We start from the raw sequence: 132,274 nt of genomic DNA, 5'->3' as shown, positions 1-132,274 counted from the left end.
GTTGTTTACATCCATAGCTTCAGATCCTGCAAACTGCTGTTTACTGGGCCCCAGAGATTCCCACATCATGATTATGTCATTTCAGGTAACAGTTCCACATCCATTTAAGACATGGAGTGCCATTTATATTTGAGGTATCAATTAACATTGTTATACATTCTAGTTTTGAATTGCTCATCTCTAGGGAACTCATGTTTGATATTTTATTAAAATCCTCTAATGCTTGACTTTTTGAGCAAAACATTTGTTTAGTTGGTTTTCCATAAAAGTGATGATCCATCTTTGTAATTTCATCTGCCTTTATTTACTGAATTTTAAATAGTGTTGAATATACTGACTCACAGGAAAAAATATAGATGCTTAAAAAAAGAGCCAAACTTGCAGATCTTGTCAATTGAATTTCTGTAAATTAGGAAAAGCTAAACTACATCTCTCAGCATTTTTCTGCCATGTACTCGGTAAGAGAGAATGGGAGTCCGGTTCCTGGGGCATAACAGAAGGCTCAGATCTCTCTGGATGAGTGCAGGCACGTTGTATGCCAGTGAAGTTCAGTGTTATTTCAGTATCCAGCCCATAGAAAGGGCATGGGAAAGGATGCGACAGGGTGGGGCAATCTAGCAGAACCCTTCAGAGCACCAGAATTCTATGCAACCTGTTTTGAGATTCTTCGAGTTGCTGGCAAAGTCCTGGCATTGTTACCTCTGGGCAGAAATCTGGCCTTAAGACTGTCTGGCTAGGGCAGGGGTAATAAACCCATAGGCCTGTGAGGGCCAGGAAGACAACATAAATGAGTGAAGAGGCTTCAATAGGAGAATGCAATTAGGAAGACATGTTCCCAGTGAAAGAAGGCACCCCCTCTCAGCTACTGGCCTTTACCAGGATTATGGAACCCGAATAGCTGGAGCTTTTGGAAGTTTCAAGAGATGATGATAATCTGAATTTTTATGTGAGCTTTCTAGATATCAAATGTTGATATTAACAAATGGATCTTAAGTACAGCTGTGGTTAAACTAAACGTCTGTGGACCACTGTTTTGGGGCTTTTGATTTAGGGGATACAGTACTTTAATACCACAATGAAATAGTAGGGAACTTACGTTTTCCAGATCAAAATGAGTAAGTTAGAGTCTATGGCTGGTTTGCTGATGCTTTTAGCAGATACTCCAGCCATAAACCTTATAGGGATATTAGCTATATTCTGGTCAGTAGCCAAAGGTTAGACGTTTGCAGTTGTGTGTCATTTGTCACCTAGACGCTCTGGATGAATGAATATGGATCGGTGCAGAGACATAACTCAAAGTCCACGCTCTATTGATTATGGACCAGTGTTGACACTGACATCTTCCTGTAAGGAAACTGTTGCATTACAGAGCTAGGCACCTGCCACCCCCGCCCCCCACCCTGCACCAGCACCCTCAGAGGAAAACAAAACTGCGTATTTACGTGGATTGCCTTATAAAACTCTAAGCCTTGACTTGGTGGAAAGGAAGGTAGTGAGAATTTGGACAGACCACTCTTGTCTTTCTGAAGAGTGATAGCCAGATAGCATGTTCTGTTGGGATTGGATTTCAGTGTCAAGTTGTCTTCTAATTAGAAAGAGAAAGCATGGCTATATACTTACAACATATGGACATATTGATACTTCATGGTTAAGTGCACTTACACAATCTGAACTTTGTAAAATTAAATCAAGTTTAAAGAGAAAGTTTACTCTTAAGTAAACGTGTTGGATAAAATTCTGTATCCTATCAAAGGCTAAGTGCATACGAACTAGAATTCTAGTTCTGGCTCTGTCTGCAGCTGGTCTGGGCCTCCTTCATTTGACCTGTCTTGGCTCCAAGTTGGTTGAATTAGAATAGGGAGGATGTGGAGCAGCTGGAACTCGGACACGCTGCTGGTGGGAGTATAAGTTAGTATGAGCACCTTAAACACCTCTTTGGCATTATCTCCCCGAGTTGATCATATGCATACCCTAGGACCCAGCAACTTATGCCTAAGTGTATACTCCACAGAAATGTGTGCTCGTGTTCTCCAAAGAACACATAACAGGAACATCATAGGAGCATTTTTGGCAATAGTCTTCAGCTAGAAATAACCCAAATATCTGTCAATGTTGAATTTGTAAATAAATTGTGACATCTTCATGCAATGGAATACTACATGGCAACAAAAACTAATGAACTATACAGCTTCTTTGAGCAACACCACTGAATCTCAAACATTATATTGAGCAAAAAAAAAAGGGGGGAGCAAAAAATAGTTACACACTGTATGGTTTTATTTATATAAACACACACAAACAAACCTGACCTATGGTGGCACAGTGGTTAAAGCGTCCACCTGGAATGTTGAGGTCGCCGGTTCGAAACCCTGGGCTTCCCTGGTCAAGGCACATATGGGAGTTGATGCTTCCTACTCCTTCCTCCATCCTCTCTCTCAAATGAAAAAATAAAATCTAAAAACACACACACACAAAGCCCAGGCAAAACTAAGCTATGGTGTTAGCAGTCAGAATAGGGTTACCATTGGGGACGAGAGGATAGTGATGGTGCAGGAGAGAAGACGCACCGGTGCTGGTGACGTTCCATTTCTTCACCTGGGTGCTGTCATGTGGGTGTGTGTGTGTTGTGATGGTTCGTTTAAGATTTATGCACTTTCCTATTTTAAAAATACTGAAAACAAAAAATTGATGCTTTGTGCTTAGACATAACAATAGCTCTTTTAAAAAGTTCTAATAACCCATAGGAATCAGCAATAGCTGTTGCTGAGACTTATTATTTTGTAACATTGACTTTAGCCAAATGGCTCATAACTACCAACGCACTCCCCACGAGACAGGTAAGCTATCTTGAGTTGCCCTATTATTAAAAAGAAAAAAGTCCAAGCAGCAATGAGTATAGGATACCTAAAATGGGAACATCTACAGTGTCATTGTGTGTGTGTGTGTGTGTGTGTGTGTGTGTGAGACAGAGAGAGAGAAGCATCAACTTGTTCCACTTAGTTGTGCATCCATTGATTGCATCTCATGTGCCCCGACCAGGGCTCAAACCAATGACTTTGGGTAAAGCCGACACCTTCAGAATCAAGTCAATGACCCTGGGATTGAGCCAGCGACCCCAGTGCTCCAGAACGATGCCCTATCCACTGTGCGACCAGCCTGGGCTACAGTGGCATTTCAGAGGTTCCAGTTGAACTAGAATTTTATCAATAACAGCACAAACCATTTATAATCATTTTAATCAATTAGTACTTTTGAAGGTTTTCATGTGGGTTTGAAAGGCTTATCAAGTGATAACATTCTGAGTCAGTCAGTTCCTCACAGCTGACCCTTTTTGGCCACTGGTGACAGTAACTGATGACTAGCATGTGCGTAGTACCATACAAGGTACAGAGCACCGCAGCCACCACTAGGATGCTGCTCATGTGGCCTTGTTACGGACACCCTTAATCTGGCCATCTGACCCAATTTTCTGAGAAGAAATGGAGTAAAGCCATGACCACTGACTGGGGACAAAACTGTACACTGAGAGAGTTCAGTACTGTCTTACCTTGTCCTCAATGGACCATGTGTTTGACAGCTTTCTAGAAGGGCAGAACCAAAGAAAATTATACGCACTTCCTCCTGAGGGAAGTTCATTCCAGTTGCCACCTGTGAATCCTTGCCCTGCCACCAGGTGGCAGTGGTGGCAGTGAGGTTAAAGCTATGGCAGTAATCACACCTGTACTGGGAGCACAGGAGGGCATAATTCTTCCTTTATTGTAAGTAGTGTTTGCGGACATGGAAGGAATCTAAATGCCCCCAAAGAAAGCCTGTTCTAAATCTGATCAGGCTATTAGAACAAATATACCTTAGAGAGTCTATACTTAGAATTCTTCAAACACACGCCCACATTCAACAATGAATAAGGTTTTGTTATAACGATGAAATGCAATAGAAACTTAACTCTTTTTAATATCAATTCGCCTATGGTAAAACTGGCTTTGTTATACCTTTTTTTTTGCTTAGTCACAGAACCTATTGACAACAGTAAGAATTTATTGTATTTATGTGCCTCACTATTCTGAGGGAATGGCAGTAACAAAGTAGTCAGAACCCTCCGATGGAGCTTCTTTTCCTGTCTACTGTGAAAATGGAGGGCATCTCATATTAACTTCCTCAACCTAATGGCTGGAATTCCTCTTTTCCAAAGCTCTTGGGCCCTTGATCTGCCTTCCCTATCCTTCTAATAATGGAACTCCATCAAACCTCACTTCTAGGTTAACTAGCCTCTCATCTTCTGATGACAAACATACTCAGGGTCTCTACACACTAATAAGCATTGTGAAAAGGACAAATGAAATGAGCAAACCTGTCCACTGATTGCCTGACCTCCCTTAAGCTGCTGTCTGAGATCTCCTTATTTTATGACCAAATCTCTATAGATAATCTCTGCAAGCTCATGTGCTTCAACTTCCTTATCACACACTTACCTTCTAAACCTCACCCTCCCCATACCCACGAGGGCTGTCAGTTCTATTAATTCAGACCCAAATCTGGAGGAAAGTAAATACAACCCGGAAAGCGGGATGGTGAGCGAAATGGTTCTGGTCAAGTGTGCGTAGTGTTTCAGGTACAATAATTACTTGCTAAGTGTCTGAGAGCCTCCTGTGTGGGTATCTAGCATTGTGCCAGGCATCTTAGCTTTCTAAGAAATAAAAGTGATCTTTGATAAAAACTTACCAAGAAAGGTGGAATTGAGAAATCTTCCTCGAGGTGAGGTTTGAACTGTGTTTTGAGGAATGAGTGGGCTTGAAATATAAGGAAGAATAATTGCCCAAGAGTGAGGGGAGTCAAGGGAATGCGGGCTTAAAAACATGAAGTGAGACTGATGTATTTGTTTTAAGAATTGGCAGTGGGATTTGACCAGGTGGTGGCACAGTGGATAGAGCATCTGACTGGGACGCAAAGGTCCCAGGTTCGAAACCCTAAAGTCACCAGCTTAAGCGCGGGCTCACCATCTTGAGCGTGGGATCACAGATATGACCCCATGGTTGCTGGCTTGAGCCCAAAGGTTGCTGGTTTGAAGCCCAAGGTCATGGCTTGAACCCAAAGTCGCTGACTTGAGCACGGGGTCGCTCACCCTGCTGTAGCCCCTGGTCAAGGCACATATGAGAAAGCAATCAATGAACAACTAAGGAGACTAAGGAGCCGCAATGAAGAATTGATGCTTCTCATCTCCCTTTCTGTCTGTCCCTATCTGTCCCTCTCTCCATCTCTATCTGTCTCTGTCACCAAAAAAAAAAAAAAAAAAGAATTGGAGGTGGGAAAACAATTGGAAGAGGTGGGGCAGAGCCTGATTAGGGAGGTTTTTGCAAACCAAGCAGAGCGCTACTCACTGAAGCTACTTTTGACTGTTACTGCCCTTTCTTCCCCTTCAAAGCCAAATATCTTTAAGTCTTCTCATCTCTCTTTCACTTAACAACCCATTCCAATATGTATTCTATCCTAACCATTCCACGCAAGCTGCCATTGATAGAATTCAAAGGACTCTTGAGTTAATAAACTCTGGTGAGATAATACATGAACTGAGGCAAATTAAACTCTGAGCCTGTTTTCTCTTCTCTAAAATGACCATTATAATACCATGCCTTCCTCATAGGGATGTCAGAAGGATTAAATGCATTTGAAAGCCTTGCTGGAGAACTGAAAGTTATTACTGTTAGTATTTTTAAAATTCTTATTGGTTTCAGAGAGAGAGGGAGTAAGAGAGAGGGAGAGAGAAACGATTTGTTTTTCCACTTGTCTATGCTTTCATTGGATGCTTCTTGTATGTGCCCTGACCATGAATCAAACCTGCAACCTTGGTGTATCGGGAGGATGCTCTAAGTCTAACCAACTGAGCTCTCAGCCAGAGCAACTACTGTTAGTATTTATCTTCCTTGATCTCTTAGCTGTATTTGATACATTTGACTATTTCTTCCAACTTGAAATACTCTGGCTTTTGTAATATTGTATGTTTCTTTGCATCTTCTATACTATAGAAGCTTTATATTAGTTTTGTTTTTTGTTTTTTGCTTCTTGTCCTCCTCCTGAACCTTGTGTGGTGGAGCTCTCCTGGACTATCCCCTTGTCAGTTCTCATTCTATATACTCCTAGGCAATTCCACCCATAACTGTATCCTCACTATCTTCTCTGTTTTACTTACTCTTAGATTTATCTCCAGTCCAGACATTTCTTTTGTGCCCCAGACTCATGATTGATACAAGTATTCTCAAATCCAGTTCTTTCTTACCACCTACACTGAACTTTCTCCTTCAGCATTCTCTATTGCAAAAAAAAAAAAAAAAAAAAAAAAAAAATTACATTCCTTTTCATTTTAGTCAGAATCTTGGGATTCATCTTTGACTCAGCCCTCATTCCCATCAATCGCCAGATTCAGCTGACTCCCTTCAAAAGAAAGTCTTCAATCTCTCCACTTTTATTTTCCCCATTGCCACTCCTTACCTAAAACCTGAGGCGCCAACAACTCTGGGTTTTCTCACCAGATTTCTAACTGGCCTCACCTAGAATGCTGCCGCACTCCTCCTTCAACTTTCTTTCCTCATGTAGTAGCAGCTAGAGTAATCTCTTCTTTCAGTTAATCAAAATGGATGAGAAAATAAAGTCTAATCATGTTCCAGTCTAGCTTAAAAATCCTTCAATGGCATTTCAAAATAAGCCAATTGTTCCAAAGACTTAGGGAGTCTTAACCACCCATAAATACACTCATAATTTTAGATGTAGTGTCCCTGTTATACAAAGTCAAATTTGATGTTCACTCCAAAGTTAGCTTATCCTTATTTTATACTAATTGCATGCAAAAGTAGCAAAGGCATTCATAATGTTGACGAACACCACTAATGAAATTGAGCACTGCGGGCAGTCTGACATTCTTCTTTTATCTTAGGATCACCAGTGCCTCACACAGCATTGGGCACAAAGTTTGTAATAAGTATTTGATGCATGAGAAAAAGAAAAACTGCTGTCATCAAGTTCCTCACAGAATTGAAATATAACCAACAGAAGCCAGTTTGGTTTCAAACTCAAGTCTACAACCAGCAAAATGTTTTTCCCTCAGACAGCCAAATGTTTACTAACATTTGCATATCGAGTAAGCTGCAATAACCTATTTGGCAATGAGGAAAAAGAAAAAGGAATGAATGTGCCAGGCACAGTGCCTGAGACCACATGAGATTTTTTAAAATTCACTAGACAAGATTCCTTTTTTCCAGGAGCTTCCAGGCCACTTGGAGAGAAGCAACTGTCCAGATAGTTAGTATCTGATTTTGAGGCTTTTCCTATGGACAAGGCACTGTGTCTTTCTTTAGGTATCCAATGAGTAAACCCAGGCATGTCTTTTCATGTCTGATGAGGGTTGGGAAATAAACATTAATCAAAAAAATCACATGCACAATAATAAAAGAAGCTATCCCATATAGTGGTTAGTACGTGCCAGGCACATTTTTAGTACTTCACATATACTAATGCAAAGACACTCTCTGAGGGGCACTCTTATCTTCATTTTATAGATAAACTGAGGCACAGAGAGGTTAAAAACTTGTTTGAGGTCATATAGCTGGTATAGGCAGTCTGGATCCAGGGTTCATTTTTTTTTTTTTTTTTAATTAAGTGAGAGGTGGGGAGGGGGGAACGCAGAGAAAGACTCCCGCCTGCATCCCTACTGGGATCCACCTGGCAAGCCCTCTACAGGGTGATGCTCAGCCCATCTGGGGCCGCTGCTCCATTGCTTGGCAACCAAGCTCTTTTAGCACCTGAGGCAGGGCCGTGGAGCCATTCTCAGCACCTGGGGCCACCTTGTTCAAACTATTCAAGCCATATCTGCTGGAGGAGAAGAGGGAGAGAGAAAGAAGGAGGAGGGGGGAGAAGCAGATGGTTGCTTCTCCTGTGTGCCCTGACCAGGAATCAAACCAGGGACTTTCACATGTCAGGCCAATGCTCTCCCGCTGAGCCGACCGGCCAGGGCCCCAGAGTTCATTTTTTAACCACCCACTGTACTGCCTCTATGTTATATGGCATAAATGTATTTATAAATATAAGGTCCACAAAGGGAAGATAAATGGTGCTATAAGAACATATAACAAGGGCATTTCATCATCTTGTCTTGAATCATTGGAAGGCTGAGTGGTGTTAACTAAGCAAAGAGAGGAAGCAGGAGAAGGACACAAGAAACTGGTAACAAGAGGGGAAAACATGGAACCACCTGGATATGGGAGTTAATTGGTGGGGTGGGGGTGAGCAATCAGGAGAGGTTTTATGAAAGACACAGAGCCATCCCCCCAAAGATTGGTTTAGTGAGTAGAGAAGAAAAGGAAACATCATGAATTTGGAATGAACCTAATGAATTTTGGGGGACAGGGAAACTGGTTATTAGAATTCTTTAAGTGGTAATAGCAGATACTCACTTTAAATTGGCCAAATAAAACAAAGACTTTAATGACTTTAGTTGCTAAAGAGTCCAGGAAATAGATCATGCAGCAAGTGGACAAAGAATGTTGTTAGGATCTCTCTTTCATTCCTCAGACTCATGTTTCTATGTTGGCTTCATGCTCAGGCAGTGGGAAGATGGCTGCTCTAGAATTTATCCAATTAGCTCAGAAGGGTGTACTTCCTCACCCAAAAACCCAGGGCCGACTTTCATTGGCTTAGCTTATATTGCATCCTCTTTGCTGAACCAATCCTGTGTCTGGGCTATAAGTTACTCTCATTGGCCAAGTCTGGATCATGTGCCTTACTCTGGAGCCAGGGGGCTGGTGTGACACACCTGAACCTTAAGTTCTGAGAATGGGAGAGGGAAAGTCCCCAAAGTCGAATCTGGGAGCTAGGCAGGCAAAAACAGAGAAGGCCACACAAGAGGTTGGATCAGTGCTATTCACACTTTACAATCAAAATATCATTGAGTAGGGCTGAAATGGGCACCGGGAGTCTGCACTTCTAATAGGCTCCCAGGTGAGGCCAGTGGTTGATTCATGGACATTTTGGGTCGCAAGGGGCATACTACCTGGAGTGACTGCCTCCTTCAAATTCATTTAGGCTGTTTAGTGCTAGACTATATCCCATCCTTCTATTTGCCTACTTTTCCCAGTTCTAGCGGATACTGTCATACCAGCTGGTTCCTATATATGAAACACTTTTTCTCAAAGTTCTCTCATTAGCTTGTCAACATTTTCATGATTTTACCTCTTATCACTTGCAAATAATGTTTCCTTGCTGAGTGAAGCTGTATTCTTCTTCAGCTGATGGCGTTTTCCAATTTACACTTGTGAATACCAACCTGGTAATAGTGTAAAAATGTATTTAATTATTCATAAGGCTGACAAGATCTGCTGTGTTCAATTGATTTGTTGTATATATAATTCACCGCCTGAATTTCAATCTGGATGTTTGTCTACATTGAACACTTCAGTTTTAGGCTATACACTGTTAAAAGGCATGTAAAATATCCTTTTAACTTGCTGATACAGCACTCAGAAATCAGATGATGTTCAATTTTCATTATGTGAATGGTGTTTCAGCCCTGTGGACTCTACAATCCATTGTACCAATGCTGGCAGAAATATTGAACTCTATTATGGTATAAAATTTCCATATCATTTATGGAAAGCTTTGGATTAATGCCTTTATGGTGAAATGTGTATGAAATTGATCCTAGGGGCTGTTTTAAACTTGAGGTTGCTTCTGAACTTGTTTTGTGATCTTGCCCAAGTCTTTAAACTTTTCTAGGCCTCAGTTTCCCAAATGGCCATAGTTTGGGTGTTCTGTTTTTCTCCTCTCCCAAGGTGCTCAGCCCAGATGGCACACCAGCTTCATTTGTAATATTTGGGTAACATAATCAAAGGAGGATATTTGATCCTCTAAGTCTTATTTTACCGATCAGCAAAAGGCGATGACAATAGCTTCAATTACCCGAGTTACCGTGGTGACTGAAGATCATGAAAGAACATCATGACAGACAATGCTAAGAAATTAAAGTTTAGTGATCACCATCATAAGGATCTGTTTGTAAATAAGATGTAGGCAGAATGACTTAACATAAACAGGAATTTACTCCTTAAATCCAATGAAATATACAGAGCCAATATGACCCCACAAAACTTTGGTTAGCAGTTGTCTTTTATTTCCACCCAGGTCCTTGGGATATCAGCAGTCAACGGGTCTCAAATCTTAGTGAATGATGCTAAATAGACAATGGAGAATAGGAAGTGAAATTTTCCCTTGGTTAGAGAAAAGCTATCTTCAATGATATTAATTTCTAATTTGTCATTAAATATATTGGCTTAAGAATTACCACGCGTTTCACTAGTTCAACTTTTCTGTCGAAAGCCCTGAACATATCTGCTAAATGGTGTAGATTTGCTCTTTGAGCCAGAAGCCAGGACCTTTTATGCGGGAAACGTGTCTATGCCAGTACAGCACCAATCTCAAAACCTGGAGACAGAGGGGTTTTTCTTTAAGATGCGTTCAAGTTTAGTGCTCCTTCCTGGATTCAAATTGCTCCTCAGATAGTGCTTACTCCTCGCCCAGAATCGAGACTTGTCCTTTGTACCTGTTAATGTCACAAATTGCCTGAATGCGTCGCTCTGGCCTCCGCCCAGACCCAGATTCCTCTCCCCTCCCGGCGCCCTTTACCAGGCAGCCGGCCCACTCACTGCTGGCGAGGGCTTTCTGCCACTCCCATGTCCTGACCCCATTTACTTCTTGGGTCCTCGCCGGTGCCATCTGGCTGTAACCTCGGGGAGAAGCTAAAAGTTGGCCTTGGTCACCCCTACCCCTCTGCGTTCTTTACTCGCCAAAATATAAAGACCGGGGCTGCTGGAAGACGGGAGGTAGGGAAGAAAAAGTAAAGACAAAACGGCTCCGGGTCTCCACCGGCCCTCTCCGCGGCGTCAGTGCCCGGGGCCGGGGCGCCCGCAGCCTGCTTTCGGCCGGAGGCGCGGCCCTTCTGCCCGGCGGGGTCGGACGCCTGCCGCTGTCCCTGCTTCCCCCGCGGAGCTGCGGGCCCCGAGGAGGCCGTCGCATCCGGGTCGGCCCGGGGGACCCGCGCGGTGCGGTTGCCGCAGCCGCGCGGGAGAGAGCTCTGGCTCGGCCCCGCATTCAGCCCAAATACAGTGAAGCAGGAAATAAAAGGAAAAGAAGAAAGCCGAGCGCCGTGGCCGGGGGCGGGCGGGCGGAGCCGAGGCCGGCCGTACGGCGGGAGCGCAGGGCGCCGGCAGCACGCGGCGCGCTTGGCCGGCCCTCCCTCCCCGCGCCGCCGGCCGCGGCCCCGGCTCCTCGGCTCCGCCAATCCCCGCCCTCCGTTCTCCTCCCGCCCGCCCGCCTTCCCCGCCTTCCCCGCCTCCGCCTCCTCCCTCCCGGCCTCCCTCTCCCAGCCAAACTGAAAGCCGGACCCCAGGCCGCCTCCCCGCCGCCGCCCCGCCGCCGCCCGGCCTCCCCGCGAGCGCTCCACCATGGACAGTCCTGTTTTCACCTTGTAAAGATGGCGGTGCGGGATCGCTGCAACCTTTAGACTAATGACTGTCCGAAACATCGCCTCCATCTGTAATATGGTGAGTGGCCGCCGTCGGCGCCTCGGGGGTCGTGCCCGAGGCGCGGTGAGGCAAAGAAAGGGAAACCCGAGCCGCACCGGCGCCCGGCGGTGGCGTGGGGGCCGGCGGGGGCCGCGCCGCGAGAAGTTCCCGGCCCTGGGCTGCGCGGACGGGCCGCGGCCCCGGAGCCCCCGGGGAGGGTCCCGGAGCCCTCCGCCCCCCTCTCTGCCCCGGGACTTGGGAGCCCGGCCGCCGGTCCCTCGGCCGCGCCGCGTGCCTCCGCCCTCGGGTTGCGGTGCAAGCGTCTGGGGGGGAGGCCGAACCCGGACGTCCCGGGGGAGGGGGTTGGGGGACTATCGAGGGATGGCGGGTACCCATCCTGTCCTTACGGTAGAAGAAGCCCTGCCGGTCTTCCTGGCTGCCCTCATCTCATTTTAAGTTCACTCCTTAAACTGTATTTAAAATTCACTTTGCAAAGGTAATCGGTCTCTGGAGACATTTGAAATGTCATAAAGCTGTAAAAAAGTGCAAAATTGTATTTAGAGAAGTGAACTTCACCTGGTTTGAGAAAGCACAGAAATTTGTTTTAGAGACCTCAGTTTCCCCACCTGTGAAAGAAGAACAAGGTTACATGAAGACCCAAGGGTGGTGGGGCTGGAGGAGGTCCCAGGGTGATCTTGCCTGATGCACTGTAGATCCGGTGGAGGCTGGTGGGCGTGGACACAGCTAGGGGACATCAGTGGGCTCTGATGGGGGACTGCTCCCCTGGTGTGGTGGTGACTTTAATTTGGGTTTTCCCCATTGCTTTCCCTTGCTTTTCAGTTTCTGCAGGAACAACAGCTTCTAGCCCTTGGGTCCTCAGGGTGCACCTTTTGGCACCCCCACTTGTCACAGCCTTGGTGTGCACAACTTGCTCCCCTGGAGTAAGCCACTGCCCTGCTGTGTGGAGTGAGAGAGTGTGCACTTTGCCTCGTTGTCCAGGTCCTTCCCCCCACTCCTCAGCGTGGCTCCCCTATCTCCAGCTGGAACACCAGCTCCTTTAGTGCCAGTTTGGGGAAAACTTCTGCTGTAGCTAATAGAGGCCCCTAAAGGGAATCTGAGGAGGCTTCATTAGGCGGCCTGGAGGTAAGGTGATCTGGCTGCCCTCCCCCCATTACACAGCCTTTTCCCTCTTCTGTCCTACATTTTGTTGCAAGATTAACACATGGCGAAGGAGCATTAAGGAGCCATGTGTTAGCTCAGGGGTAGAATTGCAACCCAGTGGTGCTGGCTTCATTTTTCAGCACTGTTGGATGTGGCCACTGCGGTGGTCAGCAGAACAAATGCTGGGGCTTCCTGGAGTGATAGCTGCCAAGGTGTTGGCACAGGACCAGTTAGATGTGGTGGGTGGCTCCTGGAGCATATAGATTTCCTCTCCTTCCCTTCCTTCTCCAGGAGACGGGTCTCCTGCTCCTTCCTGTGGAGTGGCGTTAATGTTGCTTGGTGCAGTGGGACGGTGATGCCTTTCTGCTCTGGTTCTCTCTACGCTATGATCAGCTCCTGAGGGGAACTTGGAAAGCAGGAGCTCAAATACTCTTCTTTCATGCCTGCTGGGGTGGCCTCAGGCTTATAGGGCAGCAAGGTGCAGTCCCAGCCCTTGGTGGTGTTCCTGTCCAGCTTGTGCGTCCACCTCTTTGTACTAAAAGCAGGTTGGAAACTTGAGAACTGGTATGTCCCAAGAGGAAGCCAGTCACCAGCTTTTTTTTTTTTTTTTAATCCTCAGTGCAGCTGGGGTTTCTTGGCGCACCAGGGCAGAATGTCACTACTTGCTTCTAGTAAAACCCAGTGAGGGAGGCAAGTGGCAGGGAGGATGTGAGATGAGCAGGCCAGTGCTGTGTCTGGGGAGTTGACAACCTCATGTGGAATCTTTAAAAAGGTACCAAGTTTAGCATCATCACCCAGGTGAGGTGAGGAACCAATATTTCCTAAGTAGGGAGTTTTATGTTCCTATTCGGACATTGTGTCTTGAGCAAGTAATGATGAATTTGGGCTCTAAAGTTAGACTTCCTCAGTTCAAGTCCTGGATCTAACACATAGCTTTGTCCTTGAACAGGTTGTGCTTTGTCTTTCTTTACCTATCTATAAAAATGAGATGGTTCCCACCTCCTAGGACTGTTGTATTAAGTTACTAAGCCTAGTTCATAGCAGGACGTCAATAAGTGTTAGCTGTTCTCAATATCATCTCATGTCATCTTCAGTTGTTTAAAGCAGGGGTCCCCAAACTTTTTACACAGGGGGCCAGTTCACTGTCCCTCAGACCATTAGAGGGCCGGACTATTAAAAAAAAAAAGCTATGAACAAATCCCTATGCACACTGCACATATCTTATTTTAAAGTAAAAAAAAAAAAAAAGGGAACAAATACAATATTTAAAATAAAAAACAAGTAAATTTAAATCAACAAACTGACCAGTATTTCAATGGGAACTATGGGCCTGCTGTTGGCTAATGAGATGGTCAATGTGCTCCTCACACTGACCACCAATGGAAGAGGTGCCCCTTCGGAAGTGCCGGAGGGTGCCGGATAAATGGCCTCAGGGGGCTGCATGCGGCCCGCCCGTGGGCTGTAGTTTGGGGACCCTGGTTTAAGGATAGTGGAGATGATGCTTTCTTGGACCTGATGGAAGCAAGCAGTAATGTAAACAACTCACGTGTTCATTTATGTAAACCAGGCTGAAGGTCTGTATACAAAGACTGGGATGGGCATCCTTAACCCCGCCCCTTATAAAAGGCTGCTCAGGTCACCCGGGCCCCTCCCAGTCTCACATCCCACACGGGAGGGCATGTGATGAGGAGACTGCTGTCTTTCCATGTGATCCGACGTAAATTTTCATTTGGTTCCTCTTTAGGTTCTTCACATGATGATGAATTGTTTCCAGGTAGGTCTTCTGTGGGTCTTTCCTCACTGTTTAGCTTCTCCCTGGTGCTTTTATTGACCATTCCCTCAGCTAACTCCGTTTGGCCTTAGTTGGTTTGAGTAGTTGTAGTAAGAGCAAGTGGCTCTTGCATTTTGTTGTTGTTGTTGTTTATTGATTTTTAGAGAGAGGAGAGAGAGACAGAGAAAGAAAGGGAGAGAGAGAAAGACGGGGGAGAAGTGGGAAGCATCGACTTGGTAGTAGTTGCTTCCTGTATGTGCCTTGACCAGGCAAGCCCAGAGCTCTGAACTGGTGACCTCAGCATTCCAGGTCGACATTTTATCCACTGGGCTACCACAGGTCAGGCTGCATTTTTTTTTAAAAGCAGGTCATTTGGTATATTTTAAATACACTGATGTGTGTCCAGAAAGGGTGTGAAAGGATATCATCCTTCTAGGTGGGACTTGAACGACCAGGACCTAATGTTGAAAAGTGGATTTGTTTTGTCCACTGGACAAGAAAGAATTGAGCAGAGCAGAAATAGAACTTGTAGCAAATCCTTCATGTGATTAAGAAATAAACACCACCCCCCCCTCAGACTTCTTGTGCCAATTATAGATATAAGGGACTTGGAAAACATTCATATCCTCCACTTGCCAACTGAGATTTTATTATCCTTTGGAAATTTAATGCTAGTTTCCATTTGTTTTAATTTTACTTCCATGTGAATTTCTGCCATTGTGATTCTTGATCAACTTGCTCAGGGCTTGTCAGTTTAGCCTCACAGCATGTCTGGTTCACAGATAATAAAGCTTGTTTGGCTGGTGTGTTGTAATTTTTAAAATGCCCTAGCTGCTACCAAGCATGAGGAAATGTCCCTTGTTTATAATCCTCTGCTACTTGTCTGGACCAATAGAGTTAACTTCCTGTGTATTTTTATGGTGCTACAAATGCCAGGTTTTTGTTTTTGGTAAGTTTTTTGTTAGAAGAGCTTGAGGGATTTTCTAAAAAGGAAGCATTTGTTGGGAGAAACCGAATGTGCCCTCTAGAAATGCCACTTGGACTGAATTGTGCACATGGGTCTAAATCATCTGATCTTAATTTTATTTCTTAATAGTGCTGTGAAATGTGCCATAGGGGGAATGCCCTTTGTCAAATAGATTACATTTTACTATTTGTTGAGGACCTGCAATGCCAGTGTCGGCACACACTCAGTGCAGGTGCTAGTAAATGAATGAGGTGAGTCCCTGTCTCCAAGGGGCTCAGCGGTTTCTTATCTTGTGGGTGTAACATTGATGAAGATGAAAGTTTTAGTACAGTGTGATATCCACACAGATAAAGGTTGAACAAAATCTCAGAAGTAATATAGTGTAAAGACTGATGAACAGAGCCGGATATTTCTTTAATATATTTGCAGTTGACCAAAGTTGGGCTTTTTTTTTTTATGCGAGGACGTGACTACAGTCAGTGTAACTTAGAGCTGGAATAGTACCATTGGGGGTCTCTCCAGTTAGGCATGAATCTAGTGGTGCCTTTGGACAAACTATTGATTGGAACTTATTTTTTCTCAATTTATGAAACTAATTTTTGTTGTTTGTCAAAAGCTTCTCGGTGAGTAGTGTTTCTTAGCGTCTTTATAAAAATCTGCGTCTCTTAATTGGTTAGTAACTACTTGAGTACCTAACTACATTGTTTAAACTGTGTTAAACTTAGCAGATACAGTATTAGCATTTCAGCATCCATTGAACAACCCCAGGATATTACTGGGCACCTTGCCAAGTGCCAGATTTGACTTCTTTTTAAATAAATGAACTCACCTTGATATGATGGGAAAGTAAAATTAATAAAAATCTGAAACGACGCTAGAGGAATTTTATAGAGATCATTTTATTTTGACAAGTCAGTTACTTACCTAAGGCATGTATTTTGCGAATTGCTGGAAAAAAAGTTTTTAAAAACATTTAAAAATATATAAATCACATAATTTGGGAGAAGAGAACTTGCCACTTCCTCTGTTATTCATGCTTCCCATTCTCAGAGAAGACTGGAGACAAAACTTAGTTTAATGTTATCAGCTGGGAGTTGTTTTCACTCAGGAATGAGGGTCTACTCTGATATTACCAGTTTTCAGAAATTGCTAGGTGGGGTGGGTTACTATCTAAGGAAAAAGTCTGTTCCAGCCTCTCTGGTCTGGTGGAGATATTTGTGTTGGTCAGGTCCTAACAGTTAGGTCTATGGATTTTCCAGTTTTTTTCTTAGAAGCCTAGGGTGAAAGCAAAGCTGAATGGTGATATTCAGTTAGAATTAAAGATTGTCATACCATTTGCTGGATGTCAGCTCTATGTGTTCCATTTCACCCCTACAATAAAACCTATTTATTTATTTCTTACTAATGTGGAATTTCGGTCTGTTGGGTTTGTAATTGAAAGCAATATTCAGTGTTGATTCTCTTAGCAATTAAGAGAAAATTTTCTCATTCGTATGTCTTTTCTCCCAGCCTGTTCTATCTAGTTAGCTTGAATGAGTTGAAGTTTTCAGATGGTGTTTAATTCCGTGGAATCATCAGAAAGACATCTCTAGCCTGCCCGTGGAACCAGTATAAAGCAGACTATTTGAAAAAGTTATAAAAGATGGTATCTTTTAATCTTGTTAATTCTTCCGCTCTAAATATTTTAGTGCAACTTCATATAATAAACCTTCAGTTGTGGTGAAACCAAGTGTTCGTCTAAGGGTTTGAAAGGCCTTGCTGATCTTTTAAGAGAAAAGGCCACTCAAAAATGAACCAGCAAAAATTTTCTTGAGGCAAATAAATTCTGTGTTAACAACCAACCTCAGCACTAAACAGTTTGGAATGTTTCTGCTCTGGGATTGCTGCTTAGAAATTTGGGGATGTCAGAAGGCCTCTGCTTGGAATTTTACCATAAATCTGAGAGTGATTATTTGCTATGAATGGAGTGTGGGGAAAACCCTATTGGTTCCTAAAGCTTCATTTTCCACTTGTAGATCCAGCCCATCAAGTTCTGATGTCACTTTGAGAATCTGCAAATGCTTTAGAGTTGCTTAGACTTGGGACTCTTTTTCTGGGTGGTGGTGAATTTCAGGCAGAGAGAAAAATACGGAAATAGAGTGAGTAACCATATATCTAGCTCCACTTGAAGAAATAAAATATTACAAATATAGGTGAACCTTTCTGTATCTCATTCCCCTTCCCTTCAGACAGTTTCACTGTTCTCAATTTGGTACTTATCATGTGTTTTTATAGTTTTATTAGATATATATGTATTCATAAACCAGATATAGTATTGTTTCCTCACGTTTATACATGCTCTGTAATACTGAAAAACTTCTCAGTTTGCTTTTGTTTAAATTACAATTTTAAAATTTATCCATTAAGATACATGCAATTCTAGGTTAACGGCTGTGTAATATTCCATTTCATGAATGTGCTGCAGTATATTCACTTTACTGTTGATTAGCACTTGGGTTTATGGTTTTTTATGTGTGCCATTTTAGAGCGACGAACAGTTTTGAATTGGTCTCCCTGTGCATGCTTCAGGTTTTTCTGAGGTCTGTCCCTAAAAGGGAAATTTCTGGGTCAAAGGAAACGGGCGTCTTTGCCCCTATCTGATTGCCCAGTTGCTTTCCATAGCAGTTGTGCCGATTTGCATTCCACCCGGTAGCGGTCAGGAGTTCCGGGTGCCCCGCAGGCTGGCAGACAGCACCCGCATTGTTAGACTGGAGGTTTGCCAGTTTGATGGGTGCGAAATGGTATCTTCATGGTTAAAAATTTGCACTTTCCTGTTTACTAGTGAGACTGAACATCTATCTTTTTTTGTGTTTGTTGTTTTTAATCCAGAGGCTTTGGAGCAGTTTTCCAGGGTTTGTAAGTCAGGATGGCAGTGGTGGTTTTGTGTGAAAATAGGGAAAAGAATGGATGGAACAGTTTGAGGAAATGATAATAAATTGAAAAAAAGTGAATCCTTGTAGCAAAAGGACTCTAGACTAGAAGCTATCTTGAATGTCGAGGGTAAATTCTGGGTACATCACTGTGCTGGCCAGGCCTTTCAGTTCAAGTTACATTTTTTTCATGCGTTTAATTGAAGTTAGCTTTGGTGAAAATTCTGTTTGGGGCCTTTCCCAGTGAGAACAACATAAAGGCTGGACTTGTGGAGTTTTCCTGTTTACCCAGTTGATTTTTGAAGTCCCTTTTAGAAAGGGAATGTAAAATTATATTCTTCTTCCTACGATACATTTTTGCGTCCTTCAGGTCAGGTGCACTGTGCAGGAAACCAGCTGTTATCAGGATCTGCTTGAAGATATTTGTGGAATTACTATCTCAACTATTTAGAAAACATTCCTTGCAGTTTATTTTGATTTTCAGAGTATGACAAATGTCATACATGTCTGGACACAGACATATGGTTTTAAACATATGACTGACAATATCTTTAAAAATATGCTATACTTTCGTGGTTCTTTGGTGTATGGAAAAATTGTGCCCATACATGCATTCTCTTATTAAAAATTCAGACTCTGGGTTTCTATCTCCAGAGATTTTGAGTAGGTAGGCCAAAGGCGAGGCCCTGGAATGCACATTCTAAACTAAGTCTTCCCTTGTCCCCACTCCTCCCTCATTCTGTTACAGGTGAGCTGACAACCACGTTTTGAGAAATACTGTTTTCCTTGTGCAATAACCTTGGCCCCCTAAAAAAATATTGCTTATAGAAATTATTTGCCGCCTGACCAGGCGGTGGCGCAGTGGATAGAGCGTTGGGCTGGGATGCAGAGGACCCAGGTTTGGGACTCCGAGGTTGCCAGCTTGAGCACGGGCTCATCTGGTTTGAGCAAAGCTCACCAGCTTGGACCCAAGTTCCCTGGCTCGAGCAAGGGGTTACTCGGTCTGCTGAAGGCCCGCGGTCAAGGCACATACGAGAAAGCAATCAATGAAAAACTAAAGTGCCACAACAAAAAACTGATGATTGATACTTCACATCTCTCTCCATTCCTGTCTGTCTGTCCTTATCTATCCCTCTCTCTGACTCTCTGTCTCTGTAAAAAAAAAAAAAAAAGAAAAGGAAGAAATTATTTGCCATGTGAAAGTTTTTAAAAATTGATATAAAATTTTAAGGTAGTAATTTAACTTCAAGAGCTATAGATCATTGCCATTCTGTAGATGTATATCTCGATATTACATAGCAATGTTTTTATTACTTTATGCCCCTAGAATGGAGATTCATAACCCTGGCTACATAGCACATCATGTGAGAAGCTTTTAAAAGACATTTTTTTTAAATTGCAAAATATTATACCCAAAAGAATGGAGAAAAGACTGTATTTTAATATATTTATATGCAAATACCCAGCCTTCAGATTTAACAGATATTAAAATTTAGTGATATTTGGTTAAGATTTTTTTCTTAAACATAAAACCTTAAAAAATTCTCTAACCACCCCTCTTTCCTCTCCCTTCCTCCCAGAACTAACCATTTTCCTGAGGTTGATGTGATGTTTACTCTGCATGTCTTTATACTTCATATTTATGAATCCATAAGCAGTGATATCAATGTCTGTGTCTAAAAATATGTATCCTTTTGCAGCTTTTTTTCACTCAACAATTATATTTGAGATTATGCTGACACAAACTCTTCTTTTATTCATTCTAACTGTTCGGTAGCTGTATTCTTTGACTTAACGATGATTTACTTATTACCTTATTTAGGGGCAGTTGGATAGCTCCCATAATATTCTTTCTGGAAACAGTGCCATACTGAATGTTTCTGTTTCTGTCTTCTTTGTGCACGCGCCTTTGTTTCTCCAGGATGTAGTCCTGGAAGTGGAAGTGCTATTCTTAGGATCAGCCCTCTGCAGCTCTGTGAGGTATTAGGTCAAACTGAGATTTTGCATTTCCAGCAACCTCTCTGGTGACCAGATGCTCCTGGTTTGGGGAGCACACTGAGCAGCACAGCCCTATGGGAAGGAAAGGAAAACCATTTCTTCCTACCCCTCTAGAGAGGAGGAGTTGGGATTTGGAATCTCAGAGGTTGGTAAATTTCGAACCTGTTTCCTCATCCCTTTACAACACAGAAAGGCAGAGGATGGAGTCCCCTCCACACAGCTGTTTTGGGAGAATCAAAGGAGATCCTGCCTACAGAAGCATTTTGTGAACCGTGATGCCCTCATGCATGTTAATTTTCACAATTATTCTCATTTTTTTCTGTGAATTAATATTTCCCTTCACTTTATGCAAAGCACAGAGCTGTCGGTATTGCAGGGTTCTGTGGAATTCTGCTTTCATTCTGACCTCTGTTCACATTTAGCGGGCGTTTGGGTAGGAGTGGGATCGGGGAAGGAAGTTGGGTGGGCGGTAAGCAGGGGCAGAATTCACCAAATGGTATGGCTCCGATGGTGATGTTGGCAAGGTGGGGGGAGGAACGGAGCTGGAGAGAGGCCCACAGCTCTCCCAGTCAGCTCTGCACAGAACAGGTCATGACAGGTAGGAGGGAGACACTAATTTATTTCCCAAGCAGACACTTCTTAAAGTGAGAGGGGGTACTCAAAACAATAATTCAGTATTTGAATCTACTGTGGGTCTGATCAGAGCTATTCAGGGAAAACTAGGTGTGGGGTCAACCCAAGGTTAAGCCACCGCAGGATACTGCCTTTTACTTATTTATTAAGTAATCTTTTTAAGATTTTATTTATTGATTTTAGAGGGAGAAAATGACTGGGGGGGAAGAGCAGAAAGCATCGAGTCATAGTTGCTTCTTATATGTGTCTTAACCAGGCAAGCTCAGGGTTTCGAACCAGCCACCTCAGCATTCCAGGTCAATGCTTTATCCACTGCACCACCACAGGTCTGGCAGGACACTGCCTTTTAAATGCAAGGCTTCGTTCAGGGTGCTTTGGTAACTGGGGTCCTGTCTCACCCATTTCTGAGAGCATGAGAGAAGCAGTGTGGTGTGGAGGGAGAAGGGCAAATAAAAATAAAGTGACAGTCAGAACTAGTGTGTATTGTTTGCTGGAGGGGGGGCTATTATTCTCAAGCATGTCTTCTGGATTAAAACCATGGAAGTGGATCCAGTTCCTTAGGCCAGCCGTTCTTAAATGTCATTTTGTTCTTCTTCCTGGTTTTCATTATATCTGTGAACCACCTGAACTTGTTTATGTAGTCATTTTCCTTAAGTCTGTTCACTTTCTTTCTTTTTTTTTTTTTTTTTTTTTTTACAGAGACAGAGAGAGAGTCAGAGGGATAGATAGGAACAGACAGACAGGAATGGAGAGAAATGAGAAGCGTCAATCATCAGTTTTTCATTGCGACACCTTAGTTGTTCATTGATTGCTTTCTCATATGTGCCTTGACCACAGGCCTTCAGCAGACTGAGTAACCCCTTGCTCAAGCCAGTAACCTTGGGTCCAAGCTGGTGAGCTTTGCTCAAACCAGATGAGCCCGTGCTCAAGCTGGCGACTTCGGGGTTTCGAACCTGGGTCCTCCGCATTCCAGTCTGACACTCTATCCACTGTGCCACCGCCTGGTCAGGCAAGTCTGTTCACTTTCTATTAATTTGGACTCATTTGTGCTTGGACATCTGTGAAGTAATGAGTTTGATGAGCTAATTATGTTTTTCAAATAACATCAAAAACATAATTATTTAAAAATGTTCTTACTTGTACTACCTAAGATTGTCTCACCTCCCTCCGGATGTGTGGTCTGGAACTTAGGAGGCACTGCTCATATAAGAGGTTCTTTATGGTGGTTCAAAAACTGGTTTGCAGATTACAGCTGATAAGCTCCCTTGGACAGTAGATGGGCACGTGGATGAGAGCTGGTTGGAGTTTCCACACTGCTGCGGGCGGTTGTGAGAGCTTGCCACTCTCAGAGACTTTGCTTCTCATCCATGACATGCATGATTGGAGAACTTGCCTTCCTGGCCGTTGCAGGACTTAAATGGAATCATTTATGTCAAGTGCCTAGCCCAGTGCCTGCCTGGATATTTTATTACAGTTTTATTCTAGAGTTTCTCTTTTTCCCACCAGCTAAAGGGTACAAATGATGTAGTTTGAAAGAACTACATCTTGAGTTCCATCCTGACCTTGACACTTTGTGGTTTTCAGGACATTGGCCAGGTGACTTAGGCCTCTCTCTGTCTGTAAGATGTTAAGAAGCGTTCCTGCTGCTGAGCAGTGCTGAGAAGGAGTCCAGCGAGCACGTTGTAATCTAACTTCCAATCAAAGACGAGGCCAGGGAGGGAAGGTGTGCTGAGCGGACAAAAGGAGGAAGGAACTGTGATTTCCGGCTGAGATATCTTGGAAGACATGGCGCTGATGTGTGGCAAAGCTTTTGTATTCATCAGCCAGGATACAGTGTTTTTCCTTTTCCTGATAATGAGGGCACATCATGTAGTAAAAGGTTTTTAGTTGTCTAATATGCGTATAACATATCTCTTTGTTTTATTTGTTATATATCAGTTAGGTGTTCCTAAATAAGAAATACACAAAGTACCTAAGCTCAGTTTCTGTCTCCCTTTCTTCCTTCCTTTTTTCCTTCCTTCCTTCCTTTTTTCCTTCCTTCCTTCCTTCCTTTTTTCCTTTCTTCCTTCCTTTTTTCCTTCCTTCCTTCCTTTCTTTCTTCCTTCCTTCCTTCCTTCCTTCCTTCCTTCCTTCCTTCCTTCCTTCCTTCCTTCCTTCCTTCCTTCCTTCCTCTTCCCTCCCTCCTTCCCTCCCTTCCTCCCTCCTTTCCTTCCTTCTTTCTACAGATAGAGAGAGAGAGAAAGAGAAGAACAGACAGGGACAGACAGACAGGAAGGGAGAGAGATGAGAAGCATCAACTCATAGTTGTGGTACTTTTGTTCATTGATTGCATTCTCTTATATGCCTTGACCAGGGGGCTCCAGCTGAGCCAGTAACGCCTTACTCAAGCCAGCGACCTTCGACTTCAAATCAGAGATCTTTGGACTCAAGCCAGCAACCATGGGGTTGTGTCTGTGATCCCATGCTCAAGTTGGCAGATCTGTACTCAAGCTGGTGAGCCTGCGCTCAAACTGGCAACCTCGGGGTCTCAAACCTGGGTCCCTCGGCGTCCCAGGCCGACACTCTATCCACCGTGCCACTGCCTGGTCAGGCAACTAAGCTTAGTTTGTTTCTTTTTAACTTTTAGTTTTTAATTAGTTTACATCCAGTATTATTTTGTATCCATTTCAGGTTTACAACAGTGGTTAGATAATCATATACTTTACAAAGTTCCCCCGCCCCCAATATTTCCAGTATTCCCCTGGCACTGTACATAGTTATTACAGTATTATTGACTACAGTCCTGGTGCTGTACTTTACAACCCTACAACTGTTCTGTAACTACCAGTTTGTCCTTCATCGCTTCACCTTTTTATCCCAGTTGCCCAGTTCCCCTGCATATGGCAACCCCCAGTCTGTTCTCTGCATGAGTCTGTTCTTGTTTTCTTTTGCTTATTTGTTTATATTGTTCTTTACAGTCCACATGTATGGAAAGTGAGATCTTATGGTATTTGTCTTTTTCTGACTTATTTTTCTTAGCATAATACCCTCTATGCCAGGGGTAGTCAACCTTTTTATACCTACCGCCCACTTTTGTATCTGTTAGTAGTAAAATTTTCTAACCGCCCACCGGTTCCACAGTAATGGTGATTTATAAAGTAGGAAAGTAATTTTAATTTATATAATTTATAAAGCAGAGTTACAGCAAGTTAAAGCATATTATAATAATTACTTACCGAGTACTTTATGTCGGATTTTTGCTAAGTTTGGCAGAATAAATCTTTATAAAACAACTTACTATAGTTAAATCTATCTTTTTATTTATACTTTGGTTGCTCCACCACCACCCACCATGAAAGCTGGAACGCCACTAGTGGGCGGTAGGGACCAGGTTGACTACCACTGCTCTAGGTCCATCCATCCTGTTGCAAGTCATTTTTTTTGTTTAAGGAAAATTTAAAGTGTTTAGAAAAGTAATATGAGTCCACATGGTAAAAATTTTAAATTGTACAAAAGGATATTTGTTGAAAATATGCCTATCATCCACTTCTTGCCCCTGGCATCAGTCAGTATGTACAGTGTTTTCTGCTTCCATTCAGAAGAGCCTTATGTATATACAAGCATATTTGTGTGTATTTCTCTCCTAGTTTTTGAAAACACAAATAATACTAATGGCATATAGTAATCTGTCCGGATCTGCGCCCTTGCTCTCTGTGTCTTGGGGTGCGTCTGTGCTCGCCTGTGAAGAGAGAACCTCCTCATGCTTTTTTCATGGCTGCAGAGTATTCAGTTGCTTCAGTGGATTGAATTCGCTTGACCCGCCCTCCACCAGTGGGTACCATGGTAGTTTTCCAGCCCTTGGTTTCCACAAACAGGGCTGCTGGGGACAGCTTTGCTCATACATCATTACACGTATGTGGGGAGTATGTCTGTCTGCTGACTTCCTGGAGATGGATTTCCATTTGTAACTTGGGTGGGGTTTGCCAAATTGCCCTCCACCAGCCGTATAAGTGACTCATTGCCCACAGCCTTGCCAAAACAGTGGGCTCTCCAAAAGCCTTTCGGTCTTTGCCAGTCAGGGGGAAAATGGTGTCTTAGCCTATTTTTGGTTCACATTTCTTTTCCTAGGAGTGAGTTTGAGCAGCAGTTCACACATGTAAGGAAACAAGCTCAATTTCATTTAACTGCTTTGCTGTTGGCAATTATTTTCAAAGTCTGTAGGGAAGGACCCGTTTTATTTTTATTTTCAATCTGTTGTAGACCGATATTTTTGTAAACTACAATAAAAAACATTAAGAGCGAAGTAGAATAAAACCCCCAAAGATACATAAAACACAAACCCCAATTTTTTATTACTAAACTCGACAGATACAAGATTACTCGTTCATTATACATGCTTTCAGTTTCTGAACTTAGCTCATGGTGGAGTGTTAATGCTGAGTAATATGCCTCCAAAGAACTCACTCCATCTTTTTCCCCCATTGCCACCCTGTTTGGGGATGGGAGGAGGGAGTACAGAATTTTATGTTTCAGATTTTACAATCGGTACATGACAGGATGTTTTTGTTCCATGAGAGTAAAAGATCTCTGACGGTGCAGAACTGCTGCAGAGGGCCTGGCTCCTGAGGGCAGGGGTGCCACATAAACACACTGGGGCGGCTCTCCCACGCTGTGTCCCCTGCCCACCCTGTGAGGCGCGGACACAGTCTTTCACTGACAAGACCTTGAGCTTGAGCAGGAGAGGACAGGATGAGAGGGGAATGCTTGAAATCCTCCTATTGGTCAGCTTTGTAGAGCTGGCCTCTGACCTGGGGCTTTGCCAGGAATCCATGCTGCTCTTCCAGGAAGTGATGGGAATGGTACTTCCGGGTGAAGTAAGAGACCCTTAATCAGGAGGCGTCCTGGTGGCTTTGCAGAACATGGATTGGGAATGAGGTTCTCTGATAGCTCACCGAGTTCAGGCACCAGTTATGAGTATTTCCTCCTTTCTCTACCTTCAGCTGGAGTGTCACAGACACAGGCCCAGTGTTATTTGTCCTGTTTTGAGTTGAAATTTTATCCTTGTTGTTTGTTGTGTTTAGAGTTGAAATTTTATCTTTGCTTGAGAACTTTGTTATTCTGCCCCTCGACAAGGGGAGAGTTGTTTTACGAGCCAGAGTCTGGCTGTTCTTTACTGTCCCTTCCTTGATGACATGGGATCTCTGTGTACTACAGGATCGTCTTTTTTTCATTAACAGTTGTTTTTGCTTCCGTGCTATTATGGTCATTAAATGAAGTCATGTTGAGGTCTTTTTCAGAGTTATTTCTCCCCACCCAATATCATGTAAGACAAGGAAATGCCATGATAATCATGGTGCAGAATGAAAATGCTCTTGCTCTGGCTGAGAGCTCAGTTGGTTAGAGCATCGTCCCAGTACACCAAGGTTGCAGGTTTGATCCCTGGTCAGGGCACATATAAGAGTCAACCAGTGACTAAATAAAAAGTGGAATAAATCGATGTTATTTCTCTCTCTCTCTCTCTCTCTCACTCTCTCTTTCTCCCTCCCCTTTCCTCCCTCTCTCAAATCAGGAAGAAAAAGTAATTAGAAAATATTCTTTAACTGCCTTCTTGTGGATGATCGGCTCCCTGTGAGGAGCCTGAAAGGGAAGGGGTGGGGAGTGAGCACTGTGGAGGCAGGAAATGGATTGTAGTGTAATGGCATTAAGATCGCAGGCTCACACTTCTGCTTCATACTGACACTTGACCTTGGCAAGTTACTTACCCTCTATTAACCTTCTTTCCCTCACCTGTGAGATGGGGCGAGTCAGGTCCTGTTAAGTAATTTATCCTCCAGGGGAGTCTTGGTCAGTGTTGGTCAGTGGGCCTGGGTGATTTGTCTGCTGTCTAAGCAGCATGGCCACTCGTCGTCACTGAATATGGTGCGCCTCGTCGGCAGCTAATGTGTGCCAGCCCACAGCGCAAGAGGACATGCTCAGAAGCAGCCTGGCTCCCTGCCTAGTCCCTACATCTGCAGCTAAGGAATGACTAAAATATGAATGGAAGATCATCTTCCCTGGCTTGTGGTCAGAGCTCAGACAGACTCCGGAGCAGAGTGGCCTCGGTCTGAGGCTGGCTCTGCCTTCACGAACTGAGTGAGCTTGGCGGGTTCCTCCACATCTCCGTGAGGAGAGTGGGGATGATAAATACCCTCGGCCTGGGTTAGTGGACAAGATGAAATGAATAATACATAGACATGAAGGTCTCTTGAATGAGTAGCAAATACTACTTACCCTTCCTGTTTCCCAAGTGTATTCATTCAGCAAATGTATTAAGTGCTTTTTATGTGCCAGATGCTCTGCTAGGCCCTGGCAAACCAGTCGGATGGAATCCCTGTCCTCACCAAGCTTTGGTCTAGTGTTGTGTTGGCAAGCTTTTTGCTAAATGGCTAGGTTGTAAATATTTTAGGTTTTGTGGATCATAATGTCTGTGTTTCAACTATTCACGTCTGCTATTGTATTGTGAAAGTAGCTACAGTAAGTAAATGAATGATAGTAGCTGTTCCAATGAATCTGTATTTACGAAAACAGTTGGTAAGTCAGCTTTGGACCATGGACTGTCATTTGCCACCCTGTGGTCCAGTGGAAGACAGATGTTAAATAATCACAAATTAGTTTGTTATTACAAATGATGATAAGAGCTGTGAAGCTGCCTCTAGGATTCTGTGGGAGGGAGGGTCAGGGAAGGCAGCTCTGAAGTGACGGGGAAGCCAGATGAAGGCTGGAGGGGGAGCCAGAGGAGGAGGGGAGGGAGGTGGGCGCTCGAGGGTGGAGAACTGGCCACACTAGCTCTGAGCCTCTTGGCTACAACCTGCATTTTTGTCTCTCAGAGGCACAACAGGTATTGACAACTTTCTTTGGATAAAAACATAACGGTAATCTTTCTCCTGGTACATAGTTCATGTCAGTTCTCTCCCGCCCTTCCTCCCAGTCATCCCAACTCAGAGATGAGCGATAGTATTAATACAGTTACACATTTTATTCAGCATTCTCCTGATAGGTCCTTCTTCTATCTATTTCATTGTTTTTGTTATTATCGTTATCTATACAAAACTTCTGAAGTCGGGGTAGTAAGATTGCATATTATTCCATTGTTAGGTGTAAAAAAAAAACTTTACTCCTTAGAACTCATTTCTGCTTTTTGGTGCTGTTTTCTCTTTTGCTTTTTTAACCTTTCTGTCATTTTCTTTTTCTGTCTGGCCGGACAAAGATCCACAGTTCTTAAAACTGTTTTGAAAAAAACCCGTGTTCGCCTTGATAGGTTGTGTTTCTCCTAACTTCCAGCCTCTGTTTTATGTTTCCTTTTAAACAGATGCTTTTATAGAAAAGGACATTCCAGAATGTTTCGAGGGTGCCTCAGAGGTAGGGGTACGGTTGAGAGCCCTCCGGTGTCTTCAGATCTTCAATTCCTGTGACTGACGTTCCGAGGGATTCCACCCCCATAAGAATAGAATCCGAGTGTATAGCGGCTGGGAACACATGCTCTGGAGGCGGATGGTGTGAGTCTGGACCCACTCCCTGCTAGCCGTGTGAACTAGGATAAAGTCACTTGCCTTCTCTGTGTCTCAGTGTGCTGACCTTGAAAATGGGGAGAATGATGGCATCCACCTTAGAAGGTTGTTCTGAGGATGAACATGAGCAAAACACACATTAAGTCGTAGAGCAGTGACAGAACACAGTCAAGGAAGCTATTTATGGGTTATCTGTTGTTATTATGACTAATTACATCTGGGAAACCAGTCCATCATGCCTCTTAACCCATCCTGAACTCTGGCCAGAGGGTCCAGACTAGTCCTGAGTTCGTGGCCTGCATCAGTTCAGTTTTGCTCTGCTTTCTCTGTAAGGCTATAGGAATGACCTTTTGTCACCAGAAGTCTGGGAATACCGTTAGGTTTGAAAACTAGTCTTTTAGGTACTTTTGTACATACTTGATAAGTAAATATTCTTTAGAACATAGACCTAAAAATGTTTTAGCAACAATATTCATCTCTCCTATCATATATTTTAATTCATGGTTTGTAAGTAATGCCATTCTCTGTGTACTTAGAAATCCTTACGTATGTCACTTATGTCCTTTCTTGTGTGCCTTCTCTGCTTTGTACAAACTTAGAGGCGAGGCTGCCCGTCTTAGGATGGGGAAAGGGGGCTGCCGTGGTGCTCTTGGCAAAGTAGGTTTACTTCTTGGAGCCTGTGAAATGGTCGAGCTGACCTGCGAGGACCCCTCCTGGTCTCTGTTTGGTTTGGGCTCCCCCTGTGCTGACACTGTTCTCGGTGTCTGTGGACCTTGCGGTGCCATTGTTCTCATCAGGTCCTCCCTCTGGGCAAGGATCTGTCTCCTTTTACTACCCACAAGGAAGACATTCTAATGTGTTTTTCTCATAAATTGCTTTTAAAATTGCTTTAAAAAGAAGTGCCTTTCTATACCCATCTCATGCATTTATGATTCATCCTTCCTGGGTTGTTTTGTGTTTGTGTAGCACCCCTCGATAGTCACCGAATTGCTTTCAGAAGTGCTTTGAAGAGCCAACATTACCGTCTCCTTGTTGGAACTTGTCCCAGCCCAGATTCTATTTTTAATAAAGTATGGTGCATTGTTTTTCAAAGGTTTACCAGATTTCTTTACTAATGGAAATATGAACTCTGTTTCTCATACCTCCAGACCTTGTGATTTACGGCCATAGATACGTGTTTCTGTTCGGCATCTGGTCATATAACAGTTACTTTCAGTGCCTCCCATTTGCCTTTTATGCCACAGTGCTGGGTGTTAGCAGTGGAAGTCCAGCCTCTTGGGTTTATACAGCTAGTGCTCAACTTACGACCACGATTGGTTCAGACAGACCGGTTGTAACACAATTTGATCATAAGTTGAGTAGGCTATATGTACAGTACTGTGAAATGATGTTATAAAAATCTTTAAGTCATATTTTATCATAATTTTCTTTCATTATTGTTATATATCATAATTTTCTTTGTTCATTTTATGGCATTTGTATCATCTCTACACCATTTTGTTTCTTATTTTTACATTCATCAGGTTTAAGTAAAACACTGCATTACCAGTACAACTGGTTTAATATTTGCAAAGACAATTTCCTCTTGGTAGACATCTTGGGAGGGGTTTGATGAAAAATATCCAAGACACAAAACACAGATTGCTGTACCGAGTCTGGGATAACAGTTGAAATGGTGCACGTGGAGATGGTAGTGCTGCCGGAAGCTGGTCCACACTGTCGTACGCCCAGCTGGGCAACGCTTGCGCTGACAGACACAGAGCAGTCGGGGCTAGCGATTGTGGTCGTAAAGTCAAATGGTCGCAAGTTGCATAGGTCTAAGTCGATCAATATTTGTAATGCGTCTTACAATTTACGTAGTGCTGATCATGTTCCGTTTTGCCTGATTCTCTCTGCCACCCTGAGCAATGAGCAGGCTGGATATCCACAACCCAGCCTCTCGGCCAGGAAACTAAGGACAGGAGAGGAAGGGAACACAATCAAAGGCTAATTTATAGTGGGGAGAAAAAAATTGGCCATTCCAGCTCTGAGCTATGTGCTGTGGGCCTTAAATAACTGCCCTCCAGGATACCAGTTTGCTAACTTTTTATTAAACTTTTCATGACAAAAATAGTATATTCTCGTAGTAAAAAATGCAAACAATGGAGAAGAGAAAACAGAAAGGCCCTTGGTGACCTCCTTGTCTTTTAGCCCCACTCCCAAACACTGGGACTGCTGTTAGTCATTTCTCAAGTATTTTATGGGGTTTCCAGGAAATGCAGGTGTTGAATTCACCTGGGCTGCAGTGTTCACTTTGTGTTCCTCAGATGTAGAGTGGTACCGGCCCAAAGCAGGGCTGAATGTCTTTAGATGGAGTGAATGACATTTCCAGTATTGTCCTGTACACGTTGTTACTTGCTAACATTTTTTTATTATTTTTTAAAATTTGTATTTATTTGAATATTTGTAATGGATTTTAGACAGGGAGAGAGAGAAGAACATCAGTCTGTTCCTGTATGTGCCCTGACCAAGGATCGAACTGTCAACCTTTGTGCTTTGGGATGAAGCGTTAACCAACTGAGCCACTTGACCAGAGCCAACATGTTTTTACTTATTACCATATCTTGGACAAATCTTATAGCAGTACCTATAAAGCAGCTAGCTTTACTTTTTAAAAATAGCTGCGCCATATTTTAGCCTATGGATTACTGAAATTATTTAACCAATTCAAGATATTTCTTTTTTTCTGATACACATTTTGCTGTAAAGATCACCTGTGCCATTGACTACTGGCTGTTCCCTCATCTCCATTTCCATTTCTGATTCTAGCCACTTGTGGCTGCTCAGGTGGAGCCCACGTTTCTCAAGCTCCCTTGCTTGGGTGTTGGAGTGTGGCTATGTGACTGGCCAGTGAAGTCATGAGCAGAAGCGATAGGTTCAGGCAGTGGTGGGATTCAAAGAATTTAACAACCGATTCTCTACCCCAATCACTGTTTGAGTATAAAAAATATTGTTTATTGTTTCGTGCATTTAATAAATAAGAACAATAAAAGAGGTATACAAAACTAGATTATAAGAAAGTTTTAAAATGTTAATGAAAAATATTAAAGAATACCTGACAAAAAACTATAAAATTGTTAAGATATTTCCATATTGCTTTTTGATTGGCATCCTCACTGCAGTTTTCTTCTTCTTCTTTTTTTTTTTTTTTTTTATAGGAACAGAGAGAGTCAGAGAGAGGGATAGATAGGGACAGACAGACAGGAATGGAGAGAGATGAGAAGCATCAATCATCAGTTTTTTGTTGCGACGCCTTAGTTGTTCATTGATTGCTTTCTCATATATATGCCTTGACCGCGGGCCTTCAGCAGACTGAGTAACCCCTTGCTCGAGCCAGTGACCTTGGGTCCAAGCTGGTGAGCTTTTTTTTTGCTCAAGCCAGATGAGCCCGCGCTCAAGCTGGTGACCTTGGGGTCTCGAACCTGGGTCCTTCCGCATCCCAGTCCCACACTCTATCCACTGCGCCACCGCCTGGTCAGGCGAGTTTTCTTCACTTTTATCCGAGCATAATCGGCTGTGTGATTTATCCTTAACCTTCTTTTCACTCACTGTTGGAGTGGGATCCCATTCCTTTAAAGTATAAATTTGTGATTTCCACATTGGGCAGCTGCCCAGGCGCCCACCTTAAAACCCTGATTACAAGTGCCGTTTTAACAACTGGTTTGCCAAACTCAACAAAAAATTAGGTATCGGTTCTGCTGAACCAGTGCAAACCGGTTGAATCCCACCACGGGATACAGGCAAAGAGCATCCTTGAAAGGGGAGGAGCACTATCTACCTCCCTTCTTGCCTGCTGCCCCCAGCAGAGGTTTTTAGACACAGGAGCTGCAGTGGCCACCTTATTAGTTCCAGAGATAGAAACTGACTCTTGAGGATGACAGAGCAACAGGATAAAAAGAGCCCAAGTCCCCAACACTGTAAAAAACCACCAAATGAGGCCTGCACCACTTTCTCTTAAACATTTGCATAAAAGAGAGAAATAAATTTCCATCTTAAGCCATGCTTATATCATTTGGGTCTTTGTTACAGTCTCTCTTTCTACCTGTGGGAGTGTTTAGGTAGAATACATGGCTTAAAGTGGTGCTGCAGGGATGAGGGACATGCTCATTTAAAGCACTTACTGGTATGGCCTTTTGGCCCTTAAGCAATTGAGTAGTCGTCATCGTCATTGCCTTCATATCACGAAACATTACCCATCAAGTCTGGGTCCTTTTATAATGTAGAGATTTACATTTAATGTAATGAATCCCAAAATCTGTTAAAGATGTACACAAATTCAGGTTAACAATGGGAAATACTAGCCAAGCATGTGAAGCAAGAGTTTGGTTTCAACTCTCAGTATCAGTGGCATTCTGTATCCATGGGGATTCCTGGAGAGTGTGTCACAAAGGGAAGGGAGGGTGAGGGAGGGGTGGAAGGAACCACAGGCCTCATTGACCAGCGGGGAGGGAGAGCGCACTCGGGAAGCTGCTCAGACCGCCACAGCCAGCTGGTGCAGCTGGCCTGCCGTGTGCTGGCCACGGGGAGCACAGTGCTGACCAAGCCAGACTGCCCTTGCTCCCTTGAGGTATGTAATTTAGGGGCCAGGATGGATGCTAATAATTATATAAATAACAATTGGAATAGACACTGTAAGGGAGACATACAGCATACTACGAGTGGGGAGTAGAGAGTGTGTGTGGGGGGTTATGTTAGTTTTCTATTGCTGCAGTAAAAAATTACCACAAACTGTGTAGCTTAAAATAACACACATTAGTTTTCCCAGTGCTCTGGGTTGCACACTTTCTCAAGGCTCTAGGAGAGAACGTGTTTTCTCATCTTTTCCCGTTTCTAAAGGCTGCCTGCATCCCCTGGCTCACAGCCCCTTCCTCCACCTTCAGGGCCTGCAGCACAGTGTCTTCGCATCTGTCTCTGAACTCTGCTGTGCAGTCACATTTCCTCACTGACTGATACTCTTGCCTTTGGCCTGAGAACCCTTGTGATTACCCCGGCCCCACCCAGATAATCCAGGATAATCTCCCCCTCTCAAGATCCTGAAGTTAATCATACCTGCAAAATCCCTTTGCCATGGAAGGTAACATGTTCACAGGTTCCAGGGATTGGATGTGGACACTTTTGAGGGGCCCTGATTCTTTCTGTCGCAGGGCCGACCTGCATCTAGGAATGGCCAGTGAAGAATTACCTGAGAAGGACGACAGGTACAAGCCGTGAGGAGGCAGGGAGGAAGAGCCGCAGGTGATGTGTGGGAGGGAACTTGAGGTATTGCAGGAACGAAATGAAAGCGGTTGTGGCAGCCAAGTGTACAAGCCGGTGACTGGCAGGTGAGAAACATTGGAGACTGTGGACGTCTCTGGAGGATTTAAAGCTGATTTGTATTAAAAAGAGCACTTTTGCTGCTGTGTTGACAGCGAGGTTAGAGGTGGGTACAGGGCATGTTGGAGGCCACTCAGAGAGCGATTGTAATTCAGATGAGAGATGCTGGCCGCCTGGCCTAACTGGTGGCAGGAGATTAGAACAAATGTGAATGGACTTGAGAGACTTAAGGGGAGTGAATCAACGAGACAGTGGGTGCAGAGGGGAAGTCGGCCACCACCACCCTGACCCCGAGGTTTCCGGCTGGGAGGAAGGTGGTGTTGTCATTTACTAAGTGGGGAAACACCAGGAAAAGATTGGATTCCGGGGAAGAAAAAGTGCAAGCTCTGGTTTGGGGTAGATTGATTTTGACTGTCTATGAGACAGGTGAGTGGAGATGTCAGTATTCATCCAGTCTGAGGGGGCTTAGAACAGATTCCTGGGATGGAGATAAAGAGTTGGAAGTGGTAGGCACACAGCCACTGATTGAATTATATGAGTGGCTGTTGCCTGGACCAGTGATTTTCGACCTTTTTTGAGCCACAGCACATTTTTTACATTTACAAAATCCTGGGGCACACCACCTACCAAAATGACACAAAATGATACTCTAACACAGTACATATTATACATATAGTTAATAATATAGTTTCTAAATGTATTTATACTCACTTAGTGTGAAACTTGGGCCTGTTTCGATGAACACAAAAGGGATATCCTGGCAGGAATGGTAGAGAGACACACACGAAGCTCTTCCTCAACGGTTCTCAGTCTCTCTCTGTTTTTAGTTTTTATCGCAGTCAAGCTTGAGAAGCTCAGCTCACATGGATATGTGGTTCAAAATGGGAGCAATGTCAAAATGGCTTTGTTGGCCAGAATGGGGAACTCTTTGGTAACAGATAACCAAAAACTGTCCAAAGGAAGATCAGCAAACTTTAGCTTTAAAGTTAGATAACATTGTGATGCATTGTATATCACCCTCTGCGGGGGCCTCTTTTAAAAAGAAAAAGGTCAAATATCTATATACACCATCAGGATAGACATAACCAGCTGAGGCTTCATCTAGTGGTGGCAACATTTACCTCCAGTCCTGACCAGGATTGGAAATCAGGACCAGGGGGAGGAGTAGCAGCTTCAACTACTCACCTCGGCCACACAATGACAAGTGCGCGGCAGCCCGAGCGGGGACCTTCCTGGGTGTGGATGAGAGGCGGCCTACTATTGGTTCATCGCTAGTGGTCGGGATGAATCCTAGAAGGTGATTGGTCAGTGAGCGTTCCCTGTGCCTCCACTCTTCCTGTCGTTGATAGCTGGAGGGATTGTGAGGGGAATGTTTATGTTCGGATGGAGGTGGCTGGCGGCGGGCCGGATAAATAGCCTCCGCGGGCTGTATCCAGCATGCAGGCCATAGTTTGGGGACCCATGTTTAATTTCCCCATGGCACACCTGACCATGTCTCACGGCACACTGGTTGAAAAACACTGGCCTGGACTCCCCAGAGAGGCATACGGAAGGGAGGAGGGTTCAGACAGGACTGCATGTGAAGGAAGCCAACAGCTAATAGAGGCCCCTGGAATTGACAGTCTGGAGCTCATCAAGGATGGAGTTGGGGTAGAATCCAGAAGTGGCTGTTTTGAGGGAAGATGGGGAAGTGAGGATAAAAAGACAAGTCTTCAAGAATATGGAAAACTTCACATATGTAGTATTAATTTCCTATTGCTGCTGTAACAAATTACCGCTAACTTCATCCCTTAAACAATACAAACTGGTTTTCTCACAGTTCTGGAGGTCAGAAATCTGAGTGGGTCTCCCTGAGCTAAAATGGAGGCAGTGCAGGTCTGCGTTCCTCCTGGAGACTGGACTATCTTCTTGCATTTTGGCCTCTGGAGGCTGCCTGTGCTCCTTGGCCCCTGGCCCCCTGGCTCCGTCTTCAGAATCTGCCAGGGGGAGTGAGCCCTTCCCACCCTGCACCACTGATCAGTTTTTCTGCTTCTCTCCCCCACATTTAAGGATACTTGTGATGACCTTTATAATCCAGGACAAGTCTTCTATTTTAGCATCAGCAAATGAAGTTTGTCTACAACCTAAATTTCCCTTTGCCATGTAGGGTAATGTATTCACAAATTCTGGGGATTAGGATGTTGACGTCTTTGGGAGACCATTATTCTGCCTTTGCCCATATATGAATAATATATTGAGTCACGCCTACTCACCACTCAGCTCCAGCAACACATTTTCTACCCCTCCCCCTCCTCTCCCCACTACACCATTGAACCATTTGAAACAAATCTTAGACTTATCTGATTAAATTGTAAATGTTTCAAAAAGCTTATCTATGAAGGAGAGGTGGGAAAAGGTGGGAACTGGGGAAGATGTGTGAGAGAGTATGTATGTATTTTTGGTAGGAGAGACACTTAAGCGTGTGAATTCTGATGGGAAGGATTTAATAGTAGAGGCGATATTGGCCTTGGACAAAAGAGGTCTCTGTCATTAACAGGGGAGGTACATAGGTTTGGAGGTTTGGGAGGGTGAAATTAAGGAACTTCTCTGCTGGTTTAAAAGAAATTTTTTTTCCCTGTTGAGTGGGAGGCCAGTGAGAAAGGCAGGGGATGCTGGAGTTTTGAGGAGCTTGGGGGAGTGGCAGGTGAGTGCACTAGAGAAACCAGAGGGGTGAGCGCCTAGAGACTTGGAATGTGGGACATGTTGAGAGCCACTTGAATTTGGTGAATTCTAGTGAATCCAGTGTGTGACTTTTACCCCATAGCATTGCACATCTGTCTGGGTGTAGGTTCAGAGAAGGTAGATGATCTGTTTTTTGTTTTGCCAGGTGATGTGACCAAAGGGCTGGGAAGGGGTATTTGCAAGAGCAGTTGAGATCGTGGTCCGTGGGCCCTACGCCGAGCGAGGAAGCAGAGGAGTACAAGGGTCTGGTGCGATGTGTGTAACTGACGGGAGGGCTTTTGGGAAGTCAGCTGAAGAGGCGTCAAACAAAAGACAGCTGGGCAAGAGGACATTGAGTTGCTGAGAGCAGGGGGTGGAAAGAGTCCACAGGCTCCTCCACATGGGTGTGACACCACCCAGGACGCTGGCAGGAGGTGGGACGCAAAGGGGCGTCTTCTGTGAGAGGGGTCGGCCAGGAAGAGGAGAAAGGAAGGAATAGGCACAGGCCACAGAAGGCGGGTGTTTGACAGGGAGTTTCTCTTAAGCACTGCCCCCTGGGTCACTGTCCTCGGTGTGAATCAGCAGTCCCTTCTCCAACTCCCCTCTAATGGGAGGATATTAAGATAGGTAGAGCCCTGGCCGGTTGGCTCAGCGGTAGAGCGTCGGCCTAGAGTGCGGAGGACCCGGGTTCGATTCCTGGCCAGGGCACACAGGAGAAGCGCCCATTTGCTTCTCCACCCCTCTGCCGCGCTTTCCTCTCTCTCTCTCTTCCCCTCCCGCAGCCAAGGCTCCATTGGAGCAAAGATGGCCCGGGCGCTGGGGATGGCTCCTTGGCCTCTGCCCCAGGCGCTGGAGTGGCTCTGGTCGCAACATGGCGACGCCCAGGATGGGCAGAGCATCGCCCCCTGGTGGGCAGAGCGGCGCCCCATGGTGGGCGTGCCGGGTGGATCCCGGTCGGGCGCATGCGGGAGTCTGTCTGACTGTCTCTCCCTGTTTCCAGCTTCAGAAAAATGAAAAAAACAACAACAAAAAAACAAAAAAATAGGTAGAAAAAAAGTGGACTGAATCCAATAATTCCCAAGTAGCAAAAATCCTGGATTAACTTGAATATATGGCTAGCTCTTAAAGATTTAGCGAGCTCTCTCTCTCCATGTGCTATACTTGCATATCTGACATTCCTTCTGGGCTCTAAGCCATGTGTACGACTGTTGCTTCAGAAATGGCGATGGGTGTATTTAATATGCATAATTTACATAGATTTATGATTGAGATGTAGCTGCTTTGAAAATTCTTAGTGATTTTTGTCTATACCATAGAATTGTGCTGTAATTTGATAAGTATTATTTTGAAAATTCAGCCTTGAGTTTGGGGTTGCATTATTGTGAAGGCAGTGAAAACCACACACACACACACACACACACACACACACACACACAGGTAGAGAAACTTGTGCACACAGATTACCAGTTAATTCAGCCTCAGGTGAAGGGTGAAGGAATGTGGATTGGTGGAACAGTGTGTAGACTGAAAAACTAGTGAGACAGGGTGTTATGATAAGGAGATGCAATGTGCTATTTCTGTTTGGTTCTCTTTGCATAGAATTGGGTTATTTTGCATTTAATGGTGCTTATTGACATGACCATTTTGACTCTCATCCCTCTTTTTGGCCATTTCTACTTATAACAGAGGATGCCAGTTATGTTAGAATAAGTAGCAGCAGCAGATTTGTTTGTTTATTTTTAAGTGAGAAGAGGGGAGATATACAGACTTCCTTATGCACCTGGATGTGGATCCACCCAGCAATCCCATCTGGGGCAGATGCTCTGCCTATCTGGGGCTAGTGCTCAAAACTGAGCTATTTTTAGCACCTAAGGTAGAGGCTCCATGGAGCCATCATCAGAGCCTAGAGCCAATGTGCTCGAGCCAGTCGAGCCATGGCTGTGGGAGGGAAAGAGAGAGAGAGAAAGAGAGGGGGGGGGGAGGGGTGGAGAAGCAGATGGTCGCTTTTCCTGTGTGCCCTGACCAGGAATCAAACCCAAGACTTCCACACATCAGGTCAATGCTCTGCCACTGAGCCAACTGGCTAGTGCCCAGATTTTTTATTATTATTATTATTATTATTATTAATTATTTTAAACAGAGACAGAGAGTCAGAGAGAAAGAGACAGATAGGGACAGACAGACAGGATCAGAGAGAGATGAGAAGCATCAATCATCAGCCCCTCGTTGCAACACCTCAGTTGTTTATTGATTGCTCTCTCATACGTGCCTTGACCGCGGGCCTTCAGCAGACCAAGCAACCCCTTGCTTAAGCCAGCGACCCTGGGTCCAAGCTGGTGAGCTTTGCTCAAACCAGATGAGCCTGCACTCAAGCTGGTGACCTCGGGGTCTCAAACCTGGGTCCTCCGCATCCCAGTCCGACGCTCCATCCACTGCGCCACCGCCTGGTCAGGCTATTATTATTTTTTAATGAAACATAACAGTTTCTTTTTCTTTTTAAAATACCTATCTCCAAAATCTTTGAGATTTTGTGAGCTGTGAGTCTCGTGATAGCCTGAGAACACGAGAAGGCTATAAGATAGAGCCACGGCACATAGGGAGCCTGATCCTTACCCACCCTCACACTGCTTCCCTCGTTGGACTAAACTTTGGTCACTTTTCCTAATCCCAGCAGACTCATCTAGGCCCTGGAGAGGAAGGAAAATCAGTGTGTTGGTGGTGGTGTCCCCTGACCCCTAGTAGGGCTCAGTGAGTGGACTTGTTTGATAGCATTGCTTTGCAAAGCATTTGGTTGTGATCATGGGCTCTCAAGTCTGACCCCCGGGTTTAAGTCCCAGCTCTGCCACTGTGGTCCTTGGACAGATGCTTAACCCTTCTGAGCCTCATGTTTCTGTCTGTAAGTGGGGATTATAATAGTATTTACTTATAGGATTATTGTGAGAATAAATAGCACAGTCCCTGGCACATGGTAGGGGTTCCCATTAATGATTATTATCATTGTGTTGGAGTGTTAAACTTGTGTTCACATGGCTTACCAATTTGATGCATTTGGGAATTGTTAGGTTTTAAATTGTATTTCTTCACTCACAGTATTCTTTGGATGTTTCACTTTCTCAGTAATGCCAGCTCTGACCATCCTATTTTTAATTATTATTGGGGGGTTTTTTTTGAGAGAGACAGGAAGAGGGAAAGATGAGAAGCATCAATTTGTAGTTGCATCACTTTACTTATTCATTGATTGTTTCTCATATGTGCCTTGACTGGAAGGCTCAAGCTGAGCCAGTGACCCATGCTCGCTTAAGCCAGTGACCATGGGCTCAAGCCAGCTAGGTTGGAATCATATCGATGATCCCATGCTCAAGCTGGAGACCTTGGGGTTTCAAACCTGGGACCTCAGTGTGTCCCAGGTCGATGCTCTATCCACTGCGCCACCACCAGTCAGACTCTGATCACCCTGTTTAAAGTTGCAGCGGTCCACCTTCTACTGTTCCTTCTGGCGTGCCTCTCCTTCACATCCCTGGAGTCCTTACCCTCACTTCCTCCTTTATTTTTCTCCACTGCGCGCTCAGAACCTTCTGTTCAGTGTACCTACTTTTTATGTCTTCATCAGCTAAAATGTGGACTCTGAGAGCAGGCATCCATGTCTGCTTTGTTCACTGTTCTATTATGAGAGCCTAGAATGGTGCCCAACACACAGTGGGTGTGTGAGAAATCTTTATCAGAATGAAGAAATTGACTTTGAAAGTGATTATGCGATTCTGTACACCACTATGATTAGAGCTGCCACTGCTACCTGAGCTTAGAATGTGCCTTTCAGAAGCTCTTAGTGATAGTTGGCTCATTTGCCTGTCTCCAGCCTTCTTTCCCTGTAGAGGATAAATGCAGCCAGGTATAACAGGTTTGAGTGATGATTAAGTTGGATTAGGAGAGGATTTATGGCTGGTTTACTTCTGACACCTTTTCTTTCAGCGTGAACCTTACCCAGCACTGGGGTGACCAGGGGAGATGCTGTCTCAAGTGGCCTCTCAAGTATCATTTTACTTTCTCGTCTGTTTTACATGCAACAGAGCTCTTGTTTTTCTCTTTCAGGGCACCAATGCCTCTGCTCTGGAAAAAGACATTGGTCCAGAGCAGTTTCCAATCAATGAACACTACTTCGGATTGGTCAACGTAAGTATTTTGAAAATGTATTATATTTGGCAGACATTTTAGAGTACTCGAAGCAACTCGGCTGCCATTTTCATTGACAGTTTTTTGATAACTGTTCATGCTCTTTGGTTAATCAGAAGAGGCAGATGTGTGGGAGGCTGAAATTTAATCCAGTTTTTGAAAATAAGAGTTATCTCAGAGTGAAGGGTTTAATTACTACATTATTGGGTCAGGTTCTTATTTTTTCCACCTGTATTTGAAAGGATTCCCTTTGCACACATAACTTTCAGAGGGCATTTTATTAACTTCTGCTGCCACAGCTGCTTTTATATGTTCTTCCTTTACCCCTGGTCCGATAGAGACCTCGGCAGTCTGTTTCCGTATGCATCAGTGCAGTCAGAGTGTTCAAAGTGCTAACAGCTCATCTCCAGTGACTGTTGAGCAGGATAACGTGGGGGTGGTAACCTGAAGCAGGGGTGGGTGTGGGGGACCAGTTTGTCTCAGGGTTCCTTGGCCTCGTTTTCCCTGTGCTCAGCGGTGGCTCCCTGCATGTGGCCAGACTGCTTACCAGGCTCTGCTTCCTTGATAAATTGTGTGTGACCCACTGGTAAAGCCGTATCACCCACCACCCTCATGAACTTTCTTCCTCACTTATCCTTTCTCCCTGCAGTGGAGTTTTCAGTGACATCAAGTGTTGACTTAGGAGCCCCTGGCTTTCTGGAACCACTGCTCTGAGCATAGGCAGTCAGGTCCCAGGTGTGATAGGTAGTAATTTCCACTGGGGAGGCTGGAAATAGTCTCTGCAAGTGAATGCTGCTTGTGCTATAGTGGAGAGAATATATTGGCTTCAAAGTAATATAGACCTACGTCTGAGCTTTGCCTGCTTTTCACTAGCTGTGTGATCTTGGGCAAGTCACTCAACCCCTTTGAGCCTCCTTTTTCCCATCAATAAAATGGAAATCATAGTGGTTTCTGCTCTCAGCCAGAGCTCCCATTGAAGACCTTGACATGAGGCTGAGGTACACTGTGTGGCACTTGGTGAACACTTAGTTTCTTTTCTTTCCCAGGGGTTGTCCGCTGGATTAAGACCAAGTGTTATTGAAGGGTATTTGAGTGAAGGCAAGACGTGTATGAAAAAGAATGCAAGAAGGAGGGGTGCCGCACTGGAATGCAGGCATCGTGTCAATGAAACACTGCTTCTGATTTTAATACAGTTTATTTTTTAGCTGTTGTGCTCAGGCCTCTGTGTAAGCTCTGTGAAGAGAGTTGTCTAAGTTGTGGGAGTTCTGCCCTGGCTAAGGAAAATACACATGCAGACCATGGGGGAAAAGAAGTACGGCCACTCCTAGTTTGTGGGAGCATTGTGAGATCTAAATGGTTTAATAGCTTTATGGTAATTCACTTTGAATGGTAATTCATGAGAATTCCAGCTTTTCTTTGAAAAGAAGTTTGTCTCCTATTACAGAATTGTGTCCAAGTAGATAAAAATATGTAAAAATAGGAAGTGTTCTATCTTAGCATGTGTAGAAATGTCATGGCAAGTACGACAGAGCATCTGTCTGGCTCCTAGGTAAATGGCACACAAGCCATCAGCTAGTCCTGAGACGATGTTTGGGTTCTATTCTAATCTTGCACAGCATTTTGTTATCAATGATGTCAATCTTGTTATTTCCTTAGTCTTTTCTTCTTCATTTTCCTGTGTAAGAAAAATTCTAAAGTAATCATCTCTGCCATGTTCTTCCACCGAGTTGGTTTTCTAGTCAGTAGAAACCAGTGAGATGATGGTTTTCTCTTCTTTATTTTACTTTTATTTATTTATTTATTTATTTATTTATTTATTTATTTATTTAAGTGAGAGCAAGGGAGGCAGAGAGATAGACTCTCGCATGTTCCCTGACTGGGATCCACTGGGCAAGCCCATCTGGGGTGTTGCTCTGTTGCTTGACAATGGAGCTATTTTTAGCACCTGAGGTGGAAGGCCATTCTCAGCACCAGGGGCCATAATTGGGGGCCACAATCGAGCCATGGCTATGGGGGGGAGGAAACAGAGAGAGAAGGGGAAGGGGTGGAGAAGCAGATGGTTGTTTCTCCTGTGTGCCCTGACTGAAATCAAACCTGGGACATCCACTGCCCCCCAGCCACTGGCTGGATGCTCTTTATCACTGAGTCAACCGGCCAGGGCCACTTTTCCCCACTTTAATAATCATCTGAGTGTCTGTGGTTCTTGAGAGGTGTAACATACGATTGTGCAGGCCCTAATCTGACTGTAGGAGGCCGGGAACTGAATGGTGTTGTATTGCCATTTTGGCAGAAACAAGATCGAGGGTAATTGAGGAGTTATGAGGGAGGATGCCGGTGGGATGGCTGGAGGAGGCACCTCTGCCTTCGCTGCTCTGGAGGAAGCCAGGAGACATGGTCCAAAGCCAGTGGACAGCAGCACTAGAATCTAGAACAAGAAAAACTAAATCAAGTCCCCATTCAGTACAGACTGTTTCATTTGAGCAAGTGGCTCCTAGTTCCTGGATTTCTTTTCACTTTGGATTCTTATTTTTGCTGTCAGAGGGGTTTTGATGTGTTGCACTGCAGTATCTTTTATTTAGCCAGCTGCCTTTCTGGGTCTCCAGATTATGTCGAGTTTGTTTCTTCTCTATTTTTTAACAACCAGAAGGTCTCATTAGACTTTTTTTCTATCCAGGCCGAATGCATGTTACCATTTTAGAGATGTTGATGGGCTAGACACTAGAGAGACAGCGGGCTTATATAAACTCACGTTCATTTCCCTGTTGATCAGCGAGTTGCGTGTTTCAAGTGGTTTACTAGTATTCTGACCTGGTGAGCAGGACTCGGATATGGGAAGTCCAGGCCAGTTTGTGCAGGGTGGCCTTCTCCCTCTCCCCACCCGTTCGGAGGAGGCCTGTCCCAGCACCAGGATTTGACCACCCCTGTTGTCCTTTGGCAGTTCGGGAACACGTGCTACTGTAACTCCGTGCTTCAGGCATTGTACTTCTGCCGGCCGTTCCGTGAGAATGTGCTGGCATACAAGGCCCAGCAAAAAAAGAAGGAAAACTTGCTGACGTGCCTGGCAGACCTTTTCCACAGCATTGCCACGCAGAAGAAGAAAGTTGGCGTGATCCCACCAAAGAAGTTCATTTCAAGGCTGAGGAAGGAGAATGGTGAGTAGTATGATGATGAATGTGTTCAAGGGTCTGAAATAGGAGAATCGACAGTTCTATGTGTCCTCAAAAGAAAACCCCTTTTTCCCCAGGGGATAACAGTATGACCCAACTACTCAAGTATAATTTTTTTTTAGATTTATTTATTTATTCATTTTTATTAGAAAGAGAGAGGAGAGAGAGAGAGAGGAAAGAGAGAGAGAGAGAATGGGGGGGGGAGAACAGGAAGCATCAGCTCCCATATGTGCCTTGACCAAGCATGCCTGGGGTTTCGAACTGGCGACCTCAGCATTCCAGGTCAATGCTTCATCCACTGTGCCGCCACAGGTCAGGCTCAAGTATATATATATATATTTTTTTTTTCTGAAGTTGGAAACGGAGAGGCAGTCAGACAGACTCCCACATGCACCCGACCGGGATCCACCTGATATGCCCACCAGGGGGCGATGCTCCGCCCATCTGGGGCATTGTTCTGTTGCAACCAGAGCCATTCTAGTGCCTGAGGCGGAGGCCATAGAGCCATCCTCAGCGCCCGGGCCAACTTTGCTCCAATGGAGCCTTGGCTGTGGGAGGGGAAGAGAGAGACAGAGAGGAAGGAGAGGGGGAGGGGTGGAGAAGCAGATAGGCGCCTCTCCTGTGTGCCCTGGCTGGGAATCGAACCTGGGACTCCTGCATGCCAGGCCGACACTCTACCACTGAGCCAACCGGCCAGGGCTCAAGTATAATTTTTGAAGAAAGATATTTCTTCTTTTCTACTCAGTATACATAAAGTAAAACTGGATAAAAAATATGCTTTAAAAATTCGGATTTGTCACTTCATTTTGGAGTGGTCTTTTTATTTGCTTCACATTTGGAAGGTACTCTTTTCTGAGTAGATTTATAATAAGAGGAAAGATCGCCCAAAGCAGCCTTCTAAGCTGTACGCTGATTGGAATAAATAGTACTATCTTATAAACTTGTCATAAGTAAATTCATATTATCTAATCAGAGACTACTGTTTTAAAAATAATACCTCTTTTATTTGCTTAAGACAATTGAAGTATATTAAATTGATACCCTTAATATGATAAAAATGTCCTACTGTCACTTGCTTTTTTTCCTGCATTTTAATCCTTGTGTGTGTGTGGGGGGGGGCTTGTAAATGGTGGTTACCCCAGAAGTTTTGCATTGGTAATTTTTATGACCATAGAAATATTTGATACAGCAACTTGTGTTTCTCCTTGATTTCAGCCTTTCTCCAACAGATTTGCACAGTTAATCAAATGTTTATTTTATAAAGTCTCATTAAATATTTGCTGTCTTTTAATGTTGTTATAGTTTCTATATACCAGAATAAAAATAATCTGAGAGGGGAGCAGAGCACTCCCTAGTCTCGTTGTGAGCATGATTAATAATGAGATCTCACAGCTGCATTCATCTCTAGCTGGTCCGTCCGTATGGCAGGGAGCAGTGGTCCGCTCTTGGGAGTGTCTGTGTTGGGTTTCAGAACCCCGTCAGACAGATACATTCTCACTGGTAGCCCTCACCTCCCTCACGTGCTTCATGTAAGCTGCTTCCGGGCTGGCCCAGGGTTTCATCTGATCTTCAGGAAGAGACCCCAGTTGCTCTGGATAAATTACAGAATGAATAATTGGTCACTGCGGACATATAATATTAAATACTGATATTTTATCATGGAACTTATCAAGTACTTTCTGCTATTTTGTTTTTTGTAAAATAAAAAATTTTAGTAGCTTTTCATTTACATGATAAGTTTAGGGAAATATGAGAAATTCGGTTCTTGATTGATGGGTGGTTAAAAAAGGAAATTACTAAAAATTCTTTGAAAACTTACCTGTTGAAGTGGCAAAGTAGAGATGAATATATCCTGTACCTGTCTACCCTTTCGATATAAAGTGCAGCATGTAAAATTGAGCTTTGTGTTTGCTTTTTAAGAACCAAAAATTGAAATAATGACCTTCTCTTTTTCAGATCTCTTTGATAACTACATGCAGCAGGATGCTCATGAATTTTTAAATTATTTGCTAAACACTATTGCGGACATCCTGCAGGAAGAGAAGAAACAGGAGAAACAAAACGGGAAATTAAAAAACGGCAACATGAACGAACCTGCAGAGAATAATAAACCCGAACTCACCTGGGTCCATGAGATTTTTCAGGGAACGCTCACCAATGAAACTCGATGCTTGAACTGTGAAACTGTAAGCATTGGTTGGGCTCTTGTGTGATTTGCTTGTATGTATTTATTTGTACAGGCCATGTTGTGTGAGCTCAGTGTGGTGTCCGTGTCTGGCCGCTGTCTTCAGTACAGGCAGGCGATTGTGTTTGTGTATATGAACGTCAGGTGCAAACTTTTGGAGGCATGTCTCTATCTAAGACGGTTCAGCTGGCTCAAGTAGAGTGCTGAGGGCACATCTCAGCAACTGGATTGCTTTGCATCCTGGGAAAATTTTAGGATCCCCAAGTTGAACCGTCAAGCTGGCTGTCCACTAGTGATCTTGAAAAGATTTTGGTTATAGGAGGTCATGTGTGACTCTGAGACCATCTCCCCAGCTTTAAGGAAATCAGCTGTGTGGATGGTGAACTTGAAGTCAGAAGACAGGCTTGCCTCCTCATTCCACAGCAGTTAGTGGGTGTTTGGACAAGTGCCGTAATTGCTATTTGGATGAACCTGGTCATCGTAGGCATTTAGTGTTAGTTGAATCTGAAGACATGAGCTCCCGAATATGATTCAGGATGTTAGGTCTGCTTGGAGTATTTGATTTAATTCTTTGTGTGGCCGCATAATATGATAGTTAGAACCCCCCTCTAGAGCCAGATTGCTGAGTTTGTGTGTTGGCTCAGCCACTCAGTTGTGGGACCCTGTGCAAATTATTCTACCTCTCTGTCCTTACCCCCTCATCTGAATTGACGATGATGAGAGTCCCTCTCTATCTCATAGGTTTGTTGGAGCATTACATGAGTTAACATTTATAAAACACTTAGAACTGCCCTGGCCGGTTGGCTCAGTGGTAGAGCGTCAGCCTGGCGTGCAGAGGTCCCGGGTTCGATTCCCTGCCAGGGCACACAGGAGAAGCGCCCATCTGCTTCTCCACCCCTCCCCCTCTCCTTCCTCTCTTTCTCTCTCTTCCCCTCCCCACAGCGAGGCTTCATTGGAGCAAAGAGGGCGCTGGGGATGGCTCCTTGGCCTCTGCCCCAGGCGCTGGAGTGGCTCTGGTCGTGACAGAGCGACGCCCCCTGGTGGGCAGAGCGTCGCCCCCCTGGTGGGTGTGCCGGGTGGATCCTGGTCAGGCGCATGCGGGAGTCTGTCTGACTGTCTCTCCCTGTTTCCAGCTTCAGAAAAATACAAAAAATACAATAAATAAATAAATAAACATACAAACACTTAGAACCATGCTTGGCATATAGGAATATGTACTGAATGTCAGCTATTATTACTTATTACAATTACTGACAACATGGGAAGTCTTTGGGTTCCTCCGCGGTCTCAGAGTTTCTTAACATTGTATGAAGAATTCTGTAGGGTTGTGCATTCTTTTCTGGGGAGAGAGACAGTAGCTTCATCAGATTCTGCAAAGGGGCTGTGACCCAGAAGGAACAAAGGTATGTGGATTTAAGTGGAAGGCTCTTTGTTTTTTGACAGTCTTTCTTTTCCTTGCAATTTATTTGTTGAAGAAATGAGCTTATTTGTCCTGTAGCATTGCCCACGTTCTGGGAACCTCTGTGGTGGTGTTTAATATGTGTAGTAAATGGCAGTATGTTTTTACCATCCTACTCTTTGTTTTGATTTAACATAACGCACCTATTTTATATTTCTTTTTTCTCTCCTGCCTTCTTTTGGATCAATGAAATACAGTTTTTGATTTTTTGTTTTAATCTTTAAAATAAATGTGTTGCATAAATCCATCTTCAACTACCCTGTGGATTTTCAGGAAGTCTCAGATGAGCAGCTCAGTTTTCTTTGTAGTTGCTTTTTTGTCTATGAACAGGTCAGTTGATCCCAACAAATGCAAATACTGCATCTCAAATATTTGTATTGAAAATGCTATTACCTAGCCTGTTATTTCCGGCAGGGTTATTATAGATGGGAAGCCTGAGACCAAAGGTTTTCCCAAACATTCTGGATGATATTGTAGAGTTTATGATAATGGGATTCCAACCATTTATAGTTGGTTGTGGAATGAATGAGGGTGTGTGGCTCAGTCTTTCTGCAGGACGGGGCAGTCCGATTGTTTCTCTAGTTTACTCCTCCCTGAAATGATTTCCAGATGATTTGAGGCAAGGGTGTATTTTTCCCCTGGAGTTTCTAGGATAATCACCTCCATTTTCTTAGATCCTTTAACTGAATGGGATCCTAGGAGTCATCTAATCCTTTCTCTGCCTGTGCCCGAGTCCCTTCTGTGTCGTCATAGCCAGTTGGTCACCAGCATCTACTGGACCCTGTCCAGAGACAGGGAACTCAATCTCCAGAGGAGATGCATTCCATTTTTAGAAAGCTCTAATTGTTAGAAAGCTCTCTACTTTCTAAGAAAATACATAACTGCAGGCTCCCCCCCCCCCCTGCCCCGTGCTGTAAAATGTTGAGGATTTAGTGTAAAAGAACACTAAGCGTTCAAGTTCTTCTTCACAGGATGAGACACACAGGCCCCTGTGAGTAATGTCTTCGGCCCAGGGCAGGCAGCCTTCAGACCACGTTTCAGTCAGAATTGCCAAGACCCACATTTGTGAAATCTCACAGTAGGATTACACTGCTCCAGATCCCAGCAGCAAATTAGCCCCCAGGGCTCCTTGCCATTGTAGCCGCCTGGCTGCTAGTCCCTCCAATTGAGGACTACTCTTTGTGCCAGCCTTCCTGCTTTCAGAAAACAATCAATTTTTTTCTGGGTCTCACCCTTTGTAAATGTTGCTTGTGATTGCAGTACAAATGTCAACTGCGGGATTTATGAGACAAACAGTTTCATTCTGCAATAGACTTGGAGAGACTGTTGGAGAGGGGTAATGCAATGCTGGCTTTCCTAGATGACCTTGGGCAAAGCACTTAGACTTGAGGCATGGCGATTGCACAGCGAACCTCTGCTCCCCCTTGGTGGCTCCTTGCTGATTTATAAGATTTGCAGGGCCAGTTGGAGCTGAATTTTGTTGTTGCCATTAATTTCTCCCTTTTCATTTTAACTGACTTTTTGCTCTGCAAACCTGTGGTTTTCCTTGCTTCTCAGTGGCTTTAAGAAACATTTCTGTCTGTTATTAGAGCCAAAGATTGTCTAAAGAACCACTTTATTATAAAGTACCAGTGGTATAGCCCCTTCTTGCTTTGTTTGCAGGGGTTAAAATTGACCCAGTAAAGCTTCTGGGCTCCTCACGGAAGAAGAGTGGAGTGGGTGGTGTGGCCAGGTGTGATTCTGAGTCCCTGGGATTCAGGTGGGCTATGGTTGCATTTGTCCTAAGCCCACCATCTTGGCTCCAGTCTAATTCTGCATATTTTCAGTTCCTGGCTGATCCGCACGGGGTTCCTGCCTGGTCACCTTTTCCATTAAGCCCAGGAAAGGAGTCTCTAAATTTAGAAGCACATTTGAATACGCTTCTAATGACTCAGGAACTTAGCAAAGCTCATGATTTATATATATATATTCCCTATAAATTAATTTGTTCTATGAATTGATTTGTAATTATTACTTTAAAAAGAACAGAACAAATAGAGTCTTTGCCACCCTTCTTAAGCTAGAGTTTTTGAGCACTTCATGCCCAGAATGGGGGAGAAGAAAGGAGCGTAGATGTAACTGGTGGTATTGGAGGTATTGGAGTCTTAGTGATAGATATGTTTCCGTGGAGACAAGCTGTATTTTCACTTAGACCAGAATGAGATCCTTGTGTGTGGGAAGAAAACGGTTTCATTTTTCTGGCAGCTTTCTGGGAAGAGAGAAAGGAAAAAAGAATTGCTTGATCACTCATTGCTGTTGACTAAGTCAATCTGGGACAGGGAGAGGGAAAAATCCAAGTGGGAGGGTTTAGTGCCATAGTTTGATATCCCCAGTAGGGTTCATCCACCTGAACAGAGCTTTCTCACACTCTTAATTCTGGAAGCAGCTTGCATTGGGAATTAAGAAAGTTACAGTAACTTTATTCAGTTGGTTAATTAGATTTGTACCATTCCACCCTCTCCTAAAACAGAAAAGTAGAGAAAAAGATTTCCATCTAACAGGAGATAGTTTTTATTTGTTTTTGTTCCTTTCCAGTTGTAAGAGCTTTGCTAGAACTTGATTGTAGCCATCTAAATTATGTGGTGATTTCAATTGGCCTCTTTTAAATCCCTCCCAGAAAAGGGCCATTTAGGTCTAGTAAAAGATTTGCTAATTAAAAAATATATACCTGTGGATTAGTTTAAGAAAACAGAATGTATAAGAAGAAAATCATTTATAATTCTGTCATCTAGATGTCTTTGTTGACTTTAAGATATCTTTCTACGATTTCAGTCTTTTGTTATTTATCCACTCATTCAGTATTTATTGGGCACCTACTAAATGCTAAAAATTACTTTAGGTATTGGGGTATAGCAGCTAGAACAAACAACAAACAAAAGATAGTCCCTGTTTCATTGTTTAATTTATACATGTAAAGCTATAAATCTTCTTTTAAGCACTGCTTTAGCTGCATCCCACAAATCTGGATGTGTTGTCATTAGTTCAGAATATTTTCTAATTTTCTCTTGTGATATTTTTCTTTGATCCATGCATTACTTAGAGGTATGCTGTTTAATTTTCAAATATTTGGATATCTAAATGTTACTAATTTAGAATTGAATTCCATTGTGGTTAGGGAATTATATTCTGTATGATTTCAATCTTTCCTAATTTATTGTAACATGTTTTAAATCCTAACACATGGTCTGTCCTCTTTTTTTTTTTTTTTTTAAGTGAGAGAAAGGGAGATAGAGACAGATTTCTGCATGCACCCCGACCAGGATCCACCTGGCAACCCCTGTCTGGTGCCAGTGCTGGAATCAACTGAGCTATAACTCAGCACCTCAGGCTGTCACTCAGAGCAGCCGAGCTGTCCTCAGCACCTGGGGCTGATGCTCAAACCAGTTGAGCCCCTGGCTGCAACCAGGGAAGAGGGATAGAAGGGGGAAAGGGAGGGGATGAGAAGCAGAGGGTCACTTCTCCTGTGTGCCCTGACCATGGATCAGACCTGGAATGTCTGCACACTGGCCAATACTCTATCCTCTGAGCCAGCCAGCCACCCAGAGCATGGTCTGTTCTCTTAAATGTACTTGAAAACAGGGTCTCTCAACCTTGGAATTAACATTTAAGATGAGGAAATTCTTCGTTGTGGGGTGCTGTCCTGTGCAGTATAGGTTGTGTAGCAGCATCTCTGGCTTCTGCCTTGTAGATGCCAATAACGTCCTCCAAGTTGTAACAATGAAAAGGTCTCCAGACGTTGCCAGATGTCTGCTGGCAGGCTGTTTGCTGAGAATCACTGAGTTGAAAAGATGTATATTTTGCAGTTGTTACTCATAGTATTCTATAATTGGTCAGAAGGTCATGGTGGCCAATAGAATTATTAAGATCTTGTGTTTTTTTAATCACTTTGACTCCAAGTTTTCTATCAATTGCTGAGAAAGGGGTTAAAATATGTTTGTGGGATTGTTTTATTCGTCTTCTAATCCTATCAGTTTTTGCTTCATTAATTTCTTACTTTTTAAAAACAACTTTTAAGTATAATTTATATACCATCAGTGCATGCATTCAGTGGTTTTTAGACAGTAATTTGATGAGTTGTACAACAGTCATCACAGTCGAGTTTGAAAGCCCTGCCATCACACCAGTGCGGCCCCTTGCGTCCCACGGCTAAGCTCTGGCGCAAGCCCCAGGCCACCGCTGAGCTGGTTTATGTCTTTTAAATATTTGCCTTTTCTGGTCATTTCATATAAATGGAATCAAGCAATATGTGGTCATTCATGTCTTTTTTTTCTTTTTTTTACTTGCATAACATTTTTGAGGTTCATTTGAGTTCTAGCATATGGTTACTTTGTTTTTATTGGGGAATAGTAGCACAGCTTCCTGTGTATTTGAGGCTCTGTCATAAAGGGCTTCCATATTTTTTACTGTTTTTTAGTAAATTTGACACAATTATTAAGAAGTAACCTTTTTTAATTTCTCATAATTTTTTCTAAAATTTATTTTATCTGATATTAATATACCCCACTACAACTTATGTTCACTCTTTACATATTGTATCTTTTTCCATCCATTTACTTTCAACCTATCTGTGTCTTTATATTTAAAGTTTAACTCTCATGGATAGCATATAGCTGGTCTTGCTTTGTTAAAAAGAAATCCATACTGCAGTTTCTGTTGTTCACTTGTAATGTTTGTTGTATTCATGTTTAATATAATAATTGCTGCAGCTGGGTTTGGAGCCCCCATTTTATTATTTGTTTTCTGTTTATTCGTCCTCTGCTTTAGTTGCTGTGTTTCTGTTTCTCTACCTTTTAAAAAATATTATTTTACTATTGATGTTGTGGTTCTAGAGATTGCTATACACTGCCCTTTTTACAGTGCACTGACAGTTAATACTACTATTTCACATAGGAAGCTTATAATTGTCTGGGTTCCTGTTCCTTCTGTCCCCACCTGCCTTGTCCTTCATGCTCTAGCTGTGATGTGCATTACTCCACATGTATTATAAACCCACAGAACAGAACAAAGTCAGAACTGCCTTTCTTCATGTGCCTCGGTCTTTCACAAGGGCCTGGATTTCTACCTGGTGTCCTTTGCTTTAGCTGGAAGAACTCTAACCTTTCGTGTAGTGCACTTCTGTTAATAAGGAATTCTCTTTTGTTTTGCTTTCATTCTTGAAGGGTATATTCATAGGATATTCTTTATTGATAGTTTTTTCTTTCAGCACGTTAAAGAAGTTGTTCACCTCCTGGACTCCATCTGTAATTTGTGACGAGAGGACATATTCCAACAGATTTATTCTCTTGTAATGTGTCATTTTTCTCTAGGTGTTTTTAAGATTTGCTTCTTACCTTTGGCTTTTGACAGTTTGACTATGGTGTGCTTTGGTTGACTCTCTTTGTATTTATCATACTTGGTGTTTGTTGTGTATCTTGAAATCTATAAATGTATGTCTTCCACCAAATTTAGGAAATATTCAGCCATTTTTGCCCTATTTATCTCTCCTTCGTGAACTCTAATTATATGTATAATGTTATTTAACAGGTCTTTGAGTATCTGTTAATTTTTATTTAAATTTTTTTTATTCTCATTGGATAATTTCTATTGACATGTCTTCAAGTCCACTTGATCTTTCCTCTTTCATTTCCAGTTTGCTGTTGAGTTCATTCAGTGTATTAATTTTTCAATTTTGTAATTTCCATTTGATTTTTTTATTTTATATTGTTTCTATTTCTCTGTTGAAATTTTTTTGTTGTTGTTCATTGTGAATTGAACATAGTTCAATTTTCTGAAGATAGTTATACCAGTTTCTTTAAAATCCTTGTTTGCTATTTCCAACATCTGGGTCATCTCAAGATTCCTCTCAGTTGTTTTATTTTTAAAATGTCTTCCATTTGCCTGGTTCTTCACAGATTGTAAGTTTGGATTGTATCTAGGATACCGAGAATGTCAGATTTGACACTCTGGATTCTGTTTGTTTTTTTCAATGAGTATTGAGTTTCTTTAGTTTTAGCAGGCAGGTAACTTGGTTGGGCTCAAACTATAAACTCTGTTTCTTAGGCAGCAATTTGACTTAGGTCAGGCCTTTTGTCTCTAGCTGAGTTGCTGTGATTGTACTCGGGGTATGTGCAACTCAGGGTCAGCCAAAGATTTGGGCAGGCAGGCAGGCAGAGTGAAGGATTCTTTCCTTTCTTTCCAGTGGACATGGTTCCCAGATTCAGTTTTCTGTGTCCTAGACCAGAAAGACTGCATTTCCCACCCCCAAAGATCCCAGGTAAGGGCTGTGGAAATCTGAACTTGTGCTCTGCCCCTCTCCTCCAAGTGTGGACTCCCCACCTGCCTGTTTGTGTTCACTCTCCAATGCCTTCAGGCAACAGCATTTTGTACTTTTCTTAGTTTATAGTTTTCTGGGGGAGAGTTGGAATGCCAGAATCTTACTAATTACTGAAGCCAGTCTTTTGAAGTTTCATTTTAGTATGGGAGAAACAGACAACACACAAATAAAAATAGATTATTTATAATGTTAAATATAGTAAGTTCTCACTTAATGTCATCTATAGGCTCTGTGACTTTAAGTGACACAATGTATACTGAAACCAATTTTACTATAGGCTAAATGATATAAACAAGAGTTAAGTTCCCATGGCATCTCACCCATAATGTTTTAATGAAAAGATGTTGAACAAAAAACCACATTATTAAAGGACTTTCTATAGTTGTACTAGTTAGCTGTTACTTTGTGACAAACTACCCCAAAAGTCTGAGACCTAAATCCACAACTATTTATTATTGTAATTCATGCAACTGTGGACTTGGCTGAACTAGTGTTTGTATTTTGTCTGGCTCACTCACATGTCTGCAGACCAGCTGGGGCTTGGCTCTAGGCTGGGCTTGGCTGGCTACCCTAGTCAGAATCACTCTGCTCTGTGGGTCTCTTGTTGTCTCTCTGGGAATAGTGGGCTAGACTGGGCCAGTCTTTCTTATGGTGATGACAAAAGGACAGAGAGTAATTTAATAAGTGCTTATTTAGCCCTTGTTTATAATGTGCCTTCTAACATGCCACTGGCCAAAGCAAGTCACGTGGCTGAGCTCTGAATCAAGGATGGGGAAACATCTTGAGGAGAAGATCTGTAAATTCATGTGGCAAAGAAGCTAGTATAGGCAATTTGGGGTCTTTCATTTGTTCTTTCTACCATAGCAATAAGTGCCATAAAAATTAAATTGGTGTGACAGAGACAAGGGGTATATGTGTATATGTGTGCAAATATTCAGGGGTGGGCAAAAGTGGGTTTATAGTTATTCATAAGGAAAATAATACAATAATAAACTGTGTTTCACATAGTCACAATTGTAAATCTACTTTTGCTCACCCCTTTATATAGGCCTTTTTAAAAAAATATACAAAGTTGGAATTAATTTATATAATTGTGTAGCCAACTTTTTATTTAATATGATACCTATAATGTAGTAAACTGCTTCTAACTTTCTGACCGTTTTAGATCATTTAAATTTGTCTACCCACCATGATTTGTTGGGTGCTTGCTTTTTAATTTTTATATATTTTTTATTTTTCTGTTGATTTGAAAGAGAGAGGAAGGTGGAGAGAGGGTGGGTAGGGGGAGGAAGAGAGAGAGAAGCACTAACTCATTGTTCTACGTAGTTGGGCACTCTTTGGTCACTTCTCATATGTTCCCTGAGCAGGGACTGAACATGACGTTGCCCTGCTGGGACGAGGCTCTATCCACTGAGCCACCCAGTCAGGGTGAGTGCTTACTTCTTAAAGCACTTTACATGAATTTATAGCATCCTTAAAACAGCCTTGTGAAATAGGTACTCTTCCTGTCCTCACTTTACAGATGAGGAAACTGGGGTACAGAGAGGCTAAGTAACGGGCTGGAAGTGGTCACTTTATGAGGGCAGAGATAGGGTGTGAAGCTGTCCAGGCTGTCTCTATACACATTTTTGTGTAACTTATGCAAGTATAAAAGATTGTGTTCATAGCTCTGAATATTTCTTTAGGTAATTTTCTAGCAGTGGAGTATTGGGTCACAGGGTAACTGTCACACTTAAAGGAGTATTATTTTCATTTTGTTGCCAATTGACTGAGCATCTCAGGGTTGTCACAGGAATAATTTGACCTCCCACTCCAAGACAGTGAAATGCTAGGCTCGCTGGTGAACTGCTGGAATATGAACACTTACTTGTGAGCTTCAGTAAGAAGGAGCCCAGAACTGGTGGCGTGCGAGCTGTGGGGACTGAGCAGTAGCCGGGCCAGGGAACCGGCTCGGCTGAGAGCAGTCCGCAGTGCGGCGGGCCTGTGTGAGCCATGCCTGCAGGCCAGCTCCAGGTCCACTTGTTGTCACAGACAGCACAGGGTTCTGCAGAGGATGACCCCTTCTCGTATCAGAGGACAGCTGCATGTGTAACTGGTGTGACTCTCCAGCCCATTGCACAGTAGGCTCCCCGGACCCCTCATGCAGTTTGAATGAGCGGACACAGGAAAAGGGGAGTGATCTCAAGGGACTGGCAGAAAGCGCGGACAACCTAGTGGAAGGTGATCGCCGGAGCAGTAGGTTTCTAAGTCTTGTCCTTTTTCCGTTTTCATTTGTATCATTCTGCCAGTCTGAGCTATACAGATATCTGTCTGATAGCCCTGCTGTGGACAGTGGGGGAAATGGATGGAGAAGAAGAGAAACCTGGTTGAGTTTTACTAATTAAAAATTCTGAGTCAGAGCTGGGAGAGAGATATGATTAAGTTGAAAATTTGGAATATACCAAGCCATGTATAACTTTCACTGCAGTTGTGAGTTTTGGTCACTTGTAGGTGTTTAAGGTTCTCTGTCTATTGTGTATTGTGTGCCTAATTTTCTCTCTCTCTCTTTTTTTTTTTTTTGCTTCAGGTTAGTAGCAAAGATGAAGATTTTCTTGATCTTTCTGTTGATGTGGAGCAGAACACATCTATTACCCACTGTCTAAGGTAACCTCATGAATTTTAACTACTCTGAGCTTTTGATCAGGCTAGTAAATAAGTAGGGGAAATAGCCTGTATTTCTTCAGGAAATAATCTTCCTTTCTATTCAACCCATATAATCCTATTTTCTATTTCTTCTTTTCCAAGAGATTTAAAATAAGTATATGTGGTCTGGAGAAAAGTCCTGCCGAGAAGAGAGAGGATCAAGTGGAAGTGATTAGTCATTAAGTTTAAAAATGGGTTTTTAATCTTTAATACAGATGTAGGCTTCCTTTCCCCAGCCCACACATACATACACACATAGTGAATTACACGATTCAGTTAATAAGTGCTGTGGATGCCTGCCATTCCTTTCTTTTTTCTAAGCTGATCTATTCTGTTACTGTAAAAATCATGCCCTCTGAGCCAAGAACCAGTGAGGAAGCTGCCTTTTCCTCCGCTTCCAGCATTGTGTGAGCTGGTTCCTGGGTGCAGGTTTCTCCTCATTAGGACTGAGTGGCGGAAGGGGTCTGCAGTGTCAGACCAGTTCCTGCCCGGGGTAACTACAGGCACTGTGTGTTTAAATTGTGCTCAGAGTTGCTGTACAGACATGGTTTCCTTCTCCCCTCCTCACTGCCTTCTGCCCTCTCCTCTTTGCAACAAGAGGTTGTGAGAGCTTAGGATTAGCCTGGCCCTGTCCTGGACACTGGAAATAGAGGAGTGAGCGCCAGACACGCCTCTCACAGCGCTTGCAGTCCGTGGGGTCCGCAGACGGTGATCAGTACTTTGAAGGAAATTAAGTAGGTATAGAATGGGGGAACCAGGGTAGACCTAGTGATCAGGCGGGTCTCCCGTTGCTTAGGGCACTGCAGCTCAGAGACATTGAAAAAAGTTTTTTTATAAATTATTTTTATTGATTTTATAGAAAGAAAAAGGGGGAGAGAGAGACAGGAGCATAGATGTGTTCCTGTGTGTGCCCTGACTGGGGATTGAACCGGCAACCTCTGTGCTTCGGGACAGTGCTCTAACCAAATGAGCTGTCCAGCTACGGCCAGAGATACTTGATAGTGTCCTAACAAGGCTCTGTTGACTTTTATCAGTAGGAGCAAGGTGACAGAATTGTTCTTTCAGGAGTGCAGGTTACTTGGAACATTATAGAAGATATAGATTAAAGGACTTGCTGTGGCAGTTGGCTGTAAGAAAGTCACCTTTCAGGGCTAAGGCACCAACTCCAACGTGGAAGAGCTTGGTTCGTCCGGGTGTAATGCACTGTGTGAGCTGGGGGCAGATTGTGCTCCCATTTCCCAGGAGTCAGACCCCACTGAGATTGTTTTTAAAGTTTCCCAGGTGATTCTAATGAGCAGCCATGGGAACCACTGCTGTAGATTCTAGAACAAAGCTTCGCCACTGGTGCGCCATGGAAAGTGGGTTGCAGGTGCGTATGACCCCCTTGGCTCCTTAGAGACTGGGCAGAGCAGTGGGCAGCCACATCAGTTTCCCGCAGCTCCTTCTGTGTAGTACCATTTCCTGTGTGGGTCCTGGCATGAAAATGATCAGGAAGCATTGCTTGAGAAATTTTTACTTTTTGAGAGAGAGAGAGAGAGAGAGAGAGACAGTAAGGGAGAGAAATAGCATCAGCTTATAGTTACTTCACTTTAGTTGTTCATTGATTGCTTCTCATATGTGCCCTGACTGGGGGGATGCAAGCCGATCCAGTGACCCCTTCTCAAGCCAGCAGCCTTGGGCTCAACTTAGTGACTTTGGGCTTCATTTTGGGATCATTTTGATGATCCTGCACTCAAGCTGGTGATCCCATGTTCAAGCCAGCGACCCTGCATTCAGTCTAGTTGAGCCTGTGTTCAAGGTTTTTAACCTGGGACCTCAGTGTCCCAGGTTGACGGCTCTATCCACGGTGCCACCACCAGTCAGGCTGTATGAGAATTTTTAAAAATCTGTTTTTGAATTATTATGTTGAGTGGAATAATTAAGATTTTAGTTTTTAAAAAATGTATCAAATATAGACATTAACTTGGACATGATAGCTGCCTTTATAGTATATGACCTTCCTATTCATGAAAATAATCCTTCTCCATTTTTTTATGGTTTCCTGTATATATTTTCATAAGGTTTTATAGTTTGCTTTCTTTATAAAGGTATGTATTTTATATTAGATTTGTTTGGCCTTGGCTGGTTGTCTCAGTGGTAGAGCCTCAGCCTGGCATATGAATTCCCAGGTTTGATTCTTGGTCAGGGCACACAGGAGAAGCAACTATCTGCTCCACCCCTCCCCCTTCCCTTTCTTTCTCTCTATCTCTCTCTTCTACTCCCGCAGCCATGGCTTGGTTGGAGCAAGTTAGCCCCAGGCTCTGAGGAAGGCTCTGTGGCCTTGCCTGAGGCACTAAAAATAGATCAGTTGCCAAGCAACAGAGCAACATCCCCAGATGACAGAACATTGCCCGTTAGGGGGCTTGCTGGGTGGATCCTAGTCAGGGCGCATGCAGGAGTCTGTCTCTCTGCCTCCCCGCTTTTTACTTAAGAAAAAAAAAAAAAGATTTGTTCCCAAAGTATATTTTTAAATAGTGCTATATTGTCACTATGACTCTTTTGAAAGAAGTACTAAGAATTTTGTGCTTTTTTTCTAACCTTGTCTTAGCTTTAGTAATTTATCCTGAGTGTTAGAAAGATGTCTCTACTCTCTCCTTCCCCTTTGATTTTTTTGAAAAGTTTCCGCAACCTTTGTTGCCTGCTTTTGCTCCAGCAGTTATACAAAAGCCGCTGGCAGACCTGGTCTGCCTCAGGGTTTCCTGCTGGGGCCCTCCCCCTTTCCTAACTTGGTCTTATTCCAACCCTCGTACAGACCCCCTAACGCATTGCCCTGCCTCTCATGGCAACATGCTTCCGGCCAGCTGGGCCTGGGCAGGCTGGTGGTTATTTGTCAACTGGGTCCTTAAATTAGGTACTGACTTCTGCTATATTTCTGCCTATCTGGTTCTACAAATACTGCAGAAAACTGTCTTTGAGAAGTAAGAGTGAGTAAAACGTGTCCATTCCTGTTCATTGCTCTGCAGCCATGGTTAGTCTGGTTCTCTAGCTGGATAAAGAGGCTTGTCTGTGGTGGGTGGGCCACGGGTGTGACTCTCCACCATCACCCATGCTCACGTTCCCTCTGCCCTGCCCTCACCTCATCCACTCAGTCATTCCGTGCCCGCCAGGAAATGTTCATACATCAGTTACTGCACTGCAGAGTCAGCCCACACTCATTCAGCCAAATTAGACTATTATGCACCAAGCACTTGAAATTCAGGGATTGAGTATAATTGCCTTCTAGATTATTTCCTTGCCTTTTGACCTCCTCCAGTTCTTCCTCCGTGGCGCTGCTAGAAGTGGCCTTTTTAAAAAGCACTGTCTGATTCTCTCTCTCTCTCTTTTTTTTTTTTTGCTAAAACTGGTGAGTGGTACTTACCAGAGCCTCAGGGGCCACACCAGCTGCCCTGCAGTGGGCCACCCTCACCTGAGAGCCCCTGCTGTGGCGTTCTGTTCTCTCTGTCCCTCCGCAGCCCTTGCCTCTAACCCGCCCTGCGCACTCCCCTCTCTGAGAACTGACCCTGGGCTCCTTGGGAACACATGTCTCTAACCCGCCCTGCGCACTCCCCTCTCTGAGAACTGACCCTGGGCTCCTTGGGAACACATGTCTCTAACCCGCCCTGCGCACTCCCCTCTCTGAGAACTGACCCTGGGCTCCTTGGGAACACATGTCTCTAACCCGCCCTGCGCACTCCCCTCTCTGAGAACTGACCCTGGGCTCCTTGGGAACACATGGGAACATCCTGAACTACCCTAACCCGGCTCAGGCTCATTTCTCCCTCCCCTGGGCTCTCCCCCGGGCTCTCCCCTGGACTCTGTACACACGCCTGTCTTCGTTCTTTGGTTCAGCCGGCACGCATTAGTGAGTGGTGCCATGGTGCCATGCCTCGGGGCTGCTTTCGGTGTGGGGCTGGGTGTGGGGCTGTAGCGGTAGTGAGCACACCGGTCACGGCCCAAAAGGGGGAGGCGGGTGGTAAGTGAATGTGAGGATGGATTCAGATAGCGGTAAGTGCTCGGAAGGAAACAGGATGGAACTGGGGTAGGAGCTTAGGGGGTCTGGAGGGATAGGCACTGAGGGGCTTTGGAGAGATTGGGCAGGGGAGTCTTCTCGCAAGAGGTAACATTTCCACTGAGCTCTGAGTGAGTGAAGCCAGCATGGAAACCTCTGGAAAGGAGCAGTTAATGCAGAGACTACAGTGTCTGTGAGTGCCCCGAGGCAGAGAGAGCGCTGAACTGGAGCTGCAGGAGAAGCCTGGCCGGGGGGCCGGAGCAGAGCGAAGGAAGCCGGGCCGGGCGGAGATGAGGTCAGAGGAGCGGTCACAGGTCCGAAGGTGGCTGGGCTGGCCGCTGTGGCAAGGGGTTTAGATTTTATTCCCACGGGCACTGAGGAACTGTCGGAGGGTTTAGGCAGGGCAGTCAGTCGCGGGAGGTGATTTGTGTTGCAGCTGCCCTGAGCACCCAGTGCCGGGACTGGCGCACCTGCCCGCGTCCCTGGTGGGCTGAGCTGGGACGGCTCTGCGAGTCTCCAGCCTTCCTTCCCGGGGCTGCTGCTCAGTATTTGGGGATTTAGTGACCAAACAATCCATGTTTTCTTTTGATGAGCTCTGTTTAAGTGGTTGAGTCCTGCGTACCATGTAAATAATAACATTTTCAATCTAATGAACTGTGATCACTCTGGTGCTGGGACACTCCTGTGCGTTGGGAAATGTCACAGACCTTTCCCAGACCCCGGGTGTTATCATAGTCTGGATGTTCTTTTCAGCCTTTGAAGCAGCATCACAGGAATGTTAAATAGATTCTCAGTGACCAGAAACGAATGAAAAGCTGTGACATTTAAAAAAATGGAGACTATAAGTAGGCACTAAGTCAAATACAGATATAACACCACAGTGACATTTGTTATCAACAGGAGGCCAACTGAAGTTCATACCATCCGGGTGTGGGGAGGTGAGGAGCAGGGCCAGTAGGAAGTAGGCGTCTCCTGATCATTCGGGACTTTCTTAGCTCAGTATGAAAGCAGTTGTATATGATTTAAACTTCATTATCCTCACTTTTGTGCTTTTGGGAACATAGACCACCTGAGGTGTACTGTTTTTTAGTAACTTACAGCAATGCCACCTTGCATTTTATATGATGACCTTTTTGGACTCAACTTCACGGTGGACGTTTACTACAGTTAGTATTTTTCTGTTATAATTTACATCTCCAGTTGACAGGGATTCTCTGTTAAACCCTGAGTTTTTTTTGTGACTCAACTGGAAACATCTCTGTGTCCCATTAAATAACAGCTGTACTTGAAACTCTCCCATGGTCCAGCCCAGCGGACGTGGTCTAATGGCGTCATAGCTCCTGCTTGTAGGGGGCTCTTTCCTCATCACTTCTTCGCCCACACTCACTTAATAAGTACGCTACAGGTTATAGAGGGATGAAAAATGTGGTGTACCAAGCCCAGTTTGTTCTTTTTAAACGGTAAATATTTTTCTTTGCAGAGACTTCAGCAACACAGAAACACTGTGCAGTGAACAGAAGTACTATTGTGAGACGTGCTGCAGCAAACAGGAGGCCCAGAAAAGGTGCGCGAGGGTGCCGCTCAGGAGGGGGGCGTGGTGTCCGGACGGGCCAGCCCGCGGAGTGCCGTGGGCTCCTAGCCGAGGAGCTGTGGAGAAGTCAGTTACCTTCCTCGCCGGTAATAAAAACTAGGATGAGAGTGCCAACGTTGGAGAGTTTTCCATTTGTCTGATTATTTGCTCGTTTGTTTATTCATGTATTCATTCAAATAAATTCAAGTTTTATTGAGTGCTGCTATGTGCCTGACACAATGCTGGGTGAACAAGTGGAGATCAAATATAATCACTCCTCTTGGGGATAAAGACAGATTCTATAAAGGACAGCATGTTACATAACATACAGTAGTAACTAATTAACCTTGTTAGTGTTGCCTAATAATTAGAAGTTCTTATTTAGAAGGTATAAGAGATTAAAAAATGAATATTTAATAGGAAATCAATAGCACATCAGTTACGTGGATACATGATAAGAAAGTTATCAGGTTCTGAACTGATGGAGGACCCAGTGTTGCCCATCTTTCTGTCACCAGCAGGCAGCCAGGTACAGGACAACTCTTGGACAATTTGAGATACTCAGTGATTCCCTGTTATTTCCCCCCAGAAGCCTTGTGAAGACACTGTGAGTCAAATCGACCCTGCCCGTGGTTGTGGAGTACTTCTGGTAACGCAGAGATGCTCACTAGTGCCATCTAAACCTTCAGGGGTCTAGAGCTGAGGATGGACTAGTTTCTCTGCCCAGCCTCCCCGCCCTTCTCCCCCAGACTTCCGCCTCTTTCCTTGCTTCATCTTAACTTACAGAAAAGGTTAGCAGTTTTGGCAGGCGGACTGGAGGCGGTAGGTTGTGATCTCTTACTAGCGGACAGGGGAGTTCGCTTCTGCTCCCGTTCGTATAATCTAAGTCCGTGTAAGGCCAGCCCAGGTCTCTTCTGTGACATGGGGTGTTTTCTCTTCAGCCCGGGGGGTCTTCTACATGAAAACGTTATGTGTTCCTGTGAAATACAGGGTTCCCCGTAATTCAAATGTTTTTGCTAATGTTGTTATTTGGCTTATTTTTTATGAACAGGGTTTTTAACTTACTAGATTCCCAAATAATACTCTCTTAAAATTTGTCCTTTTCAAATATACATTGAAAATGTACATAAGCTGAACAGAATTTACACTAACTCAGGACATGCGTAGCCTGGGGCCCTGGGAGGTGATGGAAGAGTCTCTGTTCTAGCAGTGGTAACCACATAAGCTGTTGTCTTGGTGACTTTTTACCAAAGGATGCTAATGGCTCTAGTGAGAAAAGCTTTCGGTGTTTATGTCAGTTAGGGGTACTGCACCAAACAACAGTTCCTTTCCTGTGCTTTCTCAAAGCCAGTGTACTCAGGTACAGGGAGCTCAGAGCAGAAAGCAGCATTGCCCAACCTGGTCACAGAAAACCCCACGTCGGTAACATCTCCAGTGCTCTCAGGAGCCCAGTTTGGGAAATGGGGCCCTCAGCCAACCCATGCATTTTAATTAATGAGGAAACTGAATCAGAGAAAGGAAATGACTTGCCCAAGAGCACAAAAGGCATGAGAGTGAACCTGGTGTGTTGGGGGTTTTTTGTTTGTTTTTTCTTTTTGGTTTCTGAAAGAAACAGAGGGACAGGCAGAAAGGGAGAGAGATGAGAAGCATCACCTCATGGTTGTGGTATTTATTTTAGTTGTTCATTGATTGCTTTCTCATACATGCCTTGGCCAGGGGGCCTCCAGCCAAGCCAGTGACCCCTTGCTCAAGCCAGCAACCTTGGGCTCAAGTCAGTGACCATGGGGTCATGTCTATGATCCCGCACTGAAGCCGTTGGCCTGGGGTTTTGAACTTGGGTCCTCGGCATCCCGGGTCAACAGTCTACCCACTGCGCCACCACCTGGTCAAGTGCGTTTGGTTTCTTGATGCCAGCAGCTCGCAGTGTCTGAACATCCCACTGGTTCTCAGACCTGGAAGTCCAGACACATCCTTCTGCTTGTCCTCTCCTCAACTTCCTTTTCCCAAAAGCTGTCACCCCTCCCCTGTGTTATCCAGGAAGGGTGGGGAGAGGATTGCCCAAATGCTGTTCCCCCTGGGAAGCAGAGGGCAGTGACAGAGAGCAATTGCAATCCTATTTTTATTGGTACTGAAATTCTGTAATGTCTCCTTTGACCAGCTGAGAGCCACTGTTGCATTCTTCTTTTGCTAACTGTGCTGCAGTTAGCCGAGGGTGCAGGATACGTCTGCTCTGCGCAAGCGAGCATACTTGTCGTCTTGGGAGTAGTTTGGTTATTTGCAGTTGGTTAGACCCATCCTGAGCTCCATGTGTGCAGGCAATGGTGGATTCTGTGTCCCTAACAGGAGTCAAGTACAACTGATTACCTCCCTCATGGTCTCTTAGGATGAGAGTGAAGAAGCTGCCCATGATTTTGGCTCTGCACCTAAAGCGGTTCAAGTACATGGAGCAGCTGCACAGGTACACCAAGCTGTCTTACCGTGTGGTCTTCCCGCTGGAACTCCGGCTCTTCAACACCTCCAGCGACGCCGTGAACCTGGACCGCATGTACGACCTGGTCGCTGTGGTGGTTCACTGTGGCAGGTAAGGGCCAGCAGGCAGCGGGGTGCGCGTGAGAAGTGCGAGGGTCGCCCCTATGCCGAACTAGCTCACCTGGGCCTTTCCCGAGCTGTGAGGCTCAGTAACAGTGGGACTTTTGGGGATCTCTTCCAAGTCCTTCCAAGTTTATGTATCACCTCAAAATAAATATAAAAAATAAAAATAAACGGCAGTATAATAAGATAATCTGAATGTCTGTCATAAGGGAAATAATACATCTCCATTGGTTATAAATAATGCTTGGTAGGAGTTTGAAATAACATGGCGGCTATGATTTTAATTTTTAAAAAAGCCAAGTTACATACTATGTGACTTCATAAGTATTTTAAAATATATGGATAAAGACTAGAAGCGGTAGATCAGAGTTAATAATTTTTTGGCATTTTAAATGATTAAAAGTACTCTTAAAAAATATTCTTTATGCACATTTTCAGTCTTTGCCCAACATTCTATAAGAAGTACATAATCAAAGAAGAGAGGGTAAGAGAGAGAAGACCCCCAGATACACGAGAGCAAAGTGTTTTGCTGAAAATCCTTTGATCAAATACTTTTATTCCACAATTTGGAGGAAGGTCTAAATATGGAAAAGCCTGTTGTGAATTCACCTCTTGTTATCAGTTGCTCAGCCGAGGTCAGGTTTATGTTCCCTTCCTGGGTGGGCACGCTTTGCCCTGCCCTCGCAGGTTTGGGGTCGGCCATGCCTCAGAGCGGGTGTCTTTTCCTCTCCATCTGCTGGGATTGGATCGTGGTGAATGGACCATTACCAAGAGGTTCACGGCTCAACGTGGAGGAATGGAATGATGTACAAGGGTGGATGGTGCCGGGAACTGAACTCCACATCTGAAGCACCCATTTTGTCCTTTGCGTGTTAACTTTAAGTTGCTAGTAAGTTACATTTATCGGCCAGGTATAAGCCAGCTTTGTGTTTTCCTTGAGGAATAAATAGTTCTGACAGTTATTCTTTTTTTTTTTTTTTTTTTGACAGAGACAGAGTGTCAGAAAGAGGGACAGATAGGGACGGACAGACAGGAAGGAAGAGAGATGAGAAACATCAATTTTTTGTTGCAGCACCTTAGTTGTTCATTGTTGCTTTCTCATATGTGCCTTGACCAGGGGTCTACAGCCAAGCCAGTGACCCCTTGCTCAAGCTGGCAACCTTGGGCTTTAAGCCAGTGTGACCTTGGCCTCAAGCCAGTGACTCCATGTTCAAGCTGGTGAGCCAGTGCTCAGTCTGGATGAGCCCGCGCTCAAGCCAGTGACCTCAAGGTTTCGAACCTGGGTCCTCCACGTCCCACGTTCTGTCCACTGCACCACCACCTGTTCAAGCCTGATAGTTACTCTTTTAAAGACGTAGGGAGTCCAGTGATTGGGGAGCTAGCCAGGAACACTGGGTGGGACCCCAGCAGTGGGGAGGAGGGGTTTTTGGAGAAGCAGAGCCTGGAAAGCATTGTGGCCACAGCGGGCACTGTGACAGGTAATGGGGCAAACTCTCGTGTGTGTTGGGGATGTGTGGGTTTTCAGTATGGGTCTCTGTGTGTGCCAACTCATCTCTGAAAATACTGGTGAGGACAAGGCAGAGACCCATTTCGGGGACTGGGTGATGAGCGAGAGGTTGGGTTTTGGAACAGTCAGCTTCTGGGGACACAAGGTCAGAGCAGCCCTGGCAGTGAGGATGCGTTGGCGTCGAGCCATGCATGCTGCTCACCAGGATTCTTTAAATTCTTCCACACTGGAGGTACAAGTGTTCCGATCCATAAGCAGGGCTGGCGGGGCCCTGGGAAGCTCTGGCATTAGGGATCCGAGCCCCTTCCTACTCTATGCCAGGATCTCCTGGTCCACGCTGGCACTGGGCGCACGGCCTCACTCACTGATTTCTACTGCAAGTGTATTTTGAACCCTGGTTTCCTGGGTTTCAGGGCAGGATCTGAAGGTACAGCAATGAACGAGACACAGAGGGTGCTGCCCTCATAAAGCCGAAGATCTAGTGGGAAAGGTAATGCACAAGTAAACAGCAACCTGCCGCAGCCAAAACAAACAGACCGCTGCAAAGCGACCTGTGGTTTTGATTCATGCTATGAGGATTGAAGGGGCGAGGAGAGAGCCAGGGGAGGGTCCTCTTCAGGGGAAGTGATCTGCAAAGATTTATCTAGGAAGGTGACATTTTAGCTGTGGCCTCAGGGAGGGCATGGGTCAAGAATGCAGACATTGGGGGAGGATCTTTTCAGGCAGTGACAGCAAGTGCAAAGGCAGGACAAGAGAAGGGTGACGTGTGTGAAAACAGAAAAAGCCAGTGGGCTGGCGCTCAGAGGGAGGGGTAAAGAGTGGGTGGATGAGGCTGAAGAGAGGCAGGAACAAACCATGTGGGTCATCTTGTATTTAAAGAATGCAAACACCTGTGGTGGCACAGTGGATAAAGCCATCGACCTGGAATGCTGAGGTTGCCTGTTCAAAAAACCCTGGGCCTGCCCGGTCAAGGCACATATGGGAGTTGATGCTTCCTGCTCCTCCCCTTCTCTCTCTCTCTCTCTCTCTCTTCTCTAAAATGAATAAATAAAAATTAAAAAAAAAAAAAAAAGAATGCAAACAAAGGGAAATTAAGCTTTGCAGCTTTATTGGTACATTGAAAAACAAAACTCTTAATTTAGGTTTAAAATCCTCTCATTTGTGCACATCTAACTGTACCGTACTAGCTGTTTTGTTGTTCTTTCTACTTATTGTGTAATATAAACATTTTTAATTTTAGTCCTTGTTATTATACATTGTATGTTACTAACATCTTTCTGAAAATCAAATCAGATCATATCATTCCTCAGAATTTCCCCGTGTCTTCTTGGCTCACATACAGCAAAGTCCCAGATATTATCCATGATACCCCCTTCCCTCTCTGGCCCCCTGCCTGCCACCCTCCCTGGGTCACTGGGCTGTGGCCTCCTTGCCGGTCTGTGAAAACAGCAAGAGCTATACCTTGCAAGACCTTTGCACTTGCTGATCCCTGTTCCTGAAACTTCCATCTAATAGTCCCATGTCTTGTCCCCCCAGTCATTTCCTTCCTGGAAATTTGCTTCTGCTCAATATCACCTTATCAGAGAGGCCTCCTTTCATCACTGTATGTGGGAGAACACCTTCCCTCTGCACTCACTGTGCATCACTCTACTTTACTTCTTCGTGGCACTTATCACCACTGGACACTTATTTTAATGTGTTTATTGCCTTTTCAACCCCATCTCCACCCCCAAATGAACTTGGTTATGTCCACTGTGTTCTGCCCCTGACAGCCACACCAGGATCTGGCACACTGCAGGTATACAGTGATTCTTAGTATTTGTTGAATATGAAGGTCTGTTTTCCCCAGTGGATTGTGAGTCCTTAGGGAGACAGATGCCTTGTTCATCTTTGCATTCTTTTGTGCCCAGCACAGTGCCGGCACCTGGCCTTTCTTTATACACTGGTCCAGCGAATGTGGCCACAGACCTCACCTATGCCAAGTGTTCTGTCCTGATAGTTTTTTCTAGTGAATCACTGCTTATAAAGAACTACATAGAGTTTATAAAGAGATAAATGTTAGTTAACTTCGTTACTTTTGTTTGTTCTTTTCCAGCGGTCCTAATCGTGGGCATTATATTACGATAGTGAAAAGTCATGGCTTCTGGCTTTTGTTTGATGATGACATTGTAGAGGTTAGTATGCAGAGTGCTCTCCAGTTGTGGTAGGGTGGGGGTGGCATTTTGGAGAATGTGCAGGTGAAATAGACCTGTTTCTCATAATCTGACCTTAAAACAACGTCCATTTCTATCAAAACTAAATTCTACGGCTTCCCATTTTCTCTGGAAAGGGAGAAGGGGTGTAATCGTGGACTCATTAATACTGTGTTCTTGTTAACTGATCAGCCATAGACATGGGATCTTTATAGCTCCATCAGTCAGACTTACATATGAGTTCTGTTCCCCAGCGTGAACAAAGCCCTCTATAGTATAGACCCCTGGTCGGCAAACCGCGGCTTGCGAGCCACATGCGGCTTTTTGGCCCTTTGAGTGTGGCTCTTCCACAAAATGCCACGTGCGGGCGCTACCTCAATAAGGAATGTACCTACCTATATAATTTAAGTTTAAAAAATTTGGCTCTCAAAAGAAATTTCAGTCATTGTACTGTTGATATTTGGCTCTGTTGACTAATTAGTTTGCCGACCGCTGGTATAGACCAACTAATAAACTTTGAAGTTCTATTAAAATTCACTATTATACCAAATTTTTCTTGGATTGGTTCTTATTAAAATATTATTTTTCATTCTGTTGGACCTGGAAATCTTATATCACACCCAAGTATCCCATGTGGTGATTTGTTGAAAAGGAGTACTCAGTGGAAAGAATTCCACACTCAAGGACAAGATCTCAGTTAGCCCAGGGGTGAAAGGGCAGGGAGTGGAAGAATCAAGGTTCTTCTCCAGAACCCTCAGTTGACTGTTTGAAAGACAGAAGTCCTGGCTTCTCCAGAAGCTTCCCAGATATGGCTGCTGATCAATGGGAGGGTGGCTTTCTTCCCCAGTGACTTGCCACTTATGTAATCGTGTCCTGCTGCCACGGCTGTGGCATTGCCAGTTTGTTTTTGAAAGTTCCTAGTTGTGATTTTATCGCCAGTAGTATTTTTTACATTTTTCTTGTGCATTCTGTCAGTTTTTATGTCCTTCTCCCAGTAAACATGTTAAACATGTATATTGTTTTATTTCTCTTTTATTGCAGAAAATAGATGCCCAAGCTATTGAAGAATTCTATGGCCTGACGTCAGATATATCAAAAAACTCAGAATCTGGATATATTTTATTCTATCAGTCAAGAGAATAACTTAAAGAACTGTGGGACTAACTCAATGGGGGGAAATGTTCAAAGCACTGTTCCCTGGTTCTCTGCAGACTTTCTCCTTTCCGGCCGCTGATGGTATCACTCCGAGTCTCAATGGTTCGGCTGTGTTAGACTTTCTCTCCCTTTGTTTTTTTTTTTTAATCCATGCAGCACTATTCGTGGTTTTATTTTAGTCTGAGGTAGAGTTAACTGCAATCAGGTTGTAGTAAGATTTATATGAATAACAGTTGCTAATTTTAGGACTGGGTCAATGCGCCACTGGCTGTGTCTGGCTGGATTAGAATGACATCCTAGAATGTCTGCAGTCTATTCTGGGTCTCTGCTGAACTTCCTAAATGGTTTCCAGGGTCTCCTTTCAATACATTCCTTTAACTGGTCCCCGGAAACATTGCTACCCGTTTTGAGCTTCTCTGCCTCTTCCAGAAGGACAGAAGAATTGGGTGGATGTTCACCTTTAGGGCTGCAACGATAGCTTTAAGTTTGTACAGGTGAAATTGTTTAAAAGTGAGTAACCTCAGATACTAAAACCATCCTCCATCCTCCAGGTAGGACAGGGTGAAGAGCTGCTTGTGTGCCCCGGGGCTGTGCTCACTTGTTAGAATTCCCTGGGGCAGGGCAGGTGGGGAGCTCAGGGCAGGCAAAGCCTAGAGGAGGTAGCTTTTGTGGGGAGTAAAAAGTTACTTATCTTTCTACCAAAACCACATTTCAGGAAAATAACTCTTTGCTGTTTGTTTTTAGTGACACTTTGTTCGGTAAGGTCCTGTGAGTTGTATCTGTCCTGTACCTGGCGCTGCTGAGCTTTCCAGGGTCCCTTTCCAGATCTGCTGGTGGTCCGCCGTCAGTGGTGGCAGGGCCGGGACTGCACGGCGGCTGTCCCCGGCGCAGCGCTCCTTAGCGGGTCAGAACCAGCACCATCCTTGATCCGGAAGAACGAAGGCACTGCACCTTGACCACCGTCAAGCCGCGCTGTGTGGCTGTTCACTTTTAAACATTTCAGTCTGTTTACTGAGGCCCTGGCCAGTCCCAGGCCAGCATGGAGCCTTCCCCAGTCGGATAAGAGGGATGATGCGAGTTAGCCCGGCGTGAAGGTGGGCGGAGGGAGTGACGCGGAAGGGCGGAAGGAACCAATTGGCTCAGGCTCCGAGAATGCTTGACAAAGAGTTTTTTGGAAGAACCTCATCTCACCATAATTACTTTTACTTTTTTCACTTTTGTTATATATGTATTTATTAGATCATTTGCGTATTGGTACCTTTATTAAAAGGGTCGATGTGGTGTTTTGCCGTTGAGCTGGTTTTTGGTTTCCTACAAATACTATGAGTCATAGACCTTCCTCTGGGAAGCCCGTTGACTTCCATACACTATAATAAACTGTGAACACGTTCTTTACCTAATAAATCAGCTAACAAACATGGCGAACGTTTGGCATAATGTGAACTAAAACAAAATGAAACTTTAGTGACCATTTTGCAGTAATTAAGGAGCATAGCACTTTATCTAGATAAAAACTGGATTTCTTATCTTGGAAATATCTTGAACTGTTTACTGCTCAGAACTTAAATATCGGCATGCCAACACTTCATTTGTTCATACTTGAAGTGAAATGTTTTGCTTTTCACTGGAGAATTCAAAACAGGGTGATCTTCACGTTATTGATTCATACGAGTGACAAAAATATACCTTGCCTTACTTAGAGGCAAATTCATATTTATAAATATTTTGTCTGTTTTTTCCTCCATGAAACATGCAGTAATCACTTACTGGAAAGGTGAGTTTTTATTGTTTTTAAGGAGAGACACTTTCCACTCGAAGGTGATTGTTATAGGGGACTGTTTGTACTATATATAATTTGACTGCAGGTTGCAAAGTTTAAAAAAATGATGGTGATATCTAATATATTTGGAACTGATTCATAAGAAACACTATTAAAATTATCTTTGAAATGACTCTTGAAGCTAATTTATTAGAAAAAAAATGTTTCCTTTGGAAGCCTGTATAAGTAATATCTAAATGCAAAGTCATAGATTCAGTATTTTTTTTTTTTTTATGTATCAAGGATTTTTTTCCAGTGACTTTACTGAAGTCATTCCTTTTCATAGGAAGGGTTAGTTAAAATTTAGTAGCCGTGGATAGTTTCAGAATAAAAACATAGTAAGTATGGAAGGTGATACAAAGACATTAAAGTGGATGTGTGATGCAGGAAAAGAAGTTTGGGGGAAGACCAGAATGCGCTTACTCTCCAACACTCCATCAGTTTTTTAAACTTTAGAGCTATCTGGTAGTCTCTTCCCCTTCCTCTCCAATTAATGAAACAGACACCAGGCAGCTACATTTCCCCTGGTCATTTCACTTCATATGAAGACAGGAGCATGCACACACTTTCTCACTTCATCCCTCGTTCATCATGCGGAGCAGAGCCCGGTGCGGGATACGTGGGACCATTCTGAGGTCAGTGGGGCACGGGCTGGGCAGCCCTCCCGCACATGGCCAGGGTCATTGTGTCATTTTCTGGCGGGAGTAAAAGCCTGCTGTGGTTTTCTTTCTTTTTTAACTACTGGGTGTTTTAAAATAAGTTACAGTGTTTTACACTTAAAAAAGAGAAGAAGTATTTGCTTATCGGTTACTTACTAGTTTAACATCTAGATTATGGTACAGTATGCTAAAAACAAGTCATTTGTTTAAAGGTAAATTTTGATAAAATGCTGACATCAGTCGTGGTGTGTTGGTGCATTTTCCACTCTGAAGCTGCACGGAGTGCCTAATGTGAAGAGAGCCGAGGAACGACACAGAAGGTGTTGGCTCGAATAGGAGCCAGTCATATTTGGTTTTATAGCCTGGTATATTTTGGATTTCAGATGAAATGGGGGGGCGGTGACAGAAATGATCCCTATATGTTTATTTTCATGGATACCCTTAGTTTCATGGGCATGCCTGACAATGGACTGCATTCTAACTGGAGCATAGGGCTTATTTTAGATATTGGAGTGTAGCTTTGTTACAGATGGATTTTATCTTTAAACATTGCATTTGATTAACTTTGTATATTCACGTGTATTATAATATCATGCACTAAATATTTTGCCTTTGTTTGCTATCAGATGGTCAAGGCATTTATCGGCACTGTTGTGATTCACTCATGTAAATGGCATGGGTCAGGGAAAATGACTTCCTACTTTTATGCCTAATTAAATTTTCTGTTTTCCAGTATTACATTAATTTATTTTGGGCTTCCATTTCTGTGTAACCAAAATAGTTACTGTATGTGTGTGGCATTCATATGACTTTGTTGCTAAAAAAAAAAAATTAGTTTTTATTTAAAATAATGTATACCTTGGTTTTTAAAAATGTAACCAATTCAAGCACTTTAAGCAATAATGTCAATCTTGTGAAATTTCAATCAGTTTAACACCCTGCCTCTAAAAATTGTTTGCAAAAAATAAAAAAGAAAGAATAAATAAATAAATAAAATAGGAATTCCCTTCCTGGAGAATCATATCCAGGTAATGTTACACACATGGACTTAAAATCCTTATAAAAATGTGAGTCCCTGGTAAGTCGTCTCTAGGTAATTATTCCAGACTGAATTTCAAAGCAGTGGAAATGTGAAGTATGTTCTGGTCATTGTAATATATCAAAGCTGTCAAGGCTGACAAAGCCAATGTTCTGAGGACAACTTACTACATTTTTGAGTGAAATGATCAATGGAATTAATCTAGAAACCTGTATCTAGGGAGTAGCAAATTGAGCATATCAGAGGAGAAAGAATCACAGGAGGTCATTAGGCAGCACAATGGATTCCTTAGCTGGAACTTTGCATAGCAAGTCTACCAGTTATGAAATAAAAGATTTGTGCCCCAAATAAGGAAGTGGTGTCCGGTTCTGTGGTCCTGTGAACATCTGGTTTCTAGACAGAGGAGTGCTGTCCTGGCCCTGGTGCACTGACAGCCAGGCCAGGCTTCTGGCGGTTTGTGAGTCACGGGTGCGTGTCACTTCCTACACTGGCCTGCCAGAGTGGGGCAGGTGCGGGGCCATGTCCTGTGGTCTCACAATAGGCCTTGTGGGACCAGGACTCCGCCTTTCTGTGAATATGCCCAGAGTTTTCTCTCCCCAGCCAGACACTCAAGAGGTCCATATGTGGATAGGGGGTTGTCATGTAATACATTTGTTTGGGCCTGATTATGGAAATATAAACCCACAGACCAAGAGCAGGGCCATGTGCCCTTATGTCTCCCCGTTTTGTTTCCATCCACCCATTCTCGGCACAATTAGTGAAGCTAAGGCTCCTGGTTCTAGAGCTCTCTGGTTGAACCGGACTGAGCTGGAGCCGGCTTGTCGCGAGAGTGACTTGTATCCGCCATGAAGGCTGTAGGAAGGAAAGACCGCAAGAAAATGTTTTTCTAGGCTTCCTTTTGTTCACCCATCAAATGGAGTTTACCACCAGCATGATAATTTCTGGAGAGAGAACTGTACCCCAGTTCTCGAAATTTCCCTCTGTTCTCTGTTCAATGATACTTAACCTCCCTTCAACAGTGGCTCAAGTCTTCCATTTCCATTGCCTTATATTCTGATGAACACAAAAATACTTGCTAAGTCATTTTTTTTTCCTGAGGGAAGATTTTGTGGGGATAATACTAAAACAAAGCACTTAGACTTGTCCTAGAGGTGCCCCAGGTGGGGAGATCGTTTTAATTAAGCCATACTGTAGCACCTATATATCCATGGCACTGTGCTTGGAATTGGGGGATAAAACGGTGAAGCAGATAGGACCCTCTTCGTTTCTTCAGGAGAAAAAAATGGTCTGGGGCAAAGATACTTAAATTGTGAAAATGTGGGGTGAGGGACATTCATCACAGTTTGGCATAGGTTTGTATTTGACCTGAGTCTTCCCAAGCAGGCGGGCACTGCTCAGATGGGTACCGTCAGATAAGGCGGGCAGGTTCCATTTTCTCTTGGCTCTGCTTCCTGGACCCCACATGCCTGCCTGCCTGCTCTCAGTGTGGCCTTAGCTTGCTTTAGCTCCTAGGGATGACAGTTTGTCACACAGTGTATACATTGATTACATGGTAGCAAAGGCCTTGAACATCTTGCCTCTTAATTCTCATGTGAAAGAGCCAGAGTATGGAAAGTCTTAGCAGTGGATGTTATGATTCAAATGCCTCAACAGTTTCTTGACATTATCACTAAATGATTGGAACCCAAGTCAATCAGGGTATGAGAGTTGTTAAGCTATGTGACTATTGGCTTACCAGCCTGTGTTCCCTCTCATTCATTCCCTTATGTGTCAGCAGTGCTGTGAACAGAACTCATTAGGAGCTTACAAACAAGTGAAAAATAACTTCATTTTGGTTATGAGACACCAGAGTCAGAAATGACATTAGATTTTGTAATGAAGATTCCTAATTTTGTGCTCATTCCCACATGATGATTCATAATAAAGTATTTATTGACGACCTTTGGTATCACATTCACGTGATTTATGTGGGTGCGTCTTTCACTTTTCCCCCCGAGAGGGAGCAGCGGGTTGTGTTAACGCGGTGTGCAATTCTACAGAAACCTTCATGGGAAGGTTGTACTGGCTGAAATCTTTTTTGTTCTTACCTCCTCACTGAAGTATTACTGAGTTTTCAGAAAGCGGAGACTAAGATTGGACTTAGCTGGAAGCAGAATAATTTGATGGTTGAACCCACCATTTCTCTAAATTTAACCAAGTCCTTCTTTGATCCAAGTCAACTATTTGGATTTCAGTCTCTCTTAATTGACCTTGCCTGACAGAACATTCAGTGCTGAGACAAATGAAAGTAAACATGAAAAATTTAAGAGGGAGCCTTCATACCTTCTACAGCAAGCGAAAGGCTCTTCACTCTATATACATCTCTAGGTTGAGAACTGCTCATTTCCCATGTGAAAAGATGGAAAAGTAATTTTGTAATGACTTACGAAACGTGTGAAGAGACTCCTTCCATTGGTCTCCCTCGCATGCCCACCCCCAGAATATATTGTTTGAAAACTTTGAAGTTCTTTCTGCATATTTCTCCATCTCTGTTGTATGTCCCCCTTGGACTTAAAGGCTTGAGCAGGAGCTGGGCGGGGGTGGGGGGTAGAATGGAGAGAAACCCTCTTCCTAGATCTTTATTGATAGACCTAGGTCTTTAAACTTTGTCATTGGAAGAGTTGTGAAGGTTTATGAAGAACAACCTCCCCGCAGAATATGTCCTGCACAGATGGGAATTTGTGCAGAATATAGAATGAGGGAATGTGGACCTCAGGAGTAAGAGGAAAGGAATAAAGTTAAGATCCTTCTAACATTCCTTGTTAGCTTCCAGCCTTGGTCTCACTGGCCCCATCTGTTTGTTCACTTGCCCTGCAGGGTTAGATGGGACCCCACTGAACTCCAGAAATGCCTTTGGCTCATTGGTGCACAGCCTACAGAGTCTGTGCTCTTTGTTGTTGCCCTGACCTTGATCTCTGATAGAATTTTAGACTCAATAGTAGCTTGAACAAGACCTATTGGTCTCAGCCCAGGTTCTGGTGTGGGTGGTCACTAGCTGGTGCCATCATCCTCAGCATGTGGGAAAGCAAAGGATCAGGAGGCATAAGGGTTCAAGTCCTGACTGGCTTCCTGGTTCAATGATGTTAGGGGTCTGTCATCTAAGTCAGATGTTGGACTTAATTTGCTGGGGGTTAGGATGCTAGTGTGTGGTGTTTGGAAGAAGGGCTCTTCCCCATGGGTCCTTGAGAGAGCGAGACAGACAGATGTCAAAACAATGGAAAGCATAGAATAGCTAGTTATGTAAATAAGAAATTCTGGAGTACTCTGCTGTATATACTGTTTCATTTTATCTAATCCCCACAACATTTTCCAAGCATGAAAGGCAAAAAGGTGAGAAAAAGAAAAACAGCAGCCCAACAGCCAGGAACTTGGCTGAAACAGCTCCACCGTGAGTGTTGTGTGAGCTGGCAGCACTCACAGCTGGGCCGTGGTGTTTCTGGTTGGACGTAGTCTCGCAGATCACCAGCCTCAGACAGGGTCACGCTATGACCATGATGAAGTGAAACAAAAAATAAGGCAATTTCATAATTCTAAGCATGGACAAAAACAAGGTGCCTACAAACCACAAAATACCTAACATCTCACTCTCCCACCAAATCCGAGTCACTGTTTGTTGCTGTATTACCAATGACAGTGTTAGCTCTCATCTGTCCTAGGTGAAGTTTATTAAGGTACATGATCAAAGAATTATCCCCACTTCTTGACCACACCCAATCCAGAGTGAACTCCTGTCCCTTGAACCCTCCCCCAAATTGCCAAACTGAAGTCCCAATCCTGTAAATTCTTTCTAACACCCTCTTACTGAGCTGCCCTGCCGTCCGCCACGGTGTGTGGTCTCTTACGGCTGTGAAGGTTAAACATAGTTCGTTCAACCACAGTCGTGGCACTAGTGGTCTGGCTGGGAGCATCAATGTAGGAGTTTGCTGAACTGACAAAGCCACTTCCTGCGCTTAGCCTGGGTCTGCTGTTCTTGTTGCCAGAAGGGAAAGGAGTCGCATTCAAGGTTGTCATCAGTGTCTTGATCCATCTAATTGATTTAGAGTAACTCCTGCCCATAGGGGACGATGGTGTTTGGGTTGGATGCTAAGAGAAGCTTCTTAAAAGTAACTTGGGATAAATCTGGACCTCAGTTTTTCCTAACCTGTAAAGTGAAGTTAGGACAGGGTTATGTGTAGAAACTGCTGGAAAGCACGATAGATAAATAGCATAGAGATTATGAGCAAGTAAGGTAAGACTGGCAAGCTTTGCTCATTGTTGATAGGTTCCTGGCACTTCCACACCCACCCTTAGAATCAGGCTCAGGTGTTTCTGTCTCCAGAGCCCAGGAGTTCACTGAGGCATCAGAACCCCTTTTCAAGGCAGGATCTGAGATCAGTAAGATGGGGCCTGAGCTCTATCTGTAGAGAGGATACAAAGTCTACTTTAATAATTCCAATTTTCTCCAACAGACGGGGTTCCAGTTCTGATTCTTATTACAAATGCCAAAGATTTTAGAATCATTGGGCCGGGGTGAGGTTAGGGTCAGTGAGGGGTGGAGAAGGCTGAGGGTCATAGGGGTGATTGACACAGTGCAGGGTCTAGTGCCCTCTAGTGGGAATAGCCTAAAAATAGCCCCTGACTTTTTCCTCAACTGCTGTGCACATCTCACACATATATAATTTGCTCATGTGGTTTTTGTTAAAAACAACCAAAGACCTAACAATTATCATGAATCCAAACAAAGGCTTAAGTTAAAGAGGCCCTCCCCTTTTCTGCAAGACGGGACAATGAACGAAGGAACCCAGGGTCAAAGGAGAGAAGAAAATGACCCCCTTGAAAACTGCTCATCCCCTCCAAAGATTTATGCGTAGGCATGGTCGCTGAGTGAAAACAAATGCATGTGTCCAGCAGGTACTAGCGTGGAGGAACCGAAGTCAGAAGAACAGAGGACAGGGCCTTCCTGTTCCTGTTTCCCTTGTTAATACAGCAAAGCAGGAAAGGAACAAGAAGGAAGGAAAGAAAAGCGGCACTGTTGAGAAACTGATGAAAGGATTTAAATCAAAGATCTAAGAGCCACTTTTGTACTGGGGAGCTACAGGAGGAGTGTCCAATGGCGAGCAGCTCAGGTGACAAAGCACCATTTTAATCATCACAGCCCTACCCACGGGCAAATACGCTGTTTCGTTTCCGTCATTTGTGTTTTGGTTAAAATTCTTTGTAAGCTATTGATTTTGCGGCACAAGATGCCCTGAAAGTGATATGGAGTAGGGACTCATTGATTTAGAATTACTAGAAAATTATTTTGCATTTTGGAGCAGTTTTACATTATTTTCTTAAAGCATTTATTGGAAATTGTGACTGCTGACTTCAAACTAGGATCTATAATAGAATTTTAATTACGTTAGACTCAGGATTTTTCTCTTCTCCCTTTGACTGAATGGGGGGGTGAAGTGTGGAGCAAAGAGTCTATAGTATCATCTGAGAATAGGAGCTGTGAATAAATAAACAATAGATGGCTGAGAAGAACGTTCAATAAAAAAAACAGCAAAGACTAGCGGAAAGGAATAGGGAGAAATTGTGCGTTATTTATTCCTAGGCATGGCTGGCTAGTGTGTGACTTCAGTCACAGTAAGATTTAGAGGAAGCCGACTGAGAGAATCTTTTAAAATAGATTTCAGGGAAAGCAGATATATCTTATTTTTTTTAAACTTTATTATGGGAAATTTTAAATATGTACAAAAGTAGAACAGAGCATCCATGAATTCATGACTCAGCTTCAGCGGTTAATTATGGCCAGTCTTGTTTCAGACTGATAGAATTTTCAGATAGAACCAGAACACACTAACTCTTCAGGATCTCAAAACCCATAAGGGATAAATACATGAGATGTAGGTATAATGTAGATCAACAGCCAGCTCTAAGGGCTTATCCACCGGTTTTGTCATTCCTCTAACTTGCAAAGTTTCCTCATAGATGTCAGAAACACTTTTGCAATGCAGAGATTTTATGCTTGCAATATTTAATTTGTATAATGGCTAAATATTGTGAAGTATACTGCTCACAAAAATTAGGGGATATTTCCAAATGAATATGAAGTGATAAAATATCCCCTAATTTTTGTGAGCAGTATATTATGTATCTGAAGTGTTAGAGGGCGACTACATTTATTTGGAAAATTATAATGAAAATAATGGCCCTTTATAACTAATACAGATTACAGAGTATGGCCTTACATACGCGTATGCCAAGATAGAAGCTTCGATAGCTCACAGCTGTCTCATGTGCTTCCTCACCTCAGTTTTCACCTTTCTTTTTTTTTTTTTTTTTTTTTTTTTTTTTCATTTTTCCGAAGCTGGAAAAGGAGAGGCAGTCAGACAGACTCTCGCATGTGCCTGACCAGGATCCACCTGCACGCCCACCAGAAGGCGATGTTCTGCCCCTCTGGGGCATCGCTCTGTTGCAACCAGAGCCATTCTAGCGCCTGAGGCAGAGGCCACAGAGCCATTCTCAGCGCCTGGGCCATCTTTGCTCCAATGGAACCTCGGCTGCGAGAGGGGAAGAGAGAGAGAGACAGAGAGGAAGGAGAGGGGGAGGGGTGGAAAAGCAGATGGGCGCTTCTCCTGTGTGCCCTGGCTGGGAATCAAACCCGGGATTCCTGCATGCCAGGCCGACGTTCTACCGCTGAGCCAACCGGCCAGGGCAGTTTTCACCTTTCTATCTGCCCCTTCTGGAATTTTTCCAAAGAGACTGCACCAGGTTTAATGTTTCCATTTGTCTCTAACCGTTCTGATTGGTATTTTTCCTCCTGGCATGTCATTAGCGGATTTCACTGTTCAGTGGATTAAATCAAAGAATGTCAGAGAGGGAAGAAGTTTCTGGATAACAAGATAAACTTTCCCTAGTTGTGGGAGACTGCAAGTAGCAAAGTTCTTGTAGTTTTAGGCTTAGCAAAAGGCTAAGTCCTCCCCCATACCCCTCCATATTGGCTATGAAGCTGAGTATTTGCACTCATCCCAAACCCCCACCTCACTTGCTTAGTGAAGTTGCTAAAGGCTAGGTTTTTCTCCACACCTCTATGTTAGCTGTGAGGCTGGATTGTTTCTACTCCTCCCATCCTCCATGTCCCTCAGAGAGACTGGAGGAGTTGTCTTTTTATTCTTTGTTTTGTGAAGTAAAATGTTATATATGGTGGGGGTTTTCTGTACTTGGGAGAATTCTTGGGTTGCCTTGGAAATGTGACTTTGTTTTAATGATCTCTTTGATTGCTAATGACTTCACTTTGCCTTATAAATAATGCAGATTTGGGGGTGGAGCTCTCTCTCTGTCTTGCCATCAGCTTGCAGAGGCCTCCGGATCCCAGTCTATTTCTCTTTAAGCCTATTTTCTTCATTCCACATCGTTCTCCCTCAGGGACCTGGAATTACTAGCTGCGCTGGTTCGTGGTACCTAGTCAAGAAGGAAATGGAAGCCCTGCGATCTTAACAATGCCTGCATTGCTTCCCAAGTCAGTATTATCTAGAGCAGTGGTAGTCAACCTAGTCCATACCACCCACTAGTGGGCATTCCAACTTTCATGGTGGGCGATAGCGGAGCAACTGAAGTATAAATAAAAAGATAGATTTAACTATAGTAAGTTGTTTTATAAAGATTTATTCTGCCAAACTTAGCAAATATCAGACATAAAGTACTTGGTAAGTAATTCTTATTATATGCTTTAACTTGCTATAACTCTGCTTTATAAATTTGATAAAGTAAGTTACTTCCCTACTTTATAAATCACCATTACTGTGGAACCGGTGGGTGGTTAGAAAATTTTACTACTAACAGAGATACAAAAGTGGGCAGTAGGTATAAAAAGGTTGACTACCCCTGATCTAGAGTGAGGAAGGAGAGAATGGAGAAGGTTGCCCCTGTGTTGAAGCGGAGTCACTATTCGGTGTAGTGGACCCTTGCAACAGGACAAGGATGCCAACTCCATTATAACTCTCTGAATCTGCATCTCTACCTGGTGACGGAGGCAGGACCTCAGAGCTGCAGGGGTCTGGGCAGGGAAAGAGAAAGAGGTGGTCTTGGCAGTGAGGGGTAGAGCAGAAACCAGAGGATAACGGATAGACCTCATCCTCCCCACCTCACTGTCCAAAGGATCTAGGGCTAAGTAAGGTTCCCAAACTTTTCAGTTAGTACAAGCTTTCGGAAAAATAAAATCTTAGATAGATCCTTACTGTGTGTGTATATAGGATGTTATATGGCATTTAATTTGCATACATTTCTTTTGTAAGTTAATTTTATAAGTTAATGAAAACAAGAAGGCTACTTGATGAACATGAAATCTTGAAATCAAGGGTTATCGGGAACAGGGTGACAGTGGCAATCTGTTAGTGGTCTCAGCTCCTGGTTTATATCTGAATTCTATTGTGCTCACACAGGATTAAGAAAATCCCAGGTCAGAAAGATACACTATTGCAAAAGGTGTTTTTTTGTTTGTTTTGTTTTGCTTTTGTTGTTGTTTTTTAATTTTTTTAATTTTGTTTATTGATTTTAGAGAGGAGAGACAGAGACAGAGAGAGAGAGAGAGAAAGAGAGAGAGGAGAGAGAGACAGGGGGGAGGAGCAGGAAGCATCAACTCCCATATGTGCCTTGACCAGGCAAGCCCAGGGTTTCGAACTGGCGACCTCAGCATTTCCAGGTCAACGCTTTATCCACTGCGCCACCACAGGTCAGGCACTTTTGTTGTTTTTAAACAGCTGTCTTTGCAATATCCAGCATCCTTTTCAACAAAGATAATGGGGGAATTTTATTTTTGAGATCTTCCTAAAAATAAGATAATCGCCTTTTATCTCAGTTAGGGGTCTCCAATGAGGTTAAATTGATGTATAATACACTTGAGTATGTCTGTTGATTACTAAACCAGATTGAATTTAAAAGTTGAAATGTTAACAAAAGCATTTGTGGAACCCCTGAAACAGGGTTCCATGGCACACAGTTTGAAAACCGCCAGTCCAGTGTTAAAAAGGTAAGGCTTCATTTATTTCCTTACCCAAACATCTTTTAGTCTTTAATGCTGCCATTTCATGACTTTCCCCTCCTTTAGACATGGCATTGAGCTATTTTTTTTCTAGCTCTATTGAGATATAATTGACATATAACATTGTGTATGTTTAAGGTGTAAAACATGATAATTTTATATATGTATATATTGCGAAATAATAGCACAAAAAAGTTAGTTAACACACCTATCACCTCATATAATGTTTGTGTGTATGTGTATGAGTGTGTGTCTGTGTGTGGTAAGAACCTTTAATATCTACTCTCTTTGCATATTTCACATAGTGTTGAGCTCATTGATTTCCCTAAACACTGTTGGTAGGAGATGGAAAGGAGGGTGAAGTAGCCAGCTGTTCTGCCTGGGTCCCTGTGTTCCCGTCACCCTTTCTTCCTCTCGGCTTTCTCTCCTGGCTTATAGAAGAAGGTGAGGTCCAGTACCAAGTAAGAATTATTGGCCCCGGCCGGTAGCTCAGTTGGTTAGAGTGTCGTCCTGACATGCCGAGGTTGCGGGTTGGATCCCCGACCAGGGCTCATAAGAGAATCAACCAATGGTGGCATGTGTAAGTGGGACAACAAATTGGTTTCTCTCTCTCTCTCTTTCCCTTCCACTTTCTCTAAAAACCAATCAATTAAAAAATTTTAATAAGTAAAATCATCAAGTTGGTGAATTTCATTCTATAGCTTCTTCAGTCCTTTAATCAAGACTTTCCCATTCAACATCCCATGACTTGGACCCTGGTTTCTGCGAGGTGTTTGCTGGCTACTCTGTAAACTAACTCAGCTCATAGGTGTTTGCCGGTACTCTTTTGCAAGTGTTAGTTGGTTTTTTTTTTAATCATATATTTATTGAGCAGTTGCTATATGTCAGATACTAAGTTCAGCGCTTTACATGAGTTACCTCCTTGGGCTGGCTCTCACAACAATCCTGAGGGATAAGATCTAATATTATCATTTCCACTTAGAGATGAGAAGACTGAGGCTGGGACTTTCAAAGTTTGCCAAGTCTTGTTGGAGCTCCTTGTGTTTCGGACCACCCAAACCCCGGGTTTGAATTCCTCAAAGGTGGGGTGGCTTAGAAACAAGCTTTTGTTCATCTGATCTTTCCCCAAATACACAGACATAACAGCACAGACTTTGAAATCAAATGAACAAAATTAGAATACAGGTTCTGCCACTTACTAGGCATGTGTCCTTGGTCAGTCTCAGTCACCTTATCTGTGAAATGGGGATGAAAACAACAGTGCCCCTGTTTAAGTGTCATGAGGAGTAAATGAGATGAAGTTTGTGAGGCACATGATATAACACCTGCCATGTGTTCAGTGCATTCAGTACATTCGATGCTGGGATGAAAGTGTTCAGAATGTATCAGCTATTACTTTGTCATTATGAATCCATCAGTAGACCTGGACTAGGGGACTACAGCAGTACCAATCAAATCTCCTTAAGCACATATTTAAAATAGGCTTAAGTATAGTTGCCTGGATTCATTTAAGAAAAGAAGTGAGACCATGTGAACACCATTGAGCTTAATTCTTTTATACTTTGAAAGTATGATCGCCTCTCTGAGAGAGGCCCACACCTGTTCAGTCTCTTCTAGGGTCTTGTTCTAAAGTTAGCATTTTTATCTTCCTTTCCTTGAGCGCTCAGAAGTCCACAGATCGGGGCTCAGGTGTAGTGGCTGCTGTTTGGGCCAGCCAATAAGAGAGCAGAAAGAGCTGAAGGCATCAAGTCATCAGTCTTGCCCTTGGAGCAAACTTCCAGAAAGAACTCTGGGAGAAATTATGCCCCCAGAGCTGTTCAGACTGCTGGTGTCTAATTCGGTTAGTGTTTCCACCACTGATGCTGCTCTGCACTTGCAGAAGGACCCAGGCTTGCTGGCTCCAGGCCTCCCTGGGGCGCGCACACCATGGGTCTCAGCAGGGGCGGCGGTGCTGGTAGCACCCAGCCTCAAAGACACTGCAGTCTCTCCTGGGCCTAAACCAGTGGTTCTCAAAGTGTACGCCTGGGTGCACTGGTGCACCCTAGAAGATTTCCGGGTGCGCCCTATGGTATTCCAGAGAAATATGTGCCTGTTGGGGACCAAAAAACCAACAGGGTTTTTGGAGTTTAGATTTTGGGGGGACAGAGGTGTGGGGAATTGCTGTAAGCTGACAGTCCGTCCAACCCCCCACCTCACTTGCCTGATTAGGTTGCAAAAGGCTGTTAAGCTGTGGTGCTGGATTGTTTACACTACCCCCCATGTTCCCCGGAAAGACTGGAGGCAGGTTTCTTCTATCCTTTGCTTGGTGTAAAGTTAAGATGATATGTATGGTGGGGGTTTTCTGCCCTCAACATAATTAAGAGTAAAAAGAGAGGACTTCTTCAATGTATTGATGAGGAAATGAGAGTTTGCCTTTCAAATAGATGCCCAAACATTGAAGAAATCTCTAGGACACATTAGGCTCATGTTTCTCATAAACACAAGAATGAAAAAACTTAACACATGCGCACTGGGACCTGCTGAATTTACTAAATCTTACTAAGAATGTATCTATATATATAAAGAGATAACTTTTTTGTCTTTTTTTTTATTTTTTAACCTCTCTTTTATGAATTCTAAAAAGCATAACTCAAAAAATGTAACATAAAAATGTTTTTTAATGTCAAAATAAATTTAATTTTGTCATAGATTATTTTGTTTAATTACCATAAAAGTACGCTTGGACTTTATATATTTTTTCTTTAGTATTTGACTTAATTATTATAAGATATTTCTCAGAAATTTGTATATAGTGTGCCTACAATTATTTATAGGATTTTAAATGCACCCCGACTTCACCCCTATGGGGCCCGTGGAGAAGGCTTCTCACTTGCCGAGGGTCCACGGATGGCTGGCCCAGCAAACCAACTGCTCCAACTGTGTAGCCGCCTGGCAGGCCCTCCCTGGGCCATCGGGGGCTCTCCTGGGCCATCGGGGGCCCTCCCTGGGCCATCGGGGGCTCTCCTGGGCCCTCGGGGGCCCTCCCTGGGCCATCGGGGGCTCTCCTGGGCCATCGGGGGCCCTCCCTGGGCCATTGGGGGCTCTCCTGGGCCATCGGGGGCCCTCCCTGGGCCATCGGGGGCTCTCCTGGGCCATCGGGGGCCCTCCCTGGGCCATCGGGGGCTCTCCTGGGCCCTCGGGGGCTCTCCTGGGCGCGGCCACCCAGGAGCACCCTTGCTCTTCCTAGCAGTGAGGCAGCGTGTTGTCTTTTCTTCCTTGTCTATGTTAGGGAAACAGCAGAAAATGAAGACTCTTCAGAATGCTTTTTGCCATTTTATGTGTGTGTGTGTGTACATTTGACTTCCACTGATATTTTTACAAAATTCCAGGTGGCACACAAATCATTGTTGATAAAAATTCAGAAATACCCAGTTAAATTGAGTGAAAACTGGAAGTTCTCCTTTGCTTTCTCCTAACTCCACTTCTCCAAAGGTAACAATTAACAAAAGTTTGCAGAAGGATCCTCCAGACCTTTTTTTTCATTAATTGATATACGCACATAGTTATATAAACATGTATATATGTGTGTTTAGTTTTGATTTAGAAACATAAATGTTATTAAATGTTATTCCGCAACTTGCTTTTTATTCCTAATTTAACAGTTTTGAGCTACATGAGCTACACTAGAGCTACTTCATTAACCACACACACACACACACACACACACACACACACACACAACATTGCATGTAATTCCATAATATATACCATAACTTATTTTAAAAACATTTAGGAACTTTTCTTTTCCCTGTTACAAGCAACCTTGTAATGAGTACCTTTGTACATGCATCATTGTGCATATAGCACTTTTAAATTGAAAACTTTACCCCTTGGGCAGGAAGAATTTGCACTAGGAGGATTGGAAGGTTTAGCCATGTCCACGTGCAAGTACAGCATTGGTCCAGGGAGGAGATTAGAGGGGCTCATAAAATCCTCCAGACAGTAGGTAACACTGAACTTCAGAACTATTTGGTTTTATGAATGCCACAAAGAAATTTTTTATTTTCACGTCTGTTTAACGTATGTAGACCTTAGAACCATCATCTAGGGGTAATCATTGGAATCATAATGTTAAGATTGCCGGAAGACAGTGTCTAAGGACTTCATGTCTACCCTTCTCTGGTCTTTGGGGTAAGTATCCTGGAGCCAAGAGAAGCTTGAAAGTTGCTAATGTGTGTTTTTCCATTGTTACCCTTTCACCAGAGTCTAGAATTTCCAAGTGGTTCGATTATGAAACTTGGCTTCTTGCTAAAATGTTTTCCCTTGATCTAGGGTTGTTTTATAATTGTTGCCAAAGGCACATGATTTAAATTGTAAATGCCACAAAATGTATTCTTCTTCTGTTATTCTTGAGATGAAATTTAGAAACCTGAAGTTGAAGGGTAGGACTTGGAAAGAGCACTTAGGAAGCTGCCATTTCAAACAAAGACTTTAATCAAAGTGAAGGCATCACCCCCTGCTTTGACCTTACAGTCACCTGAATGATCTTGTTTGTCTGTCAGACAATGCCTGAGACAGTGATTAATAAACCCACTCTAGCCTGAGGGTGGGTGTTCTCTGAAACACTGGGAGAGGCAAAATGCAGCCGTCTCCACCTGGAACGCAAACCTCACGATGCCCGGCGTTGGGTTCTCTGACCTGACGGTGCATCAGAACCCGTGGGACGCTCTCCACACACCAGGTCCTGGGTCTCACCACACGCCGTTCCCCAGGCCCATTGCTCCGCCTCCAAGGCATATGTCAAACACATAGGCGTCTCTTCATGCTCAGTGCCAATGCCTAGTCCAAGCTACCTCTGTCTTGCCTGGACCAACCTTCTTTATTGCTCCCTGCAATCTATTCATGCACACCAACGCGAATGATTTCTCTTACCTTTTTATTTTGAAAAATTACAAACCTACAGAAAAGTTGAAAGAACAGAATAATAAACACCTGTAATACCCTTTATCTAGAGTTACTAATTATAATATTTTGCCATACCTGCTTTATTTCCCTTTGTGCATGTATATATCATTATTATTACTATTATTATGACTTTTGCTGATCCACTTGAAGGTATGCTGGAGCCTGCATGGCCCTTCTAAATATGTCAGTGTGCATCTACTACAAACAACAGCCTTCTTTCACATAATAACCATAGAACACTGATCAAGACATTGATTCAATACTATTATTTATATATATTTAAATTTTGCCAATTATCTGAAAAATGTCCTTTATAATTTTTTTATTTATTTTTTTGCTTCCAGGATCCAATCCCCAGAAGACATTTAGTCATCATATCTTTAGTCTTTTTTTAGTCTTAGACTTTCCTTGTCTTTCGTAACGTTAGGATTTTTTGTGTGCCGGCCAGTCACGTAGAGAACACTCCTTCCTCCATTTCGGTCTGTCTGAGGTTTCCCCATGAGCAGATGCAGGTGATTCCCTTCTGGTAGGGTCCTTCTCAGAGCATCACGTCAGAGGCTAGGGGGAGGTTTTAACGTGGGACTAGGTGCTTCTGCTGGGCTTGTCACCCTGCGGCGGCTCTCGCTGAATGGATCATTCCATACGATGCCAGCAAAGCCATGCAGTTACAGCCCCTGCTTCTCTCCAGCCTCGCCCAGCCCTACAGACTGGGCTTTTCCACTTCTTGAGCCAGTCAAATCCACTCCCCGGAAAGCTCTTTCCCACCCTTTCTCCTCCTCCACTTCCTCTTCCTCTTCCTGCTTCTCCTCCTCTTCCTCTTCCTACTTCTCCTCCTTCTCCTCCTCCCCCCCTTCCTCAAGTATAGTTGACACACCTAGTGTATTAGCTTCAGTTGTACAACATAGTTATTCCACATTTATACACCTTATGAGGTGACTGCCATGATCAGTCTGGTAATCATCTGTCCCCATAGGAAATTACTACGATATTACTGACTGTATTCCTTGTGCTGTACGTTATATCCTGAGACTCGGTTATTTTATAACTAGAAATTGGTTCCTCTTAATCTCCTTCACGTTTTCACCTGTTCTCTCTCCTCCCCTCCCCTGTGGCAACCATCAGTTTGTTCTCTGTATCCTTGAGTCTGTTTCTGTTTTGTTTTGATTGCTTGTTTGTTTTGGATTTTTTAGATTCCACACCTGAGTGAAATCATGTGGTACTTGTCTTTCTCTGTCTGACTTACTTCACTAAGCATCATCTCCTCCAGGTCTGTTCATGCTGTTGCAACTAGCAAGGTTTCATTCTTTGTACGGCTAATATCCCATCCTAGTTCTACTTGCAGTCAGTAGATCTACACATTCTGGGCATTCAGCTGTGGATGAGGGACAGAGCGAGGAACTGCTGTTATCTGAAACAGAGGTCACTGTGAGGGGATTGTCATGGAAACAGTTTACCTTCCAAGGCCACTTGCCTTTTGTTTTCTTCACTTCAATCTTTTAATGCTGGATCACTCAAAAACCATACCGGGTACTTGACACTCTCAGAAGCACCACCCCTCTACCACGTGACAGGTTAGGTCTGATTTTGGTCTTTAAAAAATTTTTGCTATAAGAGAATCTAGCAGCATTTCTTTTTCTTTCTTTTTTCTTTTTTTTTTTTGGTGACAGAGACAGAGAGAGGGAGATAGGGACAGACAGACAGGAAGGGAGAGAGATGAGAAGCATCAATTCTTCGTTGCAGCTGCTTAGTCTCCTTAGTTGTTCATTGATTGCTTTCTCATATGTGCCTTGAGCAGGGGGCTACAACAGAGTGAGTGACCCCTTGCTCAAGCCAGTGACCTTGAGCTCAAGCTAGTGACCTTAGGGTGAAGTCAGAGACCTTGGGCTTCAAGCCAGCAAACTTGGGGTCATGTCTATGATCCCACACTCAAGCCAGTGACCCCTCACTCAAGCTGGTGAGCCCACGCTCAAGCCAGCTGAGCCTGCACTCAAGTCAGTGACCTCTGGGTTTTGAACCTGGGTCCTCCGTGTCTCCGTCCGATGCTCTATCCACTGCACCACTGCCTGGTCAGGCAAGAACCTAACAGCATTTCAAAAATAAACTTTTAATTTTAGAATAATCTAGATTTACAGAAAAGTCACAAAAATATTACAGAGAGTTCCTGTGTAACTCCTCACACTTTCCCCCAAGGTGGACGTCTTACCTAGGGACACTCGTCACACTGAGAAACCTTGGTGCATTATTATTAACTAACACTCCAGACTGTGTTCCGATTGTCCTAGTCTCCCGCGTCTGTTCCCTTTCTGTCGAGGACCCAGTCCGGAGGCTCCCTCACAGTTAGCTGTCATGTCTTCATAGTCTCCTCTGGTCTGGGACAGTTTTGCATTATTTTCTTGTTTTTGTTTTTTGGTTTTTTCATTCAACAAACTTCTATTTTTTTAAGATGTAGAATGTGATCATTTAATATACGTCTGCACTGAAAAATAATTACTGCACAATCAAATGAATTACCATGTTTTTCATGATCTTGACAGTTTAGGGAGTACGGGTCAGCAAGTTTATAGAAGTCCTTCAAATCCAGTTTGTCTGATGGTTTGCTCGTGACTTGATTGAGCTAATGAATTTTGGAAAGAATCCCACAGAGGTGAGGTGCCTTCTTACCTCCGGTCCCGCCTACCCATGCTATCAGCAGGGTGCATCACTGTGGGGGTTAACTGCTCCCTTGGGGAAGGGGGTGTCTGCAGACGTGGCCAATGTGACATTATTATATATTTTTCCCATTCCACTCTTTTTTTAAATTTTTTTTAAAATTTTATTTATTCATTTTTTAGAAAGGAGAGAGAGAGGGAGGGAGAGAGAAAGAAGAGAGAGAGAGAGACAGAGAGAGAGAGAAGGGGGAGGAGCAGGAAGCATCAACTCCCATATGTGCCTTGACCAGGCAAGCCTAGAGTTTTGAACCGGCGACCTCAGCATTTCCAGGTCGACGCTTTATCCACTGCGCCACCACAGGTCAGGCCCATTCCACTCTTTACTCTTTGGAAACAAGTCACTAAGTCTAGCCCACGTTGGGGGCAGGGTACAAGCCTGCTTTAAAGAAGTTAGTAAATACATATATTAGGACCTTGTTTCCATACTTTGCAAATGCTAATTAGCAAATGCCTTAATAGGACATGGCATTTCCTAACTAATTCACAGCCAAGAAGTAGCAAGGATTTGCTAGGAAGTATTATGTTGAAAATATTTTGGATCTTATGAAGAATCCCCTAAATTCACATACTCATTTAATACATAGATATTTATTGAGTGCATACTATATGCCCAGCAGTGCTGGGATCCCACGGACACGTATTTCTCTATTCCAAAGTTTGGCATAGGACAATAAATCTAACTGCAACTGCTTGTTTTACTTCCCTTCGCTCCAGCCATCCTGACTGGGCTTTTCTACTTCCTTGAGTCAGTCAGACTCCTTGAAAAGCTCTTCCCAGTGTCTGTGATGAGCCAGACACTGGGTGAGGTGCTCTGTGTTTATCGGTAAATCACCTCAACTGTTCCACAAGGAAGCGTTTACTGTTCTTATGTTATTTTTAAAATTATTTTTTTTTATCAGAGAAATTCAGCATCAGAAGATTTACAGTGACAAATAAGATCATCACCCATGGGCCGGGCAGTCCCCCAGAAGTAATCCCCCTCACCTGTTCTAGCCATTTCTCCTGATGTTTGTAAATAATATGCTCAAATTCTTCTTAAAAATTAAAAAATATATATATGTTTAAGGCAAAATAAAACACAGATACAGAACACCACACAAAGCCAATAAATGGTTTAATGGGCTATTGTGAGCCAGCCCCTTGTCACCACCAACCAAGACAAGAGGCAGGACTTCGTGAGACACACCAGGAAGCCTGCCCCGTCCACGTGCCCCATCCTCACCTCCGCTCCTCCTTCCCCTGACGGAACTGTTTTGCTGACTATTATGGCTACCACTTTCTTGTGTTTTTAAAACTAGGTTTATTACCTGGTGTGCACGCTTGGTCACTATGGTTTGGTTAGACCGTTAACAAAATTATGTGTTTTAAGTCTCTTTTAATCTACAAGTTTCTTTTCATTCTTTTTTTTTTCTTACAAAATTTACATGCTCGATTTTCTTAGGTTTAATCCTGGAGGGTGTGTAATCCGGCTCAATGCCTGGGGTTCCTCGTATACTGGCTAGATATACAAATAGCCTGCCTGCAAACATTCTGACACCTAGTATTTTTTGGAGAAAAACTTTAAATACAGTCAAATGATCATTTCGGAAGGTAGGAAGGTAAAGGCCAAACTGAAGTGTAGGTGCTTGATAGAGACTAGCAGGATGTTACCTGTAGCAGAAAAATAACCAGAACTTAGTATGTAGTGTTGAAATAAAGAAGGCTTTAGAAATTGCATTCTGATTAAAAGTAAGTGCTCCGATGTCTGCCTGAGAGCAAATTCCTGAACATCTCATTGTGTCAGTGCTCTCCTCTGTAATATAGGGGTGATAACTGCCCCCTCAGTTATGTGAGGCTCACACGAGATTATACACATGGCATGCTGTGAATAGTGGTCGGCAAGCACAAAGTCAGTGCTCAGTACTTTACAGCTGCTTTTATTCTTTGCAATGGGGAATAGACTGAAAATGATGAGCTTCAGTCTGAGGTACATGGCTAGGATTCTCAATCCATTTATTTGTGTTTCTTCCTAGTACCTTTCCAGCTCTCACTCATGTGATTGAGGGTAAAATTAATTCATCTGCAGCTGTTCTTTAATCTCTGGTTATTTTCTGACTCTCTGGCAAATAAATTATTAACCTTTAAACAAAACAATTAGTCCTAGCTTGAAAGAATTTGTGTATGTCTCCAAGGACGGACACAGGGAAACAAATCCTTTGTTTCCTCTGTTTATACACAGATTGTGGAATGTAACTACTGAAACTTCCTCTCTCCTCTACTGGCTTTTAGAGAAAGAAATAAAAAGGCTATAGTAATTCATGTTTAGCAACAGAGAAAATTGATGTGTTTCTATGTAAGTCTGTTTCCTGCAATCATATTCTCTAATAGAAATGGTTATTTCTATGCAGTGGGTTGAATTATGTCTCCCAAAAAGGTATGTTCAAGTTCTGGTCTTCTGGTACCTGTGAATGTGAACTTACTTGGGTCTTAGCAGATATAATTAAGGATTTTGAGATGAGATCATCCTACATGTAAGGTGGGCCTTAGATCCAGTGACTGTGAACAGACAAAAAAAGAAAAAACACCAGGAAGACTGAGGTAGAGATTGTAGTGATGTGTCTATGAGTCACAGAACACCAAGGACTTCCAACCTCCAGACACTGGGGGAGGGGCGTGTGGGATGTATTCTTCATCAGAGCTTCCAGAAAGAGTCAACCCTGCCAACAGCTTGATTTTGGACTTCTGACTTCTGTAACTGTGAGAGAATAAATATCTGCTGTTTTAAGTGGCCACATTTGTGGTAATTTGTTTATGGCAGCCCTAAGAAACTAACATAACACTTATGATAATAAAGTAAATTCTGAATGTTTTTATCCACTTTTTTTTTTTAGGTGACAGGAGGGGAGATAGTGAGGCAGACTCCTGCATGCGCCCTGACTAGGTTCTACTGACAACCCCATATTGTTGTTATTGGGCTGACGTTTGAGTACCAAGCTATTTTTTGTGCCTGAGGCTGATGTGCTCCAGCGGAGCCATCCTTAGCGCCTGGAGCCATGCTCCAACCAATCGAGCCACTGGCTGTGGGAAGAGAAGAGGGAGAGAAGGGGGAAAGGGAGGAGGGGAGAATCAGAGGGTTGCTTCTCCTGTGTGCCCTGACCTGACTGGGAATCAAACCTGGGACATCCACACGCCCAGCCGATGTTCTATCCACTGAGCCACTGGACAGGGTCAAAAAAATTTTTTTTATCAGAAACTGAAGAAACTAGAGGGTAGTCCTAGACGTTCTACATCTGCTGGTACAAAGGAGACCCCCTTCTCTCATACACTTTTTATTTATCCTAAACTAAACGCAGTTGGGAAAAGGGAAAGTTCTGGTTAACTACCATGTCCCACCCAATGTCCAGGTTTTTAAGGAATCTAAATATTTAAACTACATTGCTCATAAAGTATTCATTCTTAGAATATTCAGAAGGCACTCTATGTCTTCAGAGACCTGGACGTTACCTGGGACATCCCACCCTCACCCTGACATCCAATCAATCACCAACTGCTATAAAGGTTATCTTCTAAATATCTCTTGTATTCATCGCTTTCTGTTTCCTCTGTCACTGCTCCAAACTGCCGCTCCCTCTCACCCCAACTGCACATCAGGGCCCAGTTGGTCTGCATACGCCTGCTCACACACTGCAGCAGCCCTGCCTTTTAACAATACACATCTAAGTATGTTATCTCTTCCCTGAAATCCTTCCATGGGGCCTCTGGGCTCTTTCGACAGAGATTGAACTTCTTGAGAGAAAAGACTTTGTTTCTTCTCTCTTCTAATTCAGTGCCTAAAACAGGGCATGGCACACCTAGGTGCTCAAGGAATGTCCATGGGATGAATGACTTCAACCTACCTGCAAAATCTAGCTCTGCATAATCTAGAACATCATCTAGTCCAGTCCCCAAGGGTCCTTTGGGACTTTGGGACAATCCGTGAAATTCTCGGTTTCATTTTAGCTCCTGTTCCTCTGTGTTCCCTGTGCCTTCGCCACATGGGGCCTCTCGGGTCTTTGCATACGTTCAGTGTCTTCCTTCCTCCAAGGGTTTACCAGGCTTTTCCTCCTCTTTCTTATACCTCTTCCCTTAACTAGCATCTACATGTCAAATGCCACTTCCTCAGTGAAACTTCCCAGGTAAGATGACATCTCCCTATTATAGGTTCTCATAGGACTTCATACATTTCCTCCCCCTTGCATATGACTCTGTAATTATTTATTTGTTTTTCAGTAATTACTTGTTTAATACCTGGGTTCCCCACTAGGCTTCAAGTTCCATGAGCAGAGTGACAGGCTCTACCTTAGTCACTACTGTGTCCCCAGAACTGGGCACAGTGCTTGCTCTACACCAGCTGCTAAGTAAAGGTTTGTGGAATGAGTGAATTTCCCTGTGGGGTCTCAGCATTGTCCTTATGACTGTCAGTGTGCAGAGCACATTAGGAAAAAACGGGCTGAGCTTTCTGGCTTCGGGGTTCATGATATCTGGCCATTCACAGTAATATTCACTGGGGACCAAAGATGATAGACGAGTTTATTTGATGTGTTCCCTGGGCAGACTGCTGGGGTATGATGGAAGAGGAGGGGAGAGAAGCCAGCATGCTAGGTTAGAGTGATGGGCATAGCAGAGGTGGCAGAGACCAGCCAGAGGCTCTCCAACCCTGGTCCCTACTCTCCCTGGTCACAGCTGCGTTTATCAGCTCCCTTGCAATGAATAGAGATTCCTGCCCTAGCAAGGGTCAAGTGACAACTCAACTGAGGGCTCAGCTAGAAGACAGTAACCCCTCTAGACTGCCTGCCCAAGAGCCAGCTGAGCTTTGCATGAGCAAGAAATAAAATTGTCTCTTGTGACATCACTAAGACTGGGGTTATTTGTTGTAATAGTGAGTGTACCCTAACAGAGAAGATGAGACTATTTGCTTAGCTTTTTCCTCTTTTGTTTTATTTTACTGTTTTGCTCGAACCAGGTAGAAATCACACCATGGAATCTGAGAGTACATCAGTGGGTAGAGAATGCTTTGTTCAAGTTGACCAAAGATGAAATCATGTTCCAATTTTTTTTTTAAATTGGCAAACAGGTCAACAAGTAATTTGCTGTCCCTTTCATTTCATTTTCTAAAAAAAATTATAAACAGGATTTAAAGAATAGTAACTCTTTGAAACTTTGGGGATACATTTTCTGCTATTAATTCTTTCCCCAAATCTCATTATCCCATGGAGAATCCCTGACAAAATTTTCAGAAGCTTGAGCTCTACTTAAAATCTGAAAAGTGTAAGCGTCTCCTTAGAACAGAGGTTTCTCCGGGGGGGGGGGTGGGACTTGCGGAATGCAGTTTAAGTTAAACTTCTGCAGCAGGAGTCTTTCATAGAAACAAAGATTACTCCCGTGGCTGAGCCCCTTTAGAAGGTCACCGTGATCAGCAGCCAAGGGCAGCATATCTATGCTAGCAAGCAGGCCCAAACTTGGAACTGAGGGAAAACACACGATGACCTGCCCACTCCAGGAGAGCAGGGGCATGGTGGTTTGGGTGTTGGCCAATCTGAAGGTTGGGAATTTCAGCTGTCAAAATCGCCACAGCAGCCTCTGAAAAGCCGGAAGGGGTTGGCTGCAACATGCCAGGGGTCCTGTGCATACCTGCAGCCTTGTGGTGATTGTCATGTCATGGACTGAATGTTTGTGTCTCCTGAGCGCCACCCCCATGTGCAAATTCGTATGTTGAAGCCCTAATGCCCAATGTATTGGTAATTAGGAGATGGAGCCATTGGGAGGTATCAGGTTTAGATGAGGTCATAAGGGTGGAACCCCATGATGGGATTCGTGTCCTTATTAGGAGAAGAAGAGACCAGATCTTCCCTTCTCTTTGCCATGCGAAGAGACAGCAAGTTAGCAGCCATCTGCAAGCCAGGAAGAGGACCCTCGCCGGAGCCCAGCAGGCCGGCACCCTAGCCTCAGACTTCCCAGACTCCAGAACCATGAGAAATAAATAGCTGCTGTTGAAACCACCAGTCTGTGGTGTTTGGTTTATAGTCACCTGAGCTGAGATGGGGTTTATTTTGTACCTCAGTTTAAAAAGAGTTTCTGGCATTTAGAATGCAGGAACTGGGTTCTTGCCCTTGACCCAGTGATCTTTTGATGACTCCATGTGTTAGAAACTTATGAGAATCATTTCCTTTCTGGAATCCGAGAGACTTAAGAAATCTACCCCAAATCTAGGCAGTATGCTATTCACCTAATTGCAATCACTCAGATCCATGTCCTCCACAAATTTGCAAACGTCAGCACAGTGTCGCGTGAGACAGTGCCATGTTCTTTCCAAGCTCTCAGCGGCCCCTGTGCCGGAGGAAGCCCAGGTGCGTCTGTGGCTCACGCATCTCCCCCATCCACTCTGCTGGTCCTGGGCAGCGAGGCATCCTTTCCCCTTACTCTGTGCTGATAGCGGCACTGGTTTATCACCCAGGCTTCTTTCTTTGCTGGCTATGATAAGTGTAATGCAAACTGGCTTCAGTAGAAAGGGGGGATTATTGCTTCACACTATTGAAAAGACTAGGGCTCTATCCCCAGCTTCAATCACAGTCCAATCCAGGATTCAAAAAATATCACCAGGATCCACTCTCTTCCTTCTTTCCTTGTATATCCTCTGTTCCTTCTTTTTATTCTCGGTCTTTCAGCCATATTCCCTCAAGTTAAGCTCTATTCTCGGTGCTCGCCTGGTTCAAAATGGATGCTGCCCTAGATCTTCTAGTATCTGAGGGTGAAAGCCGTCAGGAAGGAGCACTAGCCTAGCACGTTCCAGATGGGCTTCCTGTGTGTTCCTGGCTCTGATGAAAACGTGTTGGTACCTCAGACCAGCCACCACGGGCAGGGAGCTTAAACAAGCTGTTTGGCTGTCACATGCTTTGTCCTTTGGGGGTGATGGGGTGGGGAGGAGCTGAGGGGTGGGGTGCAGCTGAGCCACAACAGGAGGGTGGATTGCCAAAAGAAATGGAGAGCAGGGCCTGTTAGTGGAAGTGTGGAGAGTGGGTACTGGATGACCTCAAATCCACAGATTCCATTACCAGCATTACCAGCCCTGCCCAAATCTATGCTCTGCCTCAAGGGAACAACAACAACAAGTCCTTAATTCCCTAAATAGTGAAAAAAGACCTCAACTTTTCTAACGATTTTACTCAGGGCTGCCTGACAAATGTTATCTTTCAAGGAACAAAGTTTTAAACAAGAGAGGTGTTTCTGGGGACGTATGGGTGCACTGTCAACCTTCAACAACACGGGGAAGAAAGGAGGCCTGCTAATTACAGCGGCTCTAATGTCAGCACTTACACTCTGAGCACTGTGCTCAGCACTTTACACGTGTTTGTGACTAATGAAGAAAACACAGGCATTAAATTTAGACTCTTAGGCTAGCAGCTCCCCAGTGGATGGAGCAGTGTCATCCAGCCCAGACCTCACTGCGGGGCCGGGGAATAATGCTGACTCACTGCTTACCCACTAACCTGCTATTCTGCTTGCCTTTGCTCCTTTTGAGTTTATGTAGATCTTTTTGTTTCTTAAGATTTACAAACCCAAATGGATCACTTGTATTTATGAATTAGAATGAGTGGGTAGTTTTTTTCTAAAATTAGTCTTGTTACCTTAAAATGTAAGATCCATTTCATTCCTACCAACTATCAACTCCATGAAGGCAGGGATTTTTCCTACTTTCTCCCCGTTGTATTCTTGGGGTGTAGAATGGTGCCTAGCATGAAATGGGCAACCTTTCCCAATCTCCAAGATCCCCAAACTTTTCTGGGTTTGAATCTGCTTGGGGGTCACCTGGAGGACATCACTCTCTGAGGACACTGGAAGGACTCTCTAGAGATGACAGCCACAGAGAAGACTAGTCCCCCCTAGCAGGCCCCTACCCTGCCATCTAACCTGAAGCAGCCCTTTTGAGGAAGTGGGCAAAGACCATCCTGGTACGTACCTTCCTTTCTCAACGGTGGTTCCAAAGACCATAGAGTCCCTTGTGAGTGAAAGTGGCTTGGAACCTCAACGGCAGACCCAGCGTTTGGCTCTTTTCTGGAATGTTCAGTGATAGCTCTTTTATGGCCTCTAGGAAAACACTAGGAGAATGTGATCCAAGGAACCATAGGTAAGCTGCAGAGTAACGGCTTAGGGTCCAGTAGAGAACGTTCAGCTGAGCATTCCCAGGTCATGTGGCCACTTGACATTCCTGCCCCTGCAATCACTTGCAGGGGGCCCACCCCTCCCTGACATCACCAGCGGGACTTGAAATTAATCATGGTACATTGAAAACACCGCTGCCCATCTCTGTCCCAGTAGAGCCCAATCTCTACGTGGATCAGGTGTCCCTGATTCGACTTCCCCGTGCAGTGGGACACTCCTGCTTGTTAGCAGGGCTGGCAGCCTCTTCAAGACTACTCTTGAGGCGGCTATGAGGATTCTACTTATCAGTGCCAACACTAACTGCCACCGGAAGAAAAGAACGACCATATGTAAGTTAGTTGTAAGAATCACACAGGCAGTTTATTACTCACAAATCCTTTTGGCGTGCCTGGGTATAGTTTAAGGGGGCCCCGTCGGCGTGCTCCTCTCGGCTGCCTTTGGTCAGAGCGGCGTGGAGACAGTCCACGTCAACACTGGCGTCTGGGCGACTTCCTCAGCAGGGGGGCCCTCAGCTTTAGTACCTTTTCTGGCCAATGTCTTCTAAGGTGTCAATTTACAAGATTTTTATTTCAAACTACATTTTTGGGAGTGTTTTGCAGGGAGCCCTTTTTATGTTAATTTATTGAAATGTTACATTAAGCCACTTTTTTTTTGTATTTTTCTGAAGCTGGAAACGGGGAGGCAGTCAGACTCCCGCATGCGCCCGACCAGGATCCACCCTGCACACCCACCAGGGGGCGATGTTCTGCCCCTCCGGGGCGTCGCTCTGCCGCAACCAGAGCCACTCTAGCGCCTGAGGCAGAGGCCACAGAGCCATCCCCAGCGCTCGGGCCATCTTTTGCTCCAATGGAGCCTTGGCTGCAGGAGGGGAAGAGAGAGACAGAGAGGAAGGAGAGGGGGAAGGGTGGAGAAGCAGATGGGCGCCTCTCCAGTGTGCCCTGGCCGGGAATCAAACCCGGGACTTCCGCATGCCAGGCCGACACTCTACCACTGAGCCAACCGGCCAGGGCCACATTAAGTCACTTTTAAGATGTTCCTAGGGAAGCCTCCTGTCTACGTCAACTCATGGAGTTATGACATCAAGCCACTTCTTATTTATATGTAACTACACGTATACTAACTGGGCCCTGCTTGAAAGTCAGAGTCTGTTTATCATATTTGTACACACTATATAAATTCCTATCCAGGTGGCATAACTTTATTTAATTTCCTTAATTAATTTTAGTATTATATCTTAATTACTTTTATATATTTTCCATATTTTTTGATATTTCTATATATTTAAATTATTATGACCTTGCATTACTGCAACAATCCCCTTCACCAATATCTAATAAAGGGACAGGTAAAGCAAAATCACAGGAGGACACCAACTGAACAATGAATACCCTATTTCCTAGGTCTCTTTCCGCACTGGGTTCTAAAAACACATGCAGACAAGGAAGAAGCTTAATACCTCTCTCTGTCCTAGCGGGAGATAGGAGGATTCCTCTCTGGCAAAATCTGTCAGCCCAAGAGAAAAGCATTAATGGTGTCTAGCCTGATCATGCAAAGAATTAGTGATTTCCAGCCTGATAGCCTATCCGTCAACAAGCCCTGTGTACACAGAGTTTTTGTTTTTTCTCACTTTGTTCCTGAACTAATTTATGAGGACTTATAAAGTAGAGACATAAATGGTGTCAGCAAAGAAGCTGTGCCCAAAATGTAAACTCACACTTGCTAAGATCAGGCCACTAAATTGGTTCACTCTTTCAACAGTCAACTGTCCAGGGAAATAGACAGTTCTACACTCTGCAATATCCACAAGATAAAAGACAAGTAGTTGCTCTCAACTCTCTTCTCTCTATCACCATAGTGATGGTTACCATGGAATCTTCATCTGGACTTCACTTTTGTCGGTTTAATGTCTGTCCTTGGGGATATCTCAGAAAAATTATAGTAACCTTGTTTTTATTTGAACTGAAGTCACCCTGATGTGTCCGCCGCTCCTGTGCCTAGCGCACACATTTCCCTTCTCATAACAGCTGATAAAGATACCTCTTGGGATAACTCTGTCATGGATTTTGACTTCTAACTCGCCAGTTCATTAGGTCACTAAAGAAGATTAAAGTGATGAAGGAGATTAATTTTTTCAAAAGAAAGAAAAACATTTTCATTGCAAGGGAGACTTCTAAAGCTTTCACACCCCAGGGGAAAGCGTCGGCTTAGATGTCTGTTTCACTCAGGGTTGTTGTGGAGCAAGGGTTATGCGCACCCTATTAAGCATCACACTTCGGAATTCTAAGTGCCCTCAGCGAAACAGTCAGGAGATTCAACTCAACTCAGAGCATACCCCATGCTCTGCAAATTAACTACGTGGAAGTATAAAATATATATCTTTCTTTTTCTCTCTGAAAATATGAGAGATCATACTTCTGATGTCCCCAAAGATATCTGAACAATACAATATTGTTCATCTTTCCTGACCCCCTAAACATCCCAGCAAAGCAGAATTTTATCCCTTCATTAAAAATGAATAGGACAAAGAATCCTGTGTACAAATAAGGCATTTTTTTGGTTTAGTTTATTACTCTTACTTGCAACATATATTGAATATCTATTATGTGCCAGGCAATGAGGTAGGTGTCATAATACAATAACAAATAAAATCCTGCTCTTTTCAAGGAGTTGATAATCTAGTGGGGAAATAGGAGCATACAGAAACCTCACACAATGTCTTGTGATCAGCGCTTTCAAATAGGTTTGTACAAAGCTGTGGATGTGCTGGAAGGACCAATGAATTCTTGCCCGCAGGGCTGAGGGTGGGGATGAGGAAAGGCCATTTTAGGGAAGGCTTTGCGGAGTCATTCTTATCTTTTCACATTTGTACAATGAAAGAAGAAGAAAAGCCAAGGTAGTTTAATCTGAACATCCAGTGAGTGCTGGGCAGTGGATATCAAGAAAAATAACATGCCATTCTTGACCTTGAGAAATGTCCTACTTCTTCTGGGTCTAAAATCTACTTGGTTTCCTATAAACAGTATTCCCGAGCAAAATACATACCTCATGTATTTTGATAGGTATTTATTTTGATAAGTATCTTGATCTAAAGACTACAGAGGAGATGGTTTGTTCAGTGTGGGAAGGGAGGGTGTCACTCTGAAAACTCAAGGAGTAATTGACGGAAGAGGCGTGAGGCTTTTTCTGTGCCACTCAGCAAGGCAGACCAGGGCAAGGGATGCAAATTACATAAAGGCAAATGTGAGCCCAATTATAAAGGAGACTTGTTTTTCTGAAACCTAGAACTCTCTAAACCTGGAACAAGGTGTCTTGTGGGGTGGTGGGTGCCTTGTTCTAATCAAGAAAAACAAAGATGTGAGATGATTTTCAGGCATTATAAACAGTTGGACCAGATTCACTTATTCAAGAATGAGCTATCCCATGCTCAGCATTCTTCCAAGCATTAGGCATTTAATAATGAGTATGGCATAGATCTCTCCCTCCAGGAAGCAGGCAGTCTCTGGGCATGTACATATATACTGTTTACAAAAATTAGGGGATATTTCAAAATGAATATAAAGCAATAACAAAGCATTTGATTTTTTTTTATTAAACAAGAACATCAGAAAAGCAAATGACAAGTCAAAGAAAGTTGTTCAATTATGCAAATGAAATGCAAAACCAACTTTTATTTCACTGGTGAAAATACAAAAGGTTAAAAGTACTGCACGTTCCCTGATGCCCTAATGTTTGTGAGCGGTGCAGTGTGATGCGTGGCGGTGGAATTAATATGCTGGAGGGGATTCTGGAAGGCTTCATAGAGGAAGTTACTTTGAAGCTGAGATCCAAAAGACATGAATACAGAGAGCCAGGCCAAGGTAGTGGCAGGGGCAAGGGAGTGCCAGATTTCTTTCAAAGTCTAGTAGTCCATACAAATGTATCGGCCAATATGTGTAAAAAGAAACACACACATAAAAAACCCCCGCAAAACAAACAAAAAGACTGTGTTAACCCTTTTCACTGGAGCAGGAAATAAATAAGATCGTGTTTACTAGGCATTTTTTTAAAAAAATTATAATTAACCAAATTGTGGCTTATAAGTATATATGCAAATTAAAAATAGAAATTCACAGAGGGTTGGATACACCTTGAGTCGTACTCGCCTCCCAGTTATACTGCTAGTTGTCAATACCAGTCCCCAACCCTGTCCCCTTCCCTGCACCCCGGGGTGGGGGCGGTGAGGGTAGCAGCACGGGAACTGAAGGGAGCTGGGACGGTGTCCAGTTCTGGAACCTACCTGACTTCTCCAAGGAAGGTGAAAACTTTACTCTCTGAGGCACTGTTCCAGTGACTATGTCTGTGTTACAATCTACCCCCAAACTTAGTGATGAAAACAACCATTCATCGTGCTCATGGATTCCGCGGGGCTAGGATTTGAACACGGTACAGCAGGGACAGCTGGTCTCAGCCTCAGAAGTCGGGGCTGGGATGACTTGTTTAGTCACTTGGCTGGTGGTTCACTCTGGGAAGACCCACAGCATCTGGGGCTGGAGAGCTGGGGCTCCTTGAGCAGCTCTCCCCCATGTTTCTGTTCTTTCCCCACATGGTCTCTCCAGCGTTGCGAATTCAAGGCAGCTGGATTTTTACAAGGTGCTTAGGGCTCCGGAGATGCCCAGGGAGAGCCAGAGAGATGCGGGCAGGTGTGGGGGGCACACCAAACACTGTATCCTACAGGTGATCTAGCCTCAGAAGCTGCTGACATCACTGACACTACCCAGGTCGAAGGGGAGGGGATGCAGATTCCATGCCATGTTGGGGAATGGAAGTTTCTGGAAAAGCATGTGGAACTGAAAATACTGCAATGGTCATTTTTGAAAAATCTCATCTGCCACAGGCACTTTTAATTTAATTTTAATTTAATTCTAAAGGGCCCATGTGGCTAGTGGCTACTGTAGTGATCAGCTGAGCTCTAGAGGATCAGGTTTGGCCATTCTGTTTATCTGCATTGTAATATTTACCATCTTTTATTTTTTATAGAGAATTCCATTTTTTTTTCTTTATTCATTTTTAGAGAGGAGAGAGACAGAGAGACAGAGAGAGAGAAGGGGGAGGAGCTAGAAGCATCAACTCCCATATGTGCCTTGACCAGGCAAGCCCAGGGTTTTGAACCGGCGACCTCAGTGTTCCAGGTCGATGCTTTATCCACTGCGCCACCACAGGTCAGGCCATTTACCATCTTGATATAACTAGTTTCTCTCATGTCTATCCCTTTGACTAAAATAGAGGTTTTGGACTGTGTTTTATTTACTTTAGTGTCTCTAGCCCTTTTATAAATATATATACAATAAATGGCTTAAACTAGCATCACTGAGACTTGTGTGTTTAAAAGAAGAGAGAGAGAGAGAGAGAGAGAAAGAGAAAGAGAGAGAAAGAGAAAGAGAAAGAGAGGGAGGGAGGGAGGGAGGGAGGAAAGAAGGAAGGAAGGAAGGAAGGAAGGAAGGAAGGAAGGAAGGAAGGAAGGAAGGAAGGAAGGAAGGAAGGAAGGAAGGAAAGAAGGAAGAGCATCAGACAGTGAGAATGTGCCCTAGGAGGCCAAGGTCTCTGCCAGCTGTAACACTGCGAGTCTGCCTCTCTTCAGGGCGACGATGGGCTGGCAGGTGGAACCACACCACCAGCCCTCCACCTCTGGCAACCATACTCTGTTCTCTGTATCTATGAGCTTGGTATTAACCTGCATTTGCTTCCCCACCTGTCACTCTGTAACAGTGCTGCCCTGTAGGACTTTCTGGGATGATGGAAACGTTTAGTATGTGCACTGTCCGCTATGTCACATGTGGCTATTGAGCACTTAAAATGTGACTAGTGTGACTGAGAAACTGAATTTAAAATTTTATTTAGTTTTGATCAATTTTAATTTAATTCTAAAGAGCACATGTGGTTGGTGGCTACCGTATTGCTCAGCTGAGCTCTAGGGTCAGGTCTGGCCGTTCTGTTTCTGTTTAATATTTTACAGGAACAAATACTACTGGCCTTTTTTTTTTCAGTTTTAAAAATTGAGTTGTAATTGACATCTAACATTCTAGTATTATCAGGTATACAAACCAAATGATTCAATATTTGTATATATTGCAAAATGATCGCCACAATAAGACTAGTGAGCATCTGTCACCAGACATAGTTATAGACTTATTTTCTTGTGATGAGAAATTTGAACATTTTCTCTGTTAGCAGCTTGCAGATATTCAATGCAGTATTATTAATTGTAGTCGCAATGCCGCACATTACATCCTGGGACTCATTTACATCCTTGGCAGTTTGTATCTTTCGACCCCTTTACCATTTCACACCACCAGCCCTCCACCTCTGGCAACCATACTCTGTTCTCTGTATCTATGAGCTTGGCTTTTTGTTTTTGTTTCCAGTTTTTTTTGGTTTTTGTATTTTTCTGAAGCTGGAAACGGGGAGAGACAGTCAGACAGACTCCCGCATGCGCCCGACTGGGATCCACCCGGCACACCCACCAAGGGGCGACGCTCTGTCCACCAGGGGGTGATGCTCTGCCCCTCCGGGGCGTTGCTCTGTTGTGACCAGAGCCACTCTAGAGCCTGGGGCAGAGGCCAAGGAGCCATCCCCAGCGCCCGGGCAAACTTTGCTCCAATGGAGCCTTGACTGCGGGAGGGGAAGAGAGAGACAGAGAGGAAGGAGAGGGGGAGGGGTGGAGAAGCAGATGGGTGCTTCTCCTGTGTGCCCTGGCCGGGAATCGAACCTGGGACTTCTGCATGCCAGGCCGACACTCTACCACTGAGCCAACCGGCCAGGGCCCTCCAGTTTTTTTTTTTAAGATTCCACATAGAGGTGAGATTATACAGTATCTGTCTTTCTCTGCAAGACTTACTTCACTTAGCACAATATCCTTAAGGTACAACCATGTTGTCACAAATGGCATGATTTTTTTTATGGCTGAATAATATTTTATTGTGTGTGTCTGTACGTACACACACACACACACACACACACATACACACATCACATTTTCTTGATTCATTCATTCCTCAATGGACCCTTAGGTTGTTTCCATATTTTTGCCATTCTAAATACTTCTTGCTTCAGCAACAGAAACAAAAGCTACAAAAGTATTTTGTGTCCTTCCCTGATCCTTTCCAACAAATACTCCTTTACATTCCTGAGACAAGCGATTAGTTGCTGGTTTCAGCAACTTTCCCCTTTCCTCACATTCTCTATTTTCCAATCTTTTTCCTTGTTGGTCTCAAAATTATAAATGCTTTTTGTTCACATTTTGATTTCTACCTGGAAAAGTACGTCCTCGTGTCTAATCTGTATCGCACACACTAACGTAATGATCTGTGTTGAAAGGTTGTTGGTGTTACTTAAACCAGTGACCGCTTTCATTAAACCTGCCTTTAAACACTCGTTTTGGGTTGTGCTCACTGTGAATCTTTAATCTGGCTTCTCCGGCTCCCTTGTATAATTTGAGTTGTCATTCTCCATATGCTTCCTTTTGGCATGTCCTGATTTTTATTAAACTGTCCTTGCAATGTTCTTGCTTTTCATGTGGCTTTTGCAGAGTGAGGAGCATTGTCTTTGTCGTAGTTTGGAAAGGGGTTGGGGGTAACCTTATCTTTATGGACAAAAGTGTGCAGCTTTAGAATTCTGTTTTGAAAAATTTGAGAGTAAAAACAAATGTTTTCTCCCCTAAGCCCAGGAGTTCCTCCACGCGGAGAGTTTAGGAAGCGTGACTGGGGCTCTGGAGCATTTATATTCAAAAGGCAAGCTTTATTTTCACAAGAATACGTGAGACATGGGGACCTGGGGTGATCTGGGGATCTAGGTTTTGCCTCAAAGGCACTCCGGTTTCTTGATCTAGGAAGGAGGGGCCGCGTCTCTGGAAGCAACTGGAAGGTCAGCATGGTGTGCTAATAGCATTGTAGCTGGACTCAACTGTAAGCACGGCCAGAGAGAGTATTGTCTGTTTTATTCACTGTTGTACCACCAGCTCTCATTCAGTTCATTATCCAACAAAACAGAGCAAGATTCCTACCCCGGTGAGACTGAACTTCTAGCATGAAGTGGGAAAGGGGGAGAAAGACACAAACAGAAGCAATAAAGAGGTAAATTAAAAGATGTTAGTGATGTTAGTGGGTAACACGCTACAACACAAGAAAGCAGAGAGCAGATGAGGGATATGGGAAGGCTGCAGTTTAAATGGCAATTTTAAACATAGTGGTCAGGCTAGGTGACATGAAATAATAGTTGAGCAAAGACCCAAAGTAAGGGTAGACTGGTGCTTAGAACAATACCTGGCTGAGAACTTACTTGTCAAGTAAACAAATAAGTAAGCAATCTATCCTTCCATTCAATGCTGTGTCCTTCAGATGACCTTGAGATGGGCTGTGAGCATCTGCTGTCCCCCAGTGAGATTGAGATGTTCGATTATCTCTCCACAACAAACGTTCCCAGTGTTAAGTATTTTCATACAGCTCAGCTCCTACTTGTAAAGCCAGCAATTTTGTCAGGTGTTCAACTGAGATTTAGTGATGTGTTTCAAAGCCAGAGGAAAAACTGACCTTATTGAATTTACTGAGATGTGCATTTATATGGTATTATTATCTCTAACTGGTACTTTCTCAAGCTATGTGAAAGCAAACCCTGCAGAATACACGTCTGTCCATCAAACCGAGTATTGCATATGTTTGGCGACGGTGGTGGGGAGGACTGTGGAGGTTTGCAGAATGGGATAGAAAAGCCAATGTTCCCCACTTCACAGTTTTGCCTGGGGCTGGCCCTGTGGGAGAGTGCTAGTAATGAACATTCTTCCTGACTCTCAAATTACTTAATTTCATGGTGATTTTACGACTCCCACTTTAAGACTTGAGGCACAACGAAGGCAGATCGTTTGTCTGGGCTCCTCCGGGGTGAGAACATGGAAACCAATAAAAGGCTTCCTGCTGCCAAGAGCCTAACTCTCGTGCTAAATACTCTATCCAAATGGACTGAGTTACCGGACTTGGAGTTGATGAAATAATCCATTCATTGATGTGAAAAATATATTTGAACCCCGTGTCGGAGCCTCCAGGAGGGCTGCCGAGGATCCCGGCCTTCTGTTATTTGTGTTCTCCAGTGGGTTCCCTTCTGCCCTCACTGGGGCTGACCTGGGCAACCAACAGGACATTGTGCAAATGACAGGACGGGACCTATAAGGCCAGGACAGAACACACATTGTAACTTTCACCTTGCTTTCTTTTTTTTTTTTTTTTTTTTTTGTATTTTTCTGAAGTTGGAAACGGGGAGGCAGTCAGACAGACTCCTGCATGCGCCTGATCGGGATCCACTCAGCACACCCACCAGGGGGCGATGCTCTGCCCATCTGGGGCGTTGCTCTCTTGCAACCAGAGCCATTCTAGCGCCTGGGGCAGAGGCCACAGAGCCATCCTCAGTGCCCAGGCAAACTTTGCTCCAATGGAGCCTTGGCTGCGAGAGGGGAAGAGAGAGACAGAGAGGAAGGAGAGGGGGAGGGGTGGAGAAGCAGATGGGCGCTTCTCCTGTGTGCCCTGGCCAGGAATTGAACCTGCACGCCAGGCTGACGCTCTACCACTGAGCCAACCGGCCAGGGCCTCACCTTGCTTTCTTGAGGAACCTAGAGGAGAAGCCATCCTACCCTGAGCAGCCCTCTACAGAGGGCTAAGTGGCAAGGAACTGAGTCAGGCCTTTACCACCAGCCAGCATCCGCCTGGACACCGTGACAATGAGCCATTCTGGATGTGTGTCTTCCAGGCCCAGTCAAGCCTTCAGGTGACTGAAGCCTGGGCTGACATCTTGATTGCAGCCTCACAGAAAGACTACAATCCAGAACCATCCAGATAAGCTGCTCTCAGATTCCTTACTCACAGAAACTATGAGATAATAAATGTTTATTGTTGACCTGCTTTTATCTACAACAATTCTGACACCAAATATATAATTATCTGATTCTCTGGATACCATCTGGGTGTTTAACAATTCAATTTAGTTCTGATATTACCTGGCATTTGTGTAGACCTGGCAGGTGTGCCCCACAAGACAGACCCTATTTCAAATGCCAATCACAAGTTCTGACCAATCGGCTATAAATCAGAGATTCCTACCACACCCTGCTCAGGTTTGAGAATTTGCTAAAAGGGTTCACAAACTCAGAAAACACTTTACTTATGTTTACCTATTTATTATAAAGAATATGACTCGCCTGACCAGACGGTGCGCAGTGGATAGAGCGTAGGACTGGGATGCGGAAGACCCAGGTTTGAGACCCTGAGGTCACCAGCTTGAGTGTGGGCTCATCTGGTTTGAGCAAAGCTCACCAGCTTGGACCCAAGGTCGCTGGCTCCAGCAAGGGGTTACTCGGTCTGCTGAAGCCCCATGGTCAGGGCACATATGAGAAAGCAATCAATGAACAACTAAGATGTTGCAAAGAAAAACTAATGATTGATGCTTCTCATCTCTCTCTGTTCCTGTCTGTCTGACCCTGTCTATCCCTCTCTCTGACTCTCTGTCTGTCTCTGTAAAAAAAAAAAAAAAAAAAAAGAATATGGCTCCAGGAGCAGCCAAAAGGCAGAGGTGCATAGGGAAAGGTAGAGGAGGGAAAGGGAGATATAGCTGTGAACAAGACAGATAAGGCCCTGCTCTCATGAAACATAATCAAATGGCAAGGGAGGGAGAATGAATACACACACTAATCAACATAATTTCAGTGGGTGATATGTTTTGAAGAAATTAAAATCTATGATAAGAATAACCCCAATAAATAGTAGTCCTCTTTTGATTGCTGACGATCCATTCATTTCACACTGTTACAACTTCTAGAATCCAAACCTGCTGCTTATGTCTCATTTTTTTATGCTACAGTGCCATAATTGCCCAGACTTGGAAGCAACCAAAAACCTTGGCCATAAATAAGAACTTTGACAATGCAAACTGGGAATGAAACTCTTGAATTAGCTGGTTTTTATAGAAGTGGTACACACCATAATGCAGATAGAAAAATCTGGCCCTAAGTCACAAAAGGGGTGAATGGGGGAAGCACCAGGGACAAGTCACCTAAAGAGTTTACAGGCAGCCTATTATGTTAAACCCCAAGGTTATTCCAAAATTAAAAAAAAAAAAAGTATTGATTGAAAAAAATTACTTCTTACAGAATCTTTAGGTTCATAGTAAAAGTGAGCAGAAGGTATCGATATTTCCCATGCACCACCTGTCCCCACGCATGCACAGCCTAGCCCGTTATCAACACTCCTCACCAGAAGGGTACATGTGTCACAATCGAAACTACACTGACACATCATAATCATTCTAAATCTGCACTTGTGCATTCTGTGTGTTTGCACACATGTAATGACATGTATCCACTATTATAGTACCATGCAGAGTAGTTTTACTGCCTCAAAAAGCCTCCATGCTCTGTCTGTTCATCCCCCACCCCCACCCCTGGCATTCACCAATCCTTTCACTGCCTCTGTAGTTTTGCCTTTCCCAGAATGTCATATAGTTGGAAACATACAGTATGTAGCTGTAGGGCCAGTATTCACGATCACCATCCAAGCCACCTGGCCCATGCAGGTTCGCATTTGATCTGGACCAGACCCTAGAGAAACAATTGAGCCAAAAACTGGTAGTCCATTTTTCTTTATTCTAGACTTGCACCCGGCAAGTGAGTAAAAACAAACACACTGGGCTCCAAAACCCACTCATTCAGTGCTCATAAAGCTACTGACTCATCCAATTTTTCCTAGAATCAAAGGTTTCCACCTCACCAGTCTTATTCACCTCTGTTCCCCATCTCGTTCTCCACGAATTGGCTTCTCCTTCCCCCATTCCGCCATTTTGGCTGCCTCCTCTACGTGGCTTCCTTGCCCTGCTACACCGTGGGCTCTTCCTCTCTACAAGAAGGTGGCCACTCTCTCCAAAATGGCCTCCTAGCTCCTCCTTTTAAAATCTTTTGGCGTGAAAGCCCTCCCCAGCACACAATAGCATAACCACGCCCATCTCAAGCAAGAAGGGCAACCAGCTATATCATGTGAGGGCAGCAGCCATCTTTAACAATAAGGGTGAGAAAAAATAACTTGAGCTGCCAACAGTAGCCTTTTCAAACTGGCTTCTTCCACTCAGTAACATGCATTTAAGGTTCGTCAGTGCCTTTTCATGGCTGATAGCTCATTTCTTTTTAGTGCTGAATACTATTCCACTATCTGGATGCACGTGGTTTATATTTCCATTCACTTACTTAAGGAACATCTTGGTTGCTTCCAAGCTTTGGCAATTATGAATAAAACTTGTATCTACCTTTATACTATCACACAGTGTGCAGGTTTTTGTATGGAGATAGGTTTTCAACTAATTGGGGTAAATACCAAGGCATAAATTGCTTTACTGTATGGTAAGAATATCATTAGTTTTATAAGAAACTGCTAAACCATGCTTCAAAGTATTGGTACCATTTTGCATTTCCATTAGCAGTGAATGATTTCTCCACATCTTCTCTGGCATTTGATGTCAGTGTTCTGGATTTTGGCCATTCTAATAAGTGTGCAGTAGTATCTCATTGTTTTAATCATCTTAACTTTTAAAAAAATTAATATAACTTATTTTACTTTAACTTTACTTTTAATTCACCCCCCCCATACACACACACACACACACACACACACACACACACAGATACCATTTAAGTGCCTTTAATGTGCAAATACTCATGTTTAGCTTTCTAGGAAGATAAAAGGAGTCCACGGGGCAAAATCAACTTAAAAATTTAGCTGGAAAATTAAAATTTTCTTCTTTCTGTGTCTCAGGTGCCCTCCTCAGCAAACAGGATAAATTATCAAAGAATCTGTCTCTGAGGGCTATTGGGAAGACTAAATTTTAGACTTTTAAAGATTTAACAGAACAAAGAGAGGGCTCCTGGCTTGCTTTGCACAGCAGTTTAATTCCTGCTGGGTGACGGCTGCTTCCTGGGGTTAGTGCAGGAACTCATGGCTGGAGAGCTGCTTTTTCCTGCTTGGAGCTCTTTACATTACCAAGAGTCCTACCTCCTGCCCCTCTAACTACTGACAATCTCCAAAGCATGTGAATAAGTTAAAAAAAAAAAACAAGTAGCATGCAGAACAGTATTGTTAGCAAATTACCATGTGTGTGGCCAGTAGTTGCGGGGCCATTCACATGCAGTTTCTCATTGGATTTGGGCAGAGGTAAGTAACAGTGAAGCCAAAACATGGTGGACCATTCCTTTATTCAAGTCTCGCACCGGCTGATGAGCACCGTACAGGGAAAACACTTTCCTTTCACTCATTCAGCCCTCAGAAACCCTGACACATTATCTGGTTCACAACCAGGAGAATCTTCTCTGGTTTCCCCTAGAACCAAAGGTCCCACCAGTCTTAGCGGAGCTCGCAAAGCCTCTCAGCGCTGGTTCCCCATCTGCACTCCTTCTCTCTGCACAAACTGGCTTCTTTTTCAGCATTCTGCATTCTCTCTGCTCTCCTGCACAACATGTCTTCTCTCTGCCTTTTCTTCTCTCAAAACTTCCTGGCACGTAAACCTCTCCTCCAGGCAAACATTAGCAAGACAATGGCCCCTCCCAAGCAGGAAGGTAATTTGCAATTTCACAGACCACATTTACCTGGTCCTGCCCAGCCCCCAATGCAAACCATAAACGAGCAAACATAAAAATCATATTTTATAAAGTTATTTGCCCAACATCATGTATGTAAAATAGAAGAAAATATTTATACACAGCTGTTTGTTCACTATTATTATTTTACATTTTTTATTTATTTATTTTTGGAGGAGGGGAAGAGAGAGAGAAAGAGAGAGGAAGAGTGGGAAAGAGGGGCGAGAAGGGGGAAGCATCTACAGCTAGTGCTCGATTTACGACCAGGATTGGTTCTGACAGACTGGTCGTAACACGATTTGGTCGTAAGTTGAGTAGGCTATATGTACAGTACTGTGAAATGATGTTATAAAAATCTTTAAGTCATATTTTATCATAATTTTCTTTCATTATTGTTATATATCATAATTTTCTTTGTTCATTTTATGCCATTTGTATCATCTCTACACTATTTTGTTTCTTATTTTTACATTCGTCAGGTTTAGGTAAAACACTGCATTACCAGTACAACTGGTTTAATATTTGCAAAACATACAAAATTACAAAATACAGGTGCATACAAAAATATAAAATACAGGTGTAAAAAATACCATAGGAAACATTTTCCCAATTTCAAAACATATCAAAATATATAAACATGTACGAAACATTTTATTGGTCACTGGTGCTTGGCTGTGGATCATTGATGTCATCATCTGAGGCAGCAGTTGGGGTTATCGGAGTTGGTATTTTCATGAACATGTGCGATCACATTCACTTTCTTTCCTCCTTCATACTTGTTCATTGATTGCTTTCTCATATGTGCCTTGACCAGGGGGTTACAGCAGAGCGAGTGGCTCAAGCCAGTGACCTCGGGCTCAAACCAGCGACCATAGGGTCATGTCTATGATCCCATGCTAAAGCCAGCGCCCCTGCACTCAAGCTGGTAACCCATGCTCAAGTTGGATGAGCCCGCGCTCATTTTTGTGTCGAGATCGATGGCCTTTCTTTCCTTCTTGGCAGGCTGAGGCGTAGACAAACACAATTTCCTCTTGGTAGACATCTTGGGAGGGGTTTGATGAAAAATATCCAAGACACAAAACACAAATTGCTGTACCGAGTCTGAGATAACAGTTGAAATGGTGCATGCGGAGATGGTAGTGCTGCCGGAAGCTGGTCCGCACTGTTGTACACCCAGCTGGGCAACGCTTGCACGGCCAGACGCGGAGCAGTCGGGGCTAGAGATTGTGGTCATAAAGTAGAATGGCCGTAAGTTGCATAGGTCGAAAGTCGATCAATATCTGTATTCATAGTAGTTGCTTCCTATATGTGCCTTGACCAGACATGACCAAGGATTTGAAACGGTGACCTCAGTGTTCCGGGTCGACACTTTATCCACTGTGCCACCACAGGTCAGGCATGTTTGTTCATTACTAATAATACTGAATACTACTGTGTTGTAAGCATTTTGCTGGGTGTTCAGGATACAGGAGCAATCCAGACAGATGAAATGGCAACCCTCGGGGAGCTTTTACACTATTAGTGTAAATAATAGTGACTCACCTATTATACATACAGCATTCTGGAGGATAGTGCTTACTTTCTAAAAACTAGATAAAGGAAACTTCATTAAATTGGGCAAATAGGGAGAGAAGATGTTTTAGAATTAATGCAAAAGGTAGCAATACTACTTTTATGAGTGTGTAGGACTCTAAGTGTATTGAAAAAATAACTAAGGAACTGAAGCTCTCTTTAGCAACAATATCAATAAGGAGCAGGGTGGGAGAGAGAACTCCAGTGAATTTTTCTCAAAATTCAAGAAGTTGAAGAGCCAATCCTGAGAACCCTGTGGACCCAGCTGTGACATTAATAATGAGACGCAACTCTCAACTCCGAGTCTCTGTGTCTCTTCATTTAAATTTGTTAGAGAAAAGTCGTTACACTATGACTCAAAGCAAGACTGGCCCGACTGCCCAGGAGCCAGGCTCCCCCATTTCCTCACGAGAGGGTAGGTGAAACCCACTCTCCTCCAGTCATGAAGAAAGAATAAAGTGATTCTGTTGGTCTCTTTTTAATAACCTGAATTCTTTCACACCCCACTCCCCCCTTTTTTTTCTTTTCTTTTTTTTAAAGATTTTATTTATTCATTATAGAGAGGGGAGAGAGAGAGAGAAGGGGGAAGAGCAAGAAGCATCAACTCTCCCATATGTGCCTTGACCAGGCAAGCCCAGGGTTTTGAACCGGCAACCTCAGCGTTTCCAGGTTGACGTTTTATCCACTGAGCCACCACAGGTCAGGCCCCACCCCCTTTTTTAACCAAGGCAGCCTTGAACGGCCCTGTCTGTCCTTTTTCTGTTTCCGTTAGAGTCCAAGATGGCTCAGGGCAGCGCTGAGCCAGAGGCTCCAGTGCCTGCAAACCTCCGAGGTCCTTTTACCCATTCCTGACTTCACCTCGTCCCCCGGTACAAATGATCAGAACCGCTCCCTTCCAAGGGCTAATGTGATGTGTAATCAACAACACCAAACAATCACGCAGGCCTTGGAAAGTGTGGAATGGTAAACTAGTCTTTCCCAAACTGTGGGAAGGGTTATTAGAGAAGTTATTTAGCTTAGCGGTTAACAGCTAAGATACTGGAGACGCATACCAGTGAGCTCAGATTTGAGCTCTACCAAGGACCAGCTGGGTAGCAGACTTGCCTTTGGCTGGGGGTGGCTCCCCCATGTGCCAGCCATGTGACTTTGGCAGGTCATTCTCTCTCTCTGTGCCTCAGGTGTCCTCTGCAAATTGGGGATAAATTGTTGAAGAACCTGTCTCAGATGACTGTTGAAAGACTAAATGTGTAGATAGATGTGTGTGTCTGGCTTAGAGCAGGGGTCCCCAAACAACGGGGACCAGAGGACTATGGGGACACAAAGAGTGGCATTGCTCATGTACAGTACTACTTCCAGTGACGCAGGATGCACGCATCACAACTCTGGAAGCGCGTCATATCACTTGTTGTGGCTAGCAGTGACAAATATGGAACCGGACATTGACCATCTCATTAGCCAAAAGCAGGCCCATAGTTCCCATTGAAATACTGGTCAATTTGTTGATTTAAATTTACTTTTTCTTTATTTTAAACATTGTATTTGTTCCCATTGTGTTTTTTTTTTTACTTTAAAATAAGATATGTGCAGTGTGCATAGGGATTTGTTCATATTTTTTTTTATAGTCTGGTCCTCCAACGGTCTGAAGGACAGTGAACTGGCCCCCTGTGTAAAAAGTTTGGGGACCCCTGGCTTAGAGCGTGCCTTCCAAGTAAGAAATCTTGTAATCCTAACTCCTTGTATCTCAGAATGTGACCTTATTTGGAAATAGGGTCATTGCAGAAGTAATTTGTTAAGATGAGGTCACTAGGATGAGCCCTAACCTGGTTGGGGTCCTTATAAACAGGGGAAGTTTGGACACAGATACACAGGGACAGCACCATGTGCACATAAAGGCAGAGATTGGAGTGACACATCTACAAGCTAAGGAATGCCAGAGACGGCCAGCAAACTGCCAGAGGCCAGGGGAGACGATGGGACAGTCTCCCTCACACCCTCAGAAGGAACCAACCCTGCCAACACCGTAGGCTTAGCCTTCCAGCCTCCAGAACTGGGAGCAAATAAATTTCTGTTGTGGAATCAGCCCAGTCTGTGGTATTTTGTAATGGCAGTCCTAGAGACCTGTTGTCGTGAGCAAAGCACTTAGAACAGAGTTGGAATTACTGTGATTAGAAAAGACATTAAATGAGTTACTATAGGGAATCAGTGGGGAATTGGGTGAGTGGTCAGTGAATGCCAAAGATGACTTTTAGAACAAAACACTCAGAGGCTCCGAGTGACAAATAGCCTGGTCGCTTCCATGCAGTGATGAGTCCATAAGTAAAGGGGACACTCGGCCTCCTGTTAGGTGGAGGCTTATTTTACTTTAATGCAGTTACAATGAGGCTGGGTCAAGGTCTATCAGCAGCTCTGCTCACTGTTTAGTGAAAAATCATCCACCTCGGACAGGGGGGCTGCAAGAAAAGCAGCAGCCCCTGGGTGTGGGGGGCACAGATGCTGGCCCTGTAACGACATGCCAGGCAGCAGTGACAAAGCCCAAGGGTTGCTGGCGCGAGCAGAGTGGGAAACACCCACCCCCCATAGAGGCGCTGATGTATGCCTCCACCTTTACTGGAAGGAGGGACTTGGGGGCACTCTCAACCCGTTCCTTGCTGTGCCCAGGTTGGCCTTGACTGTCCTGCACCCTGATGTTGCATTTGAAACCGCTATCTGTTCCAGATCTTTTCAAAGTGATTTGAAATCCTGAAAGTTATGCTGCTCTTCTTGGCTGCTGTTTGGAAGGAGCCGTTTGCACGATGTGCTCTCTTTGTCCTCAGTTAACACACTGTGATTACAGCCTGCCTCTCCCACCAGCTCCTGTAACAAAGAAGGGTGGATATGTGAAAATTGTCCACGGTATTTTCAACACTGAGGAGAAATATCTCTTTGTTCTCAGCAGGCTTGCTGAGCTCTTAAGAAACCCTCCTGGGTCAGGAGCGTGAGGTCCCTCTGGGAGAGAGGGGCAAGCCTTTTCCATCAGACTCCCGTTCCAACTGACCTGACCGTGTCCACGTCGGCTCATTGTTTCATAGTAATAATGATGCAATTATTGTGGGTCCTTCCGGGGTTTATCTGAGGAGGGACGTTCAAGTTAAAAACAGATTATTTTGAAACAGAAGCTCTTTTTGATCAAATTTTATCAGCCCATTATAGTCATTTGTATAAAGCATTTTTTCCCAGAGTGCTCTGGGTGATCACAGCTGTCTGTGCAGCGTGTCCTGACGACTTTGCAAGGTCCAGATGACCTCGCTGTTCAAGTCTGCATTGTTCAGTGCAGTGCAGTATAACCACTCGCTGCACGTGGCTATCAAGCACTTGAAGTGTGGCCAATTAGAACTGAGACGTGCTCTAAGAGTAAAACACGCGCCAGGTATCAGGCTTAGTACAGAAAAAGATGCATTATTTCTTATTGATTACATAGTGAAATCGTAGTTTTGATAGATGAGTTAAATATTAAAGTATTGTTAAAATAAAATTTCACTTCTTTTCATCTTTTAAAAATTTTCTAGTAGTCATTTCAAATGTATGCATTTGTGGCTTACATTATATATTCTATTGCACAGTGCTTGTTTAAATCATCTGTGCAGTGTTTCTTATAAAGGTTACTTGGGTATTTTGATAAGTTGTTTTCCTCTTAAACATTTAGTGCTGCCTTCTAGAAGTTGATAACCAATACCTCATTCTGATAATCAGTCTCTTCTTGATTGCTTTTTATGTCTGGTTGAGGTGATGTAGCCATTTGCTACCAAATATTGGAATATATGTATTTGAGTCTCTTTGCTCGTATGGGTCTATTTCTTCATCTTTAAACCAGAGTGTTGGAAGTGATATAGTCCCCAAGCCTCCTTCTGGTGTTAGGAATTTATGATTCTGTTTTGAAAAACAGGGCCTTTAAAAAGGAGGAGGAGAATCTAGATCAGTCTTGCAGCATCTTGACATTTGAAGTGTGATAGAGTTTTCTAAAGATACAATCTTTTTTTTCAATTCTATTCCTGCTGAGACTGAAGTCGAATCAGAGCCTGTGGAGAGGCCAAGGCTGAGCAGGCAAAGAGGGGCAATGCTGCCTCCTACTGGGCTGGAGGGGAGCCACAGGTCTGCAGTGGGGTGTCCATGTGCAGAAAAGCTGTGCTGGTTATAGCTGAGGGTGAGGCCAATAGTTCTGGCAGTAGACACAGCACAGAGTATGTGTGTGCGTGCCTGTGTGTGTGCGTGCGTGCATGTATGTCCTGTCAATTCCTCCAGTGGCCTTGCCCAGTCTGCCCCACACCCCTTGCCCATGCTCTAATGTTTGATTCAAACAGGAACTGACAGCCCCTGGTTACAGGACTTGCTCCGAGGTTCTCTGCGGTCTGGGCTGGTGAAGCTGCAGGGATGTGAACGCGGGAGCTGCCCCTCAGGGTTCCAGCCTCCTGGAGACAGCAGGCCTGTGAGCAGGTGCCTGATAAGCCAGGAGGGTCAGCTCGGGAGGTCAGCCCAAACTGGGCTTCTAGCCCTTTCTGCTGGGAATCCTGACCAGGACAGTCCTTGAAGCAGTTCTTTAGTCAATACAATGATGGATCTGTAGTGTAAGTAGGAAGGATATGTGCACTTTTCTTTCTCTATGTGATATATTTAAGAGGAGGGAATCTGAGCCATAGAAGCCACAGTCCTGGTGTCAGACTAACGTGTGCAGAAGCCCAAATGAGTTTGTCTATTTCTGCTAGTCCCATGACCAGACTCTCCTACCCTGTCACCTTCCTGTCCTCTTAAACTCATCACTGTGATGCTGTCCTCAGCACCTTTTATACAACACAGTGTGGAGATACACACATGCACACTGTATGCACACACACCCCCTCCACTCCTTAGTAGCGAGCAGGCAGCTGGGTTATTCCATGTATGCAGGTATTACCAGCATATTCATGGAAAGAAGGAAAACAGGATCTCAGACTTGTTGCAGGCTCTGGGGACCTGAGGGAAAGCCACACGACTTCCAGAGAAGAAGGAGAGCCTCAGGACAGCAGAGCAGCTCCGAGCCCAGAGTGAGTTATGGCACATGGAAGTTTCGTTGGTATCCACACTGGATAGGGGCCAGTTAGCTTGCTGTCTGTTCCATCTCCTGTCTTCCCCTCTCCCGGAAGCAGGAATGTATTGATCTTCAAGTGGTCAGCCATGATGGGGCATGTCTCTTTTCTGACTGTATTTCTAACACACTCTAAGCAATTACTTCATTCTCTATTTGGCTTATAATTTGCCTTCTGCTTTCTCATAGCTCCAAGCTTACTTAGGTCTCATAATTTCTGCCTTCTCTTGATCCTTTAAATATTTCTTCTAATCCTGCCTATCATTTCCCTGAGCTTTTTTCCTTTCTTGTAACCAAAAACTGACTCTCCTTTTCTTTTTTTTATTTGTTTTTTTAAAAGTTTTCTTTTCGGCCTGACCTATGGTGGCACAGTGGATAAAATGTAGACCTGGAATGCTGAGGTTGCCGGTTCAAAACCTTGGGCTTGCCCGGTCAAGGCACATATGGGAGTTGAAGCTTCCTTCTCCTCCCCCCTTCTCTCTCTCTCTTTCTCCTCTAAAATGAATAAATAAAAAAAAGTTTTCTTTTCTTTTTTGCAAGAGACAGAGAGAGAGTCAGACAGAGGGACAGACAGACAGGAAGGGAGAGAGATGAGAAGCATCAATTTTGCTTGATGCTTTGTATGATCCTACGCTCAAGCCAGCGACCCCACACTCAAGCTGGTGAGCCCACCCTCAAGCCGGATGAGCCCATGCTTACTGCCTCCAACTCTCACCTGCAATGTTTCTTGTCTGTTGAGCATCTTCTTGGTCTGAGATCAGCTCCTGCAGGTCACCACTGGCCTACTTGGACATAGGTTTTGTCTGTTCTCCTTGAGAGCAAAGGATGGGGAAGAGGAAAGCCGGTATGATTTTGCTTCTTTAATCAAAAAAGATGTTGAGAAAGAAGGAAGTGAGTGCTTCATGGTGCTGGGTAACAACACACACACACACACACACACACACACACACACACACACACACGTGCACATGCAGTGTGCTGGGGGCCTTCCATTTAGATGAACTTTTGGGGGAAAAGAGAAGGGAGTGGGAGGTATTTGGAAAGTAACCTTGGGCATCTGTCCACTTGTTTTTTGGACACTGTCCTTGCCCAGTTACCACTGCTGGTCCTACAACAGTCCAGGCCTCTCACCCTGGGACCGTGCCAGCTCTGGGCCACATGACTTAGTCGGCCTTTTTACTTAGTTCTTTAATGCAGACCTGCCCCCTGTCCCCTCCACCTACACAGTCTCTACCTTCTGTTCTCTTTAAACATCTGTCAGCGATGGTGCAGGAGACAGGCGTCCTCAGAGTGGAACTGCTCCCCTCCTCCTGACATGCCTGGGTTCTCACCGTCTCCCGGGGAAAGAGCGGCAGGTCCTTCTGGATCTGGACGATCTGATTGTAAACTGAAGAGCGTTGAAGGTGGGAAAGGATGCCTGCGCTTCCCTCCTGCTGGTGGTGCGCTCATGCTTTAGTAAGGTAAACGGCTACACAGTTCCAGAGTCCGTCTCCTGCCTGGTAGCGGAGACCCTTACTCTGCTGTGTAAACCCCAGGCTCGGTTTTCTAGTAGAATTCCAGGTTCTGAGGACAAAGTCCGTGCTCAGCACCAGGCACTGCTGTGGGAATGACAGGCTCCTAATGGTCAAGACTTAGACAACTGGGTGGCTTAGACAACAAACATTTATTTTCTCACAGTTCCAGAGGCTAGAAGCCCAAGATCAAGGTGCTGGCAGGGTTGGTTTGCTCCGAGACCTCTCCCCTTGGCTGGCGTAGGCCATCCTCTTGTGTCCTCACATGGTCGTCCCTCTGTGCACCTGCCCCTTCCTCTTATACGGGCGTCAGTCATGGTGGGTTAGGGCCCCACCCTAATGGCTTCCTTTTAACTTAATCACCTCTTTAATCATTGGGAAGGTAATTCTAGGATGTGTCACAGTCTAACTTGAGAATGTGGGATGGCTCCAGTTTATTTCCCCCCCACATGGTCTCAGTGGGCACTGCTGCTGAGTGGGTGCCTCACCCGAGCAGAAATGTGAGGGCCCGGATTTCTTCATCTTGTGGCTCTGAAGCCTCAACACCGGGCTTCCAAGGCCTCTGTGGTGCACGGGGGATGCGTGGCAGGGGCGGGGGCAGAGGACAGAGCAGCCAATTCTATCTGGGGCAGTGGTTTAACCATGTTAGATAATAAAACCCAGAACCATGTTACATAAAAATAATAATATTAGGTATCTTTTTTTGCTTCTTGACTGTAATGTGCACATCATCAATATTTCACTGTTAAATATATGTTAAAATGGCCCCTTTTGCCCACACTCAGAGAGCATTTTTGCAATCCTTGGTTTGTGTTTGAAGAAGATGAATGGAACGGTGACTGGAGGGTGACAGGAAGCTGTGGCCTGCAGGCGTGCGCAGTAAGGCGGACAGACCCGGGCCGTGACGGGCGGCGCTGTCGTCACGGCTTCTACCTTGGGAGCTTGGCTCCTACCCCATCGTGGAAGTTCAGTTTAAGAACTGTCTTGCAGTTGTCACAGAAATTGCCTTGTGGGCTGTAATTTTTAAAGGCATTTACAAGAACTTTGCAGCAGCACTTAAGAAGTGCTTTTGCATTGAAAGACACACACAGCTTCAGAATTTTCAGCACTTCATGATTTATGGTGCAGCAGGTAGGAACAGAAAGAGAGCATGAGAAATGAGATTGTGTATTTGTTTGCTAGGGCTGCCGTAATAAAATACCACACTCTGGGTGGCTTAGACAACAAACATTTATTTTCTCACAGTTCCAGAGGCTAGAAGCCCAAGATCAAGGTGCTGGCAGGGTTGGTTTACTCCGGGACCTCTCCCCTTGGCTGGCGTAGGCCATCCTCGTGTGTCCTCACATGGTCGTCCCTCTGTGCACCTGCCCCTTCCTCTTATACGGGCGTCAGTCCTGGTGGGTTAGGGCCCCACCCTAATGGCTTCCTTTTAACTTAATCACCTCTTTAATGACTCTATCTCCTAATACAGTTACATTCTGAAATACTGGGGTTGGGACTTGGATATCTGAACTTTGAGGTGTTATAATTCAACCCCTAATGTGTGGTAAAATCTGTCCTGTCAAGAAAGCAAGCCTTCTTGACTAATCTTTCTACTGTTTTGGTGAGTTAAGTAAAGAAGAGTTGCCCAGTATTGGATTGGCCCACCAGTGTTAGCACTCAAGTGGGAGCGGGCAAGGTTAGCTTAACCATTGTAGGACATTACCTCCGCCCCCCACCCCAGAGACCGTTCATACAGAAAGTTTTATGAAAAAGTCACCTATAATTATTGTGTTCTCCTGAACAGAGGCACAGCCATCTAAGTTACGATTATTTTAATCTCAAAACCAGTGGAGAGGTGGTGAACATAAACATCCGAAGCAATGAAGGGACATTGGTCTGGTTTGGCATAAAGGTTGTTGTTTTATGGAGAAAAACTTTTCTGTGGGGGAATGACAAGTCAGCAGGCCCAGAAGAGGAAAATTAACTTCCTGTGCTGAGCACAGCTTCCCAGAATTCTGGGGATTTTGCCAGTGTCCAGCTGGTTCTCGGACAGGGTCATTGGACTTCTCAGGGGGAACTGTCAGAGGTCCCCTCCTGACTGCTGTGCAGCCTGAGCCAACTTGTTCTCTGCCAGTCTCTGCTTCAGATTTATGAATGATGAGAGGAAACGCTTGAGTCCAAGCTAGCTCAAACATAATCTTTGTAGCCCCAGCAATGCCTCTAGGGCTTCTGATGATAGACTGTCTCACCAGGCACTGCTCACATCACGTGTCACTCTCAGCTGCCAGGAGAGGGTTGGTGTTAAGAGGGTTGTAAATAAATTAAAGTTTACAAGGAACAACGGCCTCGGATCACAGTGAGAATGACCAATGTATTTATTCATTCATTTATTGAGCTCCTACTGCAGTGTCAGTTATTGTCAGAGGAGGCGGAGATACACTTCTGATAAGTAGACAGAAATCCCTGCTTCTAAGGGACTTCCACTCTACTGGGCAGAGACAGGTAATAAATAAAAGCATTTAAGTGAAAGACATCTTATGTCAGATGGTGATACATACATTCAGAGCTTCCCAGGAGGTGAGCAACTTTGCAGTTGTGAAGAGTGACCAAAGAAGGCTTCACAGAGAAAGTGACAGTTGAGCAGTCTTGAAGAAAGTGAGGCGACAAGCCATGCAACCGTTTGGGGGAAGAGTGTTCCAGGCAGAGTGAGCGACTGGTGCACTGCCCTGAGACACAGGCGGGAAGGGCAGGGGGAACAGCGGGACAGCAGGAGAAGGCCCTGGGAACAGGAGGGCTTTGTGGGCCGTCAGGACTGTCACGCTAACTTTGAGAGAGATGAGAAGCTGGGGAGGGTCTTTTTTTTTTTCTCCTCTAGTTTTATTGAAGTATAAATGACAAATATAAAATGTTTGAAATATACAATGTGATGATTTGATATACATATACATTTTCCCCGTTGAGTTAATGAACATATCCATCAATGTCAACTGATGCAGGCACTATGGAAAACAGTATGGAGGTTGCTCAAGAAATTAGAAATAGAACTGCCATATGATCCTTTGATCCCACTTCTAGATGTATATCCAAAGGAAATGAAATCATTATCTTTTTTGTTTGTTTGTTTTTGTTTTTTGTTTTTTTTTTTGTTTTTTTTTTACAGAGACAGAGAGAGAGTCAGAGAGAGGGATAGACAGGGACAGACAGACAGGAATGGAGAGATGAGAAGCATCAATCATTAGTTTTTCATTGCACATTGCTACACCTTAGTTGTTCATTGATTGCTTTCTCATATGTGCCTTGACCACGGGCCTTCAGCAGATGGAGTAACCCCTTGCTCGAGCCAGCAACCTTGGGTCCAAGCTGGTGATCCTTTGCTCAAACCAGATGAGCCCGTGCTCAAGCTGGCGACCTCGGGGGTCTCGAACCTGGGTCCTGGGCATCCCAGTCCGACGCTCTATCCACTGTGCCACCGCCTGGTCAGGTGAAATCATTATCTTGAAGAGCTGCACTCCCATGTTCCCAGCAGCATTATTCACAGTAGCCAAGGTATGGAAACAACCGGTACGGGCTTTGAGCAGGAGTGGCATGACCTAAAGGTTTTTACAAAGTTGATAACCATTCCGAAGGAGGTGAGCATGGAAGCAGGAAACCAGTGAAGAGGCTACTGCAGCAATCCAGGCAAGAGACAGGTGGCTTGACCCGGGAAGGTAGCAAGAGACTGGTGAAAAGTGGTTGGATTCAGATATGTTTTGAAGGTGAACCTTATTAGGATCTCCTGACAGCTTGGATGTGGAGTGTAAAAGGAAAAGAGGAGACAAGATGGACCTCAAAGATTTAGGCTCATAATAATAAGAAATCAAGGACTAAAGTACACTGCTCACAAAAATTAGGGGATATTTTATTGCTTCATACTCATTTTTGAAATATCCCCTGACTTTTGTGAGTAGTATAACTAGAAGTATTATCAGAAAGTATTTCTAGTCAATGGATCATTTTTGGAAGCTCTAATATTCAGACATCACTCTCTTACACTACTCAATGATATTGAAGTGTATAAAATGCTAAAATCCTCCAGTCTAGCTTTGCAGTACTTGATGCCTCCAACTCTTACACTTAGTCACACATTTACTCCCTCCTTTATTTATTCTCTTATTCATTCCATTCATTCAACCTCAGCTCAGATGGTAGCCAAGAACTCCCTGGTCCTTGTGACCTAGATGGGATTTACTTGAACACTCCCATTCCATGGTATGTGAAGATCCAAAGATCTTCCCTGAATATCAGGAGAACTCAGGGTCTTCTGGCCTCTCCTACTCCTGACAGAAGCTACCACCAGTGCTGCCTCCATTGTGCCCTGACACCAAGCATTGTGGGTGTTGGACACTCTGTTGATGATATGGGATGGGGCACCTAGTTTTCCCCATTCTCTTCCCTTTCCTCTGTCTTCTCCCTCTTTCTAGTTCTTCTTCCCCTCTTTTGGCCTTTATTTCTTTGGAATAAATGCTGACACTTATTTTTTTCAGTACGAGGAACAAACATTACCACTTTTGTGCATAGATATTTACAAGCAATTGTAAAATTTGAAAGGAAACCTGTGCTTGCTTCTGTCAACTGATCAATTCTAGGGAAAGGTCAAAGTTTCAGGGTTTTGATGCTCCTTGGTTTGCTGTGGCAGGAGGGGTGGCCACAGGGTGAGAGAAAAGGAAGGATGCAAACTGGAATGGCAAGCATTCGGCTTCTCAGCTCTGCAATTAAACACCGAAGGGCTGTTGGTAGGACTGGGTTGTGTAACCTTTCCAAATGAAGCAGAGCTCTGGCTTCACTGTAAACCTAATTTGTCTTTTTTAAAAAATCAATGAAGAAACAGGCAGAAAGAAGAGGTCAAAGCAAGAGACCTCTTGTACTGGGATTGTTGAAAACTATTGTTCCATAATTACCATGACTAAGACAACAGACACACTCTATTGAAGTTGACAGTCACGTTAGATCAATGCAGCTGGATCTCTGTAGGCTTTCCCTGCATGTCCCCAAGAAAAGTATAGCATATTTGCACAAAGCAATCAAAAGAAAATAATAGACTATAATAACTCCAGATGAGCTATTGTGATATAATCTACCCATGTGAAAAGAGATGCATTTCATTTAGCTTGTTTGAAATGTAGCAAAACATCACTATATGGGGGAAAGAATCTATTCTCCATCCAAAATAATGAGAAGTTCAGGAGATTTGAGAAGAAACGTACTTGCCACTTAAACTAGGCTAGCCTACCTAGAGTAGTCGGGGTGACTGCAACTCTAACCTCGTTGGGTCCCATGAGGCAGTCATGCTTTTTCTTCCTCTTTCATGGCACACATTACACAGTGGCTGCTCAAGAAGTGGCTTTTACATTGCATTGAGTTGAGCTGATTTCAGTTATCCAAAATTTCTCTCATTTCCACTAGAGTAGAGAATGGGGGCATTTGTGGCCATATTTCTCACATGGCAGCACATTCATTCTTGAAATTCATTTTATCATGTCCGTCTCTGTGCACTAGAATATAGTAACAAGCCCACCAGCCTCTGGATATGGATATAGGAGCCCCTGGAATATTTCCTTTTTTTCTGTTTGATTGGCTCACAGACTCAGGAGTGTATTAATGGAGGCAAGTATGAATCTATTGCCTACAAAAATTTTCTGAGTAGACTTATTTTTAGCTTTCTCATCACTGGCAATTAATTTTTTTTTACAAGGTAACATTGAAGTTTCAAAGATCACCGTAGAAGAAGCCATCCGTATTTACAAAGATGTCTCCACCTTTCACCATGAAGAGCCTCTTGTAGCTTTGTAGCACATAGGAGTTTATTTCCCCAGGAACCTAGTTTAGGAGGAAACCATTGTATGCTAGACCACTGAGAGAACTGGTTTGTTTTGAGGTATTCATTAGCAGACCACTGACATTTATTGAATACTTACAGCTTGTCAAGCATTATTATAGATGACACAGTGATGAATAAGATAAAGCCCTTTCCTTATGGAGCTTGAATTTTAGTGAAGAAGATAATAGAAAGCAAACAAATATATAATGTAATATTAAACAGTAAAAAAGCCTTAACGGTTAAATAATAATAATAATAATAATAATAATAGTAATAGTAATAATAGTAAAGGTTAAAGAGCAACAGAAGTGTCAGGAAGATTTCCTGGAAGAAGTGAGTTGCACTAAAGAGTATGAGCAAAGACAGTGAAAGAGCTTGGCTTGTTTGAGAAATAGTCATGAGGCCAGTGTAGCTGTAACATTAGCAAAAAAGTGACCCAAATTTGGTGAAAGGCATCAACACGCAGAACTAGCTGAGATTCTTATTAAACACCAAAGTGAAGATGTCAAAGTGATACTTAAGTTGGATATGTAAGTCTGAAGTGCAAGTCGGCACTGGAGTCACACATTTGAGAGTCACTGTAAAATAGATGGTATTTAAATTCATAATATTGAATGAGATCCCTTAGGTACAGAAAGTAGAGAAGTCATCTGAGGATCAAGGCTTGAAGAGTCATGGCAACCCTCAGGATTTTGGACAATAAAGGGAAACCAGCAAAGGGCATTGAAAATAACCCATTGGTGAGATCTGAGTACAGTCAGGAGGATGTTGAAGTCAAATTAAGGAAGTTTTTCAAAGAGGACAGAATGATCTTGTCACATTCTATTGAGAGGTACAGTAAAATCAGTGCTAAAAATCACCTATGAACTTTATCAGAGAGGAGTCATTGGTAGTTATAAAAGAGAAGATGCATAAGAATGATAGAATGTGAGCCTGATTGAAGTGGATTCAGGAGAACATATGAGGAGACCAGTAAGAGTAGAAACCTCCAAGAACTGTGTTTCCCTGTTGCTCAGATGAAATGACATAGCTGCTTCTTCTGTTTGAACAATGATTGCAGTCTTGGGCACTGTTATTTAGGGCGAATGTACTAGAGAATGGTGATGCTGGAAGGGAACTTAGGAACCATATCCTCCAGTGATTTTTTTTTCCTCCAGTGATTTTTAAGAGGAGTTCCAACAGAATCTATTGAGCTGCCCCTCAAGATAGGACTGGATATGTTCACATAGTACATGCTCATAGTACTTTAATCCCATTTCATATTGATATATTTTTTAAAAATCTGTTTAAATTTATTTGGAGAAGAAACTGAGCCCTATCCTGTGTGTGAAAAGGTAGATGACTAATGGTCATCATTATCAACCTTTTCTCTTTTGAACCAAGCAGTCTAGCACTGACCCAGTGTTCCTACCTCACAGATACAAAATGTCTCCATTAAGCATGCTCTTTAAGCATCTCGCTTCTAGACTTCCTAGATTATTCCTTCTAGACATAATATATTATTCTCTCTTAGAGAACTTCTGATAGATTCATACTTTCTGTTAGGATATAAACTCAACTCCATGCAACAGACACACAGAATAGCAATGGCATATATGAAGGCATATATATATATATATATATATATATATATATATATATATATATATGAAGTAGTGATCCCCCCCTTCTTTCTTTACAAATCCAGGACTCGATCTACTCTTCTAACACTCAGCCTAATTCTTTCTCTGCAGAGTGTTTCCCTGTCGTTCAGATCACATTAGAGATGATACACACTGTGTTTTACTAAAATGCACATCCATGTACTGCTTCTCAAGTTCAGTTTGTCTTGGGTTTCCTATTATTTGAACAATCTCCATAGAAACTGTAAAATAAAAATTCACATTTCAAAATAGAAAAAAAAATTCACTCTTCAAATGAAGATTTTCCTAGGCTAAAATGATGGGGAAATGTGGAAAAAACCACATTATTTTACTATTTTAATGGTCAGCCCTGGAACAGAACATCTTTTAAAATCTGTCTGGTAGTTGAATTGGTGATTGAATTCCACAAGCAAATGCCAACATCAGCAAAGTAAAAACACAAGTGTTAGAGAAACGTTCTTCCTTCAGGAGACTAGGATCCAGATTTGGATTGCCAAAGCTCAAAAATAAATGACCCGCTTGCTGCGGCAGAGTTTATATAAATAACACTGTGCCCCATTCTCACTGTGTAGGGCGGAAGGAGAAATCTGTTAGTCTCTCTAGAACAGACGTTGGGACGAGTCATAATTTCTATGCAAACGTTTTCTGTACCAAAAATTAGGTCATGTCAGCAATGGCTTTTAGGAAGGAGTTCATGGAAACTCTAGTTTGATAATGCCTGAGGTATTCTGGGAATTTGTGCCAATTATTATATTTTTATATGACTAAAAAACCCCAGTTTTTTTATATGTTTCACATAACATAAAGTTCACTTAAAGTATATAACGCATTGGTTTTTAGTACAGCATATCACAATACTGTGTAGCCATTACCCTGACTCCAGAACACCTTCATCACCGAGAAAGAGGCCCCTTCCCTATTAGCAGTGACTCTTCTATCCAGTCTCTGAAAATCATCAGTCTGCTTTCTATCTATCTGGCTTTGCCTATTCTGAACATTTCATAGAAACGGAATCTTAGAATACATTTTGTGCCTGGCTTCTATCACTTAGCATAACATTTTCAAGGTTCATCTACATTGTAATATGTATCAGAATTCCATTCTTTTTTTATGGCCAAATCATAGTCCATTATATGGATATACCATATTTTATTTTCCCATCAATCACTTGACAGACATTTGGGTTGTTTCTGCTTTTTAGCTATTATGAATAATGCGCTGTGTATATCAGTACCAGTTTTTGTGTGGACATAGGTTTTCATCTCTCTTTGATATACTGCTGGGTCATATGGTAACTCTATTTTAACATTCTGATGTATTATTAAACTATTTTACACAGGTGTATGACATTTTACACTCCTCCCATCAATACATGAGGATTCTGATTTCTCCACATCTTCACCAATACTTGTTATTATCTGTCTTTTTTATTATAGACATCTTTTTTTTCTTTTTTTTTTTTTTTTTACAGAGGCAGAGATAGACAGGGACAGACAGACAGGAACGGAGAGAGATGAGAAGCATCAATCATCAGTTTCTCATTGCGCATTGCGACTTCTTAGTTGTTCATTGATTGCTTTCTCACATGTGCCTTGACCGCGGGCCTTCAGCAGACTGAGTAACCCCCTGCTGGAGCCAGCGACCTTGGGTCCAAGCTGGCGAGCTCTTTGCTCAAGCCAGATGAGCCGCGCTCAAACTGGCGACCTCAGGGTCTCGAACCTGGGTCCTTCCGCATCCCAGTCCGACGCTCTATCCACTGCGCCACCACTTGGTCAGGCTATTATAGACATCTTAACGTGTGTAAAGTGGTATCTCGTGGTTTGGATTTGCATTTTCCTAATGATTAAATAATGTTGGGCATTTTTTCATTTGTTTTCTGACCATTTTCTATCTTTATGTAACATGTCCGTTCAAGTATTTTGCTCTTTTAAAATTTTTCATTGTCTTTTTAAAAAACCAAGTTCTTGAAATAAGTTCTTTGTAAGGTATACGTATTGCATTTTTTCCCCCAGTGTGTAACTCACTTTTTAAATGGTATCTTTCAAAGAGGAGAAAAATTTAGTTTTGATGCAAGTCTAATTTATCAAAAATTTTTCTGTTATAGTTTGTGTCTTTGGTGTCTTGTCTATAAAAATTTTTTCTATTCCTAGGTTGTAAAAACTTTCTTACATATTTTCTTTCAGAAGTTTTAGAGTTTTGGCCCTGGCTAGGTAGTTCAGTGGGTTAGAGCACCATCCTGATATACCAAGGTAGCAGGTTCAATCCCTGGTGAGAGCACATATAAGAATCAACCAATGAATGCATAAATAAGTGAAAAAAATTTAGATGTTTCTCTCTCTCTTTCTGTCTTTGTCTCACCCCCTTCCTCTCTTTTAAAATCAACCAATATATAAATGAAAAAGTTTGAGAGTTTGTAGCTTCTATGCATAAGCTTATAATGCATTTCAAGTTAATTTTTCTATATAGTATGAATTAAAAATTGAGTTTCTCGCTCCCCCCCCATATGATATCTTTTGTAATAACACCACCGTTATCATTTCCTTACTGAATTTCCTTGACAGCCTAGTCAAAATCAATTGCCCTATATTTCTATCTAGACTGCCTATACTAATTGGTCTATTTGTCTAGCCCAGGGGTCCCCAAACTTTTTACACAGGGGGCCAGTTCACTGTCCCTCAGACTGTTGGAGGGCCGGACTATAAAAAACCCCTGAACAAATCCCTATGCACACTGCACATATCTTATTTTAAAGTAAAAAAACAAAACAGGAACAAATACAATATTTAAAATAAAGAACAAGTAAATTTAAATCAACAAACTGACCAGTATTTCAATGGGAACTATGGGCCTGCTTTTGGCTAATGAGATGGTCACTGTCCGGTTCCATATTTGTCACTGCTAGCCATAACAAGTGATATGGTGCACTTCCGGAGCCGTGACGTGCGTCCCACATCACTGTACATGAGCGACGCCGTGCTTTGAAGACCGCCACATACAGTACTCTCACTGACCACCAATGAAAGAGATGCCCCTTTGGAAGTGCTATGGGGGCTGGATAAATGGCCTCAGGGGGCCGCATGCGGCCCGCGGGCTGTAGTTTGGGGACCCCTGGTCTAGCCTTTCCCCAGTACCCCATGTCCTGGTTTCTATAGTCTTACACTTAGTTGTGAAATCAAGCAGAATAAGCCCTCAAACTTTGTTTTTCTTTGCAAGATTACTCTGGCTGTTCTCTGTCGTAACATTTCTATATACATTTTTGAATCAGCTTGCTAAATTCTACAAAGAAGCCTTTTGGGATTCTAATTGGGACTGGTTTTAATCCATAGATTAATTTGGGTAGAAATTAGGTCTTAATAAAATCAAGTCTTCCAATCCATGAACATAGGATTACTCTTCAGTTATTTTAGTTTTAATTTCTTGGTTTTCAATATAGAGATCATGTGTTTTTCATTACACTTACCCTCAAGTATTTTAATATTTTTATTATTTTAAATGGCATTGTTTTTAAATGTTTTCCATTTTTGGTGCTGATATAAATACTTTTGATATTCGTATACTGACCTTATTTCCTACAGTCTCACTTGTTTCAACATTTTGTATATATTTATTAGGAGTTTGTACATACTCGATCATGTCCATAAATAAAGACAGTTATGCTTCCTTATTTCCAGACTTTTGCCTGTTATTTCCTTTTGCTGCCTATTGCACTGGCTAGAACTTCTAGTATGATGTGCAATAGAGATAATGAGATTAGGCATCCTTGCTTTTTTCCTGATCTTAGAAAGAAATAATTCACTTTTTCACTATTAAATTTTATGTTCTCTGTAGATTTTTCATAGATGCTCTTTACCAGAATGAGGATGTTCCATTCTGTTTCTATTTTGTTGGGAATTTTTTTTTTTGTATTTTTCTGAAGCTAGAAACGGGGAGAGACAGTCAGACAGACTCCCGCATGCGCCCGACCGGGATCCTCCCGGCACGCCCACCAGGGGCGAGGCTCTGCCCACCAGGGGGCGATGCTCTGCCCCTCCGGGGCGTCGCTCTGTTGCGACCAGAGCCACTCTAGCGCCTGGGGCAGAGGCCAAGGAGCCATCCCCAGCGCCCGGGCCATCTTTGCTCCAATGGAGCCTTGGCTGCGGGAGGGGAAGAGAGAGACAGAGAGGAAGGAGAGGGGGAGGGGTGGAGAAGCAGATGGACGCTTCTCCTGTGTGCCTTGGCCGGGAATCGAACCCGGGACTTCTGCACGCCAGGCCGACGCTCTACCACTGAACCAACCGGCCAGGGCCTTTTTGGGAATTTTAAATCATGAAGTCATGTTGAAATCTCTACTGAGATGGTCATCTGATAGAACACTTTTGTTAATGTAGTAAATGAAATTTGACTTCAGATGTTAATTCTACCTTGCATTCTCAGGATAAAACCCTTTTATCATGATGTATATTTCTTTTCGGAGATTGTTGGCCTTGTTTTATCATACTTTGTTAAGAATTTTTGTATATATGTTTATGCGGAATATTGATCCTTACTTTTCTTATGATAATTGTCAGATTCTGATATTAGTTTCTGCCGGCCAGATAGTATGGATTATGAGTGTTATCTCCTTCTCTGTGTTTTGATTTTATTGTTACTTCCTCCTTAAATGTTAGAATTCACCAGTGTGGCAGGTGGATTCTCTATAAGCAAATGCTGAGATGGAGTCTGAGGGTGAAAGATGTCTGTTAGTGATCCACACCTGTACCGGGAGAGGAAAGTCTATTGGTTAAATGCAGAGGTTAAATTTCAAGGCGAGCCCTACAACCTTGGCTAACTGGGCATGCAGGGGGCTCTGGAGGCAGCATTACTTACTAGAGTTTCCAGTCTAGCCTTTATATCTTGCCTCGCAGGTTGCTTCAAGAAGGCCATGACAATGGATGGGGCAGTATTCTGCAACTTGGGTGGGCCCCATCAATCCTTGTCAACTCAGCATC

General features: G+C 43.7%; 1 protein-coding gene and 1 non-coding gene across 3 annotated transcripts; both read left to right on the top strand.

Moving 5' to 3' along the window:
* Window positions 1-11,412: 11,412 nt before the first annotated feature.
* USP46 (ubiquitin specific peptidase 46) lies at window positions 11,413-73,047 on the top strand. Of its 2 annotated transcripts, XM_066384574.1 has the most exons (10): window positions 11,413-11,582; window positions 14,449-14,478; window positions 40,650-40,730; window positions 43,669-43,882; window positions 45,854-46,083; window positions 56,460-56,536; window positions 62,083-62,166; window positions 64,556-64,753; window positions 68,367-68,445; window positions 69,505-73,047. In XM_066384574.1, exons 1-10 carry the CDS (start codon window positions 11,547-11,549, stop codon window positions 69,604-69,606), a joined length of 1,131 nt encoding a protein of 376 aa, XP_066240671.1. In that variant the 5' UTR covers window positions 11,413-11,546; the 3' UTR covers window positions 69,607-73,047. The 2 variants fall into 2 exon arrangements, with proteins under 2 accessions (XP_066240671.1, XP_066240672.1); XM_066384575.1 differs by lacking the exon at window positions 14,449-14,478 and having other exon boundaries at window positions 11,414-11,582.
* Window positions 37,193-37,268, top strand: TRNAS-AGA (transfer RNA serine (anticodon AGA)). Its single transcript has one exon. It is a non-coding gene; the product is annotated as a tRNA-Ser (tRNA).
* Window positions 73,048-132,274: the final 59,227 nt, after the last annotated feature.

This window comes from Saccopteryx leptura, chromosome 5 (genome assembly GCF_036850995.1).
Source record: "Saccopteryx leptura isolate mSacLep1 chromosome 5, mSacLep1_pri_phased_curated, whole genome shotgun sequence".
In the NCBI taxonomy this organism is placed as follows: domain Eukaryota; kingdom Metazoa; phylum Chordata; class Mammalia; order Chiroptera; family Emballonuridae; genus Saccopteryx; species Saccopteryx leptura.
This window is presented reverse-complemented; position numbering and strand designations above follow the sequence as displayed.

Excerpts from the sequence above, each read along its gene's own strand:
- USP46 (XM_066384574.1), top strand. The coding sequence starts at position 11,547 with ATGACTGTCCGAAACATCGCCTCCATCTGTAATATG. Across the intron at positions 14,479-40,649 it reads TGATGATGAATTGTTTCCAG|GGCACCAATGCCTCTGCTCT; the intron begins GTAGGTCTTCTG and ends TTTCTCTTTCAG. Across the intron at positions 40,731-43,668 it reads ACTACTTCGGATTGGTCAAC|TTCGGGAACACGTGCTACTG; the intron begins GTAAGTATTTTG and ends GTCCTTTGGCAG.